Here is a 114,584-nt window from a genome sequence, read left to right as displayed (position 1 = left end):
TGCATACCTAATTTCTAGAAGAAACTACGTAAGCATAAATTTCTTGTGCTTCAAATCAATTTAAATGGGATCTTTCCCTTCTGGATATAGCTAAGGCTTTGGATGATCTCTTGAAAAAATATGTTACCTTTTAATGAAAAGATGCATTTCTGCGTCGGACTCAGAATGTCTTTAAATCAAAGGCACAAGAAGTCGAGCACGACCCAAAATAGAAAGAAGAATATAACTACAGAATCATCCTGAAAGCTAAAGTTACATTTATAAATTGATTGATCTAATGAACTTCAAAGCAATTGTGCTAATGACTTTGAAGAAAACTGGGAATGGTACCGGAAATTTTTTGCAAGTTGATGGGTGGAAGAAGTCAGTTCCTTCAGATGGATCGAGTGAAATTGATATTAATCCAGAAGTACAGAGTCATTTTGCAGATGTGATTGCTAGGACAGCATTTGGAAGGAGCTATAGAGAAGGAAAGAAGATAATCGAACTTCGGGGTTCAGAAAGAACAAGCTGTACTGATTAATGAAGCATTTCAGGCATTTTACCTCCCAGGTTTCAGGTAGAATTCGATTCACAAACAAGAGATGAACATTCAATTTGCAAACTTAATTTTCTTTTATTGAGTGGGGAATTTTTAAAAGATTGAAGCCAAGCAGATGGATACATTTTTAGAAAAAATACAGAGTTGCTATTCAGCAAAACTATTTTACTTGGCAAATTAATTTCAACCAGCTCCAAATCTGACTGAATGGATAAACAGATTCTTCGTATAGATTTCTTCCAAGAAGAATAGAAGGAGATACGAATTGGATGCCCAGATCAAAGCAATGTTAAGAGATGTAACTTGTAAGAAACAGAAGGCAACGCAAAAGGGAGAATCAAGAAATGGTGATCTACTAGGTCTGCTGTTGCAATGCAAAGAACAACAGGGTAGTGATGGCAATAGAAGATGCAATAGAGGAGTGCAAGCTGTTCTACTATGTTGGCCAAGAAACCACAGCTAACTGGCTTACAGGCAGGCAAGAGAAGGCCAGACAAGAGATTGCGCAGATTCTTGGAAAAGCAGAACCTGATGTTGAAATCTTAAACCGGCTGAAAATTGTGAGTACGGATTTGTCAAATAATTGAACCTTCTTATTATCATTGCCAGTTTGGTTGCCCCGTACTTGCAAATGTTCTCTTATGCCGTATAATTTTCTTGTCATCTCTTATCTTGCAATCAAGTGGGGAAGAACTGTTCGATGCATGTATGTGGCGGATAAAGAATTCAAATGGACGCAAACTGACTCAAAATCAGACGAAAAGAGAAAGAGTTGTTTCATTTATGAAGCTTGCAATTAGAATTGAGTAAATGGTGTTTTACTCTATATTGGTACTGAGTTCCACGCCCTGGCATGAGGGATCCTTTCTCAACCTGGGAGCGTAATGTGCTATTTGTCTATTACTAAAAATTGCTAAACCAAATTGAGTCTAGAGTGCTATTCTTTTCAACCAGATTACACTAGCATCAAACCAGAATGGAAGAAATGACTACTAGTTTGAAAAAAATAAGGTTAAGTTGACTATCTGTTGCAGGTATTCGGAGCAGCTCAGCGGCTGTGATCAAATTATAAACTGAATACCGGTCTGTACCCTATTGTTCTTTCATTTTATGCTCCTCACATTAGAAATGAAAAATTGAATGACGGGGTAAGGGGTGTAGAAGTTACTTTTTAATGTTTTTTGACGAAATTAAACAAATATTTCTATTGAATAGGGTATCTATAGTACAGAAATTACTCAAGCATAAGGACACTTAGTTAAATTTTTATAGGATATGCACTGTACAGCATCTTGATGGCAGGTTCAAGTCAACATTAGCTCTCTTTTTTTTTTGATAGAAAACTGGAAAAATTTAATAAGCTGAAGACAGATCCGAAACATTAGTTCAATTCAACATTAGTTTGATGAGTTTAATAATGATCCAATAATGCAAGGTGGGTAATGGTCAAATGCATGTACTAAATGAATAATTCTTAATAAGATTCATCAAAAAGTACAATATTACTCGTTTACTTGTGGGATATTAATTTAAGCCTCTGAGATCCTATACATAATGATGCAACCAGCGAAGGAATCAGGGTGGGCCGGTGGGGTGGTTCAAAGGTCAACGATGAGCCATTGTATAGAAACGTTCTTCATAGTATTTAGCATCACGAAACTTCCTCAAGAACACCCAAAGCTTCAGCATCCACAAAGTAGTTAGCAGCATGGAAGCCCCCACTTTGATGGTCCTCTTATCTTCCTTTTCTGCACTTTTAGCTTCTTTGTGTATCCTGAAACTTGCCTATTCCCTTTGGTGGAGACCCAAATTGATTGAGAGAGAATTGAAGCAACAAGGGATTGGAGGAACCTCTTACAATTTTCCTTATGGAGACAAGCTAGCTACCAAGAAGCTGATGCTAGAAGCATGGTCCATCCCCATGAGTTTGAACCACGAAATTATACCTCGTGCCAACCCTTTCCTTCATCAAATGGTGCAGACATATGGTTAGATCAACTTTGTCTGTCTCTGCATTCTTTTCTGATTTTTTCAGTCATCCAGTACTGATCATTTCATCTCTAGCCTCTTGGAGAAACCTTCATGGATCTTCCCATTTCAACATATAAGGACTTATAGAGAACAAATCTAGAATGTATTCTACACGTATTATAGGTGATCAAGTGGCGCATAAATGTTATTGGAACATATGTAAACAAGGGATTTATCCTGTTATGTTTTTAGTTTTATCTGATGCATGCATGATACTTGTCAAGAACAAAGTATTTACTGTGTTTTATTAGACTTTTAGTCGTATGTGCGCCTAACTGACTATACGGAAGATGAGTAAAAATTACTACATGTGATATGAAAAATAGTAGTAGAATTTGGCATGTTATGACAAATAGCTCAAAAAATATTTCTGCCGACCAAAAGTAGAAATCATGGCTCCGTTGGCTTGTGTTGTAATATCATTGAGGAGCATATATATATATATATATATATATATATATATATATATATATATTGATGGTGGCATGGGTTCAAATTGCAAAAATAGGAAAAGTATGTCTGAGTTGGAATGGAACAATGCCAAGATTGATATTGGGGAAGGCAGAGTTGGTGAGGTTGATACTGAATAACAAGAATGGTCACTTCCAAAAAACTCCACAGAGCCCGCTTGCAAATCTTTTGACGCTGGGACTCTCAAGTCTCAACCTTGGAAGGGGACAAATGGGCCAAGCATAGAAGAATAATTACCCACGCATTCCATCACGAGAAGCTGCAGGTAGTTTCTGCTTTCTCATACAAGGGATTTGCTATTCCTACAAGATTAACAATTTACTGTTCCGCTGCATGTGCAATGGTCGGAGGAGTAAGAAAAACATATAATTTTTTTTACACAATAATTTCTAAAAGAAGGACTGAACCGCTCCCGACTAAATCGAGTGCATTATGTATTCTAGCAAAATTTTAGAAAATCTTGGATTGAAATGCAACTTGGGGTTTAGAGCACTCGACCTACACACAAGGAGGGACTTGTATCCCTTCCAGTGGCCAACTCAATTGGGTTGGGTTGGTTAACAAGGCTCATACTTGCTTCTAGAATATCTGAACAAAAAAGAGAGAGAGAGAGAGAAGAAAATAACCCTTAGAATTTCAGGCATTGATGAATTATCAGCAATTCGCACTTTGCACCAATCTTTTAGGAAATCCTAGATTGAAATGCAAGTTGGGGCTTCAAAGCCCCTAACCTACACCCAAGTCCTTCCCAGATGGCAAACTCAGCTTGGTTGGGTTGGTTAGCAAGGGTTGAATTTGCCTCTAGAATATTTGAACCAAAAAGAAAGGAAAAACGTGTTTATTTAGAGGTACTAACGAAATATTCTTATTCATTTAGAGGTTCTAAAGTCTTTTTGATAAAAAATGCCATCAAAATATCTTGATTTTTAACTGATTTAATCACTGTTCTATAAATTGATTGTACAAGTTAGTTAATTTTTTTTTATCAATCGTCATCACTACTCCTACTCTATCTTAATCTAATTACGGGGAGACCTAACTGGACCTATGGAGAACCAATGGGGACAGAACCACCACCGGATCAAACGGATGCACCACGCACCGGTCTGGATCTTTTGAAGAACCACAAATGTGATAAATTGGTGGGTTCGAAACCTTGCATCTCATCCCACCAAAGCCTTTAAGGTTTGGTGGTGGCCACCAGCCTAAGGCTGATGGTTAAGTTAGTTAATTGCTATAGGTGATAACTTAGGGTGCAAGGTAAAGGAATAATAGTTTAAGGTGCAAATTGCCATTAGCCCTTAGGTTTCGACAAAGATTTCAAAATTTTTTTTAAGAAAAGAAAGTGAAACATCCTTCACTAAATGCATGAAATAAAAGGAAGGGTTAATTACATCTATCTCTTAAGAGTTGACCAAAGAACCATACAAATCCTGTGATCTGACCAAATTAAAGTCAAATCTCACAAATATCCCCCATTAATTGTCGTTAGAAAGGATGCTTACATCAGTAAAATATGTCTAAAGGTACCAAAATACCCCTTCTAGATTGAGTTGATAAGAATTACCTCTCTTGAGGTTTTTCCAAATTACACGTACCTCCTGAGATTTGTCCAAATGGCAAAATGAATGATATAGCTTATGCAAATTAGTCTAATGCTTTAAATAGCCAAATTTTTATTAAATTAACATTCACCATTAGTAAATTGCAATGGATTTTTTGATTGAATCCTAAAAATTTTCATTAATTAATAATTTTTTGTCCGACCATTAGGTTACAACTGTAAGTGTAACAAAATCCGTAGTCATATGACATCATTAATAATAGTGTTTTGGTTATTGATACATTTTCTTTAAACACCATCATTATTATTTTTCTATAAAAGAACCCTTTTTCATGTCAATTTGCAAATGCTCAAATTCTTTTTCTAAAAAAGCAAATAAATATTAAGGATAAAATTTTAAATTATATTATGAATAAAAGACCACATAGTCTAGCTCAAAATTATTATCGCAATCTGGAGTTTACTTTGAAATAAATTTGATAATTGATATATGGAATAATGGGTTGGGAAAGTTTAGTGGCGAACGAAATAAGCCATAGAAAAAAAGAGAGGAGAAAGTAAGAGGTTTTTTGGTTTTCATTTCTTAAGAGTTAGTAATCGATTGTTTTCTTTTAGTTTGAGTTTATTTTTCTTGGATCCCATTAAGGGGGCTTCTTTTTTTTTCTTTTTTTTTTTTTTAAGAAAAGTGGTTGGCTATTAAAATCTTAAATTGCATTTTGGCAAATTATAAAGTCCTTTTTGTAATTTGGACAAATCTCAAAGGAGATAATGCAGTTTTCTGCAGAGCGTAATTTTGTCATTTCTCTACTACCGTTAGTTATGTTTGAATATTGTTACACATAAAGGGGCAATTGTAATTTGGACAAACTACGAGGTTCTCCTAGTAATTTGCTTAAACCCCGGGAGTAGGTCTAATTAACCTTAAAAAGAACATTTGTGAATCTGATGTCAAAATGGTTACCCATCAAAGATACATGTTCCCCAATAATTTCATGCAATGCTAAAATTATGCAATAACTTTATTGTCATTCGGCCACCAACTGTATCATAATTCTGCAAATTATGCTAAGGAAGAGCACGAGCTCTGAATGTTGCATGCATGGCTTGGGTATTGATGGAAGTTGCATGCCTTGAGTATTAAGGGAAGTGAACCTCATCCCTATGTAATTATGGAAACAGGGAATGGTACCAAAGGTTTTAGCAAGTTGTTGCAATCTCATTGATCGATGGAAGATGCTGCTTGCATCTGAGGGACGAAGCGAAATTGATATCAATTCCGAATTGCATCGTCTCTCTGCAGACGTGATTTCTAGAGCAGCCTTCGGAAGTAGCTATAAGGAAGGAAAGAAGATCTTCGAACTTCAAAAAGAGCAAGCCGTGCTGGCAACTGAAGCATATCGGGCCTTGTACCTCCCAGGACTCAGGTAGATTTCCATTTGTAAACTGGAAAGAAACAAATATATCATAGCTCGAATTCATCCTTTTGTGTTCTGTTTTATAAGGTAAAAAAATCAATGCAATCGATAGATGAATCGTCATTTGTTTTACCTCTAAAGTTTGCTCGAACGGTCGCTTATACAGGTTTGTACCAACTAAGAAGAACAGAAGGAGATATCAGGTGGACACAGAGATCAAAGCAATGTTAAGAGTTCTAATTTGCAAGAAGCAAAAGGCAATGCAAGATGGCGAAGCGGGTAATGCTGATCTACTTGGATTGCTGTTGCAATGCAAAGAAGAAAAGGGAAATGAACTGACAATTGAAGATGTAATAGAGGAGTGTAAGCAGTTCTACTTTGCCGGCCAAGAGACCACTGCTAACTGGCTTACATGGACTCTTATCCTCCTGTCTATGCAGCCGGACTGGCAAAAGAAGGCCAGGCAAGAAGTTCTCCAAAATTGTGGAAAGACAGCCCCTGACAGAGAAATTTTGAACAGGCTCAAAATTGTAAGTATGAATATGTTGTTGAGTCTGTCCAAGATACAAAGAAATCTTTTGCTGTGCGCTATTACCTTAGCAAAAGGTAGCATGAAACTTTCCCCATCATCTCTTGGTGTTGCTATCTATTAACCAGTGACTACAACTGTGGGAGAATTGCTTAATTTACCTCCATGAATTGTTCTTGTAGGTCACAATGGTGTTGTTTGAAGTTCTAAGATTATATCCACCGGCAACTTGCACGGTGAGATATACGGTCCAAAGAACCAAGGTAGGGGACATTTCCATCCCTGCAGGGGTTGAAGTTTACCTACCAATAATGCTGTTGCATCATGATCCTGAGTATTGGGGAGATGATGCAGAAGAATTCAATCCAGAGAGGTTTGCTGAAGGAGTTTCCAAGGCATCAGGGGATCAACTGGCATTTTATCCCTTTGGCTGCGGACCAAGGATTTGCATAGGCCAAGACTTCGCAATCATAGAAGCAAAATTGGCTCTGGCTATGATTTTGCAGCACTTTTCATTCAAGCTCTCACCTTCATACACTCATGCTCCCTGTGCCGGATTTACTCTTCAGGCACAGCATGGAGCTCCGATTATATTGAAACCCATTTGAGGATTCTTTCAGGACAGAAAGGGCTTATTGCTACGGTGACTACAAATTGGTAAATAATCATGTGGAGATTTGGCTGGATTTTGCATTTCAGCGGGTCAATTAGAGCAGTCCCTTTGCCATGGCAATTATATTATTAAATATTTGTACCGGCGTGAACTAAAAATTCGTGCCAATTCAATAATATCAAAGTACCATTTGGACATATAAGGTGCAAGTTTTTACACATACTTAGGAGATTCACGGTGGATTACACTCTACTCTATATCAGTATTTTACTATTTCCTTTTTTATTATATTTTTACTTACAATGGATTACATTTCACGTGATATAATAGTATGGGTCCATAATCAAATCAAATCAAATATTTATTTTAATGAACGTTAACTTGCACCATGAAATGAACGTTAACTTGCACCATGAAATTTTAGTCGTTGTCCATGTTTAACCAAATTTATCCGTTGTAAAAAAGGGTCTACTATCTCCTCTTTTTCAGTAGCATTTATACACATCATTCTAATGATACCTATGATGCTTATTACACGGCCGTGTCATGGGACGTATTAAAGGTGTTCTTAGGAGTTTAAAAGCCTTCTGATGACATGCCATTGGAGTTGCTCTTAGGAGTTTAAAAGTGTTCCACGCATCTGAATTAATTCCATTTGCAGCCATAACTTTATTGACTGTTTTTTTTTTTGGAGATCTTTTGTCTCTCAATTCCTCTAAACATAGCAATTAATCAGGGCTCTCAACAGCCGAAGCATCATCTCAAGTACAACACTACAATGCTGAATTAATCACCTATTGCCCCTTGGCCATGCAGTGAAATATTTCTTTAGGAAAGCAAACTCCAGAAAAAATCCTTTACAAGATCATGCGTAGCATTTAATAAACTTAACCTATCTCCAAAAAAAAAAAAAATGCAATAAGTCAGAAAATGTCGCTGTCTCAAATATTTCTAAGCTCACAGGTACATCCATTGGCTGCATTCCTTTCGTCCCACCTCTAAGTCCTAAGAAAAGAATTAATAACTTTCAGTTTAATCATAAACTTTGATGCTCAAAAATTATTTAGTTTTTGAGGATTTAGTTTTTTCTTCAAATGGACAAAAACTGACCCAAAGGCGACGAGAAGAGAAAGAGAGATGCATAAAGGGACCATAAACAACAACTATTTCATCAAATTTTAATGTAAGCATCCCCTACTCATTGAGGATCAAATTTCAAAACGACCCCAAGGGCCCAAACATTACTTTTAAATTTCGTTTTGAAACTACTTATCAAGAGAATAAATGCTTTGTTTGCTAGTGGGATATTAATTTAGGCCTCAGAGATTGTACTACATATGATGTAGAAAAGTGGCGAGGATGTAACCAGCGAATAAGGGTGGGTGGGCCGGTAGGGTGGTTCACGGCGACAGGCGGTTTTCCGGCTTCCCCCGTCCGCCCTTCCCCTTGCCTGCTCACCAACTCCTGTCCCTACCCATACTCTCCGGGTGCATCCGTTCCGTCTCACTATCATTATTAATTTTTAGGGAAAAGAGTTCTAATGCCCCTCCAACTCTTTTTTAAGTTAAGTTTTAGCTTTTTAATAATTAACAATAAAGGTTTGGCCCTCGATCTAATAAAATAGCATATTCGTGGCCCTTCTGTCAAATCCATTGAGTTGTTGTCGGTCAAAATGGTGTTGTTTGAAGTCCTAAGAGTATATCCACCGGTAACTTGCGCGGTGAGATATACCGTCCAAAGAACTAAGGTAGGGGCCATTTCCATCCCTGCAGGGGTTGAAGTTTACCTACCAATAATGCTGTTGCATCATGATCCTGAGTACTGGGGAGAAGATGCAGAAGAATTTAATCCAGAGAGGTTTGCTGAAGGAGTTTCCAAGGCATCAGGGGATCAATTGGCATTTTATCCCTTTGGCTGGGGACCAAGGATTTGCTTAGGCCTAGACTTCGCAATGATAGACGCAAAATTGGCTCTGGCTATGATTTTGCAGCACTTCTCATTCAAGCTCTCACCTTCATACACTCATGCTCCCTACACCAGGCTTGCTCTTCACCCGCAACATGGAGCTCCAATTATATAGAAACCCGTTTGAGTATTCTTTCAGGGCAGAAAGAGGTTATTACTACTGTGATTATTGATCTTGTGGAGACTTGACTGGATTTTGCATTTCTGCGGGTCAATTACAGCAGTCCCTTTGCCATGTTAATTACATTGAATATCAGAGTACCTATCTCAAATATTTCTAAATTCACATGCACATACATTGGCTCCATTCCTTTCGTCCCACCTATAAGTCTTAAAAAATAACTAAAAACTTTCAGTTTGATCACGACTTCTTACTCTTTGTTTTTTTTTTTTTCCCTGTCAATCAACAACATCTATACTATTCTATTCTACAAGGCGGAGGAGCCAAACTGAGTAATATAAGGGGTTAGAGGAAAGACAGGTCTATCTAGACCAAACTGGTTTTGCATAATTGTCAGTTCTACCAACGGAGATTTTTTAAAATTTAATCCATGCGTTAAAAAAAAATTATGTGCATGCATTAATTTACAAGAATTTGCAATCCCGAGTTGTTTGTTTCCACTTTTGCTCGTTGGCATTAATTATGTTTGTTTCCATTCGACAACAGAAGATGAGGAAAAAACAAAATAAAACAACGCTAATTAGTTTCCATTTTTTTTCCTAAACACCAGAAAACGCAGAACATAAATTATTGGAGATGAAGAAAATGATTGTTAAATATAAGTGTAAATGTGTACTTTTTAATTTCAATTACCGATAATAGAAGAAGTTTTTAATTTTAATTCCAGTGTAAAAATGTTTTTAAGAAACAGTGATACACATTGTAAGTTTATTGCACGAAGTAATTATACTAGTCAATAATGAATGATTTCATATCATATGCAATGTGAATTGAAACATTGGCAAATTTGGACAGAAAAGAACAGATTGGGGGCTGCCTATCACTTAAAATGAGTCATATATTCCCTCGGTCCATTGTTCATATCAAATCACTTTTTCATATTTTTCATTGTTTCAAAATTAGAGTCATGCTACACTATTTTTCTTCTAACGTTTCATCCTTGCTCTCATAGAGCATGTGCTAGAAAGTCTAAAGAAATTTGATAGGACCTGCTATTTATTATCCAGTTGGAGAAGTTACAGGAGTACGTGAGACTAACCCTCACTTTAACATTGACAGTATTGACAAACCAAATTGGGTTTACATATTTGTCTCTGACTACAATTGTAAACTTATTATTGTTAGATATTATCAATACACTTCTAACTTACCTACCTCTTGATCGTTTGCCAAATCAATTATAGAAAAGATCAAGAAACAAAAATAAATAAAAATAAAAGAGTAATATACAGTACATCAAGTCGTTAACAACATCACACAATATGCAGGACGTAGTATACAATAAATAAGGTAAAATACAGAAAAAAAAAAAGGAAAAAGATGCAATGTCGTCTATTGCTGCTTGCTAGGAAAGATTATATGTTTTCTTCTTCTCGGCCCACAGCCAGCGGTCTCTCCATTTCCTATCATCTGTATAGTAACCAATGAGAATTTCAGGAATGTGTGCGATTTTTGTGTAATCTTCACTTTCTTCCTTCTGATTCTCTAACAGCTTCTCTCTCAATTGAGAACTCGTCTCATACAAAGTCAGGCGCTGAAGATTGCTCAAGTGCTGAATACCCAAAGGTAACTCCTCTAGTAATGGAAGTTGTTGCAGAAATAGTAGATGCAGACGAGGCAATGCACCCTCCTCCACTCTCATCCATCTCAACCCTTCCATCCTCTTTAGGTGCAACCTCTTCAGCATTAGAAACCCTCCAACCTTGAAACACAACTCTTCTCCCTGGTAAGATCCACAGAAATTAATTTCACCCAAATTGGGCAAATGTTGGAGGGATTCAAGCGGATCCTCCTCACTCCTTAACCTGCTCCAGTCCAAATCTATTCTTATCAAGCCGTGAAGACGAGCTACCCATTGTGGCATCTTTTCTAAGCGGCCACACAAAAACAGCATACGAAGAGATTGAAGAAACAAAGAAGAAAGAGAAGGATGATGATGATTTAGATCGATTATATCATGATCATCACCTTTTCCAATTGAATCAACACTTAATTCCCGAAGACTGGTGAGGTTGGCAAGGGAGGAGCAGAGCTCCTTTCCATCTTCTCTTCTTAACTTTGTAATATATAGCTTTTTTAATTGGGTCAGCTTTCCTTTCTCCTTAACTATTGTGGATCCACTACTTGCATCTATGCAGTTTAATTCTTCTAGGGCAAGAAGCCCTCCCATATTTGAGGGAGCTTTAAATCCATGAAATCCATAATCATCATCTGAAGTATCAACTGGTTGATATACTCTGAGAACTCGAAGCTTTTGCAGCTTTAGGATTTCCAAGGGCAATTCCCTAACTCTGGTGTGACCCAAATCCAGATACTCCAAATGTTGAAGCTTTCCAATGGCTTTCGGGACTCTCTCCACTCCTGTGCCACCTAGATCCAGATGCTTGAGATGAAACATCTTGAAAATCTCATTTGGTATTTCCTCCTGGGTCTCTTGACCACCCAAATCCAAAACCTTTAACAGCTTACTACTCCTTGAAACTTCCGATAACAGCGTTTTGAATAGTAGCTGGTTCGTGGATTCAATCGTAACGAATGACCGAAGGTGGTCAAAGCAATAATTTGGTCTTTGTTGGTGGTGCTGGGTGTTGTTACTGCTACTACTATGAACTACTAGACGGCGTACCTTCTCGGACGGCCACATCGTTGGTTGTCCGGTAGTAACTGTGACCATGTTTTGTCCCCTAGACTTGAGAAGAATAATCTCTCTCAATAGGTCATGGATTCGACAAGTGTCGGGTGCTTCTTCGTAAAACACACCAGTCACTTGAATTAGGCTTCTATTGACGAGTTCAGTGAGATAACCCCAAGCTACATCTTCAATACTCCTTCCTTCTCTCCGTTCGACATACCTTTCAGCAATCCACAAATTAATTAGTCCTTCGCATTCTATTTCATAATCCTCTGGATAGATACTTGTGTACAACAGGCATGTCTTTAGATGCCAAGGCAAATCACCATAACTAAGAGAGAGTATCCTTTTAACTCTGTCCAACTTACCAGTGCCTTCTAATTCACCCCCAAGACTGCCTCGAACTATCTCCCATTCCTCTGTTCTGTTTACATCTTTCAAAGCCAAAAGCCCACTGATTGCAAGAATCGCAAGGGGCAAGCCCTCACATTTATCCAATACACCTTTGGCAACATCCATCAAATGGCCAGGGCAACTATTTCCCTTAAAGATCTTGTTACAAAACAGGGTCCACGAATCTTCAAAGGACAGTGACTCCATTCTGTGGATATAACCTAGAGATTCTGTACCAGAGGCAGAGGCTACATCAGCTTTCCGAGTTGTTAGCATGACACGGTTGCCGTAACTACTCTCGGGCAGTGCAAATTTGATGGTATTCCAAAATTCCACGTCCCATACATCATCAAAAACAATTGCATACCTTCCAGCTTGTTGAAGAAAATCTTTGACAATTTTTTTCAGCCCAGTGGTATTCAAAGACTCGATCGATTGTGGGACTGGTTTCTTCCCTTCCTCGTGTAACTGCCGAATCAAGTCTTTCAGGAGGTACTGAAAGTCACATGTTTGAGAGACAGTCACCCAAGCACGAACTGGGAAATGCCTTCTGACTTCAGGATCCTCGTGGACTCTTTTCACTAGGGTAGTTTTGCCGAGTCCTCCCATACCAACCACTGAAACAACTTTCAGTTGGTGATCATCCCCTTCGAGGAGCTCAGAAATAAGACGGTTCTTGGGCTGGTCAATGCCAACTAATTTAGCTTCTTCCACAAGCAATGCGTCATCTCTGCTATAGCGCCAGGTTGTGTTGTTCACAGCCGAAAGTGAGTTGGACGCTGGGGCAGAGATACCATATTCGGATTGGTATCTTTGATGAGCTTCAGAAATACTTTTGATTCTGGACTTGATGCCTTGTATTTCGCTAGCAACTCGATGACGAGCTCTCAAATTCTTGATGGAGCTGAAAATTCTCCGAACAGAGCCGTAGAATCCTGTTGCGCGATGCCGAGCAAAGCGAGCTAAAAATTCATCAAGAATGTCCTCAGTGTCATAAGCAGCATCTCGCACTTGCTTGATCCATTGTTGGAGCGTGGGTTGAGCATCTTCTTCTTTTGCTTCTGCCTCTTGCAGGAAAGCTCTCATTTGCTCCAACTCATCCCTGATGAATTGAACCTCTTGCCGAACCCCTCCCAGTAGTCGTCCCTCCTCGCGCAGAAAAGTTGACAGTTGATCCAGGACAAAAGAGAGAACTGTTTCTGCCATTTTCAGTCTTTCTTTCTAACTTAAGAACGTTGGGGAAGGCGGCTTCTGGTTTATAGGACAGCCCACTTGCAGTATCTTGAAAGGAAGAAGGAAGAGGAGGCTATAGATTCATAAGCTGATGAACTTCGATGCTATATGGTGCAGTATTTATCAAAAAGAAAAAGAAAGAATTAGCCAATTAGAAGAAACTAAAGCAAGAAACATGATTGTGAAAAACGAAGCTGCCTTACCTTACCTGCCACAATATAAAATCATGGAAGCCATTAAGAAGACTGTGTGCTTGCACATGTCTTCGGGACCTTCTTTCAACAGTGGGTCCTTTGGTGGGATAAAGATAAAGGAGCATCTTTCAACTGTGGGTTCTTTACGAGGGGAAGGAATAAAGTTAAAACGCGGTTGGACTGGACATTATTGATTTCATTGACGAAGAAATAAAACTACAACAGGGTCTTCCGCTCCCCCTGCCGACATCTATAACCTCCTCCTCCTTCCATGGAACTAACTGCCTTTTCTTTTTTTCCTTTTTTTGGTTTGCCCCGCCTTGTTTGGATTGCTGTTTTCCGTCATTTTTCGTAATCACATTTTTCTATTATCTTTTTCCTTCACATATATCAAATCGCTATAATAATTTTTTCATAAAAAATTATGAAAAATGCAATCCAAACACGTATTTGTAATAAAAACGGATGGAAACTTTAGGAACAAACCACTCCAATACGGTGTCTGACCAAAATTTTGGTATAAACATACCTCTGTGTTTTAGTAGTTAGAGAGGAAAGACCACGAGGGCAATGATGTCGAAGCATCGTGCAAAAGCAATGATGTCGAATTATTTAACAAGGCATAAAGCAGTAGTGTCTGACCAAGTTTTCCAGTTCAGAGCAACTCAGCATCCCTCCTCCTCCTCCCTCTCCTCATGACAAAAATGACAGTTCTGAATCAAATGGAAGCCAGCTATGAGTTTTCCAGGAACATGTGATGCGGAGGAAAGTGAATTTCCCTCCAAATGGAAGCCAGCTATTAAACTGTTCTGGGCAAGATACAAACCCTCCAGCTTCTTCGAGGTTCCATATTCCCATGGTATCTGTCCGCTAAATTCATTTGTTGACAATATATTTGAATTTGATGGCAACTGGCCGTTTAACTTATTTGAAGTTTAATAATGATCCAATAATGCATGTACTGAAGTGGATGGTAGGTTGAAGAAATCACTCACCCCAATATACAAACGTTTATCAAAACAATAAAGTGTAGTACAACATTATTACTTGTTTACCAGTGGGATATTAATTTTATGCCTCAGAGACTGTACTACATATGATGTAAAAAAATGGCGATGATGTAACCGCGAACAAACGAATAAGCGTGGGGCGGTAGGGTGTTTCAAGGTTCAACGATGAACGATTGTATAGAAACCTTCTTCATTGCCAATCAGAATAACGAATTTAAATGTTGCCTAATCATAATCATATAATGTACTCCAAGACTGTACTCCAAGTTCTTCATTGAGGAAATAAAGGTTTAAAATTCAACTGTACTCCAAGATTGTAAACTTCAAGTTCTTGAACTCATGGTTGGGTTCCTCGAACATATGAACGATTAGTAAAACAATCTAAGCATGCTGTCCCGAGCACCCTTGGTATTTTTCCCAAGACCCAAAGAAAGAAGAATAAAAACCCAAAGAGAAAAATGAAAGAAAATTGTGTGCAGAATATGTCTTAGGATTTGATCTATTATAGTATGTTTGATTGTTCTTCTAATTAATCAGGAGACTGCATGCTAACTTGATAATTTGGTAACAGAATACCAGTTAGCATTTCAAAGAGTCTTTTCTTGTAATTGAGCTGAAATTGTTTACATTGGTATTAGAAATAAGGGGGTAGATATAATTCTAGAATTCTCAAGGGAGTTGAGAAAATTTTTTTGAAAACCTTAGACGAGGATTTTGAAAATTTTCCTTTTATATACCAATTAACCTCTTATGAATTTCAGTTAATTGCATTTTGTAGCCGTCAACTATACCCCAATTCTTACTCTTTGGTTCCTAAAATTTAAATTGGGGTACTGTAGCTCTGAAACTATATCCTAATTCTCACTTTAATCCCTAAACTCTAAATGTATACACTTTAATACCTAAACTACACCCTAATTCCCATTTTGGATCCCCAAAACTCTTTCTTTTCTTAGATTATTATTAGTTTGATTTTCCTTCTATGCCCTTGCAACACATAATCATACCACTCAAATGACTTGTATTCCATTAGTTTTGGAGTTTTTGTTAACGATTTTACTTAAATGGTACTGATTTAATTAGGGATGGCAAGAGAGTGAGGATGGGGCGCAATCCCTAGATCCCTTGTCTCCTGCCCCATGCTCTAAAATCTCTCCCCCGTCTCCATTCCGTCTCCCGCTTTTTCTACCCTTACCCCATCCCATACCTCTGCGAGTGCCCTTACGATTATTTAATTATATTTCATTATATATATAACCTAAATAATAATATTACAAATCACTTTTTTAGTTTCTTAGCTAAATATTCATTGTGAAATCAAGGTTAAAAAGCATTTTTTATCTTTATTAATTCATTTATCTACTTTTAATAGCAAATCTAAACTTATAATCATCATATTTGTTTAAACAACTTACAATATGTTAAAAAAAATTGAAGTAAACTAAAAATAACCAAATCATCATATTATTTAAAAATTATGATTTTTTTAGCTCCCAAATTATAATAGATATGCATATATTATTGACTATAACTATAATGTATATAGCAAATCCAAACTCATAACCATCATTTTTAATTTTATTTTTATTTTTTGGAAAATATCTTACAATATGTAAAAAGTTTCAAGTAAATTAAAAATAATCGAATGATCATGTTATCATACAATTATGATATATGCATACATTATTGATATGTAATTATAATATGTATATGTATAAATGTAATTATATAGATATTTATTTTTCAAAACTTTCTATTAACACATAAGACGGGGCGAGGCATGGCCGGGGTATCCTTCCCATCCCGCAAGGGGAGAAAAATCCCCCTCGCCCTACCCCTAACTCCATGACTGCACGTAACTGCAACTCTGATAAACTCAAGGATTTTGTCCTCAAATGCTTACCTAATCTCATCTGAATCATGCGACGTGAAATTCCAAAGTAGAAGACTATGGTCCATGGGCACAATTAGGATATTATTGAATTTGAAACCCATTTACTAAGCATCCCCTAAATATGCATTCAATGTTATGTGCCACATCAGCAGTATTAAAAAGTGGAACTATGTCATTTTGCATTGAATAGATATAATGGATAAAGGATCCCGTCTACAAGGCCATCCCTCGTTTAAATAGTTTAAGAACTAAAGTATCCCAATATATAATTTAGGGACCAAATAGGAATTGAGGCATAATTGAAGGATACAAATTAGAATTAACCTCTATAAATTCCCTCAAGAACACCCAAAGCTTCAGCATCCACAAAGTAGTTAGCAGCATGGAAACCCCCACTTTGATGGTCCTCTTATCTTCCTTTTCTGCTCTTTTAGCTTCTTTGTGTATCCTGAAACTTGTCTATTCTCTTTGGTGGAGACCCAAATTGATTGAGCGAGAATTGAAGCAACAAGGAATTGGAGGAACCTCTTACAATTTTCTTTATGGAGATAAGCTAGCTATCGAGAAGCTGATGATAGATGCATGGTCCATCCCCATGAGTTTAAACCACGAAATTATACCTCGTGTCGATCCTTTCATTCATCAAATTGTGCAGACATATGGTTAGATCAACTTTGTCTATCTCTGCACTCTTTTCTGATTTTTTCAATCATCCAGTACTCAGTTTCTTGTCTAGCCTCTTGGAGATACTTTCATGGATCTTCCCATTTCAACATATAAGGATTTATACAATATAATTATAATTAAAAGAGAACAAATCGAGAATGTGTTCTAAACGTATTATGGGTGATCAAGTGACGCATAAATGTTTAGAGAACGTATGAAAATAAGGGATTTATCCTGTTATGTTTTTTAGTTTTATCTGATGCATGCAAAGTATTTACTGACTATATGGAGGATGAGTAAAAATTACTACATGTGAAAAATAGGCGTAGAATTCGGCATGTTATGACAAATAGCTCAAAAAATATTTCTGCCGACCAAAAGTAGAAATCATGGCTGCGTTGACTTTTTGTAACATCATTGACGAGTAAACAATCAAGGTGGCATGGGTTTAAATTGTGAAAATAGGAAAGGTATGTCTGAGTTGGATTGGAACAAGGCCAAGATTGATACTGGGGAAGGCAGAGCTGGTGAGGCTGATACTGAATAACAAGAATGGTCACTTCCAAAAACCTCCACAGAACTCTCTTGTGAAGCTTTTGGCGCTGGGACTCGCAGCCTTGGAAGGGGAGAAATGGGCCAAGCATAGAAGATTAATCACCCCTGCATTCCATCACGAGAAGCTACAGGTAGTTTCTGCCTTTTGATACAAGCAACGGATTTACTCTTTAACCATATAGATAAAGAGGGAACCGCCCCCTGCCACGTTGGATGGTCGTCCGCCCATGTGGCCGCTGGTTATGATGTCAGCTTCCCGTTGCAGGTAGTCTTCTTCTTCTTGCATGCTTTTTATATATTTTTTTTCCCAAAACAAATGAACTGATGTCATCAGTCATTAGTCATAGTCATCATTAGTGATTAGCGGCGGAACAGTCTCTTGGTCAGAGGTGAACTTACGTTTTGCTCCTTCAGAGTTGGTTTTTTTTACTTGTTTTTTTACTTCTGTATTTGTTGGTAATAATGTCTGAGGGTGTGCCCATCTGCGTCAAATGGCCTCTACCGCCAAATTTCCAATCTTGAACTTGCTTCCGCCTTTAACAACGCCACATCTAATCCCTGTACGGCCATACTGCGAAACCTCGTAACCGCTGGGCAATTCGCTCAGTTTCTGCTGGATATCCTTCTTTTTGGGTTCCATTTAGCTTGCTTTTGATTGCTCTGTCTTCTGTTCACTGCTTTTTGCTATCGTTTGTTTGCTCTGCTTATGGTGAGTGTATTCTGTCTTCACCGTTGCTTTTGCTTTTTTAATTTTGTCTTGTGTTCTTTTAGCTCTGTTTGTCTTACATTCTTTTTGTTTCCTGGTTGTTAGCTTTGGAGTTGGTTACTGTTGGATTGCCGTCTTCCATAAACGCAGCTGCAGGTTCTTGGTCTTTTCCGTTCTGTTTTTTTATGCTGCACTGATGCTATGTATGTTGGTGTTCTTTTTGTTTCCAGAGATTTTCTGCCTTTTCTCTGGGTTTTTAGTTTCTTCTGCGTGTTTGCTGTCTTTTTCCTTTGCTTGTAACTGGTTACTGTTGCATTGTCGTCCTCCACAACCACAGCTCTAGCTCCTTACTTTTCCTTCCTTTGCTTTTTTGTGATGCGGGTCTGTGCTGTTGCCTTCGTTGATGCTGTGCATGTTCGTGTTTGTTTTTGTTGCAACTATTTTTTTTTCATTTTTTCTCGTTTTTTAGCTCTCTTCGTTTGTTTGTTGGTCGCTTTCATCCTCTGAACCTTGCCTTGTTCGCTGCTCAGTTTTCTTTCGTTCTTCTCCTTTTTGCACTCTGTTTGTTCGCTGTAATGCTTGTTCGTGCTTTTTATTGTCTGTTTTCGTTGCTTTTATCTCCTTTTTCCATGTTATTCTCTGTTGCTTCTCCTGGTGTGTACGTGCTAAACCTTTGGTTGTTTTTCTGGAAGCTGTAGCAGTGTGTTGCGCCAGTCCTGTTTCACCTGTTGTTCCTTTGCCTTTGGAGACGTGTGCTTGCAGCCAGTGCTTGTTTCAGCCACTTCAGGCCTTTGGAGACTTGTGCTTGCGGCCAGTGCTTGTTTCAGTCACTTCAGGTTTTTAAGCTATTCTAACCTCCTGTTCCTTCCTTTAAGCACATTCGTTCTTCCTTGTGCTCTTTCATTCAGCTCTACATGTTTTTATTACTGTCCTGCTATGCTCGAATTTGTTGTTACAAAAAAAAGTGTTTTGTCCTCTATTCTATGGCTCTGTTGCATACCTCTGTGTTTGTTGTTGTGTGATTGTATCTATTCCATTTCTCTTCTTGCCTGTTCTGCACTTTGGGTGTTGCTGTGTCATTTTTCCTTTGGTTGTTGGGCTTAGTTTATGTTCTTCAGCCTTCCAGTCTAAGAACATGGATAGGAATGCAAGGCGTCGTAAACGCTATGCCGAAATGCCAGAGCATGAAAAGGCAGAGCTTTTGCGCCGTCGCCGTGATGCTAATGCTGCAAAGAAAAGAAGGCTTACTGTTCCTGGTAATGGTCACGCAAATGGGTCGCCTCTTGGTCAGGGCGAGCTTGGCCAGCATAATTGCCAAACCTCTCTTGCTGGTGCCTTTCGTAGTGCTCCTCAGCGTGCCGATAGTAGATGTTATGACGAGTCGGTTCCCGATTTGCCTGCCTCTCTTAGTAATCTAGGTGTTACTGTGCTTAACGGGCGGGACGCTCGGGGTATTCAACAATCAGATTGCCATCTTAATTTTGGATTTACTCCATTACATCTTTACAATCAAACGTCCTTCTCTACTGGTCTTTGCCGTCTTCCTCCGTTTTCTCCTTCTGGTGGTACAAGTTCAGTTGTTTCTGCTTCTCTAAAACCTCTGTTTTGTATTCTTTCCGCTTCACATTTGTTTATTGTCTACCCTCCTGTGTCGGTTGGTGATTCCTGCTGCAGAGCAACGCATGGAATCAGCGTCTGCCACCAGTGAAATAGTTCTGCCGTCTATTTGTAGGGGGGAAAATACGCACACTTTTACTGAAACGCCTCATTCTTATCTGCGAACTGGTTGCCAGAATGAGCTTTATGGTACTGTGCAGCATACAGATAATGCTCAGCTACATTCTGACAGCCAACTGTCTCCTTCCATATGGTCGAAAGCTCTGCCTACGCCTTCTTTGCCCGGTGGTAATACTGTTATTTGGCCGCTTCTTCTGATTGCAGCTTCTTCTTACCTATCCACTGTAGTTGTTTACAAAATCAAACCTATTATTTAGGTTTTGATGCTACTACTTCATACCAGCTTATGCTTCCATTTATATGGTCACAAACTCCTTTCTTTTTAAAAACTATTAGAATTAGTCTCGTTTCTCTAGCATGATGGTTTTTCGCTGTGGACTTACAGCTGTCTCTTGCCGACGTGGCCGTTCAAAACTTTCTAGGCTTGAAAAAATTCCCGAGGAATCTCTTATCCTTCCCAATGTTCCAGATTGTGAACATTGTGGTGCCAAAAGGTTTCACATGGAACCTCCTTCTTTCTGCTGCCGTGGAGGCGATGTTAAAATTGTCTCTCCTCCCATGCCTTACAGTTTGAAGCGTTTATTTACTGGTTCTGACGAGGAGTGTGAGGATTTTTGAAGAAAGGCTCGCACTTATAATAACAATGTAGCTTTTACATCATATGCTGCAAAATATGACAGGGAATTAACAAAGAATAAACATGGAGTTTATACCTTTCGAGTTCAGGGTCAGGTTATCACTTTTTGAACTCTTTGCTGGCAAACGGTGATCAGGCTAGTGGAATTCAATTATATTTTTATGATACTGATGAAGCATTAAAAAAGGCAGCTCAGAACTCTGATAAGCTTCGTGAGGATACTTTGAAGCTGCTTATGAATGTGCTCCAAGATAATCCTTATGAAAAATTTTTTAAAAGCTTAAGGGATGTTCCTGACCTTGAGAATCATAGAATTATTCTCAATTGTAATCCTGGACTTGACCAGCGAGTATATAATCTTCCTACTACGTCCCAAGTTGCTGCTATTTGGACTGAAACTGACGATTATTCAGTTGATATGCGTCCTCACATTCAAGTTTATAGTCACTCTAGCACGAGTTATAGAGTCCAGCCTTATTATGAATGGTGTGATTCTTTGCAGTATCCTCTCCTCTTTCCTAGAGATGAATCTGGGTGGCATTATGGAATCAAACGATTTCATAAAAAGGAAAAAAATGGAACTTTCTCTGAGGTCGACCCATCTGTTGATCTTTCTTCCATAAATACTCCATCGCAGTTGTTGGAGTTAGAACAAAGAGGCAGGTTTTTTCTCCCTTATTTTTTTCTGACTTCACTTAGTCATCAAGTGTACGTTTTTTCCTTATTATGTGTATATGTCTATCCTTTTTAGTTGCTGACAAGACTTCGACTGAAGACTATTTTGTGTCTGCTAGAGAATATTATTGCTACAAGTTCCAAGTCAGAGATGATGATGCGTCTATGTTGCTGCACAGTCTTAGGTTGTTTCAACAGTTTGTCGTGGGTACCTACATTAAGATTGAGACGTCTAGGCTTGACTTCCACAGAAGAAAACAGAATGAAATACGCACAGAGGTACTCCAAGGGGTTTTAGATAGCATTGCTATTGGTCAGACGCAGGGTTCTAGAGTTGGCCGAAGGACCATTTTACCAGCATCTTTTATTGGGGGTCCAAGGGATATGAAACGCAGATATTTGGATGCCATGTCTTTGGTTCAGAAATACGGGAAACCTGACATTTTTTTGACCATGACATGCAATCCTGTGTGGAAGGAGATTCAGGAAGGTCTGAAATATACAGAGAAGCCGCAGGATAGGCCAGATTTATTGTCTAGAGTTTTTAGATCTAAATTTGAAGTCCTTAAGTCTGAACTTCTGCATAAACACATTTTTGGAGAGGTTGCAGCATGTGTCTATGCTATCGAATTCCAAAAACGCGGCTTTCCTCATGCTCATGTCTTATTAATTCTTAAGCCGGAGTTCAAATTGTTAAATGCTGAATCATATGATAAAATTATTTGCGCTGAACTTCCTGACCCAAAAGAACACCAGCACTTATACTCTCTTGTAGTTAAGCATATGATTCACGGTCCCTGTGGAGATATGGATAAAAGTTGTCCTTGCATGAAAAATGGGTCTTGTAAAAGTCATTATCCAAAAAATTTTTCTGACCATACCATTCATGCTGAAGATTCATATCCATGTTATAGAAGGAGGAATGATGGTAGAAAGGTAAAAGTTCGGCGGCATGAGTTGGATAATAGATGGGTTATACCTCATAACCGATACCTGCTTGCTTTGATCGATTGCCATATAAATGTGAAAATCTGTTCCACAGTGAAGCTTGTCAAATACCTTTACAAATATGTTTTTAAAGGACCTGATCTTATCAGCTTTCAGGTCATTGATCAGGCTTCTTCTAGTGACGTCGACGAGATCAGTAACTTTCAGAAAGGAAGGTGGATATCTCCACCTGAAGCATTATGGCGAATCTATGAGTTCCGGCTAAGTGAAATGACTCCGTCCGTTTATACTCTTCAAGTCCATCTTCCTGATCAGCAATCCATTTCTTTTGACAAGAATTCAGATTTGAATTACTTGCTGCAAAAAATTGATTTCTCTAGGACCATGCTGACTGAATTTTTTAAGACAAACAAGTCAAATGCAAAAGCGCAGAACTTAAGGTGTTTATATAGGGAGTTCCCTGAACATTTTGTATGGACTCCTAAAACAAAAACTTGGTCTGAAAGGGAGCGCCGACGAGTAATAGGGAGATTAGTTACAGCAAATCCAAAGGAGGGTGAACGATATTTTTTGAGGCTCTTGTTATGCCATGTTCGTGGTCCCACGTCATTTGATGATCTTTTGACTGTTAATGGTGAACTAATGAGCTCTTTTAGAGAAGCTGCTCTTAAGTTGGGTTTGTTGGAATCTGATAACTATATAGAAGAAACTCTAGAAGAAGCTGTAGCTTTTCAAATGCCATCATCTCTACGGTTATTATTCGCTACTCTTCTATTCTACTGTTCTCCTGCTGATCCTAAACTCTTGTGGACTAGATTTGAAAAGGATCTCTCATCAGATTATGTACATGCTCAGAAGTTTACTCATTATTCTGATTGTGAGATTAAAAAACGAGTTTTGGAGGACATTAATAGGTCATTACTACAAATGGGAAAGAGTATAGGTGAGTTTCACTTAGTTGCTGATTCCTTTGCTGTGCCTGAACGGAGTACCAGAGAAATGGAGAGTGAGAGAAACATTGTAGTTGATCCTGAGGATGAGTTGTTGCCTTCGAAGTTGAATCCCGAACGGCGATACGCTTTTGATTTAATTTTACAATCAGTCTTCTCTTCAGAAGGTAAAGCCTTTTTTATTGACGGTCCTGGTGGAACTGGAAAGACTTTCCTATATAGGTCGCTTCTGTCTGCTTTGAGGTCTCAAGGTTACATTGCTATCGCTGTTGCTACTTCTGGTGTTGCAGCATCCATTCTTCCTGGAGGAAGAACTGCACACTCTCGATTTAAAATTCCTTTAGATTTCTCAAACAATAAAACTTGCCAGCTTAGCAAACAGAGCAGCATAGCTAAGTTAATTTGTGAGTCTAAATTGATTCTTTGGGATGAAGCGTCTATGGCTAAGAGGCAAGCAATTGAGGCTTTTAACAGTCTACTACAAGACTTGAAAGATTCTAATCTCCCTTTTGGTGGACATGTTGTTGTTTTTGGTGGAGATTTTCGACAGACCCTGCCAGTTATTGAACAGGCTTCTGAACAGGATTTAATTGAATCAAGCCTTCTTAGTTCCCCGTTGTGGTTGTGTATGCATAAGTTGACATTGAAGGCAAATATGCGAGCTCTTTTGAACCCAGGCTTTTCTGACTTTCTGTTACGAATTGGTGAAGGACGAGAGCCTGCTGACGAAAATGGAGATGTAACGCTCCCTTCTGACTTGGTAATTCCCTATCATGACAAACACGAGTCCTTGGACAGGTGATTTCAGTGTCTATCATTCATGTTATCCTTTGAATGCCTGTTTACCTTCTATGTTATACTTTTTTTGACTCCAAATTTCTGAAAATTAAATGCAGATTAATACATTGTGTTTTCCCTCATCTGAATCTCTATTCAGTCGATCCTTATCAAATGATCAATAGATGCATCCTTTCTCCTAGAAACAGTTCTGTTGATGAGCTTAACGACATGATGATTGAGAAATTTCCAGGGAAGCTTTATACCTATATAAGTTCAGATAAAACTGTTAACCAGAGGTTTCAGGGAGATTATCAAGACTTTCTAAATAGTCAGAATCCAAAAGGGCTCCCTCCACATAAGTTGCTCCTCAAAGTAAACTGCCCTATCATGCTTCTCAGGAATTTAAACCCGGCTGAAGGCCTATGCAACGGCACAAGGCTCATATGTAGAGAGTTACGACAGCATACCATCTGTGCTGAAATTGTATTTGGTCAGCATAGAGGGAAGCGAGTTTTCATTCCCAGAATTCCTCTGCAAACCCCTGAAAATGAAAAAAATGGTATTCCTTTCATAAGAACGCAGTTCCCCATCCGTCTATGTTTCGCTATGACGATTAACAAGTCTCAGGGACAGACTTTGGATTATGTTGGAGTTTATCTGCGCGAACCTGTGTTCTCTCATGGCCAGCTTTACGTTGCACTGTCTAGAGCCAGGACTCCTGATACAGTTAAAATCTTGATTGTTCCTGGAACTTTTGACGATATGAAAATTGATAACAAAACAAGAAATGTTGTTTTTAGTCAAGTGTTTCATTTAGCTACAATGTAACAATACTTTGTCAAGGTCAGTTTATATAAAATGCTTGCCATTTATAATTGTTATTCCCTTCAGTTTCATCTTCATTCCTTCAGCTTCATTATTGTTTTTTAAACTTCAGGATGTCAGAGATTCTTCCAATGAAAGCCATTCTTCCTGGCACAAAAAATTGGACATGTAAGGTCACAGTTCAGGAAAAACAACATGTTACATCGTCACTTGCTACTCCAACAAAAAAACAGAAATTCATTTTCCTGGACTCAGAGGTACATAACTAGCCATTTCACTATCTCAATTCTATGCTTAAAACTAAATAACTAGAGCTTTAAAAGCCTTTAATGCTTATGTTCTAATTTATCGACTGTGAATTTCACCGGCTTTTCCGTTCCATTCTGTACTGGCTTAAAAAAGTTTATTGCTTCAAACTAGATTGTCACCTCATTCTGTTTTTTTATAGGGATCTTTGGTTGAAGGAATCATTTTCAATAATGACATCCCTAGAATGAGTCCTCTTCTGCAAGTAAGAAATATCTTATCTCAAATGCAGTTGTGAGACCAATTCCTCCAAAATTTCAGTCTAACGGTCTGCAAACACAGTGGGTTATATCCACCAGGACACTTGTTGAAGAGGTCAATGATGATGAAGATGTTGTACCTGTGAAGCTCACCTATACCAAGTTTACCGACCTAATCAAATACATGGATATTAAAGATCAATCTGTGGGTAAGCTTGTTTGCTTAAAAATATATACATATACGTTTTTTCTTTTCTTTCAAGGACTTTGTTCACAATTTATTTTTTTTGTACAGACATCTTGGCTGTTGTTATATCTGCGTTGGACCGGAAACAAATTACCAAAGATGGTAGAGAATCCAGCGTACAGAAGTTTGTCCTTGTTAATGAAGAGTATGTGTTTCTCTCACTTATGATCATTTCTTATATTCACTTTTCACAGTTTCAACTATGATATTCATGCTTTTCTCTAAAAAATAGATTTCAGACTGTCAAATTGTCCATGTGGGATGCTTTTGTTGATGATGAAGGCCAGAAAATTTTACAGAGCATGCACAGGTTTCCGGTCGTTGTATGGAGAAGAGTCAGAGTTGGATGTTATAATGGTTCATTGCAAACACTTTCTCAGCAGTTAACTGTTAAATTTTTTCCTCGTGCTGCTTTTTTCCTAAGTCATACATGCTATTTTCTTTTAGGTGTAGCTTTATCTACGTGGTTTGACTCTGTAATTCTTGTTGATCCACTTGTCCAAGAAGCTAGAGAACTGAAAAATTGGTAATCTCGCGAACATATGCTTCTTACTTTCGGTGTTCAAGCTTCATTTTTAGTTCCCTATTTGAATGTAACCTGTCATTTTTTTCAACAGGGCAATGAGAAATGAGAAACTTCTTTTGGATATAGTTAACCACAAAGTATACGAGAACTATAATCCAGAGCTCTCGTTTCAGCCAAACCAGAAATTTACTCAGGTTTGCAATCTGACAGGAATACAGAAGGTATAATACATGTATTTTCCTTGTATGATTATTTATCCGTATCGTTCTCGACATAATAATGGCTCACCTCACTCTTTCAGGCAGCATGGGTCAAAGTTCGATTCTCTTTTGGAAACATTTTTCAACGATACTGGTACATGGCCTGTAGTGAGTGCTTTCGGTCTACATCAGCAATGCATGGAGTTACTTTCCTCTGTAATTCATGTAAAGAAAAACACTCAACTCAGCCAAGGTAACTTATTACACAATAACAAGCCTTTACCTCGATTTACCTATAGCCTTTTATATATTCGAATCTCTTTTGTCAATAGCATCTGTTTTTTTTTCTGTTTTAGTTGCAACCTTGGCTATATGACTAATGTTTCTATGTAGATGCCGCTTTGACGTTGATTTAGCAGATGAAACTGGCACAGTGACAGCTTCCATATTTGGAGATCTGGCTGAAAACCTGCTTACCTTCACCGCGGCCGAAGCAATGGATCATTTTAGCCAGGTATCTCTGTTACCTCTACGTTACATCAGTGCTGAATCGATACAATTTTTTAAAATTTCTCCACGTCACCTTGTTCCCTGTTCTAATTATGCAATTTTTCAGAACATAGAGCTGCAGCTTGATCATGTCCATGAATCTCTAAAAACAAAATGGTTTGTTGCGCATATAAAACCTGTTCAGAGTCAAATTGCAGATGCAAAGCAACGATATACTATTATATACTGTTGTGAAGAGACTGAATACCAAACCGAACAGCATCTTATTACTCAGGAAAGTAGTATGGTTCCACTGACTTCCACGAACATTGAATCTGCTGAAACTATTGTTGAAGGTATACTTTGATTCTTTATCATTATACTTTTTTCCCCCAAATTCTTACATTCTCCCAGATTTAAATTTTAAGATTCCTTTCAAGATGCAGGAAGTTCTTCATCAAAGAGAAAGCTTTGCCTCCTTAACAGATTTAATGATACTGGGACAGATAATTCGGCAGCCTTGCAATTGATTCAGCCAGAATGTACTAATAGCGACCCAGCAAAGAAAGCAAGATTGGAATAAGCATTCCAAAGTTCAACAGATAGCCTAGCTTTTTTGTTTTTTGTCAATCATGGCTGCTCATTTTTTATTCTACTGGGACAGATGCTATTTCTGAATGAGCCAGGCTGTTATCTTTTGCTCACTTCATTATAGAAGTTACAACTGTCTCCGTGCACTTTCTTCTTTTGTTTGCACATGTAAATGAAGCAGCTCTTTGAATCATTTCCATCTTCTATGTCAGATGATCCTCTTCACTGCCTATCAATTGTCGTATTCTTTGTTCTTATTCTTCCTCAATCAATTTACTTTTTTTCGTTCCTAATTATAACATAATTTAATGCAACCTTCGCTTCTGCATAGCAAATATATTATTTTTTCTACTGCTGCTAATGCTACCTACAATTATTTCATGTGCCATTGAAACCTATAAATATTTACATTGTCTGCATTTCTTGTGGTCTCATATCACTTCAGTCAGAAGTACCTCATCTACTTTTTATTGTTCTCCTTACTGGTGCGCCTCTGAACATTGTACTGGTTTGTTTTGTTCAGGATTCGTTGTGTTTAACAAATACATGCTGATTTATATACAAATCGTATTCAATTCTTCTTGTTCAGCTTTTTCCCTCTTTCAAAATTGCTCAGTTCTGCACCTTATAAATTATCACAGGCATGACAGCATAAAAATTCCAACAAACACTGATATCAATAAAATACTTGACCTAACAAGACATCAATTCTTCATATATCATGCCTACTTTATCAACTGTGTCATGTGCAACAATTATGTAACATACAACTCAAACAAAAAACTGCAGCTCTATACAAACAAGTACTCTTCACTATTTATATTTTCAGCTCATTCATTCACTTGCTCATTTTGTATCTATTCCTTCTCACTGGTATTTCTCTTGTCTAACGTTCTTCTTTCAGTTTAATGGCAGAAGGCCTTCTCACTTCTCCGCCAGATTTTGAGCTACCTAACGATGATTCCAGGCCCTACTGTTTTTTATTTAGATGTAGCCATAGAGGACAGGTACACCTTTTTTCTCTTTGCAAGAGTACCTCTCAGTCTCTCTGTATGTAGATTGCTTATATCGGTTTGCCTGACTTTATGTTCTGAATCTGCGAACTTCAGATTTTACCTTCCAGGTTCACATCTTTACTTAATCATCACCAGAAAAATGTCATCGTTCTCAGATATGGAATACGAAGTTGGCCTATCACAGTTAATAACAATTCGTTTCAGGATGGATGGGATGAATATTGTCGTGACAATATCGTTAAAACCCATGATATACTGATGCTTCGACATACCGGTGGCCTTATTTTCGATGTTCTTCATTTCTGTGAACTCCAGCAACAGGTTTACCTGCCTTGGACAGTTCCATTGCCAAGTCTTTTTCAAAATATTGCTTATCATCAACAAGGCGAGTGCATATCTCCGGTTAATTTATATAGCACTTTGCACTGTTATTACTTCTTACTCATTATATACTTAATGTCCTTAGATGATACATCCGCGCTGATTAGCCAGCATAGAGTAACTTCATCATTGAAACCAGATTTCTATCAATGCATGGTTGATTCACATTGTTTTTACCAGATTTTTAACGCATCAACTCCAAACACACTGGTGAGCTATTTTTATGTTTGTTTTCTTTCGTTTGATTTTGACCATTTTTACATGCTCAGCTTTCCATCCTAACTCTCACCGATCATTATCAGAAAATTCCAAAATTCATTGATCATTTCTTGAATGGTGTAAAGACTCCCAGCATTCTCATCAAGACAGGACATAACATTACAGAAATTGGAGTTAAGGGCAACAGGCTCAAAAAAAATTGGAGATCCTTCGTTCTTCAACACCAATTGCAACATAACGAAGTTCTTGTATTTGTTCCAGAATCACATACTACATTTGCAGTTTTGATTTTTGATTACGATGGAGCTGAGAAAATATTTCCATGGTACCATACAATCGCTATATAATCAAATGATCAAACTTGCAGTTTCACTACCTGGTGTATCATTTCCAGCTGGCCTGATCTGTATGGACACTAGACTGTTGTCATGCTCATTTAGTGAAGTTTCTCATAGTTAATCACAGCCTTGTACCTTGTAATAGACTTTAAAGGAATAAAATTTTTATTTTGTCTATTGATCATCTTTAAAGTTAATTTTATTGCAATTCCAATTCCATCCTCCTGTGTTTGTTAGCTTCTTTCGTCTTGTTCGCAGCAATGACCTATTATAATTTAAAAAAATAGGCTTAACAGCTTCTGCACCTTTCAAACGAGTTAGCAGTGTATAAACAAACAATTACACATTACATTGAAACTTGCACCTCGTTCCAGACATATTTTCCAAGCTGCTAAATATTTCCTGCTCTTTGCAAGCCTCCACAAGTCATCCTCAGTGCTTTTCTTTCAAACTTTAAAACTAAATCCATCAATTCAAAATTGCTTTTCCTATTGCATCTCTGGACAGAGGAACACAACCTTTTTGCAAGTACTATACAAATGTGTTCATCATGTAATATCAGCAACCGTAAGTTAAAAATGAACACAGACATCTATTCTGTGTTCTTTACTTTCAAGCGTCTTTTCGATCTAATACTATGTATCAGCTTTAGTTTATAGATTCAGTCCTACTTCTCTTGTAATTTATTGACAGCGCATCCTAAGCTCTGCAATTCGTACTTCATCCCTAGTGGTGGATATGACATTTGCTTAACATGACTGTTTTACCGTACAAATGAAACCAAGTTCCTTTTACTTTTTCCTCTGCTTTTTCTTTCCCGTTAGTTCTACTTCTTGCAGCTACGCGACAGTTTTTCTCTTGTTCTATTTCTTTTCCATCCATTATATAGTTACGTGTTTTATCTTCACCTCGTTCTTTTTAGTTTGTTTTAGTTCCATTTGCATCTTCCGTAAACATAGCTATAAATTTCGCACCTTTAATACTTCAGTCCTTTCTTTAAACTTAAGCCCCGCTGCCTTCTTATTTCATTACAGAGGGTCTGACCATGGAAGCCAATGACATTCCCTTATCTGCTATTGATCCATCTCTGCTGAATTGGAGTGTTTATCTCCGAGCGATTGAAGTCACTCATACCAAAAGTAATTCCTCCTCTCATCGAATACTCCGCACGTTTGTGTTAGCAGATGACCAGGTGACATTGATCTAGATATTTCTTTTCCATTAAGCATATTATATTCCATCGAAACATAACTTTTTCCCTTATTCCAGGGTCTTCGAGTTACCGTCTATGCTGCTGAAGATATGCTTGAACAGCTTGGCAACTTGCTTGTCCCTTTCAAAAAATACTACATATCTAAAGCTGCTGTTTGCCAACCACGAACATGTGCTAATACTGATGAATATCCATTCTGTTGGCTCGTCACTCCAGACACCGTCATACATGAAATACAGGAACCTGTTCCTTCATTTCCTTTTTATTTTCACCTAAACCCTTTTTCTATGCTAGATATCTATGCTGATACCCATCATTTGCTGAGTAAGTAGCAGCTTTGACAATCCATTTCTTCCACCCCCAGCAAAGTTTACCAAGCGTATACTAATATTTTCTTTTAAACAATATATATCAGATGTCATGGGAGTTGTTGTCCATATTTTACCTCCTAAAACAACACCTTGTCACGGATCACCTTCCATTTCTCGAGATTATGTGATTATTGATCAAAGGTAAACCCTTCCTGAGTCATCTCGTTCTTTTCCTATCATAATTTATAAAATCAAAATGCCTTTATCAGTAAACTTTATGCTCTTTTTTTCTTCCCAGTATGAAACCGATGATTCTAACCCTTTGGAATGAATTCGAAGAACTGGATGGTCCTATCATTAGAGCTCCTGGCCGCCATTTTCCCATCATTATTGCGACAAGAGTCAGGGTCACAACAAATAATTGTAGCTATATACTGCTCCTTTTTTCTTCAAGAACGTTAAATGCATCTGTTTCTTAGAAAGCTCTTGGTTTTAACACTTTTTTTATTTCAATATCAGACCTGAGCTTCTCAACTTCTCATTGTTCAGCCATTACGGTGGCTCCATTTTCACAACAAGCAATGCATCTTGATTTCTGGTCAGAAGTATTAAATATATGGCACACCGCTTTCCCATTTACATTGAGCTACTTAAAGACCGTTTCTCCCATTTTATATATATCAAGTACCACAGTCATGCACTTGCAATAGACAAGTTAATTGATAAAGGAAGTTACACTGATCCGCGAGTTCTTCTCCCTCCTGTTGCCAATAATAGAATTCTTCGTATTAGTACTACACTTCAACAGGTCGCTATCTTGTTCCTATTTATATTCTATAAATCGTGTTTACCTCCCTTCTATCCTTATTATTATTGTTTTATAGAGAACCACTACTGCATGGATTAGAGGAATCATTGAAATTTCCTTTAGGCCCCAAAAATTATTCTATATGGCATGCCCCCAATGTCATCAACCAAACAGCTTTGCAGGCACGTCGATAGTTCAATATGAATACTGTCAGGCTAGCATTGAACTCTTACCAAGGTTTTTAGAGCTCTCCAGTGCATACATTCGCTTTACTCAATGAATTCATGAAATGCATATTTTTTCATAACTGTCATACCATCTTCTCCTTTATAGAGCTTGTATTACCATTTTGATTGCTGATTCAAGCGGATCATTGGCTGCTACTGCTATGGGAACTGAAGCTGAAAAGTTAATTAACTACTCAACTGCTGACCTCCATTATTTATACGAACAGGTGCCTATTCATCCCTATCCAGTCACGACTGTTTTCTTCCCTCTATGTTTTCTTTACACTGATTTCTTCCCTTCTTTTTCTTGAACCAGAGAATTGATCTAGCTTCATACCTCATGCGTACTTTGCAAGGAAGGACAAAACTGTTCTACGTTAAACCTTCCTCTTCCAGATTTGCCGGCATCAAATGCGCAGCCTATGAAATAATTACTTCATACGCTATGGATGAACCCATGAACATCAATCACATCAACTTCAATGACCTTAACATCAACAACTAAGCTTTTCTTCGCTTGCCTTTAAATTTTAAGCTACTTCTAGCTAGATGGCTGCTAGACTTTGAACTTTTTTTATTATTCCCCCATGCATCTGTTATAAATTATTGCAACTACATTACAGCAATTTATATGCTCTATGTATTATTGTCTGATTTCATTCCACTGTCTTACCTTTCTCAATTATCAACCTTGTTGCAAAACTCCGTTAATAGAATCTGCCTGGGCATATACATTTTCAAATTTTCCCACCGCGCACTTGCGCGGTGATCCCCTCCTAGTTAACCATATAGACTAAGGGCGGAAGCCTGGTGTCCACGTCGACGTGGTCGTCCTCAGCGTGGCGGCTGGGGATTCGTTTGTTTGATGCTGGCGTGGAGCGGATGCGTTGTTTATTTTTTCCCCCGCACTGTTTTCTTCTTTTCTTTCTTTCTTCTTGCTCGGTGGGAGGCTGGCTGAGGTCGTGGGTCACTTCTCTGCCACTTGCTCAGTCTCCTGTGTACCAACTCCACCAAGCTGAAGCTTTTCCTCCTTGTGCGGTCTTCTTTGCAGCTCAAGTTTTACCCTCAACTTTTACCCTCAACTCAAGTTTCACCTTGTACGACCCGTCTTTCGTTGGCCCTATTTGCCTGCATCCGTTAGGTTGGCTCCGTCAGGTGCCTCTCTGTTGGCTGAGCCAGCTCGTCTCTGGCGGCTCCATCTTCCTTCTGTCCTTCTTTTTCTTTCTTCCTCGACCACAGATTCTGTTTTGTTTCGTTCAGCTGCAAAATTTTGCCCCCCGTAAAGGTCCAAAATTTATCTTCCCTGCCCCATATGTTAAAAAATCCCCCTTTTCCCCCCGCCTTGGCTTCTCCTCTTTTTTATTTTTTCCCCGCTCCATCGCTCTGTCCGGCTGCGTCCCCCCAGCCTTTACTGTTCCGCTTTGCCCCCTTACACGCCTTCTCCTTCTGCTGTCTCCCTGTGGCTGCTGACGGATTAGGTTGCTGCAATGATGGCCGATGTAGCTGCTTCTCCTTACCTCTCCCCACGACTGGTCAATTGTTCTTCCGTTGGTGTTTCCCTGCTGCTGCTCCTTCTCCCTGCTTCCTATTTCGCTCCGCCAGGTAACCTCTGCTCCTCTTTTTTTCACCTGCTTTTATCGCCTTCTCCGTTTCCCTTTCTTTTTCTTTTCCCCTCCATGTTTGTTGATTGCACATCCCACCAATTACAGCATCTGTTTTGGACGAATCCCTCCCCCCGCTCTTCCCACCCTCGCTTTCTGGTTCTTAATTTTACTGGATCAGTGTGCTTCCGTCTCCCCCCTGCCCCCAAATTAGCGCTGCCCCCTCCAAATTCTCCCTCAAATTACTGGCGCGATAGTGGATCAGCCAACCAATTCATGAAATTTTGTTGCATATACTTTTTCAGAAATTTTAAATTAAGCAAGCTGATTAATTTGAACCATAGCAGGATAGTAAGTAATCTGGGTGAATGTCAGAGAATATTTTGGAGTTTTCATTTTTTATTGACCCTATCGAAGAAGTAGAGAACAACAAAAGTGATGAAGTAGAAGGGTGAGAGCGAGTGAATTAAGGCTATTTCCTTGAATTGTTACCGTGATATATTCTAAATGCATTTACTGCTTTCCCTTCCTCTCTGATTCTCATCTAACCTTGCCTATTAGTTAGTTAATGCGTCATGTTTAGTGGTATCACCATGTGAAACATCCTTCCTGACATTAAGAAAATTGAACATGTTATATGACTTGAAAATTGTAGTTTTTCCATAATCTAAGATTTTCACATGGTCTTTGTGGTTTTGATTTGAGACAATTATCAGAGAAATATCATACAGTGCCAATTTGGTCTCTTTTTTGCTAAAAAAAGTTTCATGTTATTCTTTTTAATTGTCAATTTTTCTTTGTGTCTGAATCTAATTTCAAAGTGCTAATCCATGTATGGTCAATTCATGTCAGATCATCTATAAAGCAGCTGCGGAAATGGCTGCTATAGATCCTTCACAGTGTGTTGCCATTGGAGATTCTCTGCACCATGACATAAAAGGTGCAAATGCCACTGGTATCTCATCAGCATTTATCACTGGTGGGATCCATGCAACTGAACTTGGACTTGATACCTTCGGAGAAATTGCTGATGATTCTTCTGTGGTTGCTCTTGCCTTAAGACATGATGCTTATCCATCATATGTGTTGCCTTCATTCAATTGGTAGTCTGATGGTGAGCTTTCTTTTTTCATACAAGAAAATAATGTTTCTGTTGCAAAATGTATCTTGATCCTTTAATTCTAGTGGACTGTCATCTTAAAAGATGGCCAGACGTTGTGCCAAAATGGTATAAATACTGAGTACGTGAATTAGGAATCTTTAGGAAATTTGGGATTATATAATTTTAGGTTACGAGTCCTGGTTTGAAATGAGACAAGTAATTAGCCCAAATTTGAGCAAGTACTTTTAGTTGGGTACCCAAATAAGCTCCATTAGTTGTTCAAAAATGTTATAGGCTATAATCAACGTTTAAATTTCTTGCTCTGATGTATTCACCCTGTGTTACAACTGCCATGACTATTCTTACATCATTGGCCGAGCTTGCTGTACCTCTGTCTGCGCATATATTATTGACTGGCGTGATTGCGTATCTGTTGATAAAGTGAGATCTTTTTATTCTATTTGCAGGTTTGAGAATAGAGGTTCTACTGATGCCATTGCTAATGTTCCATTTTCTATAGCACCCTTTGTAGCTACGGCGCCAGCTTTTAAGTTACTGTTCAAGGAGCCATCATCGTGCTTTTCATCTTTGTTTTGTTGTGATCAGTTGTCTCAACTACAGCAATGTATGAGAAAGCTGCTTATTTCTTGGTAGCTAATGGGTTCTAGGTTACAAGCAATGGGTGGTAATATAGTTTTAATTTAATGACTGTATGTTCTGGGTGACAGGGTGATCAGCTCATTAGCAGACTTGTCTTTACTAAAAAGTTCAGAAATACAAATTGCTCAATTTTAGAATGCTACTTGCAGACAAGGAAATAATGATGCAAACAAGAGATTTTTTGGTGCAGTCAGGTTATGCATTTCTTCTACTAAGAGTTCGTTTCACTGAATTTCTGCTTGTGAGAAAGAGATGGGAAAAAATTGTCACTTCTATTTTCTTGTATTTTTTTGTTAACTAATATGCTCCAGGAGATCTAGGATCTTTCAGAACAATTTGAAGTGTCGTTTTATGTATTTGTATGAATTGATTTATTGTGTTTTCATTTGTTTATTTGTTATTGTTAGGGTATAAATGAAGAATTAATAGGTGAATTTGACGGTAAATTTGCAGGTTTGGAGGGAAAGGATACAATAGAGAAAAATGAAAGCTTCCCAGAATATCATACCCAAGGGTTCTCTCTCTCTCTCTCTCTCTCTCTCTCAGTGTCCGTTTTATCTGTTAAATCCACTTTTGATTAATTAAGTTTCAACTATGACTTTTTTTTACTGCAAATATCCTTATGTTAGTATAATTTGCTTTAAATTACTGGTAGTTTAAATTGCTTGGACTATAATTTTTTTGTATTGAAAAATTTTGGAGTAAGTGATCTTACTTGATGGTCAAAGTAGAACCATACGAGGCCCTGCTGGGATTATTATCAATGGTTTCTTACTACAAACATATTTTTTTTAAGTGTACAATGTTGAGGACTCTTAAATGATAGGGAAGGTGGGTATATGATTTCTGAGGTATAAAAATTGCTAATGAGTCAGGAAATCCTGAAACAAGGTCTCTGACCCTAGGCTTGAGAAATCTTGAAGGTTTCTGAACCTCCCTGTTTGGCTTGCCTCTCCATGTTCTGTAATTTTGTTTTTCAGAATTAGTTATTTGTATCATTTTAATTTGTCGGTTTATTCCTAATACCAACTTACTATTCTTGTTCCATGTTTTTCCTTCTCATTTTACTTGAAATCTATGCTCTTTTTTTCACATGTAAATGCATATTTTTCCTTGGCATCGTTAACGCAATATTTTGTGTTGTCTCTTTCTTTTTGGCCGCTTGGCATTTTGATTCGATAATATTCTTAAATCTTAACTGAATTCTTTCTGCATTTAGAAGCTTGATTTTATTTTCTTAAATTTGTTTTCTAACAACCTTCCGTTCTTTGTTTGCTCCCTGCATAATCAAATGCCGTTTATTTTTATATGATATTGTGGATTTTTTTAATTCTTCTTTTTCCTTTGCTTGCATATAGTTTTGGGATAATTTGTTGTTTATACATTTTCCCCTTTCCTTGCTTTGTTTGTCAAACCTGTCATTCTATAATTCTTTAGGGGCCTATTATTGCTTGTAAATGATGGGTTGTCCTGACTACTTGATGTGTATTGTGTATAAATTTGTATTTAATTGTCTGTGAAGATGGCAACTTATGTGCCGTAACCTATTTTTGTTTAGTGGTTTTGTTATTCTGTTTTATTTACTTTAAAATCTCACATGAAAAATGCTTCTTTACTAAAGTGAACAATTCTGATTCGTACACAACTTTTAGGATATTTCTGAATTGTTGAGTCTTGCATCTGTTAGTAGCTTATATTTCCAAAATGCAAAACTTTTATGTGTTTTTGTTTGTGGATTTAGGTGCTTCTTCAAACACTGCATTTGGTAAACCTCTCTTCTGCACTCCTTCGAGAAGTAATAGCTGGTCTTAACAGGTATGCTTTGTTATTCAATCTTTCTTTTTCTTGTGTTTCACTTTGACATCTCAGTGGCTTTTTTTTCTTAAATTAAAAGTGGATTAAAATCTTGGAGGTTTCGCCATACCCAAGGGACGGAGAGTATTATTTTGGATTATAAGTGTTTACTTAGGCCTCAAGAACCCCAAGATTTTAAGTCTTCGAGGCTAGAAATCTTTGTATTCACTTGAGAGGTTGGATGCCTCCCTTCCACTTCATTCGTGACTTCTTGTACTAAGGCATGAATTTGGGTCTCATATCTATTTGTCCAGCTTATATTTCCAGAATGCAACAACTTTTATGTGGTTTTGTTTGTGCGTTTTAGGTCATTCAAACACTACATTTTACTAAGGCATGTACAATTGTTTTCTTCTTTTTACTTTGTTTAGTCCAAAGCCTCTGTGTCGCCGAGCTCTTCCCTAAGACGCGCTTCCATAATGCTTTTCTTATTTGCTTTAGCTGGATGACTAGAGATGACAGTTGATAGTGGTGGCTTGCTTTTCACTTTTATCCTAAATTGACCAAAGACACGTCTCACCGGGAGGGAATCTGCTTGGATTATTCTCACCAGTTTTAATGCTACTTAAGTTTGTTGTATGTTTAGCCTTTTTCTCCTTAATTAGGTATGTTTAGTCTTTTGATGTATTGTTGTTTAATTTATGTTTCTTTTACCATGAGATCCTTGTAATTTTGTAGTCTCTAAATTTTTATGAAAATTTTCATTTATTGCACATTATTTAATATTTGATTTGAAATTCATTTGTTAGCTTGCTTATATGCAGTTTCAATGTATTGATGTATTCAAATTTTGGTTCATAGCTTGTTTTCTTCAACATGTATATAAAAGGGGGAATGCAATGCCTCAAGAGGGTGCTTGTGTTGCTGACGCCGCAACATGTGATTGGTTGGAGAGTGTTCGTCCAAGCCTTTCTTAGGTTCCCATTTCATTTACTTTTTCATTCTTTTTAAACGCAGATGTGATTGATTGAAGAAGGTCACTTGCTCTCCCATTTCTTTTCCTTGTTCATCGCCATTCTCCTCTCTCTCTAAGCCCATCTCTCTGTTTTCTTCTTCATTTTCCTAAATGCCCCCAAAGCCCTTCTATCTCTTTTCTTCTCCATAACCGGCAACATCAGGACCAAAACAGATGGTATTTTTTTTCCTTTCCCTCCCTAAATTTCTCTAGCCTTTTGTGTTTCTTTTTAGCTTTAGTTGTCTAATCTAATCTAATCTAATTGGTATATATTTTTGATATTGCAGGTGAAAATTTTCGAATCTTTTCCAGCATTCTTGTGAGACTCTGAGATTTTTTCGCTTTTTTTTAATTGGGTTCTAAAACACGTGGTTAGCTTTGCTCCTTTTTTTCCCCTTTCTTTTGCCTTGTATTCTTCCTTTTTTTGACATATTTGTATCTTGATTTTGCTATTGGCCAAAAAGCATTAAAAAGGATTTAATAAATTTTAGAAAGTTTCTTTGAACTTTTCCCGATCTAATGCCTTTATAAGAAATTGTATCTTGATTTTGCTCTTTCCCAAAAAAACATTAAAAAGGATTTACTAACAAATTTTATAAGTTTTTTGGACCCACGTAGTAGTTCCAGAAACCCTATCTCGACATCATCTCCTTCAAATCCCAAAGGGTTGCCGTCTCTTCTCTCGCCGATCCCTTCTCGCTCTCCAAAACAAGGAGTATGGTTGGAAGAATTAAATCCAAAAACAAGGAAATCTGATTTTCTGTCCATGCTTTCTTGAGAGACCGAGGCTGTCAAGAGAAGATCATTATCAAGAAAAATTGTATGTGATTTTGCTTCTTTCAGTTTCATTCTTCCAGATCTCAGTTTTTTCACTATTTTTTTACACGCATTTTTAATAGTTCTCCTGTTACTTATTTGTCCTTTTTTCCCTGGCCTTCTACAGCACCTGTACAAACTTATGTGATTTTCTATTATGTATGGGAAAATTGCTTGGTGTATTTTTTGGTTGTTTTGGATTCATGGGTTGTTCAAAGCACAATGTCTTTGGCTAAAAACTTCGTAATTATTTCTGTGTAACATTTTATAACCTTCTTTTTTTCTATTTGTTTCCATTTTGCATATGAACAATCTATTTTTGCTCATATTTATTGTTGTTCACTTTTTGGGTTGAATTTTATAGGGGTAATGCTTTGTTTTGTATCAGTCAGTCTAAGCCCAAGCTTTGGGCTTTTAGCATAGTTCAGCTTTGGACAGGTAAGCTATTACACTTTATTTAGCAAAATATCTTAGTCAAATGGATGTGCTTGTATACTAATAATTAGTAGATACCTCTGTTGATTAAGAGAAAATGATTAAGTTTCTGTTGATTATCTTTTCTGCTATTTAACTTGCAAACGGTTTCTTTGTGTCCTTACTTAGCATTAAATTAGATGGACACCGGGCTCTTCATGATGGAATTAGGTATTAAATTTATCGACATATAATAAAGCAAATAACGGCCTTCTACTATTTTTAAAGTGCTGATTGTAACCTTTTTTATTTCACCTTTCGTTTTAATATATATAACTATCTCTATGAATCGAAATTTTTTTTACAACGGTGTCTGTATTGTGTATATAATAATGTAATGGAGAATTGTGTATTTGTAGTTATTGCATGTTTTATATTGTAATTGAAGATTGTTCATTTATTATTTGGCTACACTGGTGCAGTATGCCCCAACCTATGAATTGTACAAAAACCTTTGCCCCATACTTTTGCCTTCAGGGATAATTATATGGAAAAAGCTTGTCTGGCATATAGGTGCATAGATAGACACAGATGTTGATGTTCCTGTAAGTGAAAAAAGTTAGCTTAAAATGAGAGGGCTAATGATAAAAGAAAAAAAAAACTATGATATACTTTTGGAAAATATGGTAATTGCTGCTAATATTTAACCGTATAAAGTGGATTTTTGCAGTACCACTCAAGAATGCTTCTGCCATCTGATTAACAAAACTACGTGTTTAGTTATGTAGGAAGCAGAATCGGCCATCCTTGAAGCATTATCAAGATCAAAGCCTGGAAGCGTATGACCCTGGATACTAGATTTTGCACTAACAGTAGCTATGTGATCTCTGTATTACCTACTATAAATGTATATCAGCTCTTGATGGTTTATATCTCACGTGGATGGTGTTATCATGATAATTTTTATTTGGTTTGAAATCTTGTACAACTTGGTCAGTTATTTTGTACCAAGAGTTTCCATTCCTTTTGCTACTGATGTATTCAGAGGATAGAATTGTGGCCTATATTAATAATTCTCCTCCTTTTTTGGTCAAATGCAATTTATCCCACTAAAGGTGATATGTAAGCAGAGTTTCTTTTCATCGGATTTCTTGAAGTTACAGGCTAATGAAAACCTTTTTGGTTATTCTACTACACAGTAATGTGTTTTTTGGTCCTTGGATTAGTTTGAAGTGTAAGATTCTAATAACAAGGAAAAGCCTTGATGCAACACTACACTCTGCATTTTTTTTTCTTCCGGAACAGGTTTGATATGTGATGAGAACCTCTGAACTGCGGTCTACTGGTCTCAAGTTTCATAAATGTACATTATCTCATGCACTCATCTTTCCTTTTATGGGATTCTAGCTGTTGACGTCCATCCAATGATCTAGGGTAGAATTGCATCCAGGCTTGTGTAACTTCCTTTTTCCTTTTTTTGTGTGTGTTAAGTAGTTGACCATCCCCTATGCTATTGATGTATTGACAGGATACACCCTGCATTAGTAATCCTCCTTCGTTTTTGGTCAAATGCAGTTTATCTCACTAAGGTTGATATGTAATTACGAAAACAGGTGATTGGTTGTATCACATTCTAATAACAAGGCCAAGCCTTGATGCAATACTACATTGGGCTGTTTTTTTTTTTTCATTTTGAGCTACAAAGTCACAGGTTTTTGTGTACATAAAAAATGTAAGGCAGCATTATACGGTGATATATTATTTTGTTTGCTCTACATATTTACAATTCCCGTATAATTACACCTTTCCAGTACAACTGATTTTTCGCTCATATTCCTATATAATATAGCTCCATTTTGTGCTGCTAATTTTCATTCTTCCCTATATTACTAGCTAAACGTTAACTGGGCATGTATACCACCGCGCATAGCGCGGTGTTACCACCTAGTCCTTCAAGATTAACAATTTACTGTTCCCTTGTATGTGCAATGGCCGTAGGAGAGAGGAAAACAAAATAAACTACCAAAAAAAAAAATCTCATACGCAAATGGGACAGTGAATCAAAAGGGGATTGAATTGACTCCGGACCAAATGAGTATGCTATGCATCTTGATTAAATTTCAAAAAAATCTTGAATTAAAATGCAAGTCGGGGGTTCAGATCCCCCAACGGGCTCAATTTACACCAAAGTCCCTCCCAAATATAGGTGGCAAACAAATTTATTTAATTAAATTTACTCATATCTGCCCATGAATAGATGGATATAGGTATCTTAAATTTTTGCATATGAATATAAATGGGTTACCCAATAAACCCACCCAATTAAATGGGTATTATTGGATAACCCATCAAATCCAATTAACCCATTTAAAATTATTTTCCCCCAAACCTCGTCTCTTCCCCTACTCTTTTTTTTTCGGATTCTTCATTTTGTCATAATATTAACTACTTTTGTTTCATTATTATTATTATTTGTTGGTTTTATCTTATTATTTTATTTTTCTTAATTTGTTAATTTTCTCATTTTTCAATATTACCAATTTACGACAAGTTGTAGCCTCTTTTCTTACCTTTCTAAAATGAAATTTTAAATTTACAGATGAAAAAAATACCAAAAATTCAAAATTTTTGGATTAAGTTTTTATGTTAAATTTTATAGTATTTAGTTCAAATTTTTATATTCTTATTGTTCAATTATTAAATAGTATATAATTATGCGACATAGAGTACAGACGGGAAAAAAATTGGTAATTAGGCTTATTGAACATTATAAGTAAATATTTAAAACTAATGATGGGTGCAAAAGGTGGTATAAATTGATAACTTAGTTTGCAAAAATAAATTTAAATGAGTTTACAAAAAAATAAAATAAAGGGGTTATAAATGAGTAATTGGGTTACCCAATTTATTTTTTGACTTAGCCATTTATACCCATCTAATTAAATGGGTATAAATGGATTGACTCATTTATACTCATCACCCATTTTAACCAATTCAAACCCGTTCAAGTCACCAATTTTGACACCTCTACTCCCAAGTGACCAACTCGGTTTAATAGGGTTGGCCAACAACGCTTGAACTCGCTTCTAAAATATTTAAATAAAAAAGATAGGGAAAAGAATAACCTTTAGGATTTTGGGCACTGATGAATTATCTCCAATTTGTCCAAAACTTTTAATTTGCACTTAACTATTAATTGAAGTGAACTTCATGCCAGTGTAATTGTGGAAACAGGGAATGGTACCACAGGTTTTAGCAAGTTGTTGCAATCTCATTGATCGATGGAAGATGCTGCTTGCAGCCGATGGACGAAGCGAAATTGACATCAATTCCGAATTGCATCGTCTCTCTGCAGACGTGATTTCTAGAGCAGCCTTCGGAAGTAGCTATAAAGAAGGAAAGAAGATCTTTGAACTTCAAAAAGAGCAAATTGTGCTGGCAACTGAAGCATATCGGGCCTTGTACCTCCCAGGACAAAGGTACATTTCCATTTGTAAACAAGAAAGAAACAAATCATAGCTCGAATTCATCCTTTTGTGTTCTGTTTTATAAGGTAAAAAAAATCAATGCAATCTATGGATGAATCTTCATTTATTTTATCTCCAAAATTTGCTCGAACGGTTGGTTCTACAGGTTTCTACCAACTAAGAAGAATAGAAGGAGATATCAGGTGGATACAGAGATCAAAGCAATGTTAAGAGATCTAATTTGCAAAAAGCAAAAGGCAATGCAAGATGGAGAAGCAGGTAATGCTGATCTACTTGGATTGCTTTTGCAATGCAAAGAAGAAAAGGGAAATGAACTGACAATTGAAGATGTAATAGAGGAGTGTAAGATGTTCTACTTTGCCGGCCAAGAGACCACTGCTATCTGGCTTACCTGGACTCTTATCCTCCTGTCTATGCATCCGGCCTGGCAAGAGAAAGCCAGACAAGAGGTTCTACAAATTTGTGGAAAGACAGCCCCTGATATGGAAATCTTGAACCGGCTCAAAATTGTAAGTGTGAATATGTTGTTGAGTCAGTCCAATTCTTTTCATCTTCCCCATCGACTCGTATTGTTTGTTGCTGCTATCCATTAACCAGTGACTACTATGGTGGGAGAATTGCTTAATTTACCTCTATGAATAATGCGGTCGAATTAAATTGTTCTTGTAGGTCACAATGGTGTTGTTTGAAGTCCTAAGATTATGTCCACCGGCAACTTACCTGGCAAGATATACCGTCCAAAGAACTAAGGTAGGGGACATTTCCATCCCTGCAGGGGTTGAAGTTTATGTACCAACGACGCTGTTGCATCATGATCCTGAGTACTGGGGAGATGATGCAGAAGAATTCAACCCAGAGAGGTTTGCTGAAGGAGTTTCCAAGGCATCAGGGGATCAATTGGCATTTTATCCCTTTGGCTGGGGACCTAGGATTTGCATAGCCCAAAACCTTGCAATCATAGAAGCAAAATTGGCTCTGGCTATGATTTTGCAGCACTTTTCATTCAAGCTCTCACCTTCATATATTCATGCCCCTTGTGCCGGATTTACTCTTCAGCCACAGCATGGAGCTCCGATTATATTGAAACCCATTTGAGGATTCTTTCGGGACAGAAAAGAGCTTAATAATACTGTGACTACTGATCGTGTGGAGACTTCTATTTTGCATTTCTGAGGGTAATTACACTAAATATTTGCAGCGGCATGAACTAAAATTCAAACCGATTCAATGATATCAAAGTAACACTACATTCCTGAATTAATCACCTAGTGCCCCTTGGCCATGCAGTGAAATACTTCTTTAGGAAAGCAAAAACCAGAAAAAAAAAAATCCTTCACAAGGTCATAAGTAGCATTTAATAAACTTATTTCCCCAAAAAAATGTAGGAAGTTAGAAAATGTGGCTATCTCAAATATTTCTAAATTCACAAGTACATTCATTTGCTGGATTCCTTTTGTCCCGCCTATAAGTCCTAAGGAAAGAATTAAAAGCTTCCAGTTTGATCACAACTACTTACTTTTTTTTTTTTTTTTTTGGGTACCAATCGACAATACATATACTATTCTATTCTACAGGAGAGGCGGAATTTATCTGAGTTGAATAAGGGGCTGCAGCAAAAATAGGTCCTTCTAAACTAGAGGTGTCAAAATAAGTTATTTGGACAAGTTTGAGCGAATCATAATTGAATAATGGGTTGACTTAATTATATTCATTTAATAAATAAGTATGAGTATAAATGAATCACTTAAAATTCTATTTTTTTTTTTATTTTTTTGCATGTTATTTAACAAGAAATAAAGGTATTTTATTGTTATTAGATTAATAAATATATAATTATTTTTAAATAAATATAAATGAACGGGTCAAATCAACCTTCTCTCCACTAATTAAATAGATTTAATTAGATACTATTCATTTAGATCCATTCAAAATTAATGGACGAATTTGACAGGTTATTAATGAGCCGATTTGAATGGGTCAATATAGTTACTTTACGCTCTAACCTTAGGCCAGAAATTGCAATCCTGAGTTGTTGTATGTTTCCACTTTCCACGGTGTTCACTGCAAAGTCGACAACAACAGCATCCCTTCGACAACAGAAGATAAGGAAATACACCCAAAACAAAACAACATTAATTAGCTTCCCTTCGACAACAGAAGATAAGGAAAAACACCCAAAAAAAAAATAGTTTCCATTTTTCCTAAACACCAGAAAACGCAGAACATAAACATAGATTAAACATATGGCCTCCATTGTCCTATATCTCAACAATTCGGCAAAAGACATAACATTTCCCCTGCTTGAAGACCGGTTTCAGTTCCTGAATCCGAATACTAGCTCCGACTCATTGTTTTCAAGTCTTGCCGGGACGGTTCGGATCCTGCTTTGTGTGGCAAATTCACCGGTTAACTCCGAAACTTTGGATAAGTATCCATCCCTGGAGTGTGTTGTGGGCTCGACCACCGGCCTTAACCATATAGACCTCGCCGAGTGTCGCCGCCGGGGGATAAGGGTCACCAATGCCGGTGATGCTTTTGCTGATGACGCAGCGGACTATGCGGTTGGGCTGTTAATTGAAACTCTTCGTCGAATCTCGGCGGCTGACAGGTTTGTCCGGGCCGGGTCTTGGGCTGTCAAGGGACAGTTCCCGTTAAGCTACAAGGTCAAAATTTCACCCCTACTGTCTTAATAATACTCCTCTGAACCTAATAATATTTATTTATTTAGTATATTTATCTATTAGTTACGGTAAATTGTCTATTCCATCTATATCATAAGTAGTTTTTTTTTTTTGATAAGAAAGAAGTTACTAAAATTGAAACAGTCAGTACAAGATCCAGAGCGAAAGATCGAGTTTAAGATCTTGAATTTACAAAACAGGGCAAACAAAATGCCCTACAATCATTCTCTACTAGTTTTGCGATGGCTGCAGGCTGGTCATTGTACTCAAGAACCTTGAGGCCTTCTTCCTCTGTTTCTGCACCCGATTTTGCCAAAAAATCTGCACAGCAATTTGCTTCTCTGAAGACATGCTTAATAGTAGTTGTGATGAAGCTCCTCATGATATTCCTGCAATCATGAATCATAGAAGAGTAGGTGTAAGTATCATTAGTTCCTGTAGAGATCAAATGGACAATCACAGAAGCATCCATCTCAATATGAAGGTGTTGAATATTAAGAGATTTAGCCAGCAGAAGCCCATCTCTTAACCCCTATAATTCCGCACTTGTATTTGAAGTCCACCCCAAATTTTTACTAAACCCACTAATCCATTCCCCAAGGTGATTGCGTATGATTCCTCCAGCCCCTGCTAGTTCTGGGTTTCCAATTGAAGCACCATCAGTGTTGAGTTTGAAAGTATATGGAGGGGGTGGTTCCCAAGCAATCATGATAAAATCCTTATGTCTGATGGTTTTATTACTTATGGGTCCAATGCTTAGGAATTCTGCTGCTTTTGCAATTGTTGTTGAAGGAAGATTTGATGGGCAGGATTGAGGTTCAAATAGAGCCCTGTTCCTATTCTTCCATAATATCCAGCAACCAAATGCTGCGATGGTTCCCCATGGTATGCCATAGTGGGGTGATAAATCTGTCATGTTGCATATCTTTTTTAACCAAGAGCAGAGATTTTGCCCTATAAAAGGCCAAAAATTTCAAGGCACAGCTATCTTTCTCCATAAAACTTTGGCTCTAGGATAGAAAATCAGGACATGATAGGTGTCTCCTCTATTATTATTGCATAGAGGACGACAATCTTCTTGGATAATGAATTTTTTGAGTAGATTGCTCTTGATTGGGAGCTTGTCTTGGCATGCAATCCATAGAAAATGCCTTACTCGATTACTGGCCATGATCTTCCATATCCAATCCCTCTCAGTTCTTTCAACAAGGGTGTTATTTGAGCAAATAAAATCTACTGCTAATTTAAGGCTAAATTGTCCATTTGAGGTAAGGAGCCACTTAAGGCAATCTTCTACAAGAGAGATAATTTGTCTAGGGATAGCCTTTATAACTTTGACAACAAAATCAGGGAGTATTATGGAGATAACGTTAAGGTTCCAAGACTCTCTTTCTCCAAACATTTGGAAAACCACCATATTTTCTTCCCCTTCAATAAGTGGGTCAGCAATGAGGTGTCGAAAGGGCCCTAGCCCTGTCCAATTATCAGCCCAAATTCTCATAGTCTTGCCATTCCCAATAGTCCAATTTGGTCCACTATTATAGAAATCCACCCCCATTTTTAGGCACCTTTTATTAATAGACGCCTGCCTATTATTCAAGATGAGTTTTCTTTGTTGATTAGAACCATCTTGGTTGACATACGTATGGTTCAGAATTTGAGCCCAAGGTTGATCTTTTTTATGCCTTTGTCGCCAACAGACACCAGCCATGGCAGCCTTATTCACATCAGTAGTCTTACGAATTCCCAATCCACCTAAGGAACGGGGGGTAGATACAACATCCCACTTAACTAGATGAAGCTTTCTCTTTTCCGTAGTAGATCCTCAAAGGAAATTTCTTTGCATCCTATCAATGGTCTCACATGTAGACTTAGGCAAGGGGGCACAATGTGCATAGAAGGAAGAAATTGCAGAGGAGACTTGCTGAATGGCAGCTTTCGTTGTGACGACCCCACTTCTCCCAAGGGCGAACTCAAGGGTATCAGCGGGCCGCTTGTCTAGCTCACGCCAGGACTCAAAACTTAAAGCAATAAAACTAGATAAATCGAAAGAGCACTATATACAATATATACAATCCCAAAAGTTATATTTACATTTTCAAAAGTCTCGAGTCAAACCACTCTAATACACTATAACCACAACCAGCAGAAGATAGACCCTAAGGAGGGTACTTATACAAACCACCAAAATAAAAACAAACATACTATATGTCCAACTATTACAATCAAACCTAACTAGACTAGTGTACGTGCCAAAAGTCCCCGCGTCGGCCCCTGCTAAGGAAAACAAAAGGAAATGGGTAAGTTATATGCTTAGTAAGTAAACAGGGGCGAAAGCGTAAATTTCACATAACAACAGTTACACAGTAAGAGTAAAGCAAAAGCAAAAAAGTAACATCACATAATAAGGATACAGGTGGATCCAAAGTCAATTCATGTGCCATGTATGATCTCCTGCCGACACTCCGTCGACTACAATTAATGGTCCGTAGAACTTCACTTGTACTCCCACCGTACACCTTATCACCCTCTCTGGCCAGGCACCTCACAAACTTGCTCGAGCGAACGAAATTGAGCTTGGTTCACAAGCTCGGGTCACAAATTTGGTCCACATAATCGGTGAACCGGATTCACAAACTTGGTGACCTCAACTAGGTTGGACTGACTTCGACCAAACCCTAATCGGCTCGAATAGTCCATCTAGGTCATGAGATCGGGCCCCAAACTCACAAACTTCACAAAATTTATTCAAAAATCACCCCGAGCCACAAGCTCAAGGGGTTTAGTTCCAAAATGATTCATATACATATGTCATGTACAAATATGTGCGCAAACTAGGGTTTAGGTCGAGTGCGATAAAGTACACCCTCGCCTAGGTACCCTTTTCATACATATCGAAACACATAAGCAACTAACACGTAAGAGCGGCCTGAATACTTACTCAAAATACAAAAGTGGTACAAGAGCAAAATCACTTCGCGCGTGTTCGCTAGTAGTGGGCCCCACCGGCTCCGCCTAGCTCACCACTGTCTGAAATAGAAGATTGTATCATATATTATCACAAACGGCTACTAACAGATCCAAAACAAGCCAAACGGCAAAAATCGACACACGCGCTCGCGCGGAACGGCAAACGGAAACGGCCAAATCGGCCATCTCAAACCGTTTTGATCAAAAGTTAGGCTAGGAATATCGGATCAAGGTGAACGAGACACCGTTTCGAAGCTATGAGGAAGGCCTACAATTCTCATGAAGACACCTTAAACTAGATCCGAACCAACACAAGTCAAAATGATGGAAAACGTTACCAGAAGTTTGCACTTTGAATGACAGACAGGGTCTGTTTACTGGACCATAACGTCTAGCTCACATGTCCAAATCAGGAAATTCCAAAGGCATTAGAAAGCTGAGACATAAGGCTAAAACTTTGATGTTTTGGCCAAGACCTGAATCCACTCAGAACAGAACGAAAATTGAGTGCCAAAGTACCCGTCAGAACTGTCCAGATACAAAGCAGTTCTGACGATCAATCTTGTTTTGGTCATAACGGAAGCTACGGAACTCGGATTTTGACGCACTTTATACCGTTTCGAAGCTGAGACCAAGATCTACATTTTTTATGAAGGAGTTGACACCCAGATCGTACGGGATCAAAGCGGAAAACCCACGGTCAGAAGCTGAAATTCAAAACGTACACAAACTAATGTTTAAAACAGGCCTGAGTGTTCTGTCTATAACTCAGAATACACTACTCCGTTTGACATGAAATTTTACAGGCATATTTAGAACTTAAGGGGCTACATTTCATCAGAAGACCTCAACATCCAATTCCAAAGAAATTCCAGCCAAAACAACCAATTTCAGATGCAGTTCTTACATTCTGATGAATCCAGAACAGCAATAGTAATTTCAACTTTTCTCATTCTACACTACTCCGATTGACCCGAAATTTTACAGGCACTTCAAACACATCAATACCTACAACTTTCATGTTTTAAGCCAAGGCCAATTTGGCCTCTAACCATGAGATACAAAATCGGACAGAAATGAGGGATATGAAACCCAGTCTTCCAAATTTTCTTCCAAACCAAGAATTGCTTGCAATTATCAATCATTTACACCTACTAGAGTTATTAAACATCATTTCCAATCATCATAGATAGCCACACCATCATGATCATATTAAACCAGAAAAATCACCAATAAATTGAAAACTTCATCAATTCATCCAAAAGCAAGAAATAACCACAAAATTCATCACTTTAACTATCACTAGGCATCAATTAAGCTTCATTAGATGAAGGAGAAGGTTCATTCACTACTCACCTAGTAAAACAAGAGAGAGAGAGTTGCTTGACACCTTAGCTTCTCCAAACACTTTACCAAACTACTAAATAACACCTAATGAAGAGATTTTATGGAGTAGAAACAAGTTTATGTGATTGTTTTGGAAGATTTGAGCTAGATAGAAGCTAGAAATTGAAAGAGTTTTCTTTCTTCTTTGCTCAAGATGGCCGACCAAGAGGGAGGAGGAAAGAGTGAATTTTTTGTAAGTTTTTGAGATATTTTAACCAAAAGATAAAAAGTCAAAAAGGTGAATAGTTGTCCAACAAGTCCAACCAATGAGATAATGACACTTGTCACTCCATTTAAAGCATCTCTATCCTTTTTCTCTCTCATATCAATCACATCACAACCTCTACTTATCTCTTAACACCCGATAAATTTCACCCAGTGTCCGGAACATAACCTAATTGGCCGAATTTTTCCGAACTTTTCGCACTAGTGGGTCCCACGTCCGTTATATATCCTTAATTTCTTAAAAACTAACCGATATTAGAAAAATCATCTAAAACCTATATTTACTCATAAGAATTATCTGGGGAAAGTTCTAATAAAGAAAAATGTAGAAAAGGCGGGCGATAAAAAAAAACCCCACTTAAACTTTCTAATAAAATAAACTAGGGTTTTCAACCTTAATCGAGGTTAGGGTTTTTCTCCTTAGCCTTAAAACCCGAATTCCACCCCACCGATTAACGAATAACCCTCATATCAGCTTACGAACGGATTGGGGCCTCACATTCGTTCTAGCAAACGAAAGGAGTTTTGCCTTCTATCCAACAAGCCTCAGCCTGATTTTATCGACTAGGAAGGCAAAATCCCTTGGGGAGGATCTGGTATGTGATAGAGGGACCCCCAAGTATTTTCCTAGATCTTTCATGGTACTGATGCCTAAAAAAGAAGAGATCTGGTCCTACCTAGAAGGATCAGTATTTTTGGAGAAGGAGACTCCGAATTTTTCAAGACTTATGGTGAGCCCAGATTTCAGACAGAAATTTTCCAATATGGATTTTACCTCAGAAATGGAAGCATTGCTACAGCTAGAGAACAAGATTATATCATCTGCAAACATGCAATGAGAAATTGCTAGGCCCCCCTACAAACTTTTAAAGTTTCTCAACTCCCTTGTTGAACAGCCTTTTCAATACTAAGAGACAAATACTCCATACATAGCAGAAAAATATAAGGGGAGATAGGGTCTCCTTGCCTAATGCCCCTTGAAGGATTAATCCATCCCGAAGGAGAACCATTAATAAGGATAGCCATTCTAGAAGAGGAAATGCACTTCATAATAACATGAAACAAGAGAGGAAGGAAATCAAAATAATTTAATGGTTCCCTGATAAAGCTCCATTCCAGCTTATCATATGCCTTTTCCAGGTCAATTTTCAAAGCACAAAAGCTTTTTCTACCTTTCTTATTCTTGAGACTATGAATAGCTTCTTGAACAATGAAGATATTATTAGAACCTCTTCTACCAGGAATAAAACTGGTTTGGGTAGGAAAGATTATGGAATCCATGAGAGGTCTAATTCTATTGACTAGAATCTTGGACAATACCTTGTAGGGGATATTGCAAAGACTAATGGGCCTAAATTGACGGATGGTCTCTGGGTGGCTACTTTTTGGAATAAGACAGAGAAAAGTATCTTTAGTACCTTCAGGCATATCAGATAAGACAAAGATTTCTTGGACCAATTTGTAAACGGGCGTCTTAGTCTCACTCCAAAAAATTGGAAAAAGGTAGGAGGGAGACCATCTGGGCCCGGGGCCTTGAAAGGTTTCAGGTCAGCAATTGCTTGGTCTATTTCCATGGGAGAGGGCACTTTATCTAAGAGCAATTTGGTGTCAGGGTTCAGAATTCTCCTCATGGTAGGAAACTCATCAGGCTCTATAAAAGAACAAATCATATCTGTTGAGAAAAGGTTCTGGTAGAACACATAGATTTGATCCCGAAGCTGGTTATGATCATTAATCCAATCCCCAGCCTGGTTTCTAAGAAAATGGATCCGGTTCCTCTTCCTCCTTTGAATAGTTGAAGCTTGAAGGAATTTAGTGTTCATATCATTCCAGATGATGTGATTGATCCTTGACTTCATGTACCAAAGATCTTTTTCTTGAGAAAGGATCATCTCATACTCACTCAATAACTGAGCTTCTAGATCAGCAAGATATTGAGAGAAGTTAAGCTGTTGCTTATTTTGGATTCCTCGGATTCTAACTAGCAAGATTCTTTTCTCCTTGAAAATGTTTTTAAAGGTGGCTTTGCTTCAAAATTGGACAAATTCAATGAATTTGTCAATAGAAGTCAGCAAACTACTACTTTCTCCCCAAGAATGATGGACTACCTCCTTTAAGGAAGACTCCGACAGCCAGAGCTTCTCAAACCTAAAGACTTTTGTTTGTTTGACACTTTGGAATAGATTAACTAGAACGGGGCAATGGTCCGATCTAGTTCTAATTAAGTGGAGGACAGAAGAATTTGGGAATAATGAATTCCAATCAGGGTTGCAAAACACCCTATCTAATCTTTCAAGGATTAAACTGGCATCAAAATGCTTGTCAAGCCAAGTGAATTTTGGGCCAGAAAACCCCATGTCTAACAAATCACAAGAGTTTAGACACTTTTGAAATATTGAAGCATGATTTTGATTAATGGGTTTACCCCCTCTCTTTATCCACATTGGAAAGATTTTCATTAAAATCACCAAGGCATAACAAGGGGAGGGAGTTCTGGGATGCAACAAATTTCAGATTATCCCACAAAATCATCCTATTGCTAAAATTTGGACTAGCATAAACTGCAGAAAGAAGCCAAGAGGGGGTATCAGATGATACCTGGACTGTAGCATGGATTTCTTGCTCTGTTTTACTAATAATGTTGACCCGAATATCGTTTTGGTTCCATAAAAGCCATAGGCCACCTTTCCTTGCAACTGAATCAACAATCTCATACCCATTAAAAGGTAGGCTTTCGCATATGTTAACAGCTGCTTGTCCCCCTATTTTAGTTTCTGCCACTATAACTATAGCCGGTTGATGTATATCACAGAAATCCAAAAAATGATTTCTGAATGTGGTACTACCAGCACCACGCACATTCTATGTGATAATATTCATTTGGCTAAATTTCTTAAGCAGATTGACCCCTGGTGTATGCATCACTTGCTTGAGAGTCCGTCTCCCTTGATTCTACGATCTGGCCACTCTCTTCTGCCTTATTATGCCTCTGAACCTCTCTAATATTGGCCAGGCTCTCATTTTGAAATCCATATGGTGAGCCTCCTTTTCTCTGTCTATCTTGATTTTTAGTTCTATTCCTGTGACTCCGGGTGTGAAAAAAATGAACGTCCCGGCTTCTTCTCGCCAGTCTATTCTCAAGGTTAAAGGGGATAGAGAAAGAAACTCTCCTACCCATCTTCTTTGATGATGTCTGTTTGAACCCAATTCCATTTCTGGAAGGGCCATTCCGTTTCCTTCTCCAATCGCTAATTGACGGTCTTCCACTCCATTTCTTCCATCTTCGGTCCTCTGTAAATGATTTGGGTTCCCTTGCAATTGTCCATTCATGTTGAATGGATCCAGATCCATCGTGATGCTCAGTTGGGTACTGGTTGTCCACATGTGTAGCATTCCCAAGATGTCTCTTGAGTCTACTTCTCCTGGGTTCGTTCCATGTCCACGCAGTGTCCTTTCCCTCAGATAAGTGGGAGTGAAGATTGGATGGGAGCTCACTAATTCCCAATTTTCCTAGTTCAGATTGGAGCTTGAGACAATTGTGATTTAGAAGATTATCAGTTGAGATTTACTCCTCGTTCAGGATAATCAGTTGTGATTTATGCAATTTGGTGCAGTTGGTGTATATGTTTAGATTTGTGACCTACAACTACATTATAGTAATATGCTGAATATAAGCTAAATATTTTATTCGTATACATCACTTTTTTTTAGTAGTACAATAATATGCTATAATTGTATACCAAATAATGTAAAAGATATAACAACAAATTGTATAAAACCCTAACCATACTGGCTCCTTTTTCCAAATGGAACATAGTAAATGTAAGTCGAACCTAACTCAACTTAGCTTGTTTGGAGCCTTAGTCATGCAAAATTCAGTGCATAATGGCTAGTTGTGTGTGTGTATGCGTGGCAAATTGATTAGTGAGAACTTAATGAACTATCTTCATGACCCATTAATTGTTGGCATGTATTCTTCTCAGAGTTTCAATTAGGTTTCATCAACTGAATTTTGGCAAGCCTAAAGTCAACTCAAAACTAAATAAGGATTTCGGGCTTTCGGACTTTTGGGTTTGGGCCTAGATTAGTAGACTCAACCTTGACTCATTATTTAATATGAGTTTTGGGTCCATATTGGATTCGGCCCAAACTCATAATTAACCACATGATTAATATTTATAAATTATTATAAATTTGTATATGAATTATTAATATTTTAGTATTATAATATGCATAATTATGTATTATATGTATCATTTAATATGCAATTATATGTTATATAGAAGTTGACCTTTGACAAAAAAAAATATGCAATTATATGTATATTATATATATAATTATACATATGAGCGGGCCAAACCTTAATCGGGCTTAAGCCCAGTGAAGCCTAAATTCAGCTCACATTTAATTTCGGCGCAGTATTATTTAGGCCAATCTCTGTCCGGTCCTATTAAACATAAGGCTCATCAGGGTTATTGACAGCCCTAATTCTTGTGTAATTCCAAGAAGATGGTCTAGCTGAATAACCTCAGCTAGTTTATTTATGTAGAAAAATTTGGTCCGCAAGTCAATTAGCAAAGACACTTTTTTTTTATGGGAGACAAAAAATTTTGTGTTGATGGCAGGTATGGGGTAAGAGAGTGGGAATCGCTGGAATGGGAAGCATAGGCAGGAGAATCAGCAAGAGGCTTCAAGCCTTCGGGTGCAGCATTGCATACAACTCTAGGAAGCCAAAAGCCAATATTTCTTTCCCATTCTACGCAAGCGTTCAGGAACTGGCTTCCAACGTTGATATTCTAGTGGTTTGTTGTGCTTTGACAAATGAGACTCGCCACATAATTAACAGAGACGTGATGAAAGCCCTGGGAAAGGAAGGGATCATCGTTAACATTGGCCGCGGATCTCTCATTGACGAGAAGGAAATGGTTAAATTGTTGGTGAAGGGTGAAATTGGAGGAGCGGGTCTTGATGTGTTCGAGAACGAGCCTGTGGTGCCTCGGGAGCTACATGCATTGGACAATGTTGTATTGTCTCCACATAGAGGCGGTGCCGTCCCAGAATCATTATTACGGTTACAGGAGATCATGATAGCCAATATCGAAGCTTTCTTTGCAAATAAGCCTTTGCTTTCAGAGATTGAGCTGGAATCATTATCTTGGATTCTTTCCTAGGACTCCATTGTATCTCATCTGTGATACGAGAATCTGGTACTCCTATGCAACTAAAGAACTTTGTGTCTAGTTAAAGAATAAGTGCGTTTGATGAAACTGAAGAAGTTTGAATTCATTAAATTATTGAATTGTTAAGTATTAAATCTAATACATTTAAGTGCATATCACATTCAATGATAAGTGGATAGTTTATCACTTAATTTTGAAAACAAATTTTATCTAGAAAATTCAGTGCCTTTCAATTAATTTAAATGTTCAATTTTAGATTATCAAATATTTGAATATATTGATATCTGAATTCATTAAATTAGTGCTGAAATATATTATCAAATAAAGCCTTAGCCCCTCCAATTTTCCTTCCCATTATTCCTACAAAGGTAAACTCCATACTAGCAAGTTCGTAGTGAAAAAGCAGCATCAAACACTACAATTGGTGTCCCAACGTCATGCCTTCCTGAAAACTTTATTTTGCAGATAAGATAAAGGATAGATACGCATATCAAAAATGAATTTGTTGTTAATGATTTTTTTTTCTTTTTTTTTTTGGGCTAGAAGTGTCATTCTTTTTTACTTCAAAAACTATATCACACCCATTCGATGCAAATTTAGCTAGCTAACTTCTAGCCATTTAAACATCACACCCAAAAAATAAAGGTTACAAGCTAGCTGGCTACGTGTACATCTATGGCTCATTAATTTACAGACTGAATTATTAGACCAATGAATTTGCTTGATGACTTCCCCAGGTCAAATAGTGAGATATAATAATTTATAGGATAAAAAAAAAAGCCTCCTATGATTCAGTTTACGTAAACTTTAGTTCCTTGTGATTTAGAAACCTACAATTTAACCTCTTGTAATTGTAATCAAAGTGAAACTATTAGATTTTTTGTTAGATTTGTCAGTCAAGCTTGAATAGTCAAACTTTTCAAACAAAATTACTATAATATTATAAAATCATAAAAAATTATGAAATAAAAATAAAATTTTAGAAAAGCTTATATTTGCCTCCTCTTCAACGCTATATGTAGGATTGTTACCACCATAATAAAAAAAAATTATATTTGCTTTTGTGATTTATTCTTGCCACCATGATTTGTTCTTACCCTCTTTTAAGAGGCGAAATAAATATAATCTTTTTTTTTTATCACTGTAATAGCAGTCCAATAGATAGCATTAAAAATGAAGCAAAGACATCTTATCGTATCTTTTGATGATGTATTTTGTGCATTGGATTGGAGATAGTATCAAAATGAATATGCATTCAACAATCTGAATGTTCTTCTTGCCTATTAACGTCGTGATGTTGTTTAGAGAGCAGCATACACTGATGTCCAAAATCTTCAACTATAAATCTGCAGTTGAAGAACTCTCATCAATACTCAATTGCCTTATTGTTACTATTCAAAATGAGCACGTTTGCAAACTTACGAGTTGCCAAATCAATGTTCAATTATGTTATCTGATCATTTTGTCCCGCTCACATTATCTGATGTACATTCTTGTAGGTACAAGGCAAGCGAGTTGGAATTGTGGGTTTTGGAAATACTGGCATCAGAGTAAGTAAAAGGGTTGAGGCATTCGGCTGCACCACCATTGCCTTCAGCTCTAGGAAGCCAAAACCCAGTTTTCCCTTTTCCTTGTTATGCAAATATTCTTGAACTTGCTGCTTGGAGTGACATTCTTGTTCTTTGCTGCTCATATACGAATGAAACTCAATCACATTGTCGACAAGAATGTTATGAAAGCTTTAGTACATTGTCGACAGAAACTATATTGGTAGACTAGGACTTGGAGACCTGATACCAGTTTCCTAGAACAAAAAGAGTGTTAATGTAAATAAAATATTTTGTTGTATCAATTAGTATTTATTAGCATCAATTAGGATTACAAAATAGGATATTATCTTGTATTATTAGCATCAATTAGGATCACAATTAGGAACTTACCTTGTATAATATTAGTCTAGATTCACTCTATCTGTATAATACCTTGTGTATATATATACATAGGCACTACTTGTCATAGAATTTATGAATTCAAAAACTTTTTCTCTCCCAAATAATTCTTCCAACAAAGAGTATGCAGTATGCTTAGAAGGCCTAAATGTCTGAGAAAATCTTTTGAAATGATAGTCGCAATGAAAGCAAGGTTTTGGACCCAAAATTTGCTCGAGATATGTAAACACAAACACTGATGCGGGCAGAAGCTAGACGTTGTGCCCCGAGGACTTCTTTGTGCAACCAAAGTTACCAAAGAACTTGCAGATCTTTCGAGCTGGTGCAGCGTAGGGGACTGGAAAACATTGAGATGCCAATATGATGCAAACAATGTGATTGAAGCTATTGATAAAGTTAGTGTAGGGGAATGAAAAAAGTGTTGCTATCATTGATGACATACAATTCCCCTAGCAAATATTCTTGAGGACTGATCTTTGTTTATCCTTGTAGGCATGTGTGATGCAACAATATTGCTCATGTAAATTCTGAACATGCAAATTCATTTAGACGTCGAGGAAGATCAAACTGCCCGGTGGCTTCTTGGTGATTTTTTGTAGATGAGGCATAGATAGATATGGACTGGTATGTTTTCTTTTTCCCCGTGATCAGTTGTACAATGTTTAGGTTGATGTTATTTGACACATACTAGCAAGCAATGGAACGGGCATTTTGACTGCAGGCCTGCCTATTATTTGAAGGAGTTGGGCTTTAAAAATTTTTCATTATATTTGGTGGGCTAAATAGGTTCCGATGATTTGAAGGGTCACGGCTTGTCTTCTTGCCACTACAAGATGGATTCCATTGGAAATCAAGAACCCAACGCTCTAGAAGTAGGACTGTCAATATGGTCGGGCGAGCTCGAGTCCGACCTGTTCAGTCCGATAAAAAGTTCAATGAATCTAACCTATCATTGAGTTAAGTTAAGTTTGGGTCTAAAAATTATGTCTGAATTAAATATGAATCAAGTTTGGATTTGTGATTAGTAAGAGCGTTTTGTCCCCAAAAGCCTAGTCAATTGTACAATAGAAGTTCTCAATTCGACTATAAAATCCTTTTTTTTCCCCTTTAGCTCGAATAGAAAGAAAGTTGTATGAGAAAGTGAAGGAAAGGAAGATAAAGAATAAGTTTGCCATATATGTTTGGTTATTAAGAAAAATATTGAGAGAATATAGAAAGTTAATGACAGTTAGTAGCAGTTATTGAAACTTTTGTGAGTAACCAACTATTTTCCTTCAAAATCCTACAAGTTTTGTAAGACACAAAATGCAGGAAAATGCAAGAAATATTTACAACATTCCTGCGAATCAAAACATGCACGAAGGAAAAAATAACTAATTTTCCTTCCCACACTTTTCCTTGCAAACAAACACCATCTAAGCGTTTTAGAGTTTTCTTGAAAAGAAAAAAAAAAGATAAAGGCTTCTATTCTTTGCATCCTAATCATTCATCCATTGTTTGCTAGGCAAATAAATGCCTTATTGCTCCACTATCCAGGATGTCAGAGTATCCAATTTATTATTCTCTGTAGAGGGAAAAAAATTTAGGATAAATCTTTTCTATATTGGCAATATATATATATATATATATATATATATATATATATATATAATGTATGTATATGTACAAATTAGTGCATTTGGATGGATGCTACATATACAAAACTTATATTTTAAAGGCTAAAAAACCTCAGTGGCCACTAAACTATTAGTCGGATCAAATTTTGACCATCAAACAATTTTTCGTCAAAAATTAACCACTCAACTAACTAATTAATATGGTGTCTATGATTAGAGAGGTAATTTGAAAAGAAATAATTAAAGAAGCTAGAGTTTGATATTTTATGTAAAACGTGTTTGTTGTACAAATGTTAAATAGCATATCCAGGGCACGGTGCGGAGGAGCAGCCGGTACCGGCGATAATGTCATAGAAGTAAGCGCTCTTGTCGGAAGGAGTAAGGACTCAATGCCCAGAGTCAACTGCTAGTAGTTCAGGAAGTTAATCGGATTCATCCTACATAAAGTAAGAAGCGGCAATACAAAAGTGTGTAAATTATGAAAATGAGTCAAGGTGGATAAGCATACCCTTGCCCAACCCGGGATAGCTCGAGTGGTTCGTTGCTCCTCTTTAGGATATGGCGACCATGGTTCGAGTCTCGGGGGTAACGTGTTCGAGGGAAATGGGCTTCCTTTCGGGCCGCAGGAGGAATAGTTAGGTCAAAGGCCCGGATACCCCTGTGTCGAAAAAAGAAAAAAAGAAAAAGATAAGCTTACCCTTATAATCAATTGGCCAATGACTACAGTTATCTAAAGGCAAAAAGGAGCTCATCAAGGCTAACAGAAATGGCTAACCCCAACAGTGGTAGAACCTTCCTTTTTCGGTTGAGGACTGATTTGCATAGCTAGCGTAGGAAAAAAGGCAAGTAGCCCCATTCCCATTAAAGGGATATTCCCTGTTGGCTACTAATTTAGCAAGAAGGTTCACCATGTCAAGTCTCACAAGCAAGAATAAGAATAAAAGAAAAAGAAAGAGTTTGTTGTAGGAATTCCTAACCTCTCAACAGTAAAGTAGTCGCTTAGTTTTCTAAGAAAGCAAGTAGCTAGCACATCTCTTCCCTCTTCGAGCCAACCGTTCACTTCCTCTAACGAAACGAGCGAGGAAAATGCTTGAAAGCCAACAACTCTATAAGATCCTAGTCGTTCTCCTGCCCTGCCTTACATCAATGGATTTCTGTCCTACTACCGGCTATTCCCAAAAAGAAAAGAGAAAGTGAATCTCTTATTACGTATAGCAGAAAACACATAATAAACAACAAAATTGAGGAACAAATCTGAACTCAAGCTAAACCACCATGAATAGCTGCGGCTGAAAACCATTTTGAGATGTTTAGTATAAAGGCTGCAAAAAATATCCCAATTCCAGAAGTCGAAAGGGAAGAAACCGAAGAAGGTGAAAAGGGAAGCATTGAAACAACCAAAACCGATTCGCAACCGTTTATTCATTCAATACCCATGTTTTTTGGCTATTTAATTGAGATGTAAATGGGAAAAGGAATGGGTTGTTTTAGACCTGAGCTCATATGAGTTGGGAAACGAACCAGACAAGTTGTTTGAAACAAAGAAATTACCTCAAACTAGTTGTCATAGCAACGTGTATTTGTCTTAATTGCACAACAAAAGCCACTTAAATTAAATGTGTTTATAAAACCATTCCATTATTACACCAACATATAAGCATATATGAGTTGTACACTGTGCAAAAATTGTTACAAAATAATGTCACCTTCCAGAAATACCCAGATGTCTACATAAATCAAACTTTTAATGTACCAAAACAATGACATTTCAGTAAACATATCCAAACACCTGCTCCCCTCAATTGTACCAAAAATTCTAAAAAAAAATCACACAATATCCCACATTTCCAAAAAATTTCTATCCATGTGGTTGAAATTCAACATCATTTTTGACCAAAACTCAATTTTATATAGTATAAGGATACCCATAACCATAGCGTCAATTAATGTTCTTAATCTATGAAATAAGTAGAACACGTGGCGAAGTGTAGCGGTAGTTTTGTCTACCATTTATGCGATTAAAAGCAAAATCATGCCAGTATACTACTTATTTCATATATTACGAGTATTAATTGGTGCAATGGTCATGGGTGTACTGATTAGTTAGTTTAGTAATTAACTTGTGATGAAAAATTGTTTGATGGTCAAAACTTGACCCAACATATTGTTTAGTGACCGCCAAGGTTTTTTGCTCTATTTTAAATTGAATTGTTGCATTCAAAACTGCTGATGCATACATTTTTAGTGTAAAAAAAATTAATTCAAACAAAAAAAAAAGCCTCATTATAACATTAAATATCCCAAGGTAAAAACTCTTATTATGTCAACGTGCAAGACGGTGGTTGCTCTTACTGAGATGATCAGACAAACAGTAATAATCTACTAGTCTTTAATTAAAACAAACAGTAAAGAGTGACCTGTCCGACAAATTAGTAGTGTTATTCAATTATACGGCCGTCTTTACCGTCCTCCAGCTGCAATTGGGATTTCGCCAGCTTCTTATTCTTGTAATCTTGTTAGATTTGGTAGTACAATTTGGATTTTTGGAGCTTGGCCTCGGGCACTTTTCTAGATGGCCAAAAAATGCAGATTTGTCATTACAATAATTTGGGATTTTTGACTTTCATTAGTTTTATTGGACACCAAATTTGTTCTGTGATGTAGCCTGATATTTTGTATTCAAAAAAGACAAAAATTCGTCTAGGACAGTTACTTGCAATTCATGATACAGCGTATTAGGCTATTAATCCGTTTCTTTTTTCTCTATCCTTCGTTATTTCCCAAGATTCTGTCCTTTTTCTTCTAAGCGGCTTGACGACCTTTTGCTCATACCAATATTAATTTTTGTCTCTAAAAAAGTAGGACCTGATCTGAATCATATTTATTTTTTAATTTTAAAAAGTTGAATCTGATCAATTTATATTTATTTTTGCCACTAAAAAAGTGGAATATCATCATTTTGTACATAAAAAATGATTGCATATGAGTCATGTGGTGATTTCAAACTAAAAAATTATTAGAAACTTAGATTAGAACTAAATTTTATTACTTTGAATTTAAAAAAAAACGTAACATTATTTTAAAAATGAAAAACGAAAAAATTCAAGCTTTACGGCAGAAACGCTTTAAACTCCTAACTCCCAAGCCACGCCAAAGAATCAAGACAGTCAACCCACGACATCTATCTTGAGAAATTAAAAATTGTAAGTTCAAAAATCTTACACGAAAAGATTGTTCGGCAGTACGAAACAGACAACATAGTAGTTGTAGTATTCAGATTGTACAAGAAAATACAGCAGAAGATTGAATGGAAGGTTTGCAGTAATAGTTGAATTCATTACTTGCAAGAAATGGAACTGTACTTGTAGGTACTAAAACTATATAGCTTATCCTGCCTGTGCTAGCACATTTGGCAAGGCAGCCATATATGTATGTATATACATGAACTGGAAAAAGAATTGTTGATATGTACTTCTGCAACCAAACAAATAGAAGGAAGGAAAAAAGGACTAAAGGAGATGGGCAGCAAACCGGCCATCTTCGATGGAGTCTCTACTCACATCGAGTCCTTCCTCTAGATTAAGCTAAATTAGGTTATAGGGATCCTATCGTTGTGCCAAAAAAAAAAAAAAAGATGGGCAGCAAACAGTTTCGTATGGAATTTGATGCTGATAGAATAAGTGAATAAGGCGAGCCCAATAATATTATGTTTCAACAACTTGATCTAACATTAGAAAAGTGGCTAACTGCCCTTAAGACTATATTTACCAAAGTGATCGTGAAATTTTTTTTCTTTTTTTTTTTTTTTGTTGGGGTCTCAAGTTCTCCCTCCCTCGTAAGGTTTGGAATTTCCTTGGAACAAAAAAATAGTACAAAAAGAAAAGGCTTATTGCCAATTATAACTCACCTAGTTGAAGAAAGACATGGCAGTAATATTTGATAATTGGTTCTAAAATTCAACTTCTAGTTTTGAATGAGTGGCTGTTACGTACAAGTAAAGTAAAAGAGATACCCTTAAATTTTCAGAAAGACTTATTATTCATGGTACAGAGTGGATCAGAATCTTGAAAAGGATCACCGGATCAAATAAGAGAATATATATATATATATATATATATATATATATATATATATATATATATATCGAGCGAAGTGACCTGACCATCAATTTCTGTCTCCCATAGTTTATTAGTAGTAAAATGTAGCAGAATAACTAATCCAAGCAAATCTTGCTTCACCAGAACTTCTGTAACCATCAGTCATAGCTAGGATCGGAATTAACTTGTCTAAACCTACAAAGAATCGAATCATCTGATGTATTCTCAATAAAGGATCCGCTAAAGTTCAAGATTCGGGAACCGAAACCAGATCTAATTCACGTAAGAAATCAAGGGTGAAAGAAGCAGCAAAATCTTAGTAATTGCCAGTTGATGATGCTTTTGGAGCATCCTAATTGGTGAACTGGTCAGTTCAACTGAAAGAAAATGTAATGTTGTGTAATGATTTAAGAGGGAGAGAGCGAAAGCCCAGTTCCAATACAGCAATGGTTGTCACAGAATACTTACTATATATGACTGTCTGATTCGGATGAGGTCTTTATTATAAGTGTAACCATAGATGAATATGCACTCATTTGCATAGACTAATCCATTTGGCCACCGTATCCTTGCCAGATTTCGATTTGAATTAAATCCCTAGTCATGCATGGACATTTGGCCAGTTCAGACTAAACCAAATTGTTGGAAATGTATATGTGATTTGAATCAAAACTTCTTTAAAGATCCATAACAAATGTTCTTTAAAAAAGATTTGGAGCCTTGGATACGTGTGGGTGCAGTGTTTTCCATCCATTCGGCAATCCTCAGATGCTGAATTCATGCATGACAAGTACTCTTAACTCTTATTCTTTTTAGCAAACAATAAGATAATTTCATTCAAATAAAGTTACACGCATCGTCTCTTCTTTTTTTTTTTTTTTTTTGTTCATTATGATCGTCCAAGGTTTAATTAATATTCGGTAAACACGTTCGGTAATTAAAAAAAAAAAGAGTAAATCTTATATACATTAATAGTGTATACACTATCATCACAGAATTCATGACATGTGAGCAAAAGTTGAATTTCAAATTTAAATTTTGCATGATTATCATTCATCTAATACACTACACTCTTAATTTCATTTGTTTATTCATTCAATTCACAGAAAAAAAAAAAAAAAAGGAGAGAAAGGGAAGGGCTTATATTCAAATCCCCATCTAAATTCATAGAAGTAGGACAAATGAAATATAGCCTTATTTCATATATATCCAGTCAATATCTAATATCACATATACATGCCTTTATTCCATAATGTAAACCAAGCACCCATCTTAGATTCAATCGAATTCGAGAATCAATTGTCGAAACATCTACAGGAGTTTACTTATTTATAGCCATTCAATTACATATACATCTAATACACTACACTGTCAGTGTAAGACTAGATCCACGCTGCATCTGTAAATTTGTACCTTAAATTTTAATTCGGGACACTTTATATTCCAACTTTTCTGATTTGTCCCATTTAAGTCCTATTGATAACAGCGTTAATAAAAGTAACAGCCTAACAGGACAGAGGAGTGGGCACTACAAATGTGACCTTTCGTTTTTAGAGGGACAAAGGAGAAGACTGACCAAGATCAGATTAAGGAAAATATACAGTGCATAGATTTTGATGTTCACCGGAAACGACATCAGGCGATCATAAATCTATTACTATGTTCTAAGGTGTCAATTTCATTGGAAGTGGACTCCAAAGGAATGCGACAGTTTAGTTTTAGAGGTAAGACCACTTTAATTACCTTTATGGCTCTGTATATACTGTGGGAGTTTCTTTTACTGATTTTTCATAAATTTCCAGGCTCATTTGTAAACAGTGATTTTTAAGGAAATAAAAAAGAACTAAAACATGGTATTTATGTAAGAGAAATAATAATATAATAAAAAAATAAGACAGAAAATGGCACAGAATGTAGAATAGAAGATTCGTTGCGATAAAAATGACAACTAAATTCAAAAGGGTAGGAGAACAAACTCGTGCATAATAATAAGATTTGAACCCTGAATTTCTAGCTCCGAATCTCAAGCTTGATCACTTAATAATTAAACGAGTCAAAACTTTGATTTGTCGAAAACATTATTGAGTAGACGGTAGTGGTTGTTCTCAGCCACACATTCCCGCATTTCTTGGGAGCTGTTGAATTAATAGTTGAACCATCCGCATCCGGTCCGATGCCTTCAATTTAATTAGGAAAAAATCTCTCTGTAGCTGTTAAGTGAGATATGGATGTTGACTTTTATCTTAGATTTCATCCCAATATTTGATGAATAAGGTAGACTTTGACTTTCTTTTTTTTTTTTTTTCCTTTTTGGGGTTGAATAATTAACGTAGACTTTGCTTGCTGAATAAAATTTATGTTTAGGTACTGTTGCCTCATTCCTTGATGCTAGTGATGTGAACGTGGATAATGATCCTACCAATTAGGGTATTTCTTTGGTAGTAAGAATGCATTTTAATGTGTACGGACCAGTTGTCAACCATTCAAGCCATGGTCGGATGCACTGAACAATTAATCCAGCAAGATTAACTAAACAAATTACTACTTAATTACATCAATTCTTGATCCAATCTCGTAGTGGTCCGACTTCCAAACGCATGTGTTAATTATGCCAAAGCGTGCCTACCGTTCACCAAAACTCCACACACTCAAAAAAATTTTATTCGTTTTACTTTTGTTTCTTTTCAATTTCATTCTAGGGATACAGAAAACTGGGAGATGCATGTAACCAGCCAAGGAATCAGGGTGGTTCGACGGTCAACTGGTAGTGTTGTCTACAGAAGTAAGTGTCCATCATTACAGATTGGAACAATTAACTTAGATATGATCTGATGTTAAGTACATTGTGAGGAATAATATGCTGAACATATGGAGGAGTTCAAAGACAAACTAATCTTGATTTTGGTTCGTATATCTCTTCTTCATAAATGGTTTGTCTCTGGAGATTGCAAATTTTATTCAAGATTTGTAAGACCCTGTAGACGAACAAGAATCAGTTACCAAAATGGCACGTTGATAAACTTTAAATCTTTGCAACTATTTATAGTTAAGAGATTAGGAATTAGGTTCGCGAATTATTTGAATTGCATGCATTATATATTAACACTAAATAAACCCAACCAAAAAAAAAAAGCAGGAACTTGGTATAATTCTCTTGGGATTCAATTTACTGAGGCGCTTGATCCAACCAGCCCTATTTTCATAATTTTAACTAGGGCTGCAAACGAATCGCATCGCAAGCGGCTCGAGTCCGAACTCGACTCGAGTTTGGTAAACATCGAATTCGAATCAAACTCCAACTGACTAAGTCGAACTCGAGTTCAAAAATACTAAATTCGTTAGTTCGCGAACCGGTTCGATCTCAATTATATATATATATTTTTTTTATTTTAGTTGTAAAATTACATATATATATATATATCTCTAATATTTTATTATTTGTTAAAAAATTATTATTTTATTCACTTTTTTAAAATAAAATAATTATTTTTTTTATTTTTTTAACCCTAAACTCGAGCTCGAGTTTGACATTTTGAAATCGCCGAGCTCGAGTTTGAATTCGAGTTTCGTGAAATTATGCTGAAACTCTCCTCGATTAAGTCGAAACTGGATTCGATTCGACTCATTTGCAACTCTAGTTCTAACTTCTAAACGTTATTCATGTATATATTTCATTTGACTTTTCCTATTTTAAGCGAATGAGAGTTCTTTAACAGTATGCCGTAATCGGTCTGAAGTCCCTATCATATTAAAATAGTTGTGCTTGTTAATAGCAATTATACCATGTAAACTCCAATATTGGGACAGCTTAAACCAAGGGAAAAAAAAAAGAGCCCTAGGAAATCGAGAACCAGCCAACAAATGCAACAACTATTTGTATCCATCCATCAAGAACAGATTGTGTATGTTGGGATTTTGGTCCCACCTCCACCCAACTCAAGAAGTAAATCAAAATGACAGAAATCATGAATATCATCAGCACTTTGCATTATCTGAAAATGACAATAACAGTAGCAACAAGAGGTTGCTCTCGTACGTGGGGTAGTAAATGCAAAAGCCACAAAAGAAGCTCAGCAGTATTATTCCACCCCACTCTCATGCTTGGATTGAAATGGACGGTTGAAGACTGAAGAGTGTGCAGAAAAGGAGAAAGTCCAGTCCTGTTACCGTTGCTTTTGTGGCTGTGCAAACTCTGGAGACAACTATTAGGCGAAGTGAAGCATTTGAGGACTTATTAGAGTTTGAAAAATACTGCTGCTACATCTTTTTTGAACGCTTGGAACATCTCTTTATATGCATATGCATAGTACTTTGTGAGTTATAGATTTCACTTTTTTGTTTTGGGTTCTTATATATGGATGGTAAATATTGACGTCGTATACTGTATGAGAGATTCTATAGCTCCTTTACATATCACATCCTTAGATTAAATGTACCATTGGATGTTAAAATATATGTTTTTGAGCATTAAATTATAACATTTTCAATATTTTATAAGATAGACCATTACCAACTGAGAGAATGGTTCTCTACAAAGACCATAGAATTTTTCCATATATATATATATGGAAACTTGATCCTAGATAAGAAGTTGCGCTTCTGCATATGGTACCTAAAAACTTGTAAAGCTGTAAGCATTTATTCTCTTTTGGCAAATTTTACTATACAAAACGTGAAAAGATGACCCAACTTTCCCTAAATTCTGCAAGTACCTTAACATTGCTCCTCCTTAGCACAGTTGCAGGATCCTCAATATCTTGGCATCTTGTGGAAAACTGTATAGCTCGTGTGAAGGTTCAATCAGGTCAGGCCTCGGATTCTCCAATATCTGGGTCCTTCATGCGTCTTTTAGTTGTGGGGTTTGCTTATCAGTAAGAGATTGCGATATGGCTTCAATCCCATGTTGTACCTCGGACGGTTTACATTACATGGTAGTGATGTAAATTGTCATGGGAATTTTTTTTTCTTTGAAAAAATATATATACTAGAGAAAATATTTTAAAGTGTCAAAATCTGAACAGCATTTGAGATTAGATGAACATAACATTGATTTGAGACTACAAGCATTTGAGATTCAATGAACATAACATCAATGATTTGAGAATGTAAGTTTTATCAAAGTACCAACTGCATGAGCCACATACTAGCAAGTCTAACTTATCATGTTGGTCCTTTTCAGATAAAAGTGACCAAGAAGAAACAAAAGAAAGGCCAAGCCGAATAATTTCATTGGGAGGACCATACGTAGTCCACTGGTGTAATCCATTATGAAATGAAACTAAAGCGATACTTTTTAGCTTAATGAAATAGTAAATCCTTGAAAAAGCAAGAGAACAATGATTCTGTTACTAGTTTGATGTCCCTGAGATGGACAATGATAGTCTTTCTTAAACTATCATTAATTGGATCGCAGGAAATTAAATGAAATGTTGAAAATATAAGGATAATCATCCCATCATTTGAGTAGTTGTATCACTTAGACGTGCAAATAATTTCATGGAAGCCTCCACTCTTCTATCAAACGAAAAGTAAAGATAGAAAAGTAACCTCTATTTTTCTTTTGTGATCATATACAAGAGATTTCTTCCACCGGAAGAAATTAAAAGTTTGAAGTTGAAAACGGTAATATCATTCATAGAACTCGACGCCAATACAAGTTGATTCAGTTAGTAAGAACAGAAAACTTTCTTACAAAAAGTCGTGTATTAAAATTACACTACCGATCGATGTCAGTGTAAAGGCTATGTTAGTAGACTATCTGTAAAAATCTCTGTAAACGGCCGATGATTTTAAGAGCATCTTCTGACCCATGGTAATGATTAGAGTCAAATTCACCCCAATCTTTTTTCTCAAAAAAAAAAAACTTATAAAACTCGACCAGATTGATATCCACTATCAACAACAAAAAAAAAATAAAATGAAATAAAAAGTAAGTGCTTTGGCTTCTCTTGACAACCACAAGGCTAATTTGTACTCCAGTACTCCGGTTACTGTCACTGATCATGCTGCTGTGTAAAAACCTATTCTCTCATGAAGTTTGATCACAGGGACAACATAGAATATGAAAGAACCAGACAAAATGCCGTTTAATTTAAGCCTTACAAAGTAAAGTATTGTACTAACAGCTTTCAGCTTTCAGACGCACCATTCAGTTGGTTGCAATGTAAACTAAGAAGAACAAAAATTGTTTTAGCTTTTTCAACTTTCCCCCAACAGCATTAGGTTTTTATGAATTATGAATTTGGGGAAAGTAATTAAGAAAATAAAGTTTATTGCTTCTTTCCAACTTCCCCCAACATTATGTCTTTATGCTCCTCATCATTGAGTCGGTGCTGCTCTATAGTTGGTAGAAGGGGTGGATAAGGATTAAGGAATCATACCATAAAATTTGTAAGCATGTTTGTTGTCATGTTACGTTACTCCTTTATAGTTTCATAAAATTTCATGAAATAGAAACCTGAACTAACAATATAAACACACCAAAAAAATAAAGAAATGAAGTAAAAATACTATGAACATTTACCAGGTTAAGATTTAATAAAAAGAAACTCAATTATAGAGTCTCTAATTATCATAACTCTTAATAACGCAATACACATTAGTACTATATAGCTTGTATAAGTATACATCTATGTTTGTCTTTCTGACCTTTTTTTAATCTCTGGCAAAAAAAAAAAAAGTGCATATATAAAAATTCAACTCAAATTCATCAGTGTCTATAAGTAATAATTGTGTAACTCACAGTCAAGAATTTATTTTCTTTAAATTAAGTGGATCCATCAATAAAAAGCACAACTTCAAGCACTAAAAAAATGCTTTTAAGTACATAACCTGATAATTTTATGTATGAAAACAGGTATAACCAATGTTGCTTGTAATTTTTACGTAGGAAGTTGTAAATTCAGAACCAAATTTCTAAAAATCTTCTAGTAATTAACCAAAAATACCAACATATGATAATTTGTTCAAGATTTATAATTTGAAACAATTTTTTTCTTTTTCAATTGCATTTCTCACCCAGCTCTTCTGCTCATGGCCTTAAAGAGCTAAACTTGCTTTATGGAAAGATTAGTCATAGTAGTTAAACTTGTAATTAGTTATTCGTTGAGCACATTTTGAGTATTATGTGTTTTTTTTCTGCACATTATCCTACATCTAAATACATTAAAAGTGTATAATCAATTAATGAGTTAATTTGTTAAATTCATGGACAAGCATAATACGAATGCTTCTCTCCCTCTCTCATACATGCATGCACATTTTTAATTTTAGTATACAATCTATTACCGTTAAGATATAACATTTCATTAATCAATTTAGCATCATTATAAAACATATGCTTGTTATTGAACTATATAATTAATATACATGGAATAAAATGTTTAAGTTCAATTCTCAAGTTCAACTGACTATCAAACGTACTAGGATCACTTTATGAAATCTGCAAATTAATATTTGGAGGGTTTAAATTTCAATTTCCAAATTTCATATTTCAGTCTTGAATTTGATCAGCAAGCTTTCTACATTTTTTTATAAGGTGAAGTATATAATGCAGGTTGAACCTATATAAGAATATTAATCACTTAAAATGTTGGTTAAGAGAGCATAATTTGATGTGAATATACATACAATTACCAAATCTTTTAATTGCTTAGAGAATAGACCCTTTTGTCACACGGCACTGAAACAGCAGTTTCGTATTACGCCTTTAATGCAGATGAACCTTGAAATGTATTGAATTGCCATAAATGGAGGGACTGAAATAGGAAACAAAGCAAAGCATGTCCAGACTCCAAGGTCTAGCATGAAGACATCATTCTAAAAAGAAAAAGAATTTTTTGCAACATGCAATTTATAAGCTTGCCTAATTGAGATGATCTCTTGTTTGTAGCGAGGATACGGTTTGTATGATGGGGCACCCGTTATATTAATTAGAGAAAGTAAATAAATAGAAGTGAGAATAGGTAATATTAAATAAGAAAAAAGAGAGGATCATAATTATTATTTGTACATAAATGCAAGAGAGTGTAGGTAAGATTAAACAGGGAAAATATATAAATCCAAGAGACGATAATAATTACTATTAGTAAATAAATGTAAGGGAGAATAGGTAAAATTAAACATGTAAAGTATATAAATGTAGGAGAGGATATAAATGCAAGGGAGAGTAGGTAAGATTAAACATGGAAAGTATATAAATATAACAGATGATAATAATTATTAATATGTGTATATATATATATGATAGATTAGGTGAATACTAGACGTGCTGTTAATACTACATCTCAATTAATTTTAATATAAATTCTAAACCTTTCACACACGTTATGCATCAAAAATCGCAAATATTTATATTATCAATGTGAGAAAAATATTTGCAATAAAAGAATAATTCATGGTAAGCTCGCAAGGTGGACCACATAGAATCCTTCCTAGTATAATATCATTTCTTACCAAAAATCCAAATAAATAAATAAACATTACTACTTCAATACTTAACTATAGTAGAAGTGGCAGACAATCGAGAAAGGCGATAGGATCCCTGCGTCAACCCCTTAACCCCTCTTCTTTCCATCTTTCTTATGACGTCAATTTAAATTCTCTCAATTCTCCCACTTTCTATTTTTAAATTCAGTTTTCCTTCCATAACAATTAATCCCGGTTTTCATATTTCCGGGGGAAAAAAAATGTTTTTCCCTACCCTCGCCGCTATTTAAACCCCCCCTCCCCCTTCTCTCCAACCCATTCCCAGAATAAACAGAGCTTTTTTCCCAGTTCAAACCCCCACTGCCCCCCGGAAAAAGGAAACCACCATGATTGCCTACTTGGAACGAGTTTCAATACCAGAACCAAACAACAATGAAGACGACGACGTCTCACTCCTCCGGAACAGTTTAGAAGACTTGCAACTCCAGGGCAGCATCGACTACGGCCCTACTGGCTCAGCCAGTAAAGATTTTGGCGGCATGCAGATAACGAAGCCGTTAGCAGTTATAAGACCCGCCGGCGCCGAAGATATTGCTAAGGTCATCAAGCTGGCGTCACGCTTACCCAATTTAACGGTGGCCGCCAGAGGCAACGGCCATTCCATTAACGGCCAAGCCATGGCCGACAGAGGCCTCGTTATCGACATGAAATCAATGGAGAGCTATAACAAAATTGAGGTCCGCCGCCACCCTCCGTGTGCTGACGTGGGCGGTGGGGCATTGTGGGCTGACGTCTTGAAACGCTGCGTTCCCTTCGGGTTGGCTCCCCGGTCCTGGACTGACTATCTTGATTTAACGGTGGGGGGAACGCTGTCCAACGCCGGCGTCAGTGGCCAGGCTTTCCGGTATGGGCCTCAAACCGAAAACGTGACGGAATTGGAGGTCGTTACAGGCAAAGGTGAAATTGTAACGTGTAGCAGAAATGAAAATTCGCAGCTTTTCTTCAGCGTTCTCGGCGGACTTGGCCAGTTTGGTATTATCACCAGAGCTCGGGTTTTACTCCAGCCCTCTCCACAAATGGTTGGTAGTTGTTTTTTTCTTCCCTCTCTTTTTTTTCCACAAATGGAGTATTATTAATATTCGTTTTTTTATATAAATAAGTACATTTTTTTTCAGATTTTGATATGATTGCTGGATTTTTTTTTTTCTTTTCTTTTTTCTTTTGGGACTGCATCGTAGATTTATTTTTGTTGCTAATGATTACTAATAATTTTAGGATTTTTTGTTTTTTTGGATTGTTAGGTTAGATGGATAAGGGTGGTGTACAGCGAGTTTAGCGAGTTCACTCGGGACGCTGAGTTGCTGGTGAGTCAGGAGGAGGGGGGTGAATCGTTCGACTACGTGGAAGGGTTTGTATTCGTGAACAGTGATGACCCGGTCAACGGGTGGCCATCTGTACCGTTGGATCCGAACCACCCGTTTGACCCCGCCGGTATCCCAACCTCCGCTGGCCCGGTGCTCTACTGCCTTGAACTTGTCTTGCATCACCGGGAAAATGACCGCCCCTCCTCTGTTAATTTGGTAAGCTTTCAGTCCCTTTTTTTGTTTGTTTTAATTAATGATTGATATCATTTTAAGCTTTATTTATTTATTCTTGCATTTATTAACTATTCTGTCTTTTTCTTTTCTCCTCTGCATTTACGCACTAAACACATTCGAATTATCATGGTGACGGTAACGTCTCTGATTTGTTCGTTCCATGGTTTCAATGTTTAGCATTTTTCTTTTCTTTTGTAAGATTTAGAATCTCTTCTTGAGCTAAAAATTTTAAAAAATTGCAGAATTCTTTTCCTTTTTTTATTTTTTGTTCTATGTAATACACAATTGTGGGGGATGTGGGCGGGGCCGGAGGATCCGAACAGAAACCGTAGGCCGCCAATTGGGGGGTGGTCCGGGTAAGGAGACTTAGCTTTGACCTAGGCGGATGCTAAAAGGGCCCGCAGTATTATACTGGTTGACCGTGATGGTTCAGGAAGATGGGTCCCACTCCTACAGGGCCGGACAGTGAAAAAGTCAAAAGAGTTTTTGTCAAAAAAAAAAAAAAAATCCGGAGTGATTTGGCGCCACGTGTGGGAAGCAGCACGGCGTGGGGGAAGGTGGCTTGGTGGTGGACGGCGGCGGCTCCGGTGGCGCAAGTGGAGGACGACACGAGAATCCAATCTGAATTAGTATTCGGGATATGAAACTGACTCAACGATTAGTGTAAAATGTGTAATGTATCTTCCATTGGATTTTCTGACACCATCAACGTGTGGAAAAAGTGGGCACACAATCGGGACATTATTACGAAATCGACACCGTGCTTTCCCCTTTCTCCCTTCTTCTGACGTGGCCTTTGTCAGGAGCGGGCGAGAACAAGAACAAAAACAAACAGAAACGTTAGCGTCACCAAGCTGTGTCCTATTGCTGAGCGATCACTAGAGATTTCACTGACGTTCGTTGTCTGGTCCCCCTTCTCATCAAAATCCGTCACCATTGCTTTCTCTTTCACAAATTGCCAACATATTTTCCCTATCAAAATATGGCATATACTCTGTAATCAAATGAGCCCCCCCCCCCCCCCCCGGATCACTTTCAATTACTAATTTTTTGTTTTTTTCTTTTTATTATGAAAAAAATTTAATTTTTTGGGGCAGGTGGTGGATAGATTGCTTGGACAGCTGAGATTCTGCAAGAAATTGAGGTTCGAAGTGGACCTGAAATACGTGGAGTTTCTGTCTCGTGTCAAGGTTGCAGAGCAGCAGGCTAAGGCCAATGGCATTTGGGACGCCCCTCATCCCTGGCTCAACCTCTTTGTCTCCAAAAGGGACATTGCCGATTTTGATCGTTTGGTCTTTAACACCATTTTGCAGCACGGAATTGGTGGCCCAATCTTGGTCTATCCTCTCCTCCGCTCCAAGTAAGCCCTTCCTACTAATTTCACTTACTTACTTACTTGGCCAACTTCAATTTGAGTGGGTGCGGACTGCTTCTACACTTTTTTGAATTCTCTTGCATAGTATTACTGTCAGCAGTAGAATATCTCACATTGATATTTCATAAAGTTTTATAATAATCATATATATAAAAGATGTTGGACCATTCCATTCATTACTAATTAGTTTTGAGATGAAAATCCAACTTCTTTTACACATGTGTGTTGAAAGGTCATTCTCCTCGTCGTCGACACTTGAGAAATTAACGGTGGAACTTTTTTTGAATTCTCTTGCGTATTATTGTCAGTAGTAGAATATCTCACATTGATATTTCATAAAATTTTATAATAATCATATATATATATAAGGTGCTAGACCACTCCATTCATTACTAATTAGTTTTGAGATGAAAATCCAACTTCTTTTACATGTATGTGTGTTGAAAGGTCATTCTCCTCGTCGTCGACACTTAAGAAATTAACGGTGGAACTTTTTTTGAATTCTCTTGCGTATTATTGTCAGTAGTAGAATATCTCATATTGATATTTCATAAATTTTTATAATCATATATATAAAAGATGTTGGACCACTCCATTCATTACTAATTAGTTTTGAGATGGCCGTTCAACTTCTTTTTACCATGTATGGATGTTGAAAGGTCATTTTCCTCGTCGTGGGCACTTGAGAAATTAACGGTGGAACTTTTTTTGAATTCTCTTGCGTATTACTGTCAGTAGTAGAATATCTCACATTGATATTTCATCAGTTTTTATAATAATATATAAAAGATATTGACCCACTCCATTCATTCTTTTACACGTGTGTATATATAAAGGTCATTCTCCTCGTCGTGGGCACTTGAGAAATTAACGGTGGAACTTTTTTTGAATTCTCTTGCGTATTACTGTCAGTAGTAGAATACCTTACATTGATATTTCATCAATTTTTATAATAATATATAAAAGATATTGAACCACTCCATTCATTATTAATCAGTTTTATGGTGGAAGTCCAACTTCCTTTTACATCGTATGTACGTTGAAACTTAATTTTATTTAAGCTTTTTAGGAGCGTTTATCACATGTTAATGTCACAAGCAAATCAAAGGTTTATTCTCATTGCTGTCACCAGCCAGCAGCTGGTAAAGTGCATGGAGTCCACGTGGAGGCCTCACAAGGTCCATGTGTTTAACTCCACTGATTTACCGCAGCAGCATATGATGGACACATGGCCATCGAGGTGTGGGGTTACGTCGCTGACGTGGCATGACCCTACTGTACCCTTTGATTATTATTGATATGCTGACTATTTTGCTGAACGTCTTAAATCGGGTGGTTAAGATTTTGTGGCTAGGGCGGGTTTTTTGCCCTTTTATTTATTTTATTTTATTATTTTTTTATAATAATATGGGTCCCTATCACTGATTATTATTATTAAGTGCCCAGTCCCTCTCCTTTGTGGACCCACCATTTTAACATGCTCACCTATTGCTGCACTCCACCTCAATGCTTACCATTTCTTTGTCCCCTCCATGATTCACCGTCACTGTTTTCTTCTTTCTTCTTCTGTAGTACTTTTGTCTTCCCCCCCCCCCCCCCCAAAAACAAAAAAAAAAAAAAGAATATTTTTCAATCATGAAATTTTTTTTGTGTTTCAATGGCATTCAAAGAATGAATGCCAGAATTGTTGTACTAGATTAAAAGCTAGTAAGGGTACTAATGTGTGTGAAGAAAATTTAAAGCAAAGGCATGGAGAGTTCTTTAGGACAAAGATTTGATTAAAAAAAAAATACGGTGATCCAACCAATGGATGATGTTGGATTCGTCGCCCGTACATGGTAAAGATTATGGTAACCATTTTTGTTACACCCTAGGGGGAAAAAGAAAAAAAAAAAAAAAAAAGCTCAACGTCTGAATTGTAAGTTATTTGAGATATTTTTTTTTTTGATGTGATGTGTTTCTATATGAGATAACCTAGGTGGATTGCAAAATTACGATGAAGGTGTTTTCATGCTTTATACTAGATTTTAAGTTGATAGAAAGGAACTTCAAAAGGGATGTTTTGCCACGCGAGTCTATTAAATAGTGGCAAAATCAGGAACAATGACGTGGCATGTAGCCGTGTCTAGAAGTAGTAGGTAGTACTTGTTATTTGCATTGAAATACTACTACTAAATTGCATTGATGTCACAATTGGCAATCGTGCACGCTAATAATTTGTGTCTAACTTGCTATATTTCCAGTAGACATGGACCAATAGTTAGCATCCTATTAAAATTCGCTTTTATGGACCGTTACCATGTCCTACTCTAAATTTATTCTTCTTCTTCCTTCTTTTTTTTTTTAAAAAAAAAAAAAATTGAATGGAACTGTGACATTCTTTTGTTCATGTTGTGAATTTAAAAAAATAAAATAAATTTTTAATTATTTTGGCTTCAATTGAACACAATTGATTAGGTGGGATAGCCGTGCTTCTGTTGTATTGCCCGAAGGAGATATCTTCTATTTAGTGGCGTTGCTACGTTTTAGTCTTCCCTATCCAAAAGGACCACCTGCAGAAGATTTGGTTGCCCAGAACCGTAGAATCCTCCACTGTTGTACCAGAAAAGGATTGGACTTCAAGCTGTATCTCCCTCATTACAAGTCCCAAGACGAGTGGGAGCAACATTTTGGAGATCAATGGACTAGATTCAAGGACAGAAAAGCCTGTTTCGATCCCCTGGCAATACTTGCTCCTGGACAGAAGATTTTCCCCAGGAATCATCATCATCATCATCATCATCATCATCATCATCATCATCATCAGTCCTAGTGGTGCATGGGATGATTCATTTTCATCACCAACCTATATACCATTACCAGCCCTTCATTTGTTGTTTTCTGACTCTTCTTCTGTTTACCAGTTTTTCTTTCGATTTCATTTGTTCATTGCTATTGATTAAGATGTAGTCGTCATCATCAATGTAAATGAATATTTTCAGAGAGAAAAGGTATCGTACGTGTTACCTTCTCAATAATTTTCCAAAATCTGAGTACTGGATTGCTGAATTATGTGTGCTGATTCAAAGTAGAAAACCAATAGATATGTGGTGGTACGTACAAAGATGGTTTACTGTGCCATCTGCTGAAAAATTAACAGCCCTAATTATATCTGTATCCTTTGCATGGCATCATGCATTATGCTACATATGAAGAATTATCTCGTAACTATAGCAATTCAACTCAATCGATATGTGTCACCAAAAAATTGTTCCCACGATCAATTCATCCCAGCAGAATACAGGGGCTGTTAGAATGACGTCTTTTTTTTGGGTTTTTGTCTAAAACACGCAAAAAAAAAACGTCTATTTTTGTTTTTTTTGTAGAACTTTTGAGAGGAGAGAGTTGAATTGGGTGATAAAGTGGAAGAGAATGTAACTAAAACCTCCAACTTATCTCCAAAAAAAAACTTCTGACACTTTTATAAAGTACTATTGTTGTAGATGGTGTTTTACCAAAACTTTGATCTTCTTAAGATACCCCTAAAACAGGGGAGCCAAATAGACCAATAGAGATTTGGAGTAATAACATCCCATCATACACTTTTGGAGGCGAATGGGAGCATCAATCCTTAAAACCATCCCCATATTTATTTTCTTTAATGCAGTTTTGATAGAACAGATTTATAAATATCAACTAACTGTAGAATTGAATGACAATGCTGCTAGAACAAAATCACCACATCATTATCCATAGATAAAGTAATAATAGTTAGTATCATGCTCCGTAAATAAAATGCCATAAGCTTTTTTCTTCTTTCTCTCATTTTTTGACAGGGATCGAGGGGGTGTTGGAATTGTTCTCTTTTTCGTTGCCTTTATAGGTTAACGTACTGTACTGTCTTATAAAATAGAGGAGCCGCTTTTGGTATTTGATTCCATTCACCTTCGAACAAACTCCAATTCTAACCTGGAAATCATCGGGCAATCCATTTCCTCTTCAACCTGATTAGTTCCCATCCAATCCAAATTACAATAAAGAAAAGCTCATACCAACATGCATGAACAGATTAAAAATGTACATCATATATATATATATAAAGCTTCTTCTAATCAAGGCATCAGATTCCCTTTTCATGCAAAAGAACAACGTGACAAAAGCTTTAGCTTTTCTAGACGATTTGGTTCTTTCCTTTCTCGGGTTATGCTTGGTTTTTGTTCCATGCAAAAAAACAAATCTACTTGGGTTCAACATCCCTTGACCCTTAATTCGTTTAGTTCATCCCGTCTATTTTTTCCTTTCTTTCTTTCTTTTTTTTTTTTCCTTTTTTTTCTTTTCCCTTTCACTTTTATCATAAAAAGTAGGGAAAAGTCTGAATAGGGTGGTGGTGGGAGATCGATGGAGTTACTTTTGGAAGGGCAATGATCAGATCATGATTTCTTGTAAGATGTACCAACCAATGAGACGACCCTCTTCGTTCAATCCCATGCAAAGTAATCAGATACGACCCCTGGTATCTGTGCCACTGCCATGCATGGACGTGCTTCTTCTAATCCTGTGGGCTTAAAAAAAGTTTCTTTAAATTTTCAGTCTGCAAATGTACGAGAAAATTCTTGCCATATGCAGTTTGGCTATCGAATTCTGTGCTTTGATTCTGTTGAAGTGGAATTGATAAGGACTTTTAAGAACTAGCTAGATTTGAGGATTCGATTCCTCATCCTTCTCAACACAAAGTGTTGATTAGGTAAATAAATATCATCGAGTTTCAGTCAATGTGTGATAGGGGTATTTAATGGTTTGATTAAATTGGACAGAGTAATAAGGGTATTATTAACTGAAATATAAGCAAACAGTTGTGAATATTTCTGTAAAAATATTTCTGTTAACATCTGTGTGATATATAAATTCAGAGAAGTAGCAATTGGGGTAAAAAATTTTGATCATTTTTTGAACTTCAAACTTTATGCTTACCAAAAAAAAATTTAATTTTTACCCTCATCATCTAATCACATTTTATCTTTATAACTACTTATAATGAGAAACAACTGGATGTAATCCGCTTAGAAAGATCAACCTGTTAATATATAGCTATATATCTAACAAGTATCAGTTAGGTATAGGGTTGCGTTTTAGTTTACTCTTAGAAGAAAAAGAAGAACAAAGCAATTTTTTTTTTGCCCGTGCACCGCAAATCATTCTCAAAAGGCGATTACAACCAAATCCCTTCTGTACTGAACGGAAAAACTGTCTACCATAGCATCATCATTGCTTCAAATCGGCCTAATTGCTATAATTTGGCTACCCTTTTCCATGTTATATTATGGCTGCCTTTACCAATGGGACAAACATCGTCCAAAGGTAGAATCAGTGAACTATATTTATTACTATCATATCATCAATTGATGAAGAAGGAATCATAGGTCTAGAAGCCATGCATGTTCGATCTATTCCTAATATGTATTAAGGGAGAAGGGGTCAATGAAAACTCAAAGGGAATTGAACCGCCAACAGATAAGATGAATGCCTTGTGCACCATTTCAACCAAAATTTTTCAGTAAAGTTTAAATAAGAGTACAAGTTAAGACATTTGATTTCTCGACCTATATCCAGGGATGGATAGCCAAGTCAGCTAGCCTGAGTTGGTTTGTATTCATATGTATTTAAATAGTGAACGTGGGCTATTTCTTTTGCCTGACTACTATCATACCTAAACAAAATCATTTCTAAAAAACGTTTAAAATTTGGTAGATTCGATTTTCAAAAACTCAAATTTTTAAATTATGTCACACTGTTTGATGAGATCGTATGACACAGTCTAAACCGTTAGATCTTTGAAAATTGATCTATCCAACTATGAGCCTTAGAAGACTAGTGACCAACATACACTGCGGTCTAACTGGTTATTCTTATTCATCCTTATGACTTGTCGCTACTTAAGTTAACAGCCTTTTTGCCGAAACAAAAGATATCGAAAGACTACCTTTACCATCTTTTCAGGATAAAAGCAAACAAAGTAACAAATTAGCTATAGTATAATATTAAACAGCTGCATTAATCAGTATGCCTTTCCTGGTTCTTTGTCAAACATGTCGTCCAACAACTAGAGTGAGCTTAGTGTATTATTTGTTGTTTGTGCACATCTTTAGCAATTACTGTGTCTTTGATTTAGTTTCACATATACAGTCTGATATGCACAAGATTTCATGTGCGCATCCGACAATTTATTGTGGATGTTGCTGCCTCTTTTTTTTTTTTCCCCCAAGATTTGTACCACGTAATTAAGATATGCTATCATAAGCCTTGTTCTCAGTTGCTTTGGATTATGTAGAATCTGATTATAGAAACTAATTAAGAATCAACAGAAGCTACTCTTTGAATGATTATAAATTTTAACTTTTTTCGTCATCAAGAAAATCTATCATCAGAATACAAAAGTAATCGAGAATATCGCAAAAACTGATTATTGAAAATGAGAATCTATAATTAGCTAAAATAATCAATCGAAAACAAGTCCACAGTATAAAACAAACTATTGCACTAATTAGTTTGGAGTCGAATGCTTCAGCGAGAAGTGGAAACAGGTGTCGTCCGGCTGGGGCTATATTACCCAAAAAAAAAAAAACAAATGCACCAAAAGAACAGAAGCATTCTATCTAGAAAGAAGCAGGCCAAGCACCACCTGAGAGGTAACCCAGTTAAGCCCAGGAAGACGATCTTATCTTTTGAGATCCCTTTAATATTTTTGCTCTTTCGTAGAAATTCTAAGCATGATTATTGGCAAGACGACTTTTGTTGCATGTTTTCAACCTGAACAATAGACAAGAAATCTGTCATTGTGACAAAATAGAAACAAAAGAAGAAGAAGAAGAAGAAGATGACACGGAAGATGTCATGGGAGGAAGAAGGCCATTTGGTCTTCCTCTCACACCTAATGATTTTTTTTTTTTTTTTTTGTAATGTAATCTCTTATAAATTTTTTAGTGAAAGATATTTTCTGTTCCTGAGTTTTTTTGTTTTTTTGACGAGAGTTTATTCTCTTTTAGGATTTCTGATGAGAGCTTTCTTTGCCAAATCTTAGTTTATTTTCTTCAAATTTGTCTATCAAATTCAAAAATTTTTTCTTTAAAATCAATTTTGTCTATCAAATTCAAAAAATTTTTCTTTAAAATCAATTTTGTCAGATCTCAATTTGATATATAGGTTTTAAGCAGTTAAATGATAGATTTAGAGAGAAAAGGCATGCACAGATGTTCATTAGATTCAAAGACATCATTATCATTTGGAATAGATTGGAGATTTATAACATACTATTTATTTATTTTCTCAGATCTAGTGCATGTGCAAATCCTTTGACTCTGTCGTTTTTATCATATGTATAATAATGTATTTTTAATCATTAGTGTAAATCTCACGAATGAAATCATTATTTTTATTCGAAAATTAATAATAATAATAATAATAGAATCTTTTGTCATTTCATGAACCAAATGTAAATAAACTATCCAAAGTTTATTTATTCACCACATCATTCCGAAGCAAGAACTAGAAGGGGCCAAGCTACATTTTCTTTTCTTTTTTTTTTCAGCAACGATACATTTGTATAGCCTATTTTATCCTAATCTAGGAGAGAGAGGGAGCCTAAAGAAACTGTGGTATGGGCTAGTGAGTATACAGATCCAATTAGACCAAGGGAGTGTTATGTTACACCTACAGCTCAAGGAGAGATTTAAGTCCCTTCCTGGTAGCCACTGAGCCATTGGCCCAGTGATTAATAATAGAAGAACAGTGGACATAGTCAGTCCACTGGGTTTGTTGAACTTTGTCAAAGCATCCTAGAAAAAGAACCGCTTTAGAATTGAACCTCAACAATGTGGAACAACACAGCCCAGGACAAGATATTCCCTCCTAACAAAAGCCCACTACTTTTCATTTGTTACAGTCTTTCCAGCTCCATTTTGGGCTTGCAGTTTGCTTATATCTGGACTAGTATAACTGAACTGGTGATGTTTTTCCTGATCACAGCCTTACCAGTTGGCATGAAGATGATAAGGATTTTGGCATGAAGATGATAAGGATTTCAACAAATGATGGTAATATATTTTTGCAGCTCTATTCAACCAAAAGCATTAAAAGGGAAATTTATAGAATGAAATATAGGACTACCTTAAGCAATAATAGGGAAAATTTCAATCTATTATATAGTATACAACCAAAGTAAATATTTTCATTTTTTACATTGTTTCAAATTATTTTTTTAATAATTTGTTTCAAATTATTTTTGAATCACACCTAATCAAACTTGAGCTAAGACCTTGGAATAAAACTTTGACTGTTAACCTGCCAGAAAAGGGACCGTCATTGAATTAATGAATTTGAATTTGAGGATTACAAGTATTTAGGCAATGGAACGACAGTTGGAAAAATGAAGCATGGAGTAGAAAAGTTCAATTCAAACGCTGAGGATTAGTTGGGTCCCGTAAAGATTGACTCGGACACCCCTGTGTTGATAAAAAAAAATATATAGAAAAGTTCAAATCAAACGTTTCTATATCTCTCTCGCAACAAACCACAAGGCACCTAGTGCCTTTGCAAGTGGAAGATTAAAGGTTCAAGTCTTGTCTTATATAATCACTACTCAATATGACTTTTTCTTAAATCCAGCAAGTCCATGCTGCGTTGCTCGTCTGATTGATTTCATGATAGTTTAGCTTCCTCCGAATTTCTAACACTCCAATTTAACCTATCCCTGCATCTGTCTATTTTCATGATGGTTTAGTTTTCTTCGAATTTCTAATAATCCAGTTCAACATGTCCCCTCCTTGTAATTTAATAGTAATTATAGATATGTGACGATCTCTACTCGTCTGGTCCCATGATTATTTAGTTTCCTCTGAATTTTTAATAATGTAGTTCAACCCTCCTCTCCCGGTAAGTTAATAGTAATTGTAGATATGTAACAACTGACCACAAAAAAAAATCTCTCGCAATAATGAATATTGCAAGCCAACTACAGTGGATAAATCCGTAAAATAAAGATGAGTTTTTTTTTTATGTTTAAAAAAATGAGGGGCCGAAGAAGCCAAAAAAAACAATTAAGCCCCACGTCGTTTCTTCAGGGTTGGGGGATTGGATAATTAAGTTCTCAGGTTTGCCTCAAGAGTTGCCAGTTTTTGGGATTAATTTTGAGATTAGATTTAATTAACTAACTGAAAAAAAAAAGAAGCAAAAAAAAAAAAAAAACAGTTCTTCCTTTTTAAGTCTCCGGTTACATAGTCGAAATGTGTAAACTCGTAGTCAACTGTCGGCCACGTACTGTGAAGTAGTCAGATCAGTTTCACATTGTCAAGGATTTGTTGGACCGCATGATCAACTTTAAACATTTTGCTACAGCCGTTGATCGGGTTGCTGGACCCCACATGTTTCATCCCGGGGGGGCCAGACACCAAGTATTAATTACAATGGTTAGCCTGCCGCTAATCATTTTTTTTGAAGCACTAACTAAGGTTGTTAATTAATTGAGAAACAAAGCTCAGACAATGGATCACACCACCATTCTTTGCGCCTGAATCTTAACCTCAATATTAACGACAACGTGTGCTGATTGGGAGTTACTACTTTCAGGTTGAGCGGCCGCACAAATGTTGCTTTATGCTTTTGTCATAGGACTATTTCTTTTTCTGATTACCAACTGTTGGATTGAGTCTCTTGGTAGATAAGAAAAGGAGAAAAGGGTAAGGTTTAGATTTAAAAGTCGAACCAAGAATCTTACGAGGGGGGTTTTTGATTCAATATTTTCACCAGCAGAACGTAGTCTTAACCAGTTGGGATTGTTATTACTCTCTCTGTCCCGTTTTAATAGTCCTAGTTTTTTTTCACACAGTTTAAAAAAAAAAAAAGTTAACTTTGTTGGAAAAACAAATTTAGATTGCTATTTTTCTAAAATACCTTTACATTAAATAAAGTTGACTTTTCATATAGTATCAATATGTTTTGAAAAATCTAAATGCATTAAATGGGGTAGGTTACATTCAATACTAACAATATATATATATTAAATAAGGTAATTTATAGTAATAACAACTTATATTGAATAAGGGTATTTTAGAAAAATTAAAAGACAACTATATTCTTCAATTAGAAAGTGGACTATAATTTGGGACAGACGAAAAAGGAAAACAGGACTATCAAGATAGGACGGAGAGAGTATTAGAGGTTTTTTATGGAAAAATGTATTGTAGCGATTTGATATATGTAAGTTAAAAACGTGACTAAGAGATGTGCTCGTGAAAAGAATGAAATTTTTTTTAATAGAGAATTGATGGGGCTTTAGATAAGGTTTTCCATTTTCCTTTGCTTTTGTATGATTTAAAATGTCCTTTCTTATTGGAATGCCTAAGGATGTGTTTGGATAGGAGATTATTTAGAAAAAATTGTTTATAATAATATTATAATGCATATGAGATAAAAAAAAAAGTTTGAAATTGTATTTTTTTTTTATACAAGTTGAATAATATTTAATTTTTAGCCTTTAAAGAAAAAAAGGTAAAAATCTTATGCCGTTGTGAAACTAATAATATAAAATACTAAAAGTAAAGAGATTAGAGTAGAGACGAGGAAATATGAAACTATTTATACATTATTCACTTACATATCAAACGTTCCCAAGGTTACAAATGCATCCTATGAGCCCCATATTTATAGGCCATACAAAAACAAAGATACACGTACCAACATTAATATGGATACATGAGTTTAGTGCTTTAAATATATGAATTGAATAGTTCCATACATGAACTAATTACAAGGACACACACACAAATATATATATCTGTTGGGGAGATGACATATAGATATTTTCACACTTGTCATTTCATACTGTAATGTGACATCATCATAGAAGACAAAAGGGCGTAAAAAGGCAAATGTATCACTCATCAGTTCGGCCATTTGGGCTCACACGCGTGAATTGACAAACACTGATACCAAGCCCAGTTGCAGGTTGGGTTGGCCTTCGCACCATCATCATTGGCCTTCGCAACATTTTAATTCCTTCCCAGCCTTTTTTTTTTTTTCCTTTTTCCGGGGAAAATATCCCTTCCCAATATGTTCAATAAATGCTTGTTGTTTTACAGCTCATAAGCATAAACTCAGTTGAATAATTATTATGTCCTCCTGATGTACTACTGCTCAGAATATTAATCGTTCTTGCTGTCATCTTGAGTCAATTTATTTACTTTACTTTACTTTTTATTGTTATTGTTGAATTTTATTTTTTGAGCTAAAGTGATGAGTTGTCAAATAAGCATTTGAAAGATGTTTGTATGACTATGGATCGAAAATTTCTATTTCCTCTCAGGGAACCATTTTCCCAATGTATATTCCTTAATGATGATGGTGATTTGTATTTTAAATATACTTTAAATTATTACCATCCAAATGTCTAAATGCTTATTTTACCGTTCAATGATGAATTTAATCTGCGAGTATAATACCCAAAAGGATTATAGAATCTCCTCTTAGTGATTAACGTTTTTCAAAATGATATTTACACGATATTATTGATTGATGTCATGGTCTAGACACTGTCATCATATATAGGAACGTGCTCGATCTGTATTTACCTTGACAAATAATTCTATGTGTTAAAAGGGAAATCTCATTGTTCAATCTTTAGGAGTAATTACTTTGACAAATAAATCCCGTCTACAACGTTTTGTTCGTAATCTTAATGTCAATTCAAAAAAAGATTGCACAGCCTAATCCAAAACGCGAGTTTCGTGATTTTAGAACGAGAGGATGTTCTCTCGACACATTTTTAAATAATTATTTATTTTACATACATTATATTTTTTTAATAAAAACTAACTTATTATAATTATTAACTCTTTACAAAAGCCCAAAAAGAAGTGCAATCAAAACTCACGAATTCTTAATGATTTGGAGATATCAAGGATATACCTTATTTAAGTTTTGATCCTAGTTCAAGTCAATGAGAAACAACAGCAGCATGAGTCAGTGACAGAAGAATTTAAGAATTATTTATTATACACAAAAAAAATATTTTGAGAGGAAGAAAATAAATGGTCTCCGCTCTGCAAGTCTGTAGTCAAACTCCACTCACACTCCGAAAACGACGTCGGGGGTAGGGCTGTTTCTTTAAAATCCAACAGGCATTACCCTCCGATTCTGACATTCAACGAATTAAATATTTTTTGTCAAAATAAAAAATATACATAAATTATTTTTAAAAAAAGTAAAGAACAATTTGGCAAACTCGAAAATTGGGTTGATTTCACATACCTCCCCCGACGATTTTAATAATTACAGACATCTCCCCTTAAGTTGTAAAAAATACATCTACCTCTTATATTTTCACTATTTAGGTAACATTTTAGGCCCAAAAGACTATATTTTTTTCTCAAAATTTTTATAATACCCTTGAGTTATAATTCATAACAAAAATGTAAAGAAAAAAATGGCTCACAGTCTCTATTTCAGTTATCTTTTATTGCTATCACTATTACCTACCCATCAACATCCAAATCACTATAAAAAAAAATTATCTTTATTTTGACGTTCCTCTTTTACTTAAAAGTTTCTGATGCAAACTATTGCATCAACTATAAATGTTACATCAGATGCCCAAAAACTTACTTACAATTTCATATCAATATTAGATTTTATTTAATATATAACAATATTTATCAATATCCCTAAATTTCAATTTTATGGTTGCCTCATTTTTAATACAAAATAGTCTAAAACCATCACTACCAATATTAATATCCAATATATTCCATTGGCATATAGTTCAAAATCAATCAAATTATCTCTTATATAGGAATAGCATCAATAATTGTAAATAAAAAATAGAACATATAATACAGTTATAAATATATACTAAGAACACATTTTTTACATGACAATCATAACAGTATAACTTATATTTAGTTCCTATTCCACTTCTTATCCATAATTTTTATTTTTTATCATTGTCACTACCTTCATCTCCATCTAATTTGGTAATGAAATTAGCACTCAATTTGTCATTTGAAAATTTCAATTTGCTAAGGCCTATCCAAAATTGAAAACAATAAGGGCTCAAGAAAACTATTTAATAATAATGAAAAATAAAAAATTGGGAATAGATACCAAAATATGTAAGTATTGGTGGTTTGGCGTGTATAATGATTTTATTAGTGGTGAAGAACACATTTGATTGGTAATAATAAATAAATGACTTTGAAAGGAAAATAGATGTAAGAGGAAGAACATTAGATAGTTAAATGGAAAAAATTGTAGGTTGAATTATTAGTTGATAATAGATGAAAAAGTTTTAATATTTTGATAAAGTTTTTTAATGAGTTAACAATTAATAAAAGGCATTGTTGTCTTTTTATCACGCTAAAGGCGGTCTTTATGATTATGTAAACTTTAATGGTGCCAAGTGAAATTGTCAAAAACCTCAGGGGAGGTTTCTGAAATTATCCCTCGAAAATTTCCTCAAAACTTTCCCAACAAAAATCTCTCCTCGTTAGTATATAAGGCACTTTCTCTTCACTTCACCAGCAACTGACGGCAAATCCAACAAATTGCAAATTAACTTAGCTAGTTTTGGTACTGGAGAGAGAATTAAGAGAAGGAAGCTCAGTCACTGAAAATCCCCAAAAATCAAGAAAAAAAGTGAGATGAAAAAAGTTTGAATATCCATCAATTTTCTTTCCATTACCCCCAATCTCTCCTCCAAAGATCCGATCAGATCTCTCCTCTTTTTTGCTTTTTCTCTCTCTCTCTCTCTCGACCTGTACATGTATATATATGTATTTTTTGTGTCTATTCATCTAGGGATTTTTCAATTCGGTTCCGTTTAGATTGCATGCATACATATCGGCAAGGCTAATAATTGTTGTTGGGTATCTGGGGCTCCATTCTTTGATTCTGTGGAAAAAATTAGGGCCTTTTGGATTTGTTCAGGGGGGATTTTGGCAGATCGTGAGCTAGGGTTTGGAGAGTCGCGAAGGTTAAAATCGTGGTATGTGAGTGCGTGTATGAGGATTTGGTGTTTTACATGTTTTGGAGAAAAGGAAGAAGATTGTATCAGTAGTACTAAAGAGATGAGTGAGGGCATTTTGGGAAATGTGATTGACGGTGGCGGTGAAGCTGCTTCTGCTTCTTCTGCTGCTGCTGGTGGTGGTGGTAATGATGATATGGAGAATGATGAATCTGAGGGTTTTGGATTAGGGCTTCATTCCTGGGGTGGTATTGGTGCTGGTGTCGTTGCTGGCGGTGCCAATGAGGACGGTGGAGGGGGGTTGAGTGATGGTGGGAATGGGGATTTGGAAAATGAGGGCTTCTTTGAAGTCGTGAATTGGCGGCATTTTGATCAATTGGAGAAGGATAGTTGTAAAAAGGGCATAAAGGAGGTAAATTTACAATTGGGGCTCAGTGATGAGCCTTCTTCGTCATCGGCATTGTTTTCTGCTGCATTGGATAGGGAGAATTGTGACCGCGATTCGCATAATAAGCGGCCAAAAGTTCAATCTTTTTCTTTGTAAGCTGCGGCTCGCTCATTATCTGTCTTGCTTTGATTTCTTTTAGGCCGGTCTTGTGTATGCGTTTTTCATGTGTTTGCGATTCTAAGAGAACTTATTTCCATCTCTCTCTCTCTCCCCCCCCTCTCTCTCTTTGTTCTTTTTTCCCCTGAATTATGTACACCAGTTAATGGGTCAATTCGTTACTGATTTTCACCTCAAAGATTGGAATTTAGTACTTCGATGGACTAAAGTCGTAGGATCATTTATTTGTCCAATAGAATTCAAAATTTTGGAACTTTAATAGGTTGTATTAAGTTATTAAAACTGGAATTTCTTCTGGATTTACAAATGCTTGTGTATTTTCAGACTTTGGTTACCCTGTGGGAATTGATTTCCAGTTTGGATATAGCTGAAACACACCGTGATACCATTTTGTGCTAAGAGTGATTGATTTGGGGTATCAAATATGCCTAGTTCATCCCTTTGCGTTTGATCATTGCCCAAGGAACTTGATCAAAGGACACATTAACATATATGTTTTGGAATTAGATAGAAGGTGAAGTCATTTTTACGAGTGTTTCATCAAGATAAATTCTTTTATCTTTGCTGTCGTCTGTCATGATATGGAAATTGAGGTTTTTGGATCATTAAGTTCGAAGAACATGGCTTTTCAGTATTCTTACCATGATACGTACCAGAATTTCATGTTGGACGCTGAAGTTCATCATGTGCTTCATTACTATGTACTTGATTATAGAGACAAGTTGGAGCTGTCAACTTAATCATATACAGGCTGGGAGTGATGTTTCAATAGCCCAAGCATAGATCTGGGATGCCTTGGACGATAAAGATCTGGTCTGGAATTTGGGATAGGCAACTTTTAGAGTCTTTGTTTATACGTATTGTGGTAGTAAAGTGATTATATTCTATGTTTTGTTTTCTGGAAATTACCTTTATTAAAAGGAATACAGGTTTTTGGTCTTAGTATTTAGTGTTTTGGTATCTTGGCTTAGAGTCAACTTTAGAAGCCCCTTAGCATTCTGAGTGTAGAACTTATTTCGCTTTTTGTTGCTTTTGTGGTGCATGGATTAGCAAAACTTTTCGACTCTGTCTATGAAGGTCAAATAAAAGCTTGAACTAGACTGATAGTTGTTGTCTAAACTTCACCTGCTAGTTTGATCTGATGGTTTGGGAATTTTTGCAGGGACTGGGGTGCACATTTCGACAATGAGGTGTCTTATCTTCCTCTCATGTGCAAGGATGGCAGTGTTGATTATAAGCCTGATTCTGGTGGCACCATTGATGATGAAGGAAATGATAGCAGTACCTCAAAAGCTGAAGATTTAGAAGCTAGGATGGATCTTACTGATGATTTATTGCATATGGTATATGCCTCATTAAACTTACCTTCTATCTAGCAATATAGTAAAGATGTAAATTGGTTCATCTTAGTTGTTCTAGTATGTGGTAACTTTCATCATGTTTTTCTAAATACAGGTTTTCTCTTTCTTGGATGACATTAATCTTTGCCGAGCTTCAAGGGTCTGTAGGCAGTGGAGGGCAGCAAGTTCTCATGAAGACTTCTGGCGACGCTTGAACTTTGAGAACAGGCCTATATCCCCTGCTCAATGTGAGTATCCTTATGATTTAGAACATATGGTGTTATGGTGGTGCTGAAATTTGTAATTAAGGTGATAAAAAGTGTTGAATTATGGTGGTTGGAAAATTGGCTACACTTGTGAAATATATTTATGTGGGAGGTGGGCTGGAGAGTAATTGAGCAAAAATGACTTTACTGTTGCATGAAAGTGGAGGTGAGGGGAGGATGTTGTTATTGGAGGCTAGTAATGTATTTGGACCATGTGCTCGCTGGTATAATATTAGCTTCAGATTTTTTTTCTGGAATGTTTTACAGATATTGGTGGTGAAAATTTTGGAGGCAGCAATTGCTGATTATCACCCATATTGCTTCTACAGTTTCTGTTGATTTATCAGATTATGAGTCAAAGCCACTGTGAAACTAAAATGAGTTACCATATTTTTTCATAGTTTAGGATTCCTTGATGCCAGATTTACATCCTGTTTGCAAAATAGCTATATCACCCCTGGCGCATTTTCACCCATAGCTGCTCCTTATTTTCCTGCATTATATCCTTAAGATAAAGAAACGTTGAAGTTTATTATCTGTGTATTTGCAGTTGAGGACATGTGTCAGCGGTATCCAAATGCTACTGATGTAAATATTTATGGAACCCCTTCCATTCACTTGCTTGTGATGAGAGCAGTTTCTTTATTAAGGTAAATGGATTTCTTTTTATATTGTGGGGCAATTCTGAGGTAGCTTTTACATGGCTTCTGCTCTACATCTTTGTGCTCCCAGAAATCTTGAGAAGTTGACCCTGGGCAAAGGCCAAATAGCAGAGAATTTCTTCCAAGCTCTGCCTGACTGCCCTATGTTAAAAAGTTTGGCTATCAGTGATACTGCTCTTGGAAATGGTATTCAGGAGATCCTGATTGACCATGGCCACTTGCATACCCTTGAGATTGTCAAGTGTCGTGTTCTCCGTGTTGCTATCAGGTAATGTTAAAATTGTTATCCTAAATAAGTAAACCCTGCTTCTGGAATTTGTGCTGAAGTGTTTTGCCTAGTAGGTGCCCGCAACTTCAGAAGTTGTCACTGCAACGTAGTAGCATGCCTCATGCTGTGCTTAATTGCCCCCTTCTGCGTGAGCTCAATATAGCTTCGTGTCACAAGCTTTCAGATGCAGCAATTCGATCTGCGGCCACTTCCTGCCCTCTTTTGGAATCCTTGGATATGTCAAATTGTTCATGTGTTAGTGATGATACGCTGCGTGAAATAGCTTTGACTTGTGAAAATCTCCACATTCTTAATGCATCATACTGCCCAAACATCTCTCTTGAGGTCAGTTTGCTCTAAGTTTGTGTTTGAGTAGCCAGACTCTTGTTTAAACACTTGCTGAAAACGCGTTATTTCTTTACTTTCAAGTCTGTGAATACTTGCTGACATTTTCTTTCTTTACTTTCAAGTCTGTAAGACTGCCGATGTTGACAATTCTTAAGCTTCATAGCTGCGAAGGGATTACTTCAGCTTCAATGGCCGCCATAGCTCATAGCTATATGTTAGAGGTGTGAACTAGTTATTGCCCTGTGTATTTCCTGCATATAAGATTGCTGTTAATGCTTTTTTAACTCTTACATTGCTGAACATTAAGTTTTTGTCATTGTAGGTGCTCCAGCTTGATAATTGCAGTCTACTTACATCCGTATCCTTGGATCTTCCTCGCTTGAAGAACATAAGCCTAGTACATTGTCGCAAGTATGATGAGCTTCAAGCACGGTCTTAGATTTTTATTCTTGTGGATATGTTAATTTTTGTTAATACTTTTGCAGATTTATTGATTTGAACCTGCGAAGCAGTATGCTCTCATTGATTACGGTTTCTAATTGTCCCTCTCTTCAAAGAATCAACATCACATCAAATACTCTTAAAGTATGGCTTCCATAACTTTTAACATTTTTTAATGAATTGACATGCTGGTGAACTTGTTCAATGAGTAATCCTTTTGGTCCTATACGACACTGCAGAAATTAGTTTTGCAAAAGCAAGAAAGCTTGACCTCATTAGCATTGCAATGCCAGAGCTTGCAAGAAGTTGACCTTACAGAATGTGAATCTCTTACAAATTCCATTTGCGACGTTTTTAGTGACGGTGGTGGCTGTCCTTTGCTGAAGTCTTTGATTCTTGATAACTGCGAGGTGTGTGACAATTGAACTTCTGCTGAATTTGCCTACTTTACATTCACAATTTTGTTTTTTCTGTTGGTGGGATTTTCATCACCTGATAGCATGTCTCAAAAAATTCTAACCGGTTGCAGTTTGAATAAATTTTCGAATGTTTGTAGAATTGTATGTTAGAATGGATCAAATTGGTTACCTAAGTTGCTATTGGCACACAGTATGTAGTTATATATGGGTATTGATATTTTATTGGAAGCTAACACTTGCATTTTGGTCTTGTCTACAATTTAATATTTGTCTATGCTGATATTGGTACATTATTTGTGGTTGTACGTGGATATATGTTAAATTGGAAGCTAAAACTTGTATCTTGGTCTTGTCTATGATTTAGATTTCTAGCAGTGGTAAAATCTTCTATTATTTTATTTGTTAAAAATTAAATTGCCTGCTATTTTAAAAGTTTCAAGTCTTTTGTGCTATGTATTTGTCTTTGGAGGTTATTAATCTATACATGGGAGCAGCCTTATTGTGTGCAAATTTTTGGCTGCATTTACCCTGCCTTGTGAGGGCTCATGACTATTTGGAAGCCTTTTTTGACATAGTTGTTCATTTCCAAAAAGTTCTAATGCCTGAAAGTTTCCTGCCCCTGGCGAATTGTCACCAAAAGAAAGAGGATCGTAACTGAAGGGGAAGAAATACTGCAGAACTCAAATCCATCTTTACGCAGACACTCTTGTACTTGTGACCCTTAACCTAGTTGCAAATTTCAAAATTGTTTTGAGTGCCTGCTAGTGCCAGTTTCCTACCCCTGCTGAATTCACATGCACACACAGCATAAAAAAAGGATAGTAATTGAAGCGGATGAATTCCTGCAGAATTCCATTCCATTTTTAAGCAGACACTTCTGTATTTGTAGCCCTTCACTTCTAACAGTTTGAATTTGCATGATGAAGTAATATGCTTTGGCATGTTCATTTTAATCATTTTTATCAAAAGAATTTTGTGACAGCTGCATATTGGCTTCTGTATGGCCTGTTGTCCCAAAATTTAATTGTTAAAACGTAACTCCTTACTTTTTGGCATTTCTGTTTTCCTATATTGCTAATTCTGTTTTGTTTTCTATGGACTTGGAAGAGATGCCTACCAAAACATCATTCCATTGTTTGCTTGGCCTGATCCATTCGCTTAGTTTGTGCTGTACATGTGAATGCTGCATCAATTCCCTGTTTTCATCATTACCGTCAACTAAAATTTGTCATTGTCGTCAGGGATGCTTTTCCTAGCTCTTTATTATTGTCCTTGTGTGTATCCTTGTAGATGTGTCGCAATTTGATTTAGTGATTAGATTGTGGTTCTAATGTCTGATTTGTCTGTTTCTCACTTTCAGAGCTTGACAAAAGTGGGCTTCTGCAGTTCTTCTTTGGTTACTCTCTCTCTGGCCGGTTGTCGTGCTATTACTTCTCTTGAACTCAAATGTCCTCATCTCGAGCAAGTATCATTGGATGGATGTGATCATCTTGAAAAAGCATCATTTTGCCCTGTAAGAGAATATATTCCTGGCTTGTGTTCCTTTTGCTGTTTGCTTCTTTATTCTCTCTCTGTGTAGGTGTCATGATTTTGATCTTCTATGTCTGTTTTAGTGCCTGTTCTGAGATACTTGAATAACCACTTTTGACAAACCATGTCTCAGTCATCTCAAGATAATTTGACTCTCTCTCTTCCCTGAACATCCATGCCAGTTTGCTTATGCTCTTCCACTGTTATATCTCTTAATCAGATAATCCTTTCGCATACTGACTTTTTGCATTGCTTTAACTTATTCTTTTGCTAGACTTTCTGATTGGATCTAGTACTAAACTACCATTACTTGTTTTTATGTGTGTTCATGTTGCAGGTTGGTCTCAGGTCCCTCAATTTAGGAATATGTCCCAAATTAAATGTGCTTAATGTTGAAGCACCACAAATGGCATTGCTTGAATTGAAGGGTTGTGGAGTATTATCTGAAGCATCCATTAAGTGTCCATTACTGACTTCTTTGGATGCTTCCTTTTGCAGGCAACGTCACAAATTCTTAATTCTTTTGGTCATCAAATTTTCTTGTGATATTTGATGCATAGTCTGATATTTCTCCCTTACTATTACAGTGATGTTTAACTGTTTCTGGATTTTGTGGCTGATATGTGAGCCATTGTGCTTTTCTGTGCATGCAGCCAACTGAAGGATGATTGCTTGTCTGCCACCACTGCTTCATGCCCTCTGATTGAATCATTAGTGCTAATGTCATGCACATCTGTTGGCTTGGATGGACTTTTATCTCTGCATTTGCTTCCAAATTTGACATGCCTAGACTTATCCTACACTTTCTTGGATAATCTGCTGCCTGTATTCGAGACCTGTTCACATTTGAAGGTATTATAATATCTTATCTCTTGCGTACAACCATTGGTGTTGGAATATTGAACATAGAACATTGTGCACCATGCGAACATGGTATATTGGATAAATAAGAGGCCCAAACTGAGAAGTGTTGCATCCCCTTGAAATGAGTGCATGTACATTGCAGCACCTCTTTATGGTTGCTGTCAAAGCTCCAGGTGAACCTGAAATTGGCCATGGACTTAGATCTACCAAATGATAAAGAGTGCCTTGTATATTTGAATTTTTTGGGTTTGATTCTTTTACTTGTGGAAGTTGCTTAGGCATCTCTTACCTTTTTGACTTTTGGATGATCTCACAACTTTATAATGTCTACATTTTGTTGACCTTTGCTGGAGCAAATTGGATATAGAGATTGCTATAATTTCCCTCAAGTTTTTCCATATTTGTATTTTCCCCACCTTCCTTTCTTTTACACGGTTCAGTATTCCTTATAGGAGTTTGTAGATTGGATTGGATTTTCTACTAAAATCTGGTATGCTTTAATATCTAGGTCTTAAAATTGCAAGCTTGCAAGTATCTCGCAGACTCTTCATTGAAGCCTCTATATAATGAAGTTGCTCGTGCCCTTCCAGCCTTGTATGAGTTGGACTTGTCATATGGGACCCTCTCTTGGTCGGCTATTGAGGAGTTGCTTGCCTGTTGCACGCATCTAACACATGTTAACTTAAGTGGATGTGTTAATATGCATGATTTGGATTGGGGTTTTGGTGGTAACAAGATTCTTGAGCAGCCTAGACCTGATGGATTGTCAGATGAAAATAAACAACCCCATCGTTTGCTGCAGTACCTTGACTGTGTAGGCTGTCCAAATATTAAGAAGGTTGCCATTCCTCCTACAGCACAGTGTCACTATTTGTCGTCATTGAACCTTTCACTGTCAACCAATTTGAAGGAAATTGATGTTGCTTGTTGCAATTTACGCATTCTCAATTTGAGGTACATAATTATGTAGTTGACTGTCCATTTGGTCATTTTTGGATTCTGATATCCTCGATCCCAATCAAGGTAATGACACTGTTTTCCTCCACTTTTTTAGCAACTGCATTTCTTTGGAAACCTTAAAGCTCGACTGTCCAAGATTGACCAGCCTCTCTCTTTTGGTATGTTTCTTTGTCTTCAATCATGATTCACTTCTCTTTTGTTGGAAATCGAGTTTCATTCCTATGTAGGATTAGTTATATGGAAGCTTGAAACAGAATAAGATTGAGCTTCAGTTTGATTTATACATCATCCTTGACAATGATGTGTTTTATGCTTTACCTCAAGTCTTTGTTGTATGTTTATTTGGTGCTGGCCTGTGAAATGGGATTGAGCAATTAGCAATTTAGGAACCTGTACCCTGGAAATCCTGTTAGAGAGCAGATATGAGCTGTCTAATTTTACATGCAATGTTTCAACAAAAGTTTAATCTATCTTCACTTCCTCTCAATTGCATATTTCTGTGCATGCTTTGAATTTTTTATCAGTTACACAAGCTTTTATCATCTGGGATAATTGGATATGTGTGGTGCTTTGATACTTAGTTTGTAAAAGTTGATTGAGCCTGAAATAGCTGAGAAGTTACTTTGTTGCTCAAAAACTGGGAAGAGGTTGATTTAGTGTCGAGTTTGAGAATTGCTTGATTTCCTCTTTTATTTTGTTGATTGATTAAATCTAATAATAAATACTGGAAACACATGACTGCTTCCAGTATTTATTATTAGGGCAGCAACACTTTATGCATAGCTTTCTTCATCTACTTTACATCTTTAATTGGTGAAAATAGAAACCATTTTTCATTAGAAGAACAGAAAGACTTTCATCTCTTACTGCAAAGTGTTCTGATGTGACATTTATTTCCTATTTGACTTGGTTACTTGAGCTTTGAGTTCCTTGCCTTTTCCCTTTTGTTTGGGGTTAGCTATGAAGTGAATGAATTAGGCGGCGAATGGTGCACAGTTGTATATTAGCTATGCATTTGCTTTTTGCACTGCTTGTTTGGTTGCAAATTGCAGCCTTTGATTGCAGTTTCAGTAATTACAAGTTCGTTATGTTCTTTAGATATTGTTGCCGTGAACTTATTTTTTTAAGTCCTTTCTTTCTCAGTCCTGCAACATTGATGAGGAAGCGCTTGAAGCTGTCATGTTGTGTTGTAGCATGTTGGAGACGCTTGATGTCCGTTGTTGCCCAAAGGTATCGGAGCTTTATCTTCTGTTGGCTTATTTAAGAGAGTCTATTATGTGAGGGAAAAAAAAAATCATTAATTTCAAAATGATCTTATGTGCAATGCAGATCCGAATGAGCGTGGAACAGTTACATGCGGCATACCCAAGCTTAAAGCGCATATATTGAGCAGCCTTGTACCCTTAATAGCGTCAAAAAGATAGGTGCGTCATATTGAGCAGTTGCTTTGCTGTGCTAAGGGTGTCTGGGGTGTCAACAAATTTTAGTCATTTGTGTTGCATCCATCTGTATAGTAAATGCGCTCTCTTTGTTAGGAAGTGGTTTGTGTGTTGTGCTACAACTGTCATTGTGTAAGAGCTGCAATAAACTATCTTTATCATTTATGTGGTAGCTTTTTATCCCATCCTTCGATGCCTTCTCACTTTTCTTTGCTGGTGAAAAAGAAATTGCCCTTCGGAAGCTTCGAATTTAGAGGAATACGACTTGCGCTCCTGCCTAAAGAAATTGATATTAGGCATCAGCTCTTCTTAGATCACCATCTCTCATTAAAATCCTCTATATATCACCCTTTACAAATTCAATTTACAGTTTGTCACGACTGCATTTGGCTGGGATTTTTCTGCTTCTGAGTAAAGATTAGCCAGAAACAACTGAATTGTCACGTGTTACGTGCCCATTGATTATTCAATGAGCATTGCTAGAATCCGGGAACTCTTTATCTGGTTCCCGGAATTCTGGTGGCCTGAGTTGTGCGGTAGAGCGTAGCGAACATGTGTTTCAGTTGTGCTCTGAGATGCAGATATGCATTCTTAGGATTGAAATTGTAATTAAAAATTTGGTAGAAGAAAAAGATGGCAAAAAAGCTTGTCGATCTGCCTGGGTGGTTTGTTCTCCTATCGGGGGATTGGATTTTGTGTGTGTATATGATGATAGTCGCTTTGTACATTTGTGCACATCAGCAAAACGTCAATGTGTCTGGCTTTTTGTGTAGAGTCTGGTTTTTTATGTTTACAAAGTGAGGCTCTATACAAACACAGAGCCTTGGAATTTGGTAAAATGTAGGAGAAAAGGTTTAACGTGGAGTAACGTGGATTATAGATTATCAAAAAGGTGTCATGTATTTCACAAATTCATAAAATTGACTCCAACTGCTTCAATTCTGGGTCGAGGGCCTCACCTGCTGCATCATCTTCAGAATCCCTGTATGCATCAGCTATAGCTTTTCCCTTCTCAAGCACATCGGAAGGAACAGTTTTGAGTAGGCTGCAATGAAGAAATATATAAGAAACAGCTACTCTCCCTATCCTCAACATATGAATAAAAGAAGCACAGAATCATGGAAACATCAAATTAGCATATATGAAGAGAATCAAAACCTTTGACATGATTACCTATCCAATGCATCAACAGCAGTATCAATCTTTCCCTTCATTGACTGAATTGAGGCCCCCGGATCATTTCTTGATGCGTGCAGCAACAATGAATCAAGTTCTTCCAAGGCTCTTGAAAAATTACGTGTGAAAAAGAATCAAGCGTGGTTATGCCATGTCTCAAGCAGTAAAACTTCTAACAGTAAGAAACGCTGATATGTTCAAAGTGCATCTTCTCTTAAAGCAAATGCAAAAACATGTCGAAGCATACTGAGCCACGAGCATGAGGATTAGCACACATCATGCTGCTCCTTCTCATTCTTGGCAGTGAGAATTATGGATAATTTAGGTATCTTAAGCATCAAACTCATCACTTTTACTGCAAATGTCTAACAATCACTCTAGCAGATTGCTACCATTGATGGCAAAACACAAATGAAACGAATAATGATGCAATCAGAAAATGACAAAAGCAAGCAAGAGATTTGGATAGGAAAATTCTGACGTCCAACTCCATCGAAATTGTACTTTGAATAACGCTTGAAGCGAGCATCAAGTAAATTAACAGAAAGAGAAAATACAAGCACAGGAATAGCAAGCATAGGAAATGACATATGCTAAACTTACAAAACGTATGCACCTAATTTGCTGGCCCTCACAAACTTGGTCCTAAAAATTGCTTCACAGCATAGCCATCTCCATGGGAATATTTTGCTCGGAAGTTCTCAATACAAATACGCAAGCTTAAGAGCTAATACTATGCTGCAGCCTAGGGTCATCAATTTTGCATCTCAAGTGGATCCTTAACTGATTGCAATGCTTCTCTTTTAGCTCAGAAGAAGTAGTTACACTTAGATTTATGCTGCCTGTGTCTACCTCCAAAAAAATCATGCAAGTACTATAATTGCCCTTAAGTTATGAAAAGTAGTACCTCAGACATTCATCAACATTGTCGAAAGCAGATTTGTTATCGCCATCATCAGTTGCATATTGGGCAACCTAAAATTGAAAGAAGCTAAACCGATCAATTTACATCCAACGGTACAATAGATATTTTTTTTAGACGAGTAGAAGGAATGGAGAAAAAGCTTGAAGTATTGCACAGGAGCGTCTACAGAAGTACACTAGTTCATGTTTGCATCTTAACATACAAGTTGCTCAGAAGAGATCAAACATAAAAGTTGCTCAAAAGAGATCTATAGGGGTTAGATTTTAGGACCTAGGCTTAACAAAACCTCTTTCCCAACTGTCCATTTGGTTTAGAATGGTATTTCACTTCTATAGTCTTTTTCAGATACCAATGTCCTATTCCAATTCCTTTTCCTTTGTTTTGTTTTCTTGGTCTCCTTTTCTCCTCCAGAAGATAATTAAAACTATTGAACTTTGAGTCTTTAGATAAACTTTTAACACCTTGTATGTGACCCTGTTCACATAAATGCAGTTCCACCTTTTTTTCCGCTTTTCTCAATCACCAAACAGAATAAAGACAAAGCCTGTTCATCGTAACTCCAACAAGAAATTAGAACTTCCATTCAGGCTTTGAAAAGGATGAACTGATCTTATCTTCCTCAAGATTTCTTATTGTAAAGGGTACTTTTACAGAGTACTTACAAACTTCTTGTTGAGTTTCATATCAGTCAACAGACCTTCCAAACTATTTAAAGTTCTTTATCATCAAAATGTTACTTTTGGAAATACCAATGTAAAGTAAAAACTCTACAAAGAAGGTCATTCATTGTTGGATAAGGGGCTTCAGTAGTTGTAAAAGCCATTGCTTGACATGATTTATGGTCAAGATTAGCACAGTAAACTTCTGAATAATGTGATTCAATCTTGCATAGAAACATGCCAAGAATGTAAACTACATCCTAAAATTTGAAGAATCACTTGCAATTTCCGTCTTCATCTGAACTCAAAAAGCTGCTTTTGCAATTATGGCGGCTGACTGCCAATTTATGTAACTATGAAAACAAGGGTTTCATGGTAACCATCTCTTTTAAATTGACAGAAAAAGTTTATGGGGAAGGTTACCAATGCATCAGCCTTACAGGAGGTTATCACTTAAGATTTATGCAACCTTCAAGATATTAAGATCCTATATAAACGAGGGCTTCCCATTGGTAAGTCTCTGATTCTTCTCCACCTACACATGGAAATCTCTCTCTCTCTCTCTCTCTCTCTCACCTAGTTTGATTGTAATGCTCATGCTGATCCTCCAGATGAATTAGCCAAAGTTGTGATAATAGTTATCACGGACAAGAAACGGAAATTCAGAGAGATCTACCTCCACCAAATAAAAGGGGTCAATTTGCACTCTTTACACTAAGCAAGAAAGTTCTAAACATTCATATCTGCAAATAAATCAGATGTTGCATCTCATGAATTTAACTCAGTGAAACCTTGTCTTACAGCTCGAATATTAATACGTAGAGATGCTGCAGGGCCAGAACGGAGTAAAATCCGACAGTCATCAAACCTAGGTTGATCAAAATCCAAAGATTTTCCTGCATATAAGTCAAGCAAATATCACACAAGAAATTCCATTGTATATCAACTGACAACTTGAGAGGATATCGAATTGTTGCATATGAGCTTAAATCCGAAAAAAATCAGCATCAGAAAGTAGATATTAGGTATATGTATGTGTATTTGTACATGTCTACGTAATCAATTCCAGATAATGTACTACACATGCACGCACCTACTGATGAAGTGTATACAGACACACACATGCACGTGCACCCCATAAGAAACTAGCATATATGTATGTGAAAGTGTAAGACAAAATTGAACTATCACTAACACTGTAAAAGGTAACTTTGAAGGGCAGCATTACCCAAGTCTTTAATTTGCAACTCAGTCAATATAACTGCTGGTACATAAGACTCCAGTGGATCAAGTTTTTTCCTGTTAAGAAATTTAACAAGAATAGTTTAAAATAGCGAGAGTGTAAAGAGTTTAAGAATTTGTAGAAGTCATTTAACAGGACTGTGGCAGAGATCCAGAGTAATACTATTACTTTGTCCTTAACATGCATGCAAATGCTTCAGAAAGTGTCAAACATCTGTGTAGAAGTTCTAATCAAACATAGGTATGGGGGAACTTTCTTTCTACTGGAGACCAAGAGCCTTTCCTTTACTGAGGTCACGTTAGACTCAAGTACCTACACAAATTATATTCTTCCCCAGCAAAAGGCGGCAAGCCATTTGCCAAATTGCCATATAAGCTTGTGGAGATTAGCTTTTGTACAAAATTGTAAGAAAGTATCTTTCTTTTTGGTGCTTGAACATACTACTCAATAAAAAGTTCCACCATCTAACTAATCAAAACTAATATTGGGATCTGGGGCCTCCATAATTACGTTTGAGGGTTGACTAGACAATTGGCTAATACAATTGAAGTTCAAATTCCACGGTTCAGATTAAATGTTCACACGTCTTCCTGTAAACTTTGGACTACTGCATACATCCTGATGACAAAGTTAGGCAATGCATTCACGACTGTGTACAATGCCTGTCTGTGATTGCCTCTAGAGTTTATACTTGTTAAACCAGATAAAAACTACACTAGCTGCATTTGCATTATTCAAGCATAATCCACTAACATGATTGCACGACGAAAGGATTTTAATAGAAACAGCTTTGAAAAAAAGAAAAAAAAGACAAACTCTTTAATTATATACCTTTTTAAGTATTTGTCGAAAATGCCACCCCCCATAGCATCTGCAACAGGAAAATTCATCAATTTGATCAACACTTTTTTTGGTCCAAAAATCAGTCCACTAAAAACCCATGTCGAGATTACTGTTCTTTTAGCATTTCACTGCCGAAGATTCAATTTTGTTAAATTTCTCCTCCAAGAATGCGCGAGTTAGCAAGGCAGGCGTACCTTTAGGTAGGGAGAGGCAGTTGAGCAAGGCTAGAGCTGCAGAAACCAACCCTCGTCTGCTCTGCCGGCTTTCTTGCATGAAAAGTGCGCACCCCACCTCTAACGTATGCCTTTTTCTTTGATTCAAAGTCAAGATTGCTGGAGAAATCAGGGAGCTCAAGCGTCCCATGCTAACGTCCGCGTTAGTGTTTAATATCGCCATTTTCAGACCCCAAGCTTTACTGTTCTCTCTTATCCAATTCTTTATTTTTTTTTTCTTTTTTTTTTACAGGCTTTAGACCGACTTTTTTGTTTGTTCTTTTTATGTCACTTTTAATTTGTTTTTGTGATAGAAATTTCCAAAATTCTAAATAATTTGTATTTCTATTTTAATTTAACCACATTTCTATTTTGCGATTTTTTTTTTTTGGGCAATTGCCATTTTACTCTCTTTCTTTACTATTATCCCAACTTATTGTTTGGATTGTGATTTTTTGCAGCAAAATTGTTATGTTTCGTGAACTCATTTTTTAATCATCTTTTTATCTTACATATGTCAAATCACTACAATAGATTATTCTACAAAACTTCTAAAAATAGCAATTAAAACTGGATGTTAGTCTTTTCATGTACATAAAACAAAGTAAGCTCTATGATTCTAAAATAAAGTGATAAAATCACCCATACAACTAGTTGAACATAAAGCCAAATGCAGCTTATGATATGGCATCAGGCATTTGAACAATGATTAAATGATTAGTGTGATAATCAAGCATATATATATATATATATATAATTATCTACATTACCATATGATTAGTACTGTTTTTATATAACAATTATGAAAATACTAATTTTTAACCAATTTCTTGTAACAAACCAACTCATAATTTGTTTGATTAGTATAATTTTGAAATAGCAACTAAGGTAACACATTACATATTACAAAGGAAATCAAAAACAAAAGAAACAAAAAAAAGTATAACTATCGTACAAATTGAAGCGTCAACCACAGTTTTGAATGTATCATATTGAGAGTAAATAGAATGGTACAGAGTCAAATTTTCATTTTTCTAAAAAAAAAATTTCTTATTTTGAATTATAGTCTATTGCACTTTTATTTTATATTTAGTATGCTTTATTTGCTATCAGATTTTTTATTGTTACATCATTGATGATTCGCCCCTTAAACTAAAATCATGGGTTTGCTACTTGAAAATCTAATTTTTGCTACCATAGTTTCATATATATATATATATATATATATAATCTAATTATATATATATATATATATAATTAACCCCATTGGTGGGATCAATACATACGCGAATTATAACTCAACAACATTGGAATTAAAGTGCATATATATATATATATATATATATAAATACCGCAACGAATCTTCTGTCCCATACCCTATGTCATTCTCTGTCTCACTTTTTGTTATATTGCTATTTCTCCTATATAAATATTATGTTTTAGTTCTTTTTTATTTCCTTAAAATATAGTAGAAAATTAAAAAATACAACAGAAATTCATAAAAAATCTCATTTTTTATGAATTTTGATTTTTTGAATCTGTTAAATTTTTTGTATTACTCAGTTAATAGTTATTAGATCTTAAAGAAACAAAAAAGAACTAAAACATGATGTTTATGTAGAAGAAATAACAATATAATAAAAAGTGGGACAGAAAATGGCATAGGATGTGGGACAGAAGATCCATTGGCTATATATACCCTATATACTAATATCTGTGCAAAATTAAATATCATCCCCTGTAATTTGCTTAATAAATATCAAATCAATTGACTAGGATTTCATAGTTAAGATTGCCCATTTGCATTTTACAATCCGCCACCAGAGACAAGTGAACAGGTTGCTGGAAAAGACATCCCAACAACGCCTTCTCATTATTTACTTTTCCATAAAGCACGCCTTTGATATAAATGTGACTTTTTCATTTTCATTTTGGTCGTTTCTATAAGCCCCCTGGAATTTGCTGGCGGTATTTATCTAAAGTTCCGTGGTTACCCTCAGAAATAAAACAACCACTCAAAGTTTCAAGGGATAGTTTTAGAAACCTCCCCTAGGGTTTATTACTATTTCAAGGGATAGTTTTAGAATCTGAATACTGAAACAGTTAATTTGCTGAATTTTAAGTACTAAAAATAAATATATGAATAAATGAATCTTTATACTGAACCTATTTATACTATTTGATAAAATATCTATAACTAAATGCTTAATAAACTGAATTGTACAATTTTGCCCTCGTATTTTCATCCAAAAAGGAAATAGAACTTATGGTTTAATTAGCTTAAATTGTTAGGTATGTAAATGACAAAGATGAAATAAATTATGGAAAAAACAAATTTGAAATCGGTGAGTACAATAGCAATACATAAAAAAAAATTGAGAGGGAAAAATGAAAATTATGAATGAGTAGAATGATGGAAAGCAATATGATAGAGTAAAAAGATGTGAGAAGTATGAAGAAGCTGTAAAATCATTAAATAGGCAAAAAAAAAAAAAGAAGTATAAAGCCATTAGATAGAGAATATCAAATTGTTTAATAAGATAATGATTTTGAACATAATTAACCAACAAGAGTAGATTTAGTAGATAAAATAAGATGGTTGAAGTAAATTTGTTGATTTTAATCAAATTATTGAAATTAGCATTCAGTTACGATTTTTGTGTTGAAAAAAATGCACACAAATTCAGCATGACTTAGGCCCCATTTGGATTGCATTTTTCTGGATTTTTTGTAAAAAAATTACTGTAGCTATTTGACATATGTGAGGTAAAAAGGTGATAGGAAAATGTGTTCATGAAAAATGTAACAAATTTTCTGAGGAAAATCGCAATCCAAACGGGGCCTTAACAAGTTCAGCAGATGAATTTTTCTTTATCAAACATCCATAACTTTTGAATGTTTGAAAATGTTCAGTTTTAGCATTTTTTTATGTTATCAGATAAATCCTAAAATTTTTTTGAGATTTTAAAATTTACGCTTACTTTCGTTGAGTTGACACTGTTGGTAACCAAACCTTAGATTTGCTAAAAAATTTAAATAAAAATCCTAAAATGCCCTTAGTTTATAAAGTTTAAATTACTTATACCAGACCATTGTAATATAATTTAACATGAATGTAAGGGAAATGTGTCAATTTTCTAACACAAATGCAAGGGAAGAGTGTCAAGTTTCTAATACTCATTTATTGTTTGATAAGTAATAATAATAGTTCTATCATTATGATAGAATACTTTTTATAGTACTTTATTGTGGATATATATTCTTTTAAGGTTGGAGAAGAAAGTATCGCCATAATTCTTTCAAAGTTTGTAGATTTTTAGATTGGTGAAAATATTATAGATTGGTAGTAGTTTTGAGCAATTTCATTTTGAGTTATTGTTATTTTTTATGCAACAAAAAAAATCAGACAAACAAGATTGACAAAAAAAATGGTCACATTCAAAGTTGTTAAGGAAAAAAATATCACTGGTCCAACATCTAGTTATGATAGAGGTTAAGGTCCATGTTAATAGTTCTACGGTTTTACTGCTAAAATATAAAAATGAGAAATAAGAATAAAAAAGAAAAAATTAAATAATTATAAAACCCATTTTATATAAGCATACCCAATAGGGGAGTTTTATTAAAATGTTAAGGATAGTATTATCAGTTTAAATGAATAAGGGATCTAAGCATAATTTCTAAAACGTTAGGGGAGCTCATTGACATTGTTAGAAACCTCAGGGGAGGTTTCTGAAATTATCCGAAGTTTCAAATCATTCTCTTGGGCGATACCGTCTTTTCATATCCGTGAATTGTCGGTTGAAATGAAAGCGTACCGACTTCTCGATGGAATCGTTAGATCCAGTCTGACATATAAACTCAGAACCAACTCCACTCTTTCTTCCAAGTTTTGATCAAGAAACAGACTGGATTCTTGATTCTTCTTCTGATAGATGGCAACTCAAACGTGGCTGTTGCTGGGCTGCTGCATTTTCTTCATTTCAGCTGAAGCTGCTACTCTTCAGAGTAAATCTGCTTCTTTATCTTACTCCTTACTGCTTATTTCTTGCTGATTTCCTTGCCTCCAAGAAAGCTTTGATTTTTAGTAATTTGTGCTCTGCATCTCTGCAATGTGCTAAATAATGGATTTGAAAGTTGGAAACTTTTACATTTATGACTGTATACAATTAAATGTATGTGGACCTGCTTAGTTTATTTGTTTGTTGGATCTGCTTTTTCAGGTTTGGTTCAAAGGCGGTTAATAAAGAAGTTAGATAAATCTTGACTGTGGTCCGAAATTGTAGTTGGATTAAATGGTACTTAAGCTCAATGTTTTGCAATCTCTTTTTTTGCAACTTTCAATGAGAATTGGCAACTGATTGGCGCATTTGTGAACTTCCCTTTTTTTGGTTTTGGATCTCATTGAAGAGTTAGATCTTATCAACTATTTGGAGATCTTTTACAGCTTTCATCTTCTTATTTTCAAAGTTCAGTGTTACTAGCCAAACGAAAATTGTAGTCTTCACATTTTTTGAGTTCACTGGACTTCTAGGTTGACTTCCATAGTATCAGGCGGGGATAATGTTAAGCTGTATACTGCAAGACTTTAGAAGAGATCTTAATCTCTCTCCCTATGCTTTTCCCTCTTTTAGAACTAGAAAATGTTCTTCAGTTCTTGCTTGCTCAAATTTGGGTGTTTTGCCGAAAATGTTCTTGTAATTATCAACGATGGAGCACATCTTGAATATGTCCATGCAATCAAAGCCCAAAGGTACATCGTCTCAATGGAGAGGTGGTGGTGGAAGGCGTAAACTAGTGATATTAATTCTGGGAATCAAGTATGTCAACTGACTTCTAATTAGATCCAGCACTATGTTTGATTGTTTATGTCTTGTATTTAATTCTTCATACGTTACAAAACAAGATAATGGCATCTCGGTTGAAGGATGATAATGTTTGGAGAAACTTGTGATAGAGCACTCATTGCCAGCAATGCTAGTTTTTGGCTTTCTGTCCTCGGACTCAGCGTTGCAATTGATTTCTTCATCATCTCTTTAGATTGCAACATGAATCCAGCAATTTGACTTGTTGAAATGCACTGAATAGTTCAAAAGTTGCCTTTGTGCTTTTGCTGGTGATTTTGTGCCAACAAGACCATCCTTCATTATAAAAAAAAAAAAAGTTTAAGCACATAGCTGTTTGCTGTCGTCTAATCAATTAAGTAACGAAGCTCATCCTGGCTAAGTTGCTCATTTCTTAATGGAAATGCAGATAAAGTTACTGACAATCCTGCTGATCAGTTAGTGACTGCATTAAATAGCAATCGGACGGCACATAAATCGTCCTCACTTTACAGCAACCCAGGCTTGGCATGTATAGCTTTGCAATACATAAAAGCATACCAAGGTGATTGTAATGAAGTTGGAGGACCAAATGCTAAGAAACCTGCTGACGGAGAATTTGCTGAGACATTTGCACCAAACTGTGGGGTGGAGGTTAAGACTCTTGGACCAATTACTGGCCGTTTACTGGGGTGTGAGACCAAGTATGTGAAGCCTGATGAAGCATTCTCCGGGATTCTAATGAAAAACAGTAAGAGCGTGGAGATACTGTACAGTAAAAATCACACAGAGGTTGGTGCTGCTGTAAGTGGTTCAGATGGTGGTTCTCCCTACTTCTGGTGTGTGCTCTTTAGCAATGGCACATCAAACAGCAGCTTTGTCTTGGAGGGAGGTGTGGCCAAGATAAGCAGGCCTGGATGCTTTAGTGGTGCAAATGATCAGTGTAATGGTGCCAATGCTTTGTTCAAAATCCCTATACTGGTTTCAGTAGCAGTTGGAGCTTTGATCTTTTCGCTTTCCAGCTTAGGAGTTTGATGATTGAATGATTGAATGAGCCTTTTTTAAGGCATCACTTAGCCCTCTTTTGTTACTTGTTTTTTATGGCTTGCATATTAGGCATATTTCTTCTAGATGCCGAAGTTGATTCTTTCAATTTTGATTGTAAACAAGCGAAATCATTGTTGATAAACTTTTCACACATTGCTCATCAATGGCTCATTTATTCTTTTAGGCAAACTACAGTTTTAATCCCTCATTTTCAGTACTGGAATTCTTGTTGTCCCTCATTTTCAGTACTTCCAATTTTTTTCCTACTTGGGTACAAAGAGGGGGAAGCAAGAACAGGGGAGGAGGAAAAGCAAGCCAAGAGGAGGATTGAAAGTTGAAACTTTATCATCACGCGATAAACAAGAAATTTTTTAACTTTTGGATTGCATTCAATCCCCATTGACAAGTTAGGGATTAGGCTAGACGTGTTAAAAAGTTGATATATCAATGTTATGGACTCAATTGAAAGTAGCACTGATTATCAGGGATTCAATATCAAATATGTCGAGTAGGGACACAGAAATAACACAACTCAAGGGACGTGAATGTAATTAAATTGAAAATAAAGTTAAAAAAAAATAAGGAGGGAACCAGCAGTTGCAGCTTCAACCGCCAAGATTCTAACGGTTTCTCACTCTTCTGCAGCAGCCTCTCTTCTGTCGCAAACAATCCAATTCCTGTCTAAGAATTATTCACTCCCATAAAAACAATTATCATCAGCTCCCATTCATTTCTTGCTATCTTTCTTGCATGACCTCACCCTTTTGATTCTCTGCCTGTTATTTTGCATATTCTTCTTCCGGAAAAAGTTCATTCTTCTCTAAGTCTCTCTTTCGTGAAGAAAACAACGAATTTCTTTCTTTCTTTCATCCATAACCCGCCGAGTAAAGCCCTTTGAACTTTGGCAGATTGGGCGGCGCTCTTAATCTGTTTCTTGAAATTCTTGAGGCACTTTGGGCTGAATAATATGGAGGAGAAGGAGCTTATCTTTTATGGTCCCTTTTATGCTGCACTACTGAGGGTCAGAGACAGAATTTCCCGGCTAGCTGACGGAGAGGAACTGATTCAATGGGAAGGGTCGAATGATGCATCAGGAAGTAGGCTACGCCCTGTACCTTCACTTGAGTATCTTTCCTTGCAAGCTCTTGCACAAAATGCTGGGCATATAATGTCACTTGGATATGCTCCTGATTCCCTCGGAAGAAGACTCGGTTACATGATCTGCAATCTCCGGAAAATGGATATTCGCATTTTTGAACTTTTTGTTGGGACATACCAAAGAGAGATACGTGTAAAGGACTGTTCTCTGTTGACAGGGGACCAGGTTTTGAAGACTCTTAGGAATCTCAATGATCCAAAAAGTTTGAAAGTAATTAAGTCTTCCTTTTATTGTATATCTGATTATTATTGGTTTGAGATCGCTTCTAGAAACTTTCTTCACCAATTCAAGAAACCCCTATTTACTAAGCTTCTGCTGAGTTAGTTGCTGAACGTAATATTGAATGCAACTTTCTTGATTTCCCGAATCATAGACAATAAAAAGAAAAAAAATCCACTAAATTTTCTTTTTAAATCATGGTTATTAATTTGTAAATGATTTAGGTATTGTAATTTTGGTCCACTATGATTTTTATTTCCGATATCTAGAGCTTGCCTTTTTTATCTGACAAAAAAAAAGGGTGATTTATGCATCTGGAAGGATATTTGATTTCTTTTCTTGGTGTTTTTAACTATTCAGCTTGGAATTTGAATTCATAAAGCTTTGCCTTTTTGTTAGTTTGCAATTAATCTCAATAATCATGTCTTGGTGCTTTCAGGTAAAAAACTTAAACTTGTCCAACTTCTTCCTTTTGATACATGTAGAACTGATGTCTGGCGAAGTAATTAAGCTCCCTTTTTTACTTTTGGTTTCCTATTTTTGTGTATGGCTTTGTTGTGGAAGCAGGTGCTTCAACTTGAACAATGCACGCAATTTGCAGCTGATACGGTAATAAAGAAAGCTTTAGCTTGGTATTCAAATAGCTTGCCCAGTCTTCGTGTCATATCTCTAGAAGGAGCATGTCAATTATCCCCTACTGGGCTAAAAGCACTTGTCATGTCAGCACCTGCACTAAGCTCTGTAAATTTGAGCCATTGCGCCCTTCTAACCAACGTTGGTATCAAAATTTTGGCCAATTCTTTAAAATCAACACTGAGGGAGCTCAACATCAGCTACTGCCCAAAAATAGATGCAATGGATGTGCATCTTTCATTGATGGAGTTGGAGCATTTGGAAGCGTTGTCAGTTGCTGGAATTTACGCAGTCTGCGACAGATTTGTTAGTTACATATTATGTGCACTTGGGCATAACATAAAGAAGCTTGATTTTGCTGATTGTCCGTAAGTCATTTTCAGATCTTCTTGTTAATCAACGCTAGCTCATGAATATGACGTCTTATTTTGTCCACTTATTATCTTCTGATTTTTTGTGGCATGCAGGAGTTTGACCAAGTATGCTCTCCAACACATTGCGCATTACAGCAGGGGCTTACTGCCATTAAACCTATCAAACTTGGTTGGACTGCCAAATATGGGATTGGAATATCTTGGTGATGGTTGTAGACGAATTGAAACACTTAAACTTTGCGCCAATAGATTCAGGTTTCTGAGATTAGTTTTTAACGTTGTTGTTGTTAGATTCAGGTTCCTGAGATTAGTTTTATAACGTTGTTGTTGTTATATTGTACACTTGTTACTTTGCACACTAATTTGATCAAAGGGATTGTTAATTTAAAGTTGACACTGATTCTTTATGGAGATTTTGCACTGCCAACTATAACTTTCACTATATTTGTTTGGATGGATGAACAGAATGGTTCAGCAAGCTTTACTTTGTAGTCATAATAACTTGCACTTTCTTGAAAACCTGTGTCGCTTTTCCCGAATGCGTGCTTCAGTTATTCTGATAAGCTGGTCTGTGACTGTGTGAAGAGGGTACTGAGGTAGAAAACTGTGTTGTTATTTGTATTTGGTTCCTCTCTCTCTCTCTCTCTAGAAAACAAAATGTACTATGGTTTCTTTCTTTTTTCAACCTTAAATTCTAATCTGATATAATTTTTTCATTTTAGTGATGACACAATTGCTGCATTTTTGGAAGCTTCTGGACAGTCTTTGAAGGAACTTTCTCTCAACCATGTTAAGGAGGTATGAGTATTCTGTGACATATGCTGTTCTTGCTTAGGCCTGACATATCTTTATCTGGGAACACATGATGATATTGATACATAGTTAGTTGTGCACACAATGCACAATAGAATGCTTAGGCCTGAAATATCAGTTGGGGGTTTCCCCCAAAGTTTCATATGATTGGTAGCTGGTGCAAAGCTAACTTCTTGTGAGAAAACTGACGATTAAGAATGATTAAGAGACTCTGGTTCACTGTATTTTCCTGACATTTTTCTTCTTGTGCACATTAGAATACTTAGACCATGAAATGTGGAAAGGAGATAAATATTGTACATAGGGTACTAGTCATTGCTTGACATAAAAATTGTTAGTTCTCTTTCAAGAAAAAGTTTACAAGCAATATGATAAAACATTTCAAAAGATGTACCTTATTCTGCTTCCAAGCTTACAAATTGGATTGTGATTTGATTATGCTCATCTCAACTCAAAGATCCTTCTGCAAACTGTTGGGAGATGGGGACTGCAATATTAAGTAAAGAAATGCTATTGAAATTCTAGGTCTCTGAGAAACATGACACAGGGTTTTACTGGTAAAACTTTGCCTTCCTTTCATTTTCTGGTTTCTCCTGTTACCTGTTTTTCTCGGCTTACTTTATTGCCATTAAAGCAACAGAACTTGCGATGCTTCACAGGTTGGCTCCCAAACTGCCTATTCCATTGCCAAATATTCAACAAATTTGTTGAGTTTGGATTTATCTGGGTGCAAGAAAATAACAGATCAGGCACTGGGATTGATTGTTGACAGTTGCAAGTCACTGAAGTTGTTGAAACTCTTCTGCTGTACGCAGGTATTCCCGTCTTACTGCTGCTGAATTTGCATATGACTAAAAAACCCCTAAAAGATGAAATTATGTTCTTGCACTTCTTTAGGCCAAACTGAAGAATAAAGTTGTTCCAACTTCTTTTTTCGCCTTTTCTTTCTTTGATTTATGATATTGAGTTGAGAAAGGCCTTTCTTCAACCTTCTTCTATAAAAGGTCAGGACTCCCCCTTTTCTTTTACTATAGGCAATCAGGTGTTTCTTTAGGCATATTTGTATGCACTCAGTTTTTTAAAGTGTTTAAATTGATAATCTGATGGAAGGTGTTTAGAAGTTTTTCACTTACTCCATAGATGTATCAACTGCTAGCCTTTGTTTTCTTTGCTGCACAAGTAATTATCTGCACTCGAATTAGTTAAATCTGATTTGACCATTTATAATTTTGCCCTTCCGCTTCCTTGTTCTAGCTGAGAAGAAACTAGTCCATCTTATGAGAAATGACTTATTTTTAGTGGTTGTCCTTGCAGTGTAGGCAAATATGTCTACTAGTTCAATGATGAGAGATACATCCCTTCTGGTTGTTGCTTCAGCAGTGATTTATCTTTCATGTCATTGCAATCTTTCTTTAGTATAAAATTTTGAGGGGTCTAAGTCCAGTAACATAATGTATTTCTTCCAGTAGAGAAGATTAAGCATGCTGCAAAATTGTTCCTGAGAAAAGAGTTAGTGGCTATCTAGTTTCAAATTAAGCCTCTACCCTAAAATGCTGGCGAATATCTCTTCACTTTAAAGAGGTAAACGGAGAACACCACAAGAATAACCATCTGATAGACTCTTAGTATAGTCCATCAGCCTAAACTTCACCCAGATATTTGAGATTTTAGTACAGGCATTAAGGCCAGCTGCAGAAGAGGCAAGGTTTGCCAATGCAAAAAGTTTAATCAGCCTGTGGATTTAATAAAACAGCCACACGCATGCTTGACTATGTCTGTGCTTTATGTTCTCGTAAAACCTAAAATCGCTACATGTGCTTTTCTGAGATTCTGATACATTTTGTGGAGGAAAAATTGATGGGTATCAGAGTTCTGATATTGCTGCTTGTATCTATGCTGATGCTGCAGATAACAGATGTATTTCTCAATCGGCACTCAAACCCCATGGTGCATATCGTTGGGTTGCAGTCGACATCATCACGGGATATCGTGAGCCACTTCGAGTCTTCAGAAGATTTTTTGGAGTATTCGCCTCTCAAATTTTTATCTGATGACACAGACAGAAAAAACTCTGGTTCTTCCGAACCAGTTCTGAAGAAGAGAAGACAAGGCAAACTGATGGAAGCAGAGACTGAGTTTTCAATGAAAAGAAAATAAGAGATAGAGGGCTTTATTGCATTCTTTTTCCAAACTTTTTCATTCTTTGTGCCAAAATTTATGTTTTAGGAAAGAGCATAATGTACATTTGGTTATGCCAAAGATAACAGATTACTAGCATTTTGCAGCAACTGGGGAACTGCAACTGAGACATCTGGGCCGTTATCAGTTTTGCTGTCATTCTTTTATAGTGAAAATTTTATAGTACAATAATGCTTCAGTCTGTAATACTGAATTTCAAAGTGGTTCCCGAAAAATGATATGTTTGGTGATTGCTTTGGCGTCTTTATCTACTAATGGCAACTGTGCATCTGTTAACAGGCAGAAGAGATTAACATGAAATCATGCCATCTATTATTTTTTCAGTAAATTTTATATATACTGACAATGTATACACTGTACTGTCACGGCTGAATGCATGACACATGTGCAAAATTTGAATTTGCGTCATGCAACCAATGATAAAAATGTATACACCGTCAATATATAGAAGATTAATCCTTATTTTTTTTTATACATTTGAGAGGCTTTTGTGTTCCCATAGAGTGCAATATGCACTTAATTTCCAATTTTTGAAATTTCAATATGCACCCCTGAG

The 114,584-nt window shown here is 36.4% G+C and overlaps 10 protein-coding genes, 1 long non-coding RNA gene and 1 pseudogene across 14 annotated transcripts; 9 read left to right on the top strand and 3 right to left on the bottom strand.

The window, feature by feature from the left end:
• Positions 1 to 2,236: 2,236 nt before the first annotated feature.
• On the top strand, positions 2,237 to 7,365 carry LOC113707046 (cytochrome P450 CYP72A616-like; annotated as a pseudogene).
• A 1,471-nt stretch (positions 7,366 to 8,836) lies between these two features.
• LOC113707044 (cytochrome P450 72A397-like) lies at positions 8,837 to 9,244 on the top strand. The gene has a single exon (XM_027229197.1). It carries the CDS (start codon positions 8,837 to 8,839, stop codon positions 9,242 to 9,244), a length of 408 nt encoding a protein of 135 aa, XP_027084998.1.
• A 1,411-nt stretch (positions 9,245 to 10,655) lies between these two features.
• On the bottom strand, positions 10,656 to 12,461 carry LOC140013748 (disease resistance protein RPM1-like). The gene has a single exon (XM_072063827.1). It carries the CDS (start codon positions 12,459 to 12,461, stop codon positions 10,656 to 10,658), a length of 1,806 nt encoding a protein of 601 aa, XP_071919928.1.
• LOC140013163 (putative disease resistance protein At1g50180) lies at positions 12,447 to 13,813 on the bottom strand. Its single transcript, XM_072062262.1, has 2 exons — positions 12,703 to 13,813; positions 12,447 to 12,565 (listed from the first exon to the last, which is right to left on the bottom strand). The coding sequence occupies exons 1-2, from the start codon at positions 13,539 to 13,541 to the stop codon at positions 12,523 to 12,525; spliced, it is 882 nt and encodes a 293-aa protein (XP_071918363.1). The 5' UTR covers positions 13,542 to 13,813; the 3' UTR covers positions 12,447 to 12,522.
• A 3,235-nt stretch (positions 13,814 to 17,048) lies between these two features.
• On the top strand, positions 17,049 to 44,202 carry LOC113707043 (cytochrome P450 CYP72A616-like). Its single transcript, XM_027229196.2, has 5 exons — positions 17,049 to 17,328; positions 17,798 to 18,018; positions 42,854 to 43,098; positions 43,253 to 43,616; positions 43,777 to 44,202. Exons 1-5 carry the CDS (start codon positions 17,049 to 17,051, stop codon positions 44,200 to 44,202), a joined length of 1,536 nt encoding a protein of 511 aa, XP_027084997.1.
• Positions 33,177 to 40,554, top strand: LOC113706516 (uncharacterized). 2 transcript variants are annotated; one of them, XR_003452033.2, is made up of 8 exons: positions 33,177 to 33,819; positions 34,671 to 34,932; positions 35,388 to 35,545; positions 35,649 to 35,774; positions 36,034 to 36,094; positions 37,322 to 38,566; positions 38,677 to 39,643; positions 40,400 to 40,554. It is a non-coding gene; the product is annotated as an uncharacterized lncRNA (long non-coding RNA). The 2 variants fall into 2 exon arrangements; XR_003452032.2 differs by having other exon boundaries at positions 35,388 to 35,774; positions 38,677 to 39,209.
• Positions 44,203 to 45,158: 956 nt separating the features above from the next.
• On the top strand, positions 45,159 to 55,720 carry LOC113705442 (glyoxylate/hydroxypyruvate reductase HPR3-like). Its single transcript, XM_027227293.2, has 2 exons — positions 45,159 to 45,770; positions 54,995 to 55,720. Exons 1-2 carry the CDS (start codon positions 45,351 to 45,353, stop codon positions 55,538 to 55,540), a joined length of 966 nt encoding a protein of 321 aa, XP_027083094.1. The 5' UTR covers positions 45,159 to 45,350; the 3' UTR covers positions 55,541 to 55,720.
• A 16,006-nt stretch (positions 55,721 to 71,726) lies between these two features.
• Positions 71,727 to 86,886, top strand: LOC113706403 (cytokinin dehydrogenase 7). 2 transcript variants are annotated; one of them, XM_072063530.1, is made up of 5 exons: positions 71,727 to 72,717; positions 72,940 to 73,218; positions 74,334 to 74,596; positions 77,069 to 77,167; positions 86,072 to 86,886. In XM_072063530.1, exons 1-5 carry the CDS (start codon positions 72,025 to 72,027, stop codon positions 86,115 to 86,117), a joined length of 1,380 nt encoding a protein of 459 aa, XP_071919631.1. In that variant the 5' UTR covers positions 71,727 to 72,024; the 3' UTR covers positions 86,118 to 86,886. The 2 variants fall into 2 exon arrangements, with proteins under 2 accessions (XP_071919631.1, XP_027084110.1); XM_027228309.2 differs by lacking the exon at positions 86,072 to 86,886 and having other exon boundaries at positions 71,729 to 72,717; positions 77,069 to 77,659.
• Positions 86,887 to 88,137: 1,251 nt separating this feature from the next.
• Positions 88,138 to 97,888, top strand: LOC113706801 (F-box/LRR-repeat protein 15-like). Of its 2 annotated transcripts, none has more exons than XM_027228813.2 (17): positions 88,138 to 88,273; positions 90,329 to 90,509; positions 90,622 to 90,754; positions 91,323 to 91,422; positions 91,505 to 91,702; positions 91,777 to 92,047; positions 92,173 to 92,271; positions 92,373 to 92,461; positions 92,536 to 92,635; positions 92,731 to 92,901; positions 94,271 to 94,423; positions 94,778 to 94,938; positions 95,094 to 95,292; positions 95,813 to 96,258; positions 96,359 to 96,422; positions 97,408 to 97,494; positions 97,594 to 97,888. In XM_027228813.2, exons 2-17 carry the CDS (start codon positions 90,375 to 90,377, stop codon positions 97,651 to 97,653), a joined length of 2,466 nt encoding a protein of 821 aa, XP_027084614.1. In that variant the 5' UTR covers positions 88,138 to 88,273; positions 90,329 to 90,374; the 3' UTR covers positions 97,654 to 97,888. The 2 variants fall into 2 exon arrangements, with proteins under 2 accessions (XP_027084614.1, XP_027084613.1); XM_027228812.2 differs by having other exon boundaries at positions 88,146 to 89,141.
• A 552-nt stretch (positions 97,889 to 98,440) lies between these two features.
• Positions 98,441 to 102,998, bottom strand: LOC113706352 (uncharacterized). Its single transcript, XM_027228239.2, has 7 exons — positions 102,744 to 102,998; positions 102,538 to 102,577; positions 101,692 to 101,762; positions 101,265 to 101,359; positions 99,787 to 99,854; positions 98,877 to 98,987; positions 98,441 to 98,748 (listed from the first exon to the last, which is right to left on the bottom strand). The coding sequence occupies exons 1-7, from the start codon at positions 102,943 to 102,945 to the stop codon at positions 98,616 to 98,618; spliced, it is 720 nt and encodes a 239-aa protein (XP_027084040.1). The 5' UTR covers positions 102,946 to 102,998; the 3' UTR covers positions 98,441 to 98,615.
• A 3,580-nt stretch (positions 102,999 to 106,578) lies between these two features.
• LOC113707216 (uncharacterized) lies at positions 106,579 to 108,820 on the top strand. The gene is made up of 2 exons (XM_027229426.2): positions 106,579 to 106,769; positions 108,015 to 108,820. The coding sequence occupies exons 1-2, from the start codon at positions 106,697 to 106,699 to the stop codon at positions 108,617 to 108,619; spliced, it is 678 nt and encodes a 225-aa protein (XP_027085227.1). The 5' UTR covers positions 106,579 to 106,696; the 3' UTR covers positions 108,620 to 108,820.
• Positions 108,821 to 108,949: 129 nt separating this feature from the next.
• LOC113705352 (DNA repair protein rhp7-like) lies at positions 108,950 to 114,248 on the top strand. The gene is made up of 6 exons (XM_027227174.2): positions 108,950 to 110,000; positions 110,577 to 111,010; positions 111,110 to 111,271; positions 111,739 to 111,814; positions 112,489 to 112,644; positions 113,738 to 114,248. Exons 1-6 carry the CDS (start codon positions 109,599 to 109,601, stop codon positions 113,984 to 113,986), a joined length of 1,479 nt encoding a protein of 492 aa, XP_027082975.2. The 5' UTR covers positions 108,950 to 109,598; the 3' UTR covers positions 113,987 to 114,248.
• Positions 114,249 to 114,584: the final 336 nt, after the last annotated feature.

This window comes from Coffea arabica, chromosome 8c (genome assembly GCF_036785885.1).
Source record: "Coffea arabica cultivar ET-39 chromosome 8c, Coffea Arabica ET-39 HiFi, whole genome shotgun sequence".
NCBI classification, from domain to species: Eukaryota; Viridiplantae; Streptophyta; class Magnoliopsida; order Gentianales; family Rubiaceae; genus Coffea; species Coffea arabica.
The sequence above is the reverse complement of the archived record's forward strand: the minus strand, read 5'-3'. Positions and strand labels throughout refer to the sequence as shown.

Bases quoted from the DNA above. Each gene is read 5' to 3' on its own strand.
- LOC113707044 (XM_027229197.1), top strand. From the start codon at position 8,837: ATGGTGTTGTTTGAAGTCCTAAGAGTATATCCACCGGTAACTTGCGCG.
- LOC140013748 (XM_072063827.1), bottom strand. From the start codon at position 12,461: ATGGATGTTGCCAAAGGTGTATTGGATAAATGTGAGGGCTTGCCCCTT.
- LOC140013163 (XM_072062262.1), bottom strand. From the start codon at position 13,541: ATGGCAGAAACAGTTCTCTCTTTTGTCCTGGATCAACTGTCAACTTTT. The intron at 12,566-12,702 runs GTATGCAATTGT...CCTCTGGTACAG, and splicing joins TTTCTTCAACAAGCTGGAAG to AATCTCTAGGTTATATCCAC.
- LOC113707043 (XM_027229196.2), top strand. From the start codon at position 17,049: ATGGAAACCCCCACTTTGATGGTCCTCTTATCTTCCTTTTCTGCTCTT. The intron at 17,329-17,797 runs GTTAGATCAACT...TTGTGAAAATAG, and splicing joins TCAAATTGTGCAGACATATG to GAAAGGTATGTCTGAGTTGG. The intron at 43,617-43,776 runs GTAAGTGTGAAT...TTGTTCTTGTAG, and splicing joins TCTTGAACCGGCTCAAAATT to GTCACAATGGTGTTGTTTGA.
- LOC113705442 (XM_027227293.2), top strand. From the start codon at position 45,351: ATGGCCTCCATTGTCCTATATCTCAACAATTCGGCAAAAGACATAACA. The intron at 45,771-54,994 runs GTCAAAATTTCA...TGTTGATGGCAG, and splicing joins AGTTCCCGTTAAGCTACAAG to GTATGGGGTAAGAGAGTGGG.
- LOC113706403 (XM_027228309.2), top strand. From the start codon at position 72,025: ATGATTGCCTACTTGGAACGAGTTTCAATACCAGAACCAAACAACAAT. The intron at 73,219-74,333 runs GTAAGCTTTCAG...TTTTTGGGGCAG, and splicing joins GCCCCTCCTCTGTTAATTTG to GTGGTGGATAGATTGCTTGG. The intron at 74,597-77,068 runs GTAAGCCCTTCC...ACAATTGATTAG, and splicing joins TATCCTCTCCTCCGCTCCAA to GTGGGATAGCCGTGCTTCTG.
- LOC113706801 (XM_027228812.2), top strand. From the start codon at position 88,639: ATGAGGATTTGGTGTTTTACATGTTTTGGAGAAAAGGAAGAAGATTGT. The intron at 92,048-92,172 runs GTCAGTTTGCTC...TTTACTTTCAAG, and splicing joins GCCCAAACATCTCTCTTGAG to TCTGTAAGACTGCCGATGTT. The intron at 96,423-97,407 runs GTATGTTTCTTT...TTTCTTTCTCAG, and splicing joins TGACCAGCCTCTCTCTTTTG to TCCTGCAACATTGATGAGGA.
- LOC113706352 (XM_027228239.2), bottom strand. From the start codon at position 102,945: ATGGCGATATTAAACACTAACGCGGACGTTAGCATGGGACGCTTGAGC. The intron at 99,855-101,264 runs GTAAGACAAGGT...TTTCAATTTTAG, and splicing joins TACGTATTAATATTCGAGCT to GTTGCCCAATATGCAACTGA. The intron at 98,988-99,786 runs GTACTACTTTTC...TAATTTTTCAAG, and splicing joins AATGTTGATGAATGTCTGAG to AGCCTTGGAAGAACTTGATT.
- LOC113707216 (XM_027229426.2), top strand. From the start codon at position 106,697: ATGGCAACTCAAACGTGGCTGTTGCTGGGCTGCTGCATTTTCTTCATT. The intron at 106,770-108,014 runs GTAAATCTGCTT...ATGGAAATGCAG, and splicing joins TGAAGCTGCTACTCTTCAGA to ATAAAGTTACTGACAATCCT.
- LOC113705352 (XM_027227174.2), top strand. From the start codon at position 109,599: ATGGAGGAGAAGGAGCTTATCTTTTATGGTCCCTTTTATGCTGCACTA. The intron at 111,815-112,488 runs GTATGAGTATTC...GATGCTTCACAG, and splicing joins CTCTCAACCATGTTAAGGAG to GTTGGCTCCCAAACTGCCTA. The intron at 112,645-113,737 runs GTATTCCCGTCT...CTGATGCTGCAG, and splicing joins AACTCTTCTGCTGTACGCAG to ATAACAGATGTATTTCTCAA.